General features: G+C 39.6%; 2 protein-coding genes across 5 annotated transcripts in view; one reads left to right on the forward strand and one right to left on the reverse strand.

The window, feature by feature from the left end:
- Positions 1 to 27,950, forward strand: part of LOC128700819 (acyl-CoA:lysophosphatidylglycerol acyltransferase 1) — a 29,552-nt gene extending 1,602 nt beyond the window's left edge. For 2 of the 4 annotated variants that reach the window (XM_070097176.1, XM_070097177.1), the window contains exons 2-8: positions 2,599 to 2,666; positions 5,092 to 5,254; positions 9,331 to 9,556; positions 12,625 to 12,819; positions 13,991 to 14,231; positions 19,659 to 19,801; positions 22,259 to 22,574. In XM_070097176.1, coding sequence (XP_069953277.1) covers positions 5,214 to 5,254; positions 9,331 to 9,556; positions 12,625 to 12,819; positions 13,991 to 14,231; positions 19,659 to 19,801; positions 22,259 to 22,540 — 1,128 coding nt within the window. In that variant the 5' untranslated portion in view covers positions 2,599 to 2,666; positions 5,092 to 5,213 and the 3' untranslated portion in view covers positions 22,541 to 22,574. Of the gene's footprint in view, positions 1 to 2,598; positions 2,667 to 5,091; positions 5,255 to 9,330; positions 9,557 to 12,624; positions 12,820 to 13,990; positions 14,232 to 19,658; positions 19,802 to 22,258; positions 22,575 to 26,595 lie in introns of those variants that run through there. The other 2 variants (XM_070097179.1, XM_070097178.1) reach the window with 2 other exon arrangements.
- Positions 27,951 to 46,370: 18,420 nt separating this feature from the next.
- LOC128700820 (polycystin family receptor for egg jelly-like) lies at positions 46,371 to 121,566 on the reverse strand. Its single transcript, XM_070097181.1, has 31 exons — positions 121,426 to 121,566; positions 117,082 to 117,255; positions 116,622 to 116,779; positions 115,771 to 115,891; positions 111,799 to 112,005; positions 111,277 to 111,443; positions 108,729 to 108,876; positions 108,004 to 108,179; positions 107,431 to 107,528; positions 104,113 to 104,275; positions 103,594 to 103,740; positions 102,445 to 102,505; positions 101,420 to 101,511; positions 100,377 to 100,557; positions 99,204 to 99,355; positions 95,662 to 95,803; positions 94,184 to 94,287; positions 87,891 to 88,038; positions 86,277 to 86,448; positions 84,867 to 85,088; positions 78,684 to 78,903; positions 78,025 to 78,144; positions 73,090 to 73,252; positions 70,113 to 70,278; positions 69,491 to 69,625; positions 63,861 to 63,916; positions 61,109 to 61,229; positions 57,258 to 60,579; positions 51,205 to 51,444; positions 48,846 to 50,309; positions 46,371 to 46,805 (listed from the first exon to the last, which is right to left on the reverse strand). Exons 1-31 carry the CDS (start codon positions 121,505 to 121,507, stop codon positions 46,632 to 46,634), a joined length of 9,096 nt encoding a protein of 3,031 aa, XP_069953282.1. The 5' UTR covers positions 121,508 to 121,566; the 3' UTR covers positions 46,371 to 46,631.
- Between the last annotated feature and the right edge of the window lie 12,864 nt (positions 121,567 to 134,430).

Consider the following 134,430-nt stretch of genomic DNA (forward strand, 5'->3'; position numbering starts at 1 on the left):
GGTGGCTACTAACTGAGCTAGTCAACAAGAGTTAAAAAGTGACATGTTGTAATAGCAAGGTACTGTATGACCTATACAGGATTAGTGCCTCCCCATGAATATATTAAAAACGTTACAGTGATAATAAAGATATATTAACATTACTTGCAATTATGATTTAACATAGGATATCGCCAATAATAAAAAAAAAAACTTATTTTTTATTTTATTAAGTATTTTATTTGGGCCTACTATTTACTAAGGTATTACAACAGTTATGTACTGGTAACCATTACAAGTTCAGCTTACTGCAAATTAAATATATGGTACTGCAGCAAAGAATTCAAGTATGGCTAATTCAGATTTACAAGGCATATTGGAAAGCACCTATCTGTCACTAGAGTTGTAGATACGTGGCACTAACTGGCAAGGACCGTAAAGATTGGTAAATACTTATTTACTTTTAAAAGCAGGTTACAAATGTGTGTAAATGTGAGTGGTATCAGTGTGTGAGTTGGACCTACTGCACATGGTCCACAAGGCCCGGAACAGTGTACCTCTTGTTTTTAGGTTCCTATATTCTAACAGCACTACTTCGTAAGATAGCTAATATCCAGAGCATGTGTTTGGTAATAAAGATTTCATTTTATCTTGCAAGTCACAGGAGTTGCCAATAAAAAAATTAGTTATTAAAGACCAATACAAACTCTAAATATAGATTACATTAGCTCAGCTGCTGCTGCTGCCACTGCTGCTGCTCTTGTAATACAGAGTCCTCTCTTATGGTTCCATCCTTATTGCAGACACTCTGTCTTCAATCTCTTACAGCACTGGTTGCTCTCTCTGCCTCCCTTTTTTTTTTTTTTTTTTTTTTTTTTTTTTTTTTTTTTTTTTTATAGCTATCTCTTTCACCTCTGTCATGTGGCACTGTATGATCCTGACAAATTTTGCATTGATTGTCATTAATACAGTATATAATAAAGCACTTCAGGTATTTAAGTGCAGGGAAAAAGGGGAAAGTTCAGGTTCTTTAATGCTGTTTACTCATGTGTATTAGAAGCAGTTGACTGCTCACCCTGCCATGATGCCTGTAGCTTTGATCTATATAGAATTAATGTAACCTCACTAGTAAAAGATGCATTTATGAAAAAAAACGTACTTTATTGTTGATGGGAATATCAGATATGCCCACCAATGACCTGTAAATGTAGATTGGACATGACTGAGTAGAGTACTCTGCTGATTAAGTAAGAGATTACTTAATCAGGTAGTGGAATACAGCATCAATGAACAGGCTATCAAATTAAAATTACTAAATATTTTAACGGTGTTTTGTTTTTCACACCATTTTATCTATACTAATGATAACAGTTTGTTTAATATTGATAATAAATAAGTCAAGTGCAGTGTAATCCATAGTTCACTAAATAGAGTATAAATGTGTATTCTTAATGAAGGGGAATGGTTATATAATCCATGATGTGTAATGATCCAGGAATGTGCTTATTGTTAGCCAGTGCCATCCACTGACCTATCCATGTCCAGTGCATGTCACTGTTTTAAGAGAGTTCAGGTTAGTCTATTCTCACAGTATTACTTCTTTTGGGTCACTTTGCCTTGGTGGGAAACAGCTGTTGTGTTAATAAAGAAAAGTTTTACTTTCTTTTTACCTGCAAACTTTATTTGGTCAGTGTGTGAAGTGTAATTAGTTTGGGTTTTACAGTGAAATATTCTCAGAGGCTTGACCTAGTGTTAATGATACAGATACAGTATCTGCTCTTTGCTCTCTCTGATATTCATTTGATTAAATAACTGGATGATGAAGATAGTTCTTCATTAATGAAGCAGTGACACACGTTTCATGGCTTGTACTTTACCCTAGTGCTTATCTTCCAGGAGTTAAGGGTGATCTGTTATCTACATTGAGTCAGCTATCATCAGTCTCATGATAAGAGTAAGCAATATATACATATATATACACCATTCCTTTTGACAAGTACATGATGACTAATACCCAGCTTACTCTGTTTGGTCATACATTATATAATAGTGAAGTCTTGTATATAAAAAATTTAACACTGTTGTGTTAAATCCAGTATCTTGAAAAGGAATATTTCTATATTATTGCAATTATATTCTGAGGGTATTAAATTGAACAATAATTTTTGGGGATTGCTAAATAGATAGTCAGATCATTTATTTGGCCCCTTGTGCTTGACTAGTAGTAGTTTGTGTGTGATACTATCTCTTTGATAATTATAATAATACAGTATAAAAATTATGTAATACATGTGTTTTATCATGATAAAAAACTTTATCATCTGTGTACTACAAACACACACACTTTTCTTGGAAAAGTTGTATTTTCAATGAGATCAGATGTGGATTTGGGGTTACGACTTTCCCTTGACACACTTATTGGGACCATGCAAGGTTGGCTTTGTAGTAACATGTACAAATTTGGACCATATATTGTGGGTGCAAATTCCACCATCCCTCCTTTATAACCATCTTGTATATTTTGTGATCTTACCAGTTTCCTGTTGTCCTTTGACGTGCTTTTATCTTTCCGGTACAGCTGTTACGTGTAATAATAATTTTTTTTGTCTCTGTCAACAGTTCCCTTCAGTAACTTGATAATGGTCAAGGATGCATCGAAGAGTCGCCTGAAGTTTCATCTCTAATTTGTGAGTTAGTTTTGAATTGTTCCAGTCATGGAATTGTAACATTTATTCTTCTTAATATCTCATGGAAATAGAATTTGTGGTGCCTTCTGTGATTCTCTTTATTTGTTTGTATCTGTTGTAAATTATTTTACTACTACTTCCTGTGTTTCTATTATGCATTCTGTCTGACAGCCTCTGTACATAGTTTTTATAGTTCAGTATAGTGCTTGGCTTACAAGTGAAAGGATCCAGGTTCAAATCCTGAGTGAGACGAGACCTATGAGCAAGTCGCCTTAAAACCACTCTCCCTGTTCACTTAGCAGGAACAGTAGTTGATCAGGTGCTGTGTGTCACATGCTAGTTCTTTGACAAAAATAAAGCACATTTCTTGGCTTCCTTAGGAGAAAGTTCTTCAAAACTGAGAGAAAACTGAGCACTAGTTTTTCCATCAGGATGACTCAGGAAAAAATATAAGCACATTCAACATTATTCAGTAAATTTCAGCCAGTGAAATAGCAATCAAATGAATGATGGTGAATGTTTCCCTCTTTTTGTTGTTGTTGTCACCCTACCTCTGTGGGTGAGGACCGGTATGTTAAAAAATGGATACATATATCTTGTTTTAACTGTAGAGCAAAAGTTGTCTTGAACTGATTTGCTCAGCTAAGGAAATTTTTGGTGAATAGCAAAAATCGAACTAAAGCTAAAGGAATCTTACAAGAGTCAAGAAATGTGGGAAGAACTAAAAACCATAAATGAAATTGAAAGAAAACTAAAATATTTCTTTTCTTATGCCAAATCAAAGTTGAGAACAACATCCAGGATTAGGCACCTACTTAAATGAGATGGATTCTACACATATGACAGCAAGGAAATGAGTGAACTACTCAAGTTCCAGTATGACTCGATTTTTAGTGAGCCGCTAACCAGACTGAGAGTCAAAGATCTAAATGAATTTTTTATGAGAGAGACGCAGAATTTGGCAGACTCAAATCTATCTGATATTACCATGATGCCATATGACCTCGAAAAGGCGATGAATGACATGTCCATGCTCATTGTACTCATGATATGCCCATGCTCATTGTACTCCCTAGAGTGCTGGCGGGAGAGATACGTGATTATATAAATTTGGAAAATCCTTGAGGGATTAGTACCAAACTTGCACATGAAAATCAATCCCTATGAAAGCAAAAGACTCAGCAGACGATGCAACATCCCCCAGTGAAAATCAGGGGTGCCACAAGCACAATAAGAGACAACATAATAAGTGTCAGGGGTCCAAAACTGTTCAACTTCCTCCCAACATACATAAGGGGGATTACCAATAGACCTCTGGCTGTCTTCAAGAAGGCACTGGACAGGCACCTAAAGATAGTACCTGACCAACCGGGCTGTGGTTCGTACGTCGGGTTGCGTGTGGCCAGCAGTAGCAGCCTGGTTGATCAGGTCCTGATCCACCATGAGGCCTGGTCACAGACTGGGCCACAGGGGCGTTTATCTCCGAAACCCTCTCCAGGTATTTAACAAATCTAAGCTTGATTGGGGAATTAGTTTTTTTTTTCTTTTAAGATTTCTTAAAGCCAGCACTAACCCCAGGTCTCTCTTTATTTGCTTCTGTTAGATGTTTCCTTTTCACATAGTTTTCCTTGGTCTGATACCTATTTTCATTACTTGGCACTTGCCATGGTCAAATTATAGTAACTATAATATGATTGCAAACAAACCACAGTGTGGGTGGGGTTAGAACCTATGGTAAGTGGGTCGTAAAACTCTAGCCCAGTACATAAGCCACTGGGTCAGCTAGCTACAATAAGATTCATCCAACTAGGTATATTTAAGTGTCACAGGGAGGTTAGCATGGGCCACCACTGTGACTACAAAAGCAGTCAAGTGGAGCCCATGCTAACCTCCCTATGGTGCATAAATATACCTAGTTGGATGAATCTTATTGTAGCCAGCTGGCCCAGTGGCCTGGAGTTTTACAAGTCACTATGGGTTCTAATCCCAACTGTACCGTGGTTTATAGTAACTACTTGTTCGAACATTGCTCTAACATGTATGAGCACACACACATACATGTGGGTGTATGACTACACAAGACTGGCAAGAGCGGGGGATAAGGAGACAGTGTAGTGTCATCCTATCCTTTATCTTGTTTTCAAAACTTTGTGAAATTAACTCATTGGTAACTCATTTATGGAATGTTTGTATGGGGATGCTATCAACAAATTATGTGATTATACTGTATACTTGTCAGTATGTGTTGAAATACTGAATGTGCTTTGCTGTTTAGCCACAGGTAGTTGAAATTTGCTTGATTTATACCTTTATATTTAAGCATGTTAAATAGTGAGTATATTAAAGATTTGAGCATCTTTTCTAGATATGGTTCAATCAGTCAGACCCATAATGTTTATCACTGGTATGTATTATCTCTTGTCAGATAATGAGGGTGTTAAAGGAACACTGAGATCACCTGAGACCACTGGCCAGTGAACCTTGACTGTCAAGCTCTGCCGCTGCTGCCTTGTACTGCATGTTTCCCACTGCCCTCTTGACCCCACCATGGAAAACAGTGCAGTTCACCGTGCGCATGATCCTGAGAGGTAAACACTGGTTGCCTGAGACAAATTTGAGAGTACACACACACATATATATACTATATATACGCCTACAATCCGAGTTATGACCGAGTTCGGTTCCGAGAAACCGGTCGTAAGTCGAAATGGTCGTAAGTCGAAATGGTCGTAAGTCGAACTTTACTACTGAATATCAACAAAACATTTTTGTAATGACTTTATTTTATTGTTTTATTTTGGTATTTCATGTTTTACTTTACTTTTTATGTTGTTAGTACAGTGGACCCCCGCTTTATGATCACCTCCCAATGCAACCAATTATGTAAGTGTATTTATGTAAGTGCATTTGTACGTGTATGTTTGGGGGTCTGAAATGGACTAATCTAATTCACAATATTCCATATGGGAACAAATTCGGTCAGTACTGGCACCTGAACATACTTCTGGAATGAAATAATATCGTAAACCGGGGGTCCACTGTACTGTATTTTATACTGTAAGGTTTAGGATAAACACTGTGTACAACACAAATAGTTGCTTATTTTCCAGAAATTTGGCATAAAAAACACGATCGTAAGTCGAGTGGTCGTAAGTCGAGCAGGTCGTAAGTCAGATGGTAGGTGAGAGAGTGCAAAAGGAGAGCAGATGATAGAGTGGGAGAGGCACTGTCAAGAAATTTTAATGAAAATAAGAAAAAATTTTGGAGTTAAACAAGTTAAGAAAGCCTAGGGAAAATATGGATTTGTCAGTTAAAAACAGAGTAGGGGAGTTACTAGATGGGGAGAGGGAGGTATTAGGTAGATGGCGAGAATATTTTGAGGAACTTTTAAATGTTGAGGAAGAAAGGGAGGCAGTAATTTCATGCACTGGCCAGGGAGGTATACCATCTTTTAGGAGTGAAGAAGAGCAGAATGTAAGTGTGGGGGAGGTACATGAGGCACTACGTAGAATGAAAGGGGGTAAAGCAGCTGGAACTGATGTGATCATGACAGAAATGTTAAAAGCAGGGGGGGATATAGTGTTGGAGTGGTTGGTACTTTTGTTTAATAAATGTATGAAAGAGGGGAAGGTACCTAGGGATTGGCGGAGAGCATGTATAGTCCCTTTATATAAAGGGAAAGGGGACAAAAGAGATTGTAAAAATTATAGAGGAATAATTTTACTCAGTATACCAGGAAAAGTGTATGGTAGGGTTATAATTGAAAGAATTAGAGGTAAGACAGAATGTAGGATTGCGGATGAGCAAGGAGGTTTCAGAGTGGGTAGGGGATGTGTAGATCAAGTGTTTACATTGAAGCATATATGTGAACAGTATTTAGATAAAGGTAGGGAAGTTTTTATTGCATTTATGGATCTAGAAAAGGCATATGATAGAGTGGATAGAGGAGCAATGTGGCAGATGTTGCAAGTATATGGAATAGGTGGTAAGTTACTAAATGCTGTAAAGAGTTTTTATGAGGATAGTGAGGCTCAGGTTAGGGTGTGTAGAAGAGAGGGAGACTACTTCCCGGTAAAAGTAGGTCTTAGACAGGGATGTGTAATGTCACCATGGTTGTTTAATATATTTATAGATGGGGTTGTAAAAGAAGTAAATGCTAGGGTGTTCGGGAGAGGGGTGGGATTAAATTATGGGGAATCAAATTCAAAATGGGAATTGACACAGTTACTTTTTGCTGATGATACTGTGCTTATGGGAGATTCTAAAGAAAAATTGCAAAGGTTAGTGGATGAGTTTGGGAATGTGTGTAAAGGTAGAAAGATGAAAGTGAACATAGAAAAGAGTAAGGTGATGAGGGTATCAAATGATTTAGATAAAGAAAACTTGGATATCAAATTGGGGAGGAGGAGTATGGAAGAAGTGAATGTTTTCAGATACTTGGGAGTTGACGTGTCGGCGGATGGATTTATGAGGGATAAGGTTAATCATAGAATTGATGAGGGAAAAAAGGTGAGTGGTGCGTTGAGGTATATGTGGAGTCAAAAAACGTTATCTATGGAGGCAAAGAAGGGAATGTATGAAAGTATAGTAGTACCAACACTCTTATATGGGTGTGAAGCTTGGGTGGTAAATGCAGCAGCGAGGAGACGGTTGGAGGCAGTGGAGATGTCCTGTCTAAGGGCAATGTGTGGTGTAAATATTATGCAGAAAATTCGGAGTGTGGAAATTAGGAAAAGGTGTGGAGTTAATAAAAGTATTAGTCAGAGGGCAGAAGAGGGGTTGTTGAGGTGGTTTGGTCATTTAGAGAGAATGGATCAAAGTAGAATGACATGGAAAGCATATAAATCTATAGGGGAAGGAAGGCGGGGTAGGGGTCATCCTCGAAAGGGTTGGAGAGAGGGGGTAAAGGAGGTTTTGTGGGCAAGGGGTTTGGACTTCCAGCAAGTGTGCGTGAGCGTGTTAGATAGGAGTGAATGGAGACGAATGGTACTTGGGACCTGACGATCTGTTGGAGTGTGAGCAGGGTAATATTTAGTGAAGGGATTCAGGGAAACTGGTTATTTTCATATAGTCGGACTTGAGTCCTGGAAATGGGAAGTACAATGCTTGCACTTTAAAGGAGGGGTTTGGGATATTGGCAGTTTGGAGTTATATGTTGTGTATCTTTATATGTATATGCTTCTAAACCATTGTATTCTGAGCACCTCTGCAAAAACAGTGATAATGTGCGAGTGTGGTGAAAGTGTTGAATGATGATGAAAGTATTTTCTTTTTGGGGATTTTCTTTCTTTTTTGGGTCACCCTGCCTCGGTGGGAGACTGCCAACTTGTTGAAAAAAAAAAAAAATATATATATATATATATATATATGTATATATATACACATACATACATACATACATACATACATACATACATACATACATACATACATACATACATACATACATACATACATACATACATACATACATACACACATGCACACACACACACACACACACACACACACACACACACACACACACACACACACACACACACACACACACACACACACACATACATACACACATACATACACACATACATACACACACATACATACATACATACATAGAGGCTCGAGCATCCAGCAGGCTCATGTGAGTATGTTAGATCGAAGTGAGGAGAGACAAGTGATTGTAAATGCTGGATATATGGTTGGAGTGTGAGTAGGGTAACATTTATGAAGAGATTCAGGAAAACTGGTAAACTTGACTTGAGTTCTGGAGGTGGGACAGACAGGGAAGGCACTTTCAAGAAATCTAGATATGTACAGTAAGTGAAAAACCTAAACTTTTGAATTATACTTAACCAGGAGTAATTCTTGTTATTCTTCCATGACCTAAGTTAGTGGTGAGAGCCAGTCCAGACATGTTAAACCATATAACTGAACATGAGTATGTTGCTTAAACAGGCTTACATGGTGTTTTCCATACCTTATATATTTTTAACACTAGTTGTCTCCCACCGAGGTAGGGTGACCCAAAAAAAGAAACACTTTCACCATCATTCACCCTATCATTGTCTTGCCAGAGGTACATAGGTACTACAGTTCAGATGCCCTTCCAAAACTGCAGATATCTCCACCCCTCCTTCAGAGCTCAGGCACTGTGGTTTTCACCTTCAGGACTCAAGTTGTACTATCTATTTATCTATCTTTTTTTTTTTTTAACAAGTCAGCTGTCACCCACCGAGGCAGGGTGACCCAGAAAAGAAAGAAAATCCCCAAAAAGAAAACACTTTCACCTCACTCTCTCACACGCGCGCACGCGCGCACACACACCGATAAAACAGGCCTAGTGTCTAATCGACATGTGCCTAGGACAAAATGGTAACTAACTGTGGCAAGATGAACTCTTCTCTCACAGCCATGCATGCCCTGGTTATTTATGAGAGACACTTCAGGTTAAATGTTTGATAATTGAATCTTGTGAATTGGGAATGCTCTAAATTAGGAAGCTTCAGTGTTCTGTACTTTGTCTTTAACTTTTAGATTAAGTTACATTCTCAGGCCCATAATTTCCATCAAAAATAAGGGTGTGTTTTAGATACTGATTCAGTTTCACATTGATATAAAATCCAGCATTTTGTCATTCATCAGAAATCTCTCCAATTTGCAGATTATATTTAGGATTGCGGGCAGCAGTTCGGTTCATAATATGGACATTAAACAACTTCTACTGTATCCCGGTCCATTTCTGTTGGCTACTGGTTCTTCAGCCTCTCAAATTGTTTTCTCCCGATACATATTGGCTTATCGAGAGCATTTTGTTTCGATGGCTGCTGTCTATGGTGGCCCTCTGGTCGTATAGTGCTGGATACCACGTTGTGGAGCTTGGTGATGACGTAAGTACCTTACAGATGCATGTTTATTTCACAATGATACATTGTTTATGCAGAAATGTTGACATTTGGGTTCATGTTAAAAGTCTATGATTATACAGAGCATTTTGGGCAAAGTTCAGCCTAGCTCTAGACTACAAGGGCATATCATTGTACATGATTGTAAGAAAAAATTTGTTGGGTGATAGTTTAGTAAGTTTATAGGTACTATTTTGTACTTTAGATGACATTATAGGTACTGTTTTGTACATTAAATGACATAGGTACTATGTTGTACATTAGATGACATTCAGTTCAAGAACTCAGGTTCAGTTCAGTTTAAGAACTCAAAAAATTAATTTGGGTTATAGTCTAGTAAGTTTATTTGTAAAATTTTTTACAATAGATGATATGTATGTTTTCTTTACACAATGTCTTGCAGGTTGTAGCACAACACTTGTACAACTGGGTCTTAGTAACATTCATTCTTACTCGAGAAACTCACAATTTCAGAAATCACTTAGAATTCAACAAAATATTTTTGAAGATTGAGACACTTATGCAGCATATGGGAATCTTTATTCAGGAAACGTTTCGCCACGCAGTGGCTTCATCAGTCCAATACAAAGAGGAAGGCGTAAGGAGAGGAGGAGAATGAGGTAATCAGTCCCTCAACCTGGAGTCGATGTGTTCAGTCCATCAATCTTGTAGAATGTACAGCATAGGGCCGTAGACGTGGCTTATATACTGTAGTGAGGTGACGTGAAGCAGTTGGAGGCGGGGTCATAGTGGTACCATCCACTAGTCGAAGTAGGTCTTCGTCCAAAGGTTGAACAAGTGTTGAAGAATTCTTTGTAACAAGATCCCATGATGCTGCTGTGTCTGACAGTTGTGATGAATGGTTTGAAAAACCGACATGTTGAAGATTGAGACACTTATGCAGCATATGGGAATCTTTATTCAGGAAACGTTTCGCCACGCAGTGGCTTCATCAGTCCAATACAAAGAGGAAGGCGTAAGGAGAGGAGGAGAATGAGGTAATCAGTCCCTCAACCTGGAGTCGATGTGTTCAGTCCATCAATCTTGTAGAATGTACAGCATAGGGCCGTAGACGTGGCTTATATACTGTAGTGAGGTGACGTGAAGCAGTTGGAGGCGGGGTCATAGTGGTACCATCCACTAGTCGAAGTAGGTCTTCGTCCAAAGGTTGAACAAGTGTTGAAGAATTCTTTGTAACAAGATCCCATGATGCTGCTGTGTCTGACAGTTGTGATGAATGGTTTGAAAAACCGACATGTTGAAGATTGAGACACTTATGCAGCATATGGGAATCTTTATTCAGGAAACGTTTCGCCACGCAGTGGCTTCATCAGTCCAATACAAAGAGGAAGGCGTAAGGAGAGGAGGAGAATGAGGTAATCAGTCCCTCAACCTGGAGTCGATGTGTTCAGTCCATCAATCTTGTAGAATGTACAGCATAGGGCCGTAGACGTGGCTTATATACTGTAGTGAGGTGACGTGAAGCAGTTGGAGGCGGGGTCATAGTGGTACCATCCACTAGTCGAAGTAGGTCTTCGTCCAAAGGTTGAACAAGTGTTGAAGAATTCTTTGTAACAAGATCCCATGATGCTGCTGTGTCTGACAGTTGTGATGAATGGTTTGAAAAACCGACATGTTGAAGATTGAGACACTTATGCAGCATATGGGAATCTTTATTCAGGAAACGTTTCGCCACGCAGTGGCTTCATCAGTCCAATACAAAGAGGAAGGCGTAAGGAGAGGAGGAGAATGAGGTAATCAGTCCCTCAACCTGGAGCATCATGGGATCTTGTTACAAAGAATTCTTCAACACTTGTTCAACCTTTGGACGAAGACCTACTTCGACTAGTGGATGGTACCACTATGACCCCGCCTCCAACTGCTTCACGTCACCTCACTACAGTATATAAGCCACGTCTACGGCCCTATGCTGTACATTCTACAAGATTGATGGACTGAACACATCGACTCCAGGTTGAGGGACTGATTACCTCATTCTCCTCCTCTCCTTACGCCTTCCTCTTTGTATTGGACTGATGAAGCCACTGCGTGGCGAAACGTTTCCTGAATAAAGATTCCCATATGCTGCATAAGTGTCTCAATCTTCAACATGTCGGTTTTTCAAACCATTCATCACAACTGTCAGACACAGCAGCATCATGGGATCTTGTTACAAAGAATTCTTCAACACTTGTTCAACCTTTGGACGAAGACCTACTTCGACTAGTGGATGGTACCACTATGACCCCGCCTCCAACTGCTTCACGTCACCTCACTACAGTATATAAGCCACGTCTACGGCCCTATGCTGTACATTCTACAAGATTGATGGACTGAACACATCGACTCCAGGTTGAGGGACTGATTACCTCATTCTCCTCCTCTCCTTACGCCTTCCTCTTTGTATTGGACTGATGAAGCCACTGCGTGGCGAAACGTTTCCTGAATAAAGATTCCCATATGCTGCATAAGTGTCTCAATCTTCAACATGTCGGTTTTTCAAACCATTCATCACAACTGTCAGACACAGCAGCATCATGGGATCTTGTTACAAAGAATTCTTCAACACTTGTTCAACCTTTGGACGAAGACCTACTTCGACTAGTGGATGGTACCACTATGACCCCGCCTCCAACTGCTTCACGTCACCTCACTACAGTATATAAGCCACGTCTACGGCCCTATGCTGTACATTCTACAAGATTGATGGACTGAACACATCGACTCCAGGTTGAGGGACTGATTACCTCATTCTCCTCCTCTCCTTACGCCTTCCTCTTTGTATTGGACTGATGAAGCCACTGCGTGGCGAAACGTTTCCTGAATAAAGATTCCCATATGCTGCATAAGTGTCTCAATCTTCAACATGTCGGTTTTTCAAACCATTCATCACAAAATATTTTTGAAATTTGGTAGGATTCCAAATAAGAGATGCTGTATATTTTATTACTCTAACCACAATGCGGTGATACTGTAGTTAGAATCTAAAATTTATTTAAAAAAATGCTTTACAGTGTGTTTGCAGTAGTAATACATACTGTAACATTTTATAGGTTTGGGATCTGCTCCACGAGCGAACACTGGTGCTATTCAATCATCAGTCGACGTCGGATGTTCCACTAATAATGGCTGCTTTCAATTCTCGCCAAGGGTTGTCCAGCAATATTATGTGGATTATGGATCATGTTTTCAAATTAACTAATTTTGGGGTCGTGTCTTGGACCCATGGTGATTTTTTTATTCATGGTGTAAGTACATGTGCATAGTTATGGGGAGTTATTTAAAGTGGATTATTTTGTTTTTATCCTCAATGACCATCTCCCACCAAGGCAGGGTGATCCAAAGAAGAAAACACATTCACCATCATTTATTCAGTCTCTGTCTTTCAAATTATATGGTGATAATAATGTCAAAGGTATTCTTTAGATCACTTATTTGTCTGATAATGCAATATCTTCCTTTTTTGCTTTAAATTAATGTACTTATTTAATCAGGCACAACTTCTGTCACTCTCCATTTTCATTGTAATTCTTGACTTTTTTGCCACAAACATCTCTTCATGTTGTCTTCCTTATTGAGTCCCTTAACCCTTAAACTGTCCAAACTTGGATCTACATTGACGTGCGTAGCACTCCAAACGTAGATCTATGTTTTTTACATGCTTTCAAATTGAGAAAATAAAGGTCAGAGTGCTACGCACTGAACGTAGATCTACGTTTGGACAGTTTAAGGGTTAAAGGGAGAGCACCTTAATGGTGAAGTGCTCTTTATCTGAGGAATAGGAGCTACCCTCCCTTAGATCGAACCGTTCCTACTTTTGTTTTTTCTTTTTCGGGTCACCCTGCAATGGTAGGAGATGACTGGTGTCTTAAAAATAATAGTTCTATTCCTGTATGGGTTATTCAGCACAAGGACAGCTGAAGGATGAATCCTCTATATGATAAGAGGAAGACATGCTGTCTGTCTTTACCAGGGAAGCAAAAATAATGGGATCAAAGAGATGTGGTGCAGTTTGATGTGTAATAAATAGGCCAAAGAGGTGGGATTTGGATTTAAGAATATAGTATTAGTGTGCAGCAGATTTGTGGCTAAAGGAGGGTAAATGCTATAAGAAAGAGAGTTGATTGATGGATTCTTGATTTGAAAATGGTGGTAAGGGAGAAAAAGTTGACATGCAATAGCTTTTACAGTGATAACAGGAAAACAGAGTACACACAGAAGGAAAAAATGGTTTAAATAATGGTAAGGGAGTGCAGAGAGAAAGCAAATATTGTGATGTTAAAGTCTCAGAGATTCTTAATAATATGGGGGAAAAAAATCAAATTTCTACATTTTGGTGACACCCTGAATATATAGTGCGGAATGACTTATTTAAGCTCTATAAAATATGAGTACTATTCTTAATTATTCTTTTTTTAGGGAAAAGACCACAGAGATGCCTCACTCCTTGAACTTGGCCATCATCTCAATCAATTTTACATCCCACGCAACCGGAAGTGGCTAGTTCTCTTCCCTGAAGGTGGATTCCTTAGAAATCGAAAACCTGGGAGTCAGAGGTATGCTCTGAAGAACAATCTTCCAGTGTTGCACAATGTTGCCCTGCCCAGAGTTGGTGCTCTGAAGGTTATCATGGACAACGCTGCAGCAGATAGTCATGATGGTAAGGCTGCACTTCACATTCTCTTAAGTTTTGGTAATAAAGACAGAGCAACATTTGGTGTGTTGTATAAGTCAGTGTAGCAAATGTTATTTAGAACACACAAATAATTATGATGTTTATACATCTCTAGAGCACATATATGTGAAGAAGGTTTTGTGTGTAAGAGTCTTGGATATTCAGCAGGTATGTGTGAGCTTATTAGATAGGAGTGAAGGGAGACAAATGGCTTTTTGGGACCTGACAAATTGTTGGAGTGTGAGCAGGGTAATATTTTGTGAAGGGATTCAGGGAAACCGGTTAGCCAGACTTAAGTCCTGGAGGTGAGAAGTACAATGCCTGCACTTTAAAGGAGGGGTTTGAGATATTGGCTGTTTGGAGTGACATCTGAACTGTCATGTCTGGGTGCCTCTGCAATAGACAGTGATTATGTGTGAATGATGGTGAAAGTGTTTTTTTTTTTTTTTTGTGGGTCACCCTGCCTCAGTGGGAGACAGCTGATGTGTTGAAGTTTAAGAAAAAAAATCCAGACTATAATATAGATTGTGTGATAAAAAAATTGAAAGCATCTAGCATTGAGAGGAATCTATAGGTAATTATAGGCAAAAATTATCACCAGAGATTCACATCATTGGAATTGTGGCAGTGAGAAACTTGTATGGTATACAGGGAAGGGTCAGTATACAGTAAGCTCTCACTTAAGGTTGTTGATAGGTTCTTGGAAACTGTGATTTTATGTGAAATGATGTATAATGAACCCAGTTTTATCATAGGCTAATTGATATAAACATTGGCTACACAATGCCAGAAAAAAATCCCCCCCCCCCCCAGTACCAACAATACCACCAGTCCGATGACATTCTTCTTTGCAAATATACAGGGTCTAAAGCCAGCAACAAACAACAAAATACCTTTCATCCGTGGACTGCTTGCAGAGGCAAAGGCAATGTTCGCGGCTTTCACTGAGACCCACATAAAGGATCACTTAGACAACGAAATATGGATCCCAGGTTACAACCTATACAGATGTGACAGAGTGAAACAGGCAAAAGGGGGGGGTTGGCCTGTACATTGCAGAGTCACTTGTTTGCACAGAACTGCTTAATGCCTCAAATGATGTAGTGGAAGTTTTAGCAGTAAAGGTCGAGAACCAAAACCTAGTCATTGTGGTAGTCTACAAGCCTCCGGGTGCAACATCCCAGCAATTCCAGGAACAGCTGTTAAGAATTGACCACTGTCTGGAAAATCTTCCAGCTCCTGCACCCAACATCTTGCTCCTGGGGGATTTCAACTTAAGGCACCTAAAATGGAGGAATATAGCAAATAATATTGTTGCAGTAATAACACCAGGAGGCAGCTCTGATGAAAACTCACACTCACACGAGCTTTTAAATCTCTGCACAAAATTCAATTTAAACCAGCAAATAATAGAGCCTACTAGAATGGAGAATACACTAGATCTCATCTTCACTAACAATGATGATCTGATAAGAAATGTCACCATATCAAAAACAATATACTCAGATCACAACATAATTGAGGTTCAGACATGTATGCGCAGAGCCCCAGACCGACAAAGAGATTAGTCACGAGGGAGCATTCACCAAATTCAACTTCAATAACAAAAACATAAAGTGGGACCAAGTAAACCAAGTCCTAACCGATATAAGCTGGGAAGATATACTAAGCAACACAGACCCCAACTTATGCCTAGAACAGATTAACTTGGTGGCACTCGATGTATGCACAAGACTTATTCCTCTAAGAAAAAGGAGGAGTAGATGTAAAATAGAAAGAGGCGCTCTCTTTACAGGCGACGGAAAAGAATAACAGAGCGGCTAAAAGAGGTCAATCTATCTGAAATGCGTAGGGAGACACTGGTCAGAGAAATAGCAAACATTGAACTTAAGCTAAAGGAATCTTATAGGAGTCAGGAATCGCGGGAAGAACTAAAAGCCATAAATGAAATCGAAAGAAACCCAAAGTATTTCTTCTCCTATGCCAAATCAAAGTCGAGAACAACGTCCAGTATTGGGCCCTTACTTAAACAAGATGGGTCCTACACAGATGACAGCAAGGAAATGAGTGAGCTACTCAAGTCCCAATATGACTCAGTTTTTAGCAAACCACTAACCAGACTGAGAGTCGAAGATCAAAATGAATTTTTTATGAGAGAGCCACAGAATTTGGTTAACACAAGCCTATCTGATGTTATCCTGACGCCAAATGACTTCGAACAGGCGATAAATGACATGCCCATGCACTCTGCCCCAGGGCCAGACTCATGGAACTCCGTGTTCATCAAGAACTGCAAGAAGCCCCTATCACGAGCCTTTACCATCCTATGGAGAGGGAGCATGGACACGGGGGTCGTCCCACAGTTACTAAAAACAACAGACATAGCCCCACTCCACAAAGGGGGCAGTAAAGCAACAGCAAAGAACTACAGACCGATAGCACTAACATCCCATATCATAAAAATCTTTGAAAGAGTCCTAAGAAGCAAGATCACCACCCATCTAGAAACCCATCAGTTACACAACCCAGGGCAACATGGGTTTAGAACAGGTCGCTCCTGTCTGTCTCAACTATTGGATCACTACGACAAGGTCCTAGATGCACTAGAAGACAAAAAGAATGCAGATGTAATATATACAGACTTTGCAAAAGCCTTCAACAAGTGTGACCATGGCATAATAGCGCACAAAATGCGTGCTAAAGGAATAACAGGAAAAGTCGGTCGATGGATCTATAATTTCCTCACTAACAGAACACAGAGAGTAGTAGTCAACAGAGTAAAGTCCGAGGCAGGCACGGTGAAAAGCTCTGTTCCACAAGGCACAGTACTCGCTCCCATCTTGTTCCTCATCCTCATATCTGACATAGAAAAGGATGTCAGCCACAGCACCGTGTCTTCCTTTGCAGATGACACCCGAATCTGCATGACAGTGTCTTCCATTGCAGACACTGCAAGGCTCCAGGCGGACATCAACCAAATCTTTCAGTGGGCTGCAGAAAACAATATGAAGTTCAACGATGAGAAATTTCAATTACTCAGATATGGTAAACACGAGGAAATTAAATCTTCATCAGAGTACAAAACAAATTCTGGCCACAAAATAGAGCGAAACACCAACGTCAAAGACCTGGGAGTGATCATGTCGGAGGATCTCACCTTCAAGGACCATAACATTGTATCGATCGCATCTGCTAGAAAAATGACAGGATGGATAATGAGAACCTTCAAAACGAGGGATGCCAAGCCCATGATGACACTCTTCAGGTCACTTGTTCTATCTAGGCTGGAATATTGCTGCACACTAGCAGCACCTTTCAAGGCAGGTGAAATTGCTGACCTAGAAAATGTACAGAGAACCTTCACGGCGCGCATAACGGAGATAAAACACCTCAATTACTGGGAGCGCTTGAGGTTCCTGAACCTGTATTCCCTGGAACACAGGCGGGAGAGATACATGATTATATACACCTGGAAAATCCTAGAGGGACTAGTACCGAACTTGCACACGAAAATCACTCACTACGAAAGCAAAAGACTTGGCAGACGATGCAACATCCCCCCAATGAAAAGCAGGGGTGTCACTAGCATGTTAAGAGACCATACAATAAGTGTCAGGGGCCTGAGACTGTTCAACTGCCTCCCAGCACACATAAGGGGGATTACCAACAGACCCCTGGCAGTCTTCAAGCTGGCACTGGACAAGCACCTAAAGTCGGTTCCTGATCAGCCGGGCTGTGGCTCGTACGTTGGTTTGCGTGCAGCCAGCAGTAACAGCCTGGTTGATCAGGCTCTGATCCACCAGGAGGCCTGGTCACAGACCGGGCCGCGGGGGCGTTGACCCCCGGAACTCTCTCCAGGTAAACTCCAGGTTAGCACTCATTCCAACAGGGTTAAACCAAGGAATACTACATGTTTGCAGAATGAAAATTGTAAGGAGCACTTTCCACCACCACACAGTTCAAAAACAAACATCTAAGCTCTACACAGACAGCGGCCCCTGCTGGGAATAGATTTGTTTTCCCTCATCAACGTTATAATGAAATAATGTTGAATAAAATGACATTAAGTGAGGACTTACTGTAGTTTTCACATAGATAACAAACTGCAAAAATTGCTGTTATGTGTAGGACAGTTGTCAAAATTATTTGTGATTAATTGTTAATTTTGTTATTTTATTTTCCCAAATGCTTCATATGCATGTACACAGTACAGTGGACCCCCGGTTAACGATTTTAATCCGTGCAAGAGGGCTCATCGTTATGCGAAATAATCGTTATGCGAATGAATTTTCCCCATAAGAAATAATGGAAATCAAATTAATCCGTGCAAGACGCCCAAAAGTATGAAAAAAATTTTTTTTTACCACATGAAATGTTAATTTTAATACACACAAACTGAAAAAGGCATGCACAATTAAATGACACTTACTTTTATTGAAGATCTGGTGATGATTGATGGGATGGGAGGAGGGGAGAGCATTATCTTCTTACTGTTTAGAAGGGGAATCCCCTTCCATTACGACTTGAGGTAGCAAGTCCTTTTCCGGGGTTACTTCCCTTCTTCTTTTAATGCCACTAGGACCAGCTTGAGAGTCACTGGACCTCTGTCGCACAACAAATCTGTCCATAGAGCTCTGTACCTCCCGTTCCTTTACGATTTGTCTAAAATGGGCCACAACATTGTCATTGAAATAGTCACCAGCACGGCTTGCAACAGCTGTGTCAGGGTGATTTTCATCTATAAAGGTTTGCAGTTCAACCCACTGTGCACACATTTCCTTAATCTTTGAAGTAGGCACAATGGATTCCACAACTGGCATAGGCTTCTCAGGGTTAGCCCCAAACCCTTCAAAATCTTTCTTAATTTCCATACTAATTCTCACCCTTTTTACCACAGGGTTGGCACTAGAAGCTTTCTTGGGGCCCATGGTCACTTATTTTCCAGAAACAGCACCGAAAACACTGTAATAATACGAAATATTCCGAGTGTATGCTTGGATGTTACCGCGGAGGCTGGCTGGTAAATAATGGGACGGCCGGCACATGTGAGGCTGGCTGAGGGCACATTGGACGCGTCTCGGACGAAAATCGGTAAGCGGGTTTTTAATCGGTATGCGCGGCAAAAATTTTGCGATAAAAGTAATCGGTATGCGGAAAAATCGCTATGTGATGCCATCGTTATGCGGGGGTCCACTGTATTTGTTTTAAAAGCTAATGTATACTGAGTTAATGTTGGTAAAGAAACTCCTGAAACTGTTATAACACTAATATAATCTTATTGTATCTTTGTGCCTCTGGCGAGACAGTGACAGTGTGAATGATGGTAATAGTGTTTCTTTTTCGGGTCTCCCTGTCTAGGTGGGAGACGGCCAGCGTGTTAAAAAAATAATCTTATCCTTGCTGAACTTTCAGATGGTACCGACCGCATCAAATACCTCATTGATGTGACGGTGGCATACCCAGGTGGCCGTCCACTTGACCTGCAGACTGTATTTGGTGGATGGAGGCCCAGCTGTGACACCATATTCCACTATCGCAAGTTTAATATAGAGGAGGTACTAAGACAACTTACTGTATGTAAAAAATCTAGATATACCATTTATGAACTAGCTCCCTCTGTTTAAAATTATGTACCTTATGTTTTCTTATTGAAAACTAGTTTTTTGTCTTATGTCATAAAATCCTTGATTATTTTGTGAATGTGTCGATGAGAAATATTTTTTTTTCTGGAGTTGTAATGATTTTTCAGTTTTGGGGGTTAAGTAAACGAGCATATGAATAAAACTACCTCTCTGTCAGAGACAGCTTTAGTGTAGTCTGTAATATTAATAAAATGAGCATATATTGGAGTGACATCTAAACTGTCGTATCTGAATGCCTCTGCAAAGACAGTGATTATGTGTGAATGATGGTGAAAGTGTATGTTTTCTTTTTTGGGTCACTCTGCCTTGGTGGGAGACGGCTGACGTATTGAAAAACAAAAACATGAACTAAGAATATTCACCAAATAAGTTAAATATATTTCCAGAATTTAAAGACTGAAGTAAGTGAAATTGTAGAAAGGTTAAAAATGATCAGATGGGCTACAAGTATTAATGGTTTTCATTGGTTCACTTGAAGTATTTGTCTTTTACGATACATCTGGGCACTAGAGAGGCACTAGTTGTGATGTCCATCTCACAGAGGCTAAAGGAGTGCACCTCACTGGCATGCTAAATTTATTTTAGTCAAAATTATTGGAAAGTACAACCTTTCTGCACTGATTGACTCTTCATAGGACACAGCACTGCAGTCTCACTTATTGAGCTCCTGCCACATACATGTATTCTAAAATTCTGTGTTGTAGTGAAAGGTTTTTAACATCTGATAATTTTTGCCAAGGAAGGGTAACTACTAAATAAAAAAAATTGCCATCAATTGATTCCTGTCTGCCTTTCTAGAATGAAGACTCGAGTGAAATGTAACATCATTTGCCTTGCAAAATTTGGGCATTATTCAGAAAACTTGTATGATGTAGTAGTTACTACATGCCTCACAACAACTTTGTTCTAATGAATCATAAATGTGTAACAAACTAATAGGAAAAATAAGGTAAGATTCTAAGACTGACAATTTTTATTTTATTTCTAGAAGTTGATATGCATGTGATGGAGTGAGTGACGGTGAAAGTGTTTCTTCTTTTTTGGGTCACTTTGCCGAGGTGAGAAACAGCCGATGTGTTGAAAAATAATATTTTATATACGTACAGGGAAGTACAGTGCTTGCGCTCCAAAGGAAGGATTTTGGGATACATGTATTTGCTTTGTAGAGGGACATCTCAACTGTCGTATCTGTTTGCCTCTGGCAAGACAGTGATAGTGTGAATGGTGGTGAAAGTGTTTCTTTTTAGGGTCACCTTGCCTTGATGGGAGATGGCCAGTGTGTTAAAAAAAAAATGCAAAGCTATTAATCATCTTGGTTGAATCATTGACACTAGGCTTGAATATACAGTCAGTAAAAAGCTTTTAAGATTGGGAGAAGGCAGCTAGGACTGATGGCAGAATGACTAGACTCTTATTTATACTCTGTATTCATGGGGACTTCTAGGAACATATCCCATGCAGATTTTCTGATTTCTGCATCATAATTGTTTTTCAGTAATGGTTTCCTTACTCTACTCTTTAGTCATTCGTTTATTTTGTGTTCAGTTGTAATTTTTCTTGCAATCGCAAGGTGATGAATCCCTCACTCATTTGTATTCTGAGTGTGTGTGTGTGTTGTGCCTCACCTGTCCTCTTTTCCTCTCTTTAAATTCTTTGTGGTGAAGAAGAAAGCCAAGCACATTCAGATCTCAAAACTTTTTAAACTGAAGCCTACTACTCCCATCACTAGGCTTGACACTTTCTCCTGAGACATTATGCTTTCCTAGCCTCAATCTTTGAATTTGAAGCAAAAGAATCATACAGCTAAATACCCAGAATACAGTGCTTTCCTAGGATTCTGTCCTTTGGCATTCAAAGCATAAGAGTGCAGTCCTCCAATTAAATATTGTCAATGTCTTAAATTAATTCCCAAATGTATTGAGTATTTTGTGATCCCTAGTCAGTAACCTCCCATTTCCCTTTGGATTTATTATCTTGAGAGTTTTACTATTTATTGGGAGGTTTGTTAAACATAATCTTTGTGAATAGCAAATGTTTACTCGACCCACATATTAAATCAAGTGGTTGGTAAACTAGCATTCAGAAATCTATGGCATATTTTTTTTTTAAACCTGCTGGTAGTTATTGATCATTTGAAACTGTGGAGATGGTAAGTATGAAATATTTTTTGGAAGATTGTTGCTTGCTGAAGCAATCAAGAGCTCTTGACCTGAGGAAATAGAACTCTAGTACTCTTCACTGAATTATATGTGATTACCTCTTACTCCCCAGGCACTCTAATCCTTATGGGTTTAGCACTTCCTATTGAATGTGGTAATAATAATAATATTGTATCATTGTGTTTACAAACTGTGTATTTTATACTTGCAGATTCCCCGAGAAGAAGAAACACTAAAAAACTGGCTATATACCAGATACGAGGAGAAGGAAGTAATTCTTCAAGAGTACTATGATACTGGTTCTTTTCCTGATGTTCACACTCCCCACGAGCCTAACTTCCAGCCAGAAAATGTACGTAGACTAACCGGAGCCAGGGTGGTACACGACCCCTTGGAATTCATCCTGCGGCATTGTTTTTTTATTAGTTCAACATATATTTGGCTTTCCATTTTGTACTTGTTGTACAAGACACTATTTCAGCTGTTTTGGTGATCCTTCATTTGTACATAATACACGTTCACCGGGACATTGAGTTTGCATTATTAGCACCAGTTCCAGATCAGTGAGTGATAAACCAGTCAGAAGAGTTCTGCTGAAGCTGAACTCAGACTTAGTGACTGAAACATTAAAGCTTAGTCTGTGGATGGTAACTTATAGGGTAGTTGAAACTAGTGAGGCACTATATGTATTTTTCAGAAGACAAAATGCTAATGTTAGATAACTAGTAATTGAAGTGGTACATCTATGTGGGGAAAGTCATTTTGAAATTAGCTAATTTCAGCTGCTGTGCAAAAGCATTCGTGAAAGATGTGCATAATAGACAGCATAATGAAGACCCGGGAAGTACTACATCAGTCAAGAAATACCAGAAGCATTAAGAGTAGTGTTGCGATGGTGAAGATATCTAAAGCAGGCAAGAAATTATGAGAAATACTGCTTTTGCTCTGTAGTCACTCTCTGAGTAATAGAAAATTACCCCATGCATTTTCAGACTTTAGTGCATTGATTGAATGGACACTAGCTTATCATTTCATTCATATATAAGAAGCACTCTTGTTGATATCATGAAGGAATACATTCTTTATTTCTGTATGTAGACCACTGTAGCTTTAAATATTTTTACACATTCTGGAATCATGTACAATGCTTTCCCACTGCAGGTGTAATCTTATTGTGACAATACAGCTGTGACAGTGATAATGACAGTGAATACAGTCATGGCCTTTTTGTATGTAGATAGTTCTACACCATTGATACGGGCTTATTATTTATCATATCGTAATCAACCAGGCTAATCAAGAGCTTTTCTTGTAGTGACCATTCCTTGCCTCCTATCTTGGAACTTCACCACATGTTTGTAGTATGCCTTAATTCTTGACAAGTGCAGACAGTGATGCTTGAACAGTCTTGGTAAAGGTGAGTTTGGACCCACTATTTCTCAGTGGTAGGTTTGAATGAAGGGAAAAATGATATTTGATTACTATACATTTTAAGATAATGTTAAGAGGATATTTGAATGTATTCCATGGCAGTATTTTTAATATTATATTTTATTGTATGTTATTCATATAATTACATTGGTAATTTTTTGGTGGAACTTGTCAACTTAGTTTATTCTCTTAATGTAAGAAAGGATTTTGTTAAAATCAGTGTTCAGATTTATATTTTAATTTACTTTTTTTTTTCCATTGGAATGTTATTTTTCTGTTTCTGTTATTGGCTAATATCAAAGTCTTCTTTGGTAAATATGAACTAAAACATTCTAACACATGGTTGAAATTTCTTTGTGTATATTATTTATTAAGTGAGCTTCAGTAAGAGCTCACAGATTTTATTTTATTTCTGAACTTGAAACAGCAGTAATATGGTAAAATGTTACCGAAAGACTGGTGCACATAGCCAGTGTTGAAATGCCAAAACAAGGAAAATCATTCCCACATTTGATGCCAGTATGGATACTGTGTTAAGAAAGCATATCTGAGATGAATTATGTCAATATTATTGTATTATTTTGTTGTATGTAGAAGTCATTAGTATGAGTTTTGTCAGTGAATGAGTGACTCCCTACCTGTGGGAGATCAAATTGTTGTGTGACATGTATGCCATTTTTATACCTCTTCATTTTGAAACTGCTTCTGCTGTTGCGAATTACTTAATTTGGTCAGCTGCCACAGCATTTACCCCTAGTTGTCATCCTTACAAATGCAATTGTGATCAAATACAAAGTCAGTTCTACATCAGAGCTTTGATTTGATATTTTTTTGAAAGCACCTCACTTGTCACTAAGACTTCTTTAGTGTCCTGACATGCTTGCTTTGTCTGCCTTTCTTTCTTGATGGTTCTACCTTTCTTGATGGTTCCATCTTTCTCTCGATGGTTCCACCTTTCTCTCATGACAGTTCCACCTTTCTCTCGATGGTTCCACCTTTCTCTCATGACAGTTCCACCTTTCTCTCATGACAGTTTCCCCTTTCTCTTGACGGTTCCACCTTTTTCTTGACGGTTCCACCTTTCTCTTGACGGTTTCACCTTTCTCTTGATGGTTCCAGTTTTCTCTTGACGGCCCCACCTTTCTCTTGATGGTTCCAGTTTTCTCTTGACGGCCCCACCTTTCTCTTGACGGTCCCACCTTTCTCTTGATGGTTCCACCTTTCTTGGTTCCACCTTTCTTGATGGTTCCACCTTTCTTAATGGCTCCATCTTTCTCTCTTGATGGTTCCACCTTTAATGCAGATTTTTTTAATTAATGCAGATTTTTTCCTTTTTTCTTCTTCCCTCTACACCTCCCATTCTATCATTGCTTACACCTCTGCTGTTTACCACTGAATGGGTTTAGCTCTTTCCATTAATGTATTAGTAATATTTCCCTGCAGGTTAATAGCCACTGTATCATATAGATTGTCCTCAGTTGCATCCAGCATAAGCATATCCACTCAGCCACGTCAGTTAACTGGTTTGCATGGTTGTGTGTACAGTGCAGAGTATGTAGTCGGGGTGAGGCTGGGACGAGATGAGAGATGATCCAAGGGTGGCGAGTGAGGTGTTTTCATTTGCATCAGTCAGAAAAAATAGTCTAAAATTACAGTATTTATGACCGCATTCAAGGCATGAATTTTATCCCTATTATTCGGAATTCTTTTAAAATTTGTAAGAAATGTATTTAGAATCATCATTAAATGATTAAGAAGGCAACTTCCAAATTTCGGTTCAAATTTTGGAAATTCTCAGTGTTTTTTTATAATTAATAAGATACTTTCTGAGGTGTAAATTTATATATATGTAAAATATAATATCTCAGTTTCCAACTGAGCAAAGATTCTGAATTTTATTTTGTAAAAGCTCTCATTTTGAATTACTGTATTTCATCTGAATAAGAGAAGCATTCTGTATCTGAACTTTGTACCCTTTTGGCACACCCATTATCCGGAATAAGAGAGATATAGCATTGCTGTATCACCTATTGCATCATCTCAGATAACTAATGTTTTTATAAAAAGAAATGTGTTGCCAAACAGAACTAGTCGATAGGATTATTACAAGACCAGTCCTGAAACTGCGCTCTCCATGATCTCAACTCCTTCAGTGTCTTACTTTAGTGAAGAGAGAATAAAAAAAAAAAAAGAATTTCACTGGTCATCTAACTACCAGTGAATGGGGCATTTTTTTTTTTTTTTTTTTAAGAGTTGAAGGTCATGATTCTTGATAATGAACTTGAAACAGAACTTGGTGTTTTTAATACAGTAGACTGTTATATTACACCTGTTTATTTATCATGTTTTGGTTATTGCACTATTGAAAAAATGCAATACAATTTTATTCAACTCTTCGTAAAATTAATTTAACACTGTTCCGTTTGTGGGTGTGGAAAAATTTCCCCAGCTCAATCTGTCGTCTTGTGGGTCAGCAGGGGAAACCTAGCACCATCCCCTGCCACCCCCAACACTCCTGCCATCACCATCTCAGCATTCATGAATATGTGCTCAGTTTCATTGTCTTAGGATCTAGGTGTATTTGTGAATTGTGTTTTGATCTTTTAATTGCAATATCTTGTATCTGCAAAGCACTCATGGTACCCAGTAGGCATACGAGTATTGATGAAAGTGGCAAGAAAAGGTATAAGCGTTTAAGTCTTACAATTATGAAGAAATAGAGATGTTAAACAAGAGATAGCGTATGGCCTTAATGAAGCGTCACTTTGTACAATTAAATAGAATGTGGTAAATATATGAGTTTGTGTGATGAATAACTGACTAACTTATTTGACTGACTGACTTGATTGACTTACTTGACTGACTTTACTGTCTTGACCGACTGACTTTACTGATTTACTGACTTGACTGACTGACTGACTTTACTGATTTAACGACTTGTCTGATTTACTGACTGACTTAAAGTTAGACTTTTTCACTGAAGAAGACCCTGACAAATCTAGAAGCAGTGCTCTGAAAAGAACACTGCTTCTAGATTTGCTCTGAAAAGAGCACTGTTTCCTTACCACCAGCTGTATAATGTACTGCAGGGTAAAACAGAACAGAAATCCATTACAGAATTTATGCACACTCCAGTACAACCATCGACTTCAGTACCAGAACCTCTACCATCCACCTCAGCCCAGTAGAGTCACAGCATAACTCACCACTCTCTTCACAATCATCCAAAAACACCAGCACCCACAATTTAAGGTAAGAAATACTATTATTTCTGTTGCATTTGTAGTCTTTAGCAGTAAAAACAACATGATACATCACGACAATGAAATACAATTACAGTGGGCCCTCAACCAACGGCTTTAATCCGTTCCAGGGAGCTAGCCTTTAGTCGAATTAATTTTCCCCATAAGAAATAATGGAAATTCAATTAATCTGTTCCAGACAGCCAAAAGTATTAAAAAAAATAATTTTTTTCTACATGAAATATACATTTCCCTACACAGAAAACAATGAGACATGCCCAATACATGCATAAATAAATACTAAAATGACACTTACCTTTATTGAAGAGTATTGTTGACTGATGAGACACTGTTTTTCTTGAACACACTGGGATTTTCACAGTGATACATGAGTAAAGGCTTCACTTTGCAATCCCCACTAGCATTACAACAAAACATGAGAGTTAGCCTGTCTTTCATAGGCTTGTGTCTTGGGAGTGCCTTTTCTTCCTGAGTGATGTAGGTCCTGTTTGGCATTTTTTTCCAGAGCAGGCCTGTTTTGTCACAATTAAACACCTGTTGGGGTTGGAATTTTTCAGCTTCGCCATGCCTTATCACACTGTGTATGCCACTACGATTCTTAAATCTCTCAAACCAATCTTTGCTGGCCTTAAATTCACCAATATGAGCACTAGTTCCAGGCATTTTTTCCTGTTCACCTGGGTATTAGTTGAGTAGTGTGGGTCGCATCCTGGGGGACATGATTAAGGACCCCAGTGGAAATAAGTTAGACAGTCCTCGATGACGCACTGACTTTCTTGGGTTATCCTGGGCGGATAACCCTCTGGGGTTAATTGTTTCTCGGTATTCTCGATAAGCCACACCAACATCAGTCTCTCCACATCTTTGAGTAGTACAGCTGACCGTGGTGCAGCAGCAGCTGACGGTGGTACAGTAGCAGCTGACAGTGTTGCAGCAGCAGTTGACCGTGGTACGATAGTATTTCTCACCCTTTTTACCACAGGGTTGGCACTAGAAGCTTTCTTGGGGCCCATTGCGGCTTATTTAGTGGTTACAAGCACTAAAAACAATGGAATAAGGCAAGGGGCTTGGACTTCCAGCAAGCGTGCGTGAGCGTGTTAGATAGGAGTGAATGGAGACGAATGGTACTTGGGACCTGACGATCTGTTGGAGTGTGAGCAGGGTAATATTTAGTGAAGGGATTCAGGGAAACCGGTTATTTTCATATAGTCGGACTTGAGTCCTGGAAATGGGAAGTACAATGCCTGCACTTTAAAGGAGGGGTTTGGGATATTGGCAGTTTGGAGGGATATGTTGTGTATCTTTATATGTTTATGCTTCTAGACTGTTGTATTCTGAGCACCTCTGCAAAAACAGTGATAATGTGCGAGTGTGGTGAAAGTGTTGAATGATGATGAAAGTATTTTCTTTTTGGGGATTTTCTTTCTTTTTTGGGTCACCCTGCCTCGGTGGGAGACGGCCGACTTGTTGAAAAAAAAAAAAAAAAAAAAAAAAAAAAAAAAAAAAAATATTGTACGTGGGATCGTGCGATCCCACGTATATCACACGTGGGATTGACCACAACAGCTTGTAAACAGTACCACACTGGCTGTACACAGAGTCTTGGAGCGGCTGGGTCTGCTCAGGCCGCATGGACACGCTCGGGGCGAAAGCCTTTAGATAAGTTTTTTGCCGTTGGTAGAGCCAATATTTTGACGCCAAAGAGCGCTGTTAGTCGATTTTGGCGTTAGTTGATGCTGTGTTGGTTGAGGGTCCACTGTACATATTAACTTTTATTTTTGTAAGATCTGAAGGTCTAAGAAAAAGTTGTTTGAACTTTGTGAGGCTCCCAGGAACATAATCCTATTTTTCCATAAGTTCTTCAGTTTATCTAACACAGATTTACCTAACACAGCATTTTCAGGAATGTAACTACCTTGTAATATAATGGTCTACTGTATTTTGTTGTAGATGTAAGTATTGTATTTAATTTATTTAACCCTGTGGAGGGTAATGCCCTGGCCAATCATCATTTTTTTTTTTTTTTTTTTTTTTTTTTGGTGGATGCTATTTTAATAGATAACATTAAATAAGAATTTTAATGGAAAATCAGTACAGTCATACCCCACTTTACGTCATTTCGGCCTACATAAAATTCACCTTTATGCCACTTTTCTAGAGTAAATTTCAGTTCAGGGAACGTCATTACGTCCGACTTTACGTCACTCAGCAATGTCACCTATGTCATATTTTTTTTAATTGTGCAAGTTATTTACACTAGTTTTACAGTTACAGTGTTTGTCGTCATTTTAAGGCATTTTTAAGGCGTTGTGTATGGTTTACCTCAAAAACCAGACATAATGCACTGGTTGAAGGCTTTTGCAAAGTCTGTGTATACTACATCTGCATTTTGTTTGTCCTCTAGAGCAGGCAGGAGTGGCCTACTTTAAACCCATGTTACCCTGGGTTGTGTAACTAATGGGTATCTATATGTGTGGTGATTTTGCTTCTTAGAACTCTTTCAAAGATTTTTATGATTATGTCAGGGCTCTTGAAACCAATTAATGACATATTGCAGGGTATGGCTGTGTACTAGTGAAATATTTGTCCTGGAATACAGTGTTAATAATTAATCAGTGGAAGAAATGGGTTAATTATAACATGTCTGGTGTAGTAATTTTCTCTAAAAAGAACCTTTGGTGTGACAAAATGTTGCTCAGAGTTGTATTGAACGTGAGAAAGTACAGTGCGTTAATACACTTTTGCACCGCTACATTCACTTAGTACAAAAAATACAGTTTGCAGAATTTTTGTGTGCTCTTAAATTATGCAAAATACATTGAACTTGTGTATGGAAAGGCTGAACTAAAAACCACCAAATTAAAGCAGAATAAAAGCATGAACTTCAAGAATAATATATCCAAGCCTAGCCCTCTAATGCACTAGAAGTATATAATTGTCATTTTTGCAGGAATCAAGAGTGCATACTCCATTTTTGGGGATGTTAGGAGAGAGACTATCTTTGAAGATATTAGCATTGTAGACATATACCATCTTTGGGGATGAGCTAATATTTGATCAAAAGTGGTTATCAAAAAATATATTACTTTTCCCAGGGCAGCTTGTAGTCATGCATATGTGGTATTCTAGGATATCTTGCTTAAGGTTGTAATACTATTTAAGTCATTAAAGACAAGTATTTTTTTGTAGAATTTTCATACATAGTAGTTTTTTACATTTTTGCTCTGGCAAGTATATTGTTGATAATGATTTAAAGCACTTTGAAACTGTATTGTGTGGGGTTCCAGTGGCATAAGCAAACATTCTCATTAATTGTATACCGTACAGGGATGACCAACATTCGGTAGTAGGAAAACAGTACCATTATTTTCAGTCTGGCCAGACACTTAAGGTAATGAAGAGGGTCTTGTGCTTCACCAGAAATATTTGTGTTATTTACCTTCTGGTGAAGGTGGGTCATTCTACAGGTTACCCACACGATCAGTGTAGGGCTCACTCAATTAATTATATGATACGTAATGGTTAAGCCCTTTAATATTTATCTCAAAATATGTATTGTAGTGGCTTCTGAATAGACTATAACTTAGCAGCTTTCAAGGCAACCATTGATAGGGCTGTGTAAGGAAGCCAGAGTTAGCTCAATACTCACCAGTGCTCCTAGAAAAGCAAAAAGCAATCATTCATCAATAGATCACTTATAGAATATAATTATTGCATAAGTGAGTGAACAGGTATGAAATTACCCCAAATTTGAGAAAATTAAGCAATTCATTCAGCTTGAGATATTTTAGATAGATTTTCACAAAGATGTGTTTTCTCATTAAGAAACACAGTTATTTTAGCTTAATGATTGTCACATGATTTATTTGGATAAGATAATGAAGTTTGTATTCTTCAGTGGCTGGTATATAACCTCCAGATAAACTTTTAAAAGTACAATAGGCTGCATCTTACAAATTTTGGCATGGTGTGAAGGTTAACAGCACTTGTAATTGGGGACTTAGCAAGTAACAATTTTCCAAGTTTTTGAGTGTGTCTGCCAGATAGTACTCTAGCATCCAAAATTGTGCTCCAGTTTCCATTGAATTTGAACAATATAACAGACTTATCCAAAAGAAGAAACTGACAATCCTTTCAAAACTAGTCATGGTTTAAGATCATAGAATAATGTCAAAGCAATATTTCACCACGTGTAAAACTATGATATTTTTTTGTAGGTTCTAGAATTATCCCATTCCTTTAGCTGGGAAAAAAAAAAATGTGCATTCTGAGTAAAGATAAGAAAGTTGGAAACTGGAAAAGATTACAGATGAATATAAACACAATATGGTATATGGAATTGCCACTTGCCTTTTATGTTTCATCATGACATTGCTCCCCAGATATGCAGATTCATACCTATTTGTAAAAACAAAAAAAAAAAAAAAAAAAAGTTTTATTGGGCACCTGTCACCCTTGCCTAGGAGCATCACCTTGCAAAAAGCTTGAGGACGATTTTAAATTATTAGTTTCATTTTACGAGATTTTTGGTACATCTTCAAAACATGTGGGTGTTAACCTTCATTCACAATATTGTGCATACTTGAGTTTGCATATTGGTTCTGAATTTCACATTGCTGAGTACGGGAGTTTGTAATTTTGTATCATCATCAGAAGTGCAGGTCAGCATTGACATTTTTCAATATGGATGCTTTGTCAGATTTCGTAAGAGCATTTAAAACAAAAATGCACTAAACATTACATCATCATTCCTTGAAATTAAACATATGTTAACAACAAGCAAAAGTTAATACATGTATTTGCAAAATGAATCAACTTTTTGTTTAGTTGCTTGTTCCTTTTATAGCATTTGTTCATTGATGTGTTGTTATTGGAAATTTCAATACTTAATTGAGTACATTTGTCTTGGATATATCTGTTGTCTCTTTAGTATGTAATTGCAAAAGGTTAGGGAACTTAATAGTGTTCATGAATTATTCTTTATGACTCCCAGTGGACCAACTTTGTTAATTTATTTGTATACTTAGCATTAATCATTGCATTTTCAACATACCTTCTGATGTGTAAGTTTTCATTTGAATCTCGCAGAGAAAACTGTTTACAGTTTTCCCATGTATTATGTATATACAGGACTGTCAAGCATTGGCCTGGTCAGTACTGTAGGTTGATTTAATACTTAATTTCTTTCATAGTGTTATTCAGGTTGATGTATATGAAATTCTGAAGACTAAGAATATGTAGCTTTTATTTTTGAGTTGCACCAATTTGATTACTTTTTTAACATAGTTAATACAATATTATTTTTAGTGTAAAGACAAAGCTGCAAGTGGCAGAATAAGCATTTATTGGGACAGTGTATCACTGTGTGTGTGGAGCTTTTATGATGTCAGAGTGAAATACACCAATGGTAGCCTGCTCTGCAACATGTGTCCTTGTCAGCAATGTGTTATTTCATCGATTACTTTTGGTGCTTCATTTTTCAACATATTATAGAGCATAAAATATAAGGTTTTTGACGATATTTTCCTTGCTTCAGCACATGAAAGGTGCAGTGTACAGAAGTGTGTCATTCTAGTCTTTTTGAAGAACAAACTTTAGTTACCTGACATAGTTTTTTGTGTATAGAATACTGATTGCTTATATACATGTGGTGGTGGATTTATTTCCCTTTGAAGCTGAGTTAAAAGTATTAGATAATATTTGTCACAGCTTTTTAATTTAAAAAAAAGAAATCAGTCACTTCCCTATTAACCTATCTCCAATCAGTCCAGGTAACCAACCAAACAGAAGACTTCATGATCGGATATAATAGTAATTTATCAGGCTGCTCGTAAGTCTGAAGGTTTAATTAAGGTCTTGTTGGGGATAGATAATAGGTGACTGAACATATATTGAAATTAAATACAGTCATTTAGGTGTATCACATAACTAAACAGGTGCTTAAAGAAAAGGGAGTCATACTTTTGGCATTGAGTGAGAGAAATAGAGGAAAATTAATGTAAAGTACAGAAGAAACAGTGAGATTGGTTGTAAGTTTGTCGAGCAATTTATTCAAAGCAATTTACCCTTTTCTCTCAATTTATTTACTTCTTACAGTACAATATATAAAACATTTTACAGGTTAAGGCTTAGGTGGTGTGCCATAATGAAACATTCTTTGACTTAATTATCAGAGACTTACTTTTACTGGTTTCAGTCTTACTAGTTCTTGTTATTATACCATTATATTTAATGTGTCTTATCCAACATTGTTATATATTACATAATTTATCAAAGGTATCTTTGTATGTATCATATATTCAGTGTTTGTATTACAAGTTTCCTGTGGGAAGTGGGTTACAGTCTTCTCTCATAAAATATGCGTGTTGCAGGTGACTAAAATGCCAGGGGCAAGGGGGCTGATAACCCCTTTCCCTTGTAATTTATTAACCAAAAAGGCAAAGCAGGAAATGAGTGTGTTTTCTTCATCGAGTCACTCTGCCTTGGTGGAATACTGCCAGTATATGAAAAAAAAATTATTCATCTGTCATGCATTTGACCCCTGAATCAACATTCTTGTTGATTGACACCTTTGCAATACTTGAACATCTTTATTGCCGAAATGTTTTGCATTTATAACAGTCTTCTTAAGTTGAATACTGGAGACAGCGATAGAAATTTTGATGTGATCAGTCAAACACCCTTGGTAGGAGATGGTCGTCACTCTTCAGTGGCTTGAGGGACTGACCACCTTAAACTAAGGTTGACTACCTGATCACATCAAAACTACTACTACTACTGTCTCCAGTATTTGCCTATACTCAACTGAAGAAGCCTGTTGTGTGGGCAAAATGTTTCAGCAAGTGTTGTACACGTGTCATATTCATCAACACGTCAGTATTGTATACCATCAAAAATATGATCAACATTGTTTTCAGTACAATTTCATTTTAGTAGTTGCATGATTATTGCAAGTGCAATGTTTGTGAATGATTGCCACATCATGTATATTCTTTTGATAAACTGTAAATCATTGTTCTTCCACGCAATATGTATTGCTTTATAGGCAACTTCACAACTGTGTTGATTAAGTGTGAAATTTGCACTTATAACTACGTAAATATATCTCATATTTTGATTGCAAAAACAACAGTAATAATAATAATAATAACAACAACAACAATAATAACTTCCTACCTGGGAAAGAACTGGTAAAATAATTTACAAAGAAGATATGCTAGTGTGACTATAGTGTCAAAGATTGATTTATACTGTACTGTATGGTATTGTACTGTAATGTACTGTACTGTACTCCTTCACTTTGAACAATTTAAAAGTTAAAACAAAATGCTATATATTTTAAAAACAAAAATCTCTTTATGACCTGTAATGTTTGAAAAGTAAATGAAGGAGCAAAAGAATGAAGCTCAAAATTTTTTGTTGCATCACATCCTCATGTGTCACCCTGTCCACACCCCTCATGTGTCACCCTGTCCACACCCCTCATGTGTCACCCTGTCCACACCCCTCATGTGTCACCCTGTCCACACCCCTCATGTGTCACCCTGTCCACACCCCTCATGTGTCACCCTGTCCACACCCCTCATGTGTCACCCTGTCCACACCCCTCATGTGTCACCCTGTCCACACCCCTCATGTGTCACCCTGTCCACACCCCTCATGTGTCACCCTGTCCACACCCCTCATGTGTCACAATGTCCACACCCCTCATGTGTCACAATGTCCACACCCCTCATGTGTCACCCTGTCCACACCCCTCATGTGTCACCCTGTCCACACCCCTCGTGTCACCCTGTCCACAATCTCGTGTGTCACACCCTGCCTGCACCCTCATGTTCTGTCACACCCTCATATTGTGTCACACCCTGCCCATGCCCTCATGTTGTCTCACACCCTGCCCATGCCCTCATGTTGTGTCCCCCTTCCCACACCCTCATGTTGTGTCACCCTGCCCACACCCCTCATGTGTCACCCTGCCCATGCCCTCATATTGTGTCACCCTGTCCACACCCTCATGTTGTGTCACCCTGTCCATGCCCTCATGTTGTGTCACCCTGTCCATGCCCTCACATTGTGTCACCCTGCCCATGCCCTCATGTTGTCACCCTGCCCATGCCCTCATGTTGTGTCACCCTGCCCATGCCCTCATGTTGTGTCACCCTGCCCATGCCCTCATGTTGTGTCACCCTGCCCATGCCCTCATGTTGTGTCACCCTGCCCATGCCCTCATGTTGTGTCACCCTGCCCATGCCCTCATGTTGTGTCACCCTGCCCATGCCCTCATGTTGTGTCACCCTGCCCATGCCCTCATGTTGTGTCACCCTGCCCACACCCTCATGTTGTGTCACCCTGCCTATGCCCTCATGTTGTGTCACCCTGCCCATGCCCTCATGTTGTGTCACCCTGCCCATGCCCTCATGTTGTGTCACACCCTGCCCACACCCTCAGGTGTCACCCTGCCTATGCCCTCATGTTGTGTCACCCTGCCCACACCCTCATGTTGTGTCACCCTGCCCATGCCCTCATGTTGTGTCACCCTGCCCACACCCTCATGTTGTGTCACCCTGCCCACACCCTCATGTTGTGTCACCCTGCCCACACCCTCATGTTGCTTCACACCCTGCCCACACCCTCATGTTGCTTCACACCCTGCCCACACCCTCATGTTGCAGTGTGCAATAGCTATCAGCCTATATTAGTGAGCACTTCCATACAGTGGACCCTCGACTAACGCTATTAATCCGTTCCTGAGAGCTCATCGTTAGTCAAGTTAATTTTCCCCATAAGAAATAATGGAAATCAAATTAATCCGTGCAAAACACCCAAAAGTATTGAATTTTTTTTTTTTTTAACATGAAATATTAATTTTAATACACACAAACTGAAGAAGACATGCACAGTTACATGACACTTACCTTTATTGAAGATCTGGTGATGATTGATGGGATGGGAAGAGGGGAGTGTGTTGATGGTCTTAGTGTTTAGAAGGGGAATCCCCTTCCATTAGGACTTGAGGTGGCAAGTCCTTTTTCGGGGTTACTTCCCTTCTTCTTTTAATGCCGCTAGGACCAGCTTGAGAGTCACTGGACCTCTGTCGCACAACATATCTGCCCATAGAGGCCTGTACCTCCCGTTCCTTTATGACATTCCTAAAGTGTTTCACAACATTGTCAGTGTCACCATTAAACACTTGTTCAGGTTTCAGTCCTTCACTGTCTATGTACTCCTTGAATTCCTGCACATATTTTTCAGCTGCTTTTTGGTCCAAACTGGCAGCCTCACCATGCCTTATCACACTATGTATGCCACTACGATTCTTAAATCTCTCAAACCAACCTTTGCTGGCCTTAAATTCACTCACATCACCACTAGTTGCTGGCATTTTTCTAATTAAATCGTCATGCAACTTCCTAGCCTTTTCACATATGATCGCTTGAGAGATGCTATCTCCTGTTATGTTTTTCGTTTATCCATACCAATAACAGTCTCTCAACATCTTCTATCACTTGCGATCTCAGTTTCGAAAAGATAGTTGCACCTTTGGCAAGAACAGCTTCCTTGATTACCGTTTTCTTGGCCACAATAGTAGCGATGGTTGATTGGGGTTTTGTGTACAGCCTGGCCAGCTCGGAGACATGCACTCCACTTTCATACTTAGCAATGATCTCTTTCTTCATATCCATAGTAATTCTCACCCTTTTTGCTGTAGGGTTGGCACTAGAAGCTTTCTTGGGGCCCATGGTGACTTATTTTACAGGTGCAATCACTAAAAAGGCTGTGATAATATGAAATGTTCCGATTGTATGCTTGGAAGCGACCACGGTGGCTGGCTGGCTTGTAAACACTGGCCAGAAGTGGACGCGTCTCAGACGGAACGAATAGTGTTGGTCGAGTTTTTTAGCGCTAATCGAGGCAAAATTTTTGCGATAAAATGTATCGCTAGTCAGATTTATCGTTAATCGATGCCATCGCTGGTCGAGGGTCCACTGTACTTCTGTTGTATAATTATAATATGATAAATTAGTTACTTTCGGGCTGAAATTAGTATGCAATGTCAGTGAGAATTGTCTTGTATTGGATTAAAAAAAAAAAAAAAGATCATATTGATCAGTACCAGAGTCCAAACCCAGAATGTTCTAAGCTGTGTTGCATCAAATTAATAGCATTTTGCTTTTCAACTTGCTGTCTGTTTTAGTTTTCAAAATGCAGTACTGTACTACTAAATATAATAGCACAAGTTAATATGTAATTAAATAATTTTATAGTTTAAAATTATACCAGTGTTACTACTGGATGGTGTTCATGAAGGGTTTAAAGCAAGTCAGTTTTGACTCAGAACAACTCATTAAAATGACATTTATATGTGGATTTATACGTGGATTCTGGATTTATACGTGGATTCTGAAACCTAACTCTTTACTATATTATGGAAAACTTGGTTCACTCTTAATGAATTCCACTCAAAATGAGCTTCTCTGGGATATGCTATCCCTTGTCCAGAGCCAAGGAGTACTGTACCTGTGCTTCAGTTACGATAAGTAAAGTGGGGGATTTCAATGTAATGTACAGTATTTTGAGAGAAACAGATATTCAGGGTATACACTATATAACTTCTACCAGGTTGAAATTATAATGATAGATATATTGAATGGGACATTAATATTTTGTGATATAGAAAAGAAATAATGCTGTGTAATCAAAATCCTGGCATTCTCTTTGCTGTTGTAAATACAAAAATATCAGATTTTTTGTTGCTGTGTCTTAGAGTTGCCAGGTTGTTTCACTGTAACCAGTACGATTATTGAAGAGGACGTTTTGTAAATTAAGATGAAATTGCATACTGCTGTATGATTTTAATTTGACTTTTGAGGTAGCTTGTATATTGATGTGTTGGAGTTTTTTCTTTACATGAATGTGTTGCTGAAGGGAGCAATGTATGCATTTCTACATTACTGAAGAAACAAAACTTATTTTCTTATGATAGAAGGTAATATTAGTGGGTCATAGTATAACATACTATGATAATGCAACTTTTATGCTTGTACATAAGTATAAATGTACTGTATTTATCAAAGTAAAAAATATGCAACCTAACAACTTGGTTGTAGCTGACTTGGAAATACCTCATTTATGTCTATAATTTTCTGCTGAGAGTCACTAAGCTTGCATTTTCTTTGCTAATTAAATGAAAGTTAAATAACATTTTTTTTTTATTTTCAACAAGACAAACTAACTGTGATTAAAAAAATACACGATATCCTGGTTTGGATTTTGTGGTACAGAAATAATCTGTTTTTGAATATACAGCATAGTCATGCTTAGTTATTAGTGATAAACTCAGCCTCTCCACAGCATACAACACTCCCAACTGAGGCTTTCTTAATAAAATGCTAATTCCTGTTAAGGGCAGAAAAACATTTAAGGTATTAGTAAGATCAAGGTTTAATACAGTAAACTATAGAGTTAACAGACTAATAGGGGAGAACATGTGGCTGACAGTGGTGATTGACTGTGGTGAAGAGATGCAGTTGTTATGCTATCATATCAATAACTGATAATTCTGTAAACAACTCACTTTGTTTCCAAATCAACCCAGAGGATTTTGTTTTGCATTTCCAAAGTTTATTAAATCAGTGCTTTACTTAAAGTATATCTGAAAGACATTATTGTAATTAACTCTTAAGCTAATGGCAGTAGGGTGATCTGACAAAGAAGAAAGCACTTTCAATTGATAGTCAATCACTTTCTTGCCAGAAGGGAGTCAACATCAGTTCAGATGGCCCTCCAAACCTCAAAATCCTCACCCCTTCTTCAGAGTGCAGGCACTGTACTTCTCACTTCCAGGACTCAAGTCTGGCTGACTGGTTTCTCTGAATCCCTTCATTAATGTTGCTTTGCTCACACTTCAACAGCATGTTAAATTATAAGAAAAGCCTCTTGCCTACACTCCTGTCTAATATGCTCATACAAGCTTGTTGCATGTCCAGGCCCCTAGCACTGAAAACCTTTACCCCCACCTTTCAACCTTTCCTAAGATGACCCCTACCCCTCCTTCCCTCTACTACAGATTTATATGCCCTCCTATTTATCCTGTTTTTCTCCATCCTCTGAATGTCCAAACCACCTCAACAACCCCTCCTCAGCCCTCCGATTAATTCTCTTGGTGACTCTACACCTAATCTTGAATTCTCTATACTATTGTATAATCACACCACACAGTCCCCGAACATATCTCCACTGCCTTGAGCCTTTTCCTCCAGTCTCCTCCTTGCTGGAGGAGGCTGGAGACTTCACACCCATGCAACATTATTTGTACTACTACTATTTGGTACATTTCCTATTTTGCCTAAATGGATAAAGTCTCTACAGAGGCCTCAGTGCACCACTCAGCTTCTTACCTTCTTCAATTCTATGGTTCACCTCATCTTTCATAGAACCATCCACTGACTGACAAATCAACTCTCAGATGACTCAGAGATAAAAACTTATTGCTATATTATCTTTCCAGGAGTTTTTTCCTCTTATTTATAATGCAGCCAAACTAACTTTAATTGCTGGGACCTCCCATGCTCAGTCTACCTTGCACAACAGTGCTTCAAAGGGAATTCCATCAGCACCATAGTATTGATGATGATGCTGGATTTTTGGCCACCTGGCATGATATTGTAGATCATGGACAATGTCCAGTCTGTGGAGAAGTATACGATGACAATTCATCCTGCGACAAAACCACCTACTTGCCTTAACAGTGGCAAAGAACCCCGTGTGTTCCTGTCATTGGCCTGTTTTCCTTAAAGAAAGTAAAATACAAGAGAAAAAGTGGGTGTATCATATATTATGGCAGTAATCTAGTTCCATCTCCAAGGTTATATACCATGGATATCCTGCACTTCTAACAGTCAGCCCAGTGTTCTGCTCTAAGCCCCTATCTCTAATGTTCCTACCTCTTCACCCTCTACTACTCATACTACCTCTCCACCTACACTTCCACCACCTCAAAAAAATCTATCAATCTTTTACTGTATAATGTGTTTCTTTTTCTACCAGTCTACCTCAACTATTGACTCCTACATTTTGTGACAGTTACAGAAATACTTCCACTACTACATTGTACCTACACTAACCTCTCCATCTCAGGAGACAACTAATCTTCAACCTCTTCTTAAATTGGCAGCTGCCACTCTCCTCCTCTGCTCCAGTTTTCCTCTGGCACCTTTTGCATCACACTACCTGCCACTACCCTTAATGCAGAAACGAAACTGTATTGGCATTTGTTAGAGAGACGGTTCCAAATGTACACTGACATATTCCACATAATCAAGGAATATCAACAGAATTATGTATTTCCAAAATCTAAATGTATAAATATACATACCACAAGATGCTACCTCTTGACTATACTGCCTTCAGATGCTCCACAACTCCCTACAAATATACATCCTGTCTTTTACTTCTACTGTTACACACAAATCTCGCATTAATTTACTGCTGCCACCACACAGACTTGACCATCTGCCCTAACATTTAACCACCACCTGTTCTCTAATACCACCATATTGCTGGTAACTAATACTGTCAATGTTATAATGGTGTGGCCCTTAGTCCAAGGAACTGATCCTAACCTTCATTTCCTTAGATGGGCCCTTAATCCAAAAAATTAAACTTAACCTTCCTTTTGCTGGGTCACATCTAGTTGCCTATTTTGCCCTGAATGCTGACTCCTTGGCACTCCCCACTTTGAATATGTTACTACTACTCTTGTATACATCAATAACTCCTCTAATGGGATGGGATGGGATATTTGGCTGCTTTTCCCAAGTAATCCTAGAATGCCTCCTATAGGCCACTAGTACATTCACAGAAATTATTCACTTCTCACTATCATCATGACTAATATGTCTGCCTCTGGTGTAGCCTCTGATTCCCAAAGTGAGTTAACAGTGATACACACCTTTGATTCTGTATATCCATTTTGCTTTTGAATTCAGTGCTGGCTGTGCTGTATCTTCAGATAAAATGATCTTGTGCTGGTTTCAGGGCCCCTTGCGAGAGGTTTCTTGAGCTAGTGAGGGGCTCTTGATCCAGGGATTTAGACTTTGCCTCTTTCATCAATTGAACCTGACTGGCTCCCATTCCCCCAAATTCTGTGATGACAGGCTTATCTTTCCTCTTCCCAATGTGAATACATAGATACCCACTTCTCTGAAAACTTTATATAACCCATATGGGTTTAGAGATTGATTTTTAATACACATAATCCTCATCTCAAAATTTCACTTTTAATACACGTTCACCAACTTCTTAACAGGAATGGACTGACTGTATCAGGTATGACTTCCTCTACTCTTTGACCCATATGGATTTAGCACTTTCTATGAATATAACAACAGAATTTGGAGCTACAATTTGGCATGTCTGATCCAGAAAAAAAAATTATGCAGAGGCATTTTTTTTATTTAGTGTACATGATTTTTACCAGTGTTACAATTTATTGGATTTCCTGCATTCTGCACAGATTTTCTGAGCTATCAGTTAGTTATTTATGCTTAAGATATTTATAAAAAAATTAACTGAAAACTTCTACTTAATAAAATATAGAGGGTCATTTAATTCATTCTGCAAACACCACACATCAATGTGAATAATGAAAAATACTCCATGGGAGGTGCCTTTATCTAAAGAACTGGAGATACTCTCTTTCCTTGGATTCAACCTGATTACCCTGCCATATAACACCCATGGGTTTAGTGCATTCCTAAAATATAATACTAATAATGTACGATTCCAAATATGACAATTATCATCAAAATCATAATATTTTGACAGAACTATAAACAAGGAACAGAATAAAAACCATACTTCTATTCAGCACTGTATGACCCTGGTTGGTTTAGTGCTTAGTCTTGATTATAATGTACTTCTGTTACAATAACAATGTTGCACATATGTAATAAGGCACAATATGTGAGGGTTTCTAATGACTAAAATTGTTGGTACTTAACAACCTGGTTATAATAATGATATTGGTCCTTCACTCTTAAGCCCATCCTCTAAATAACAATCAATGGCACTGCTGCTAGCTAAGAAATTTAAATGTGTGTGTGCATATGTGCATTTATGTATGAATGTTTGCATATATGTATGCAAGACATAAGTAGGGTTTTCCAGTGGGCAGTGGAGAACAACATGACATTCAATAAGCTTCAGCTGCTTAGGTATGGAAAGAATGAAGAAACTCAAAAGGGACACTATATACAGAACAAGAAGGTCACCAAATAGAATGTAAGGAACACATAAAAGACCTAGGAATAATTATGTCAGTTGACCTTTCTTTTAAAGACCATAACAAGACAAAGATCATGACAGTCAGGAAGATGACAGGGTGGGTATTGAGAACTTTCAAAACAAGGGAAATAATGCCAATGGTGACACTTCAAATTGCTAGTGCTGCCTCATTTAGAATATTGCTCAGTGCTGATAGCCCAGTTCAAAACAGGAGAAATATCAGAGCTGGTATGCCTACATGCGAGAGAATGGGTCTGCATGGTCAGTGTGTGCAGTATAAAAAAAAAAAAAATGCAGCCTGCAGTGCATGAGAAAAAACTGGTTTAAAATGGGAACTTTGCAGTGTATTTTTGTATGGTATTTATGGTTGTACGTATTCTCGATTTCTTGGTCTCATTTGACAGAATGGAAGATGTATTACAGAAATAGGGATGATTTTCAATGGTTTAAAGACCAAAAATAGCTTGAAATTGAGCTCAAATTAGTGGAAATGTTTGATTTTTGCCAATGTTCAAGAGTAAACAAATCACGTCACGTGTTCAATATACGTCAACTGGTGGGTCTATTATGCATTCGCAAGTGCACTGATTGTTTATATGATTATTACGGTTATGCAATAGTCTGAATAACAGTAAATCTTCTTTTTTTGTGAATAAAAATTTAAAATGAAAAGCAAGCAGAATACAAGAGGGGCCTGAAGACGTGATTAATAAACAGATAATACGTTATTTTAGTGCCAGGAATGTCTGCACTATTTATGCTGGACCCTATTCTGAAATTAAGCCTTTCTTGAATTGTATGTGAAATTGGCCAAATTAGTAATTTCATATCACTTTATTGGGTAGTTGAAATAGGTAAATGGGCAGTTTCTTGTACTCAGTCGATAGAATAAATAAGAGTTCTAGCAAAATAGCTATGAGTTTGATTGACTGGAACAATGAAACTGGCCCAAAATAATACTCAAAGTGGGGTGAAAGTGCCAATGTGTAAATATTGCCGATACCGCTAATCTCGTGATAGCGTAATCCTGTAAGTTATCCCTCAAATTTAGTACTTTTGGTTTCATTACCTTCACAAGATGAACACCAAGAGCTCAAGAGATGTTTACAGCAAGCGCATTAGTCGCTATACTGGCTGAGACCCCATACTGTGGACTCCTATTATGTGATCCAAGCATTGTTGGTCGACATCCAAGACCATGTACGAAAACCAAATCGAACTGCTTTGCTTGACAACTATTCTGTCTGACAACCAAGGGTCCACTGTATGTACGCATGCATACTTGTGTGTCGTGAGTTTGAATGTGTACAAGTAAATACATGTACATACAGTGGAACCCTGGTTTTCGTCCTTAAGCCTTTGACTGTCGGTGTTGTATACATACATATACGTCTTACGGGCCAGTGTTTTTGATGTATTAACACGCCAAAATTCTAGTGGTTTCAAATCAAGCGGGAGAAAGCCGGTAGGCCCACATGTGAGAGAATAGGTCTTTGTGGTCAGTGTGTGCAGTATAAAAAAAAATCCTCCCCCCCTGCAGTGCACAATGAGGAAAAAAACTCCGACTGTGTTTTTGGATTAAAACGCTGACTTTGAGGTGTATTTTCGGATAGTATTTATGGTTGTATTTTTGTTTTCTTAAGATAGACAAGATTTTCTTCGGATTTTTAACCCAGGAGGGTTAGCCACCCAGGATAACCCAAGTCAGTCAGTGCATCATCGAGGACTAACTTATTTCCATTGGGGTCCTCAATCTTGTCCCCCAGGATGCGACCCACACCAGTTGCCTAACACCCAGGTACCTATTTGCTGCTAGGTGAACATAACAACAGGTGTAAGGAAACATGTTGAAATGTTTCCACCCTGCTGGGTGGTCTCATTTGAAAGAATTGAAGATATATTACAGAAACAGAGATGATTTTGATTGGTTTCAAGATGAAAAGGGCCGTGAAATTGAGCTCAAAGCAGCGGAAATGTTCGATCTTTGCTGATGTTCAAGAGTAAACAAATGATGTCACTGTCCAATACGTGTCCAACTGGCTGGTCTAATATGCAGTCACGAATGGGTTGACATTATTTATACAATTATTACAATAATGCAGTGGTCTGCATAACAGTAAAGCTTCTATTTTTGTGTGACTAAAAATTCAAAATAGAAAGCAAGAGTAATATAAGAGGGGCCTGGAGATGTGACTAATGAACAGAGAAAATGTTATTTTAGTGCCAGAAATGTCTGCATTGTTTATTCTGGACCCTATTTTGAAATTGGCTTTTTTTTTAATTTGTGTGAAATTGGCCGAATTGCCAAATTCTGACTACTTTATTGGGTAGTTGAAATCAGTAAATGGGCAGTTTCTTGTACTAAATTGATAGAACAACTGGAGTTCTAAAGAAATAGCTATGAGTTTGGTCAACTGGAACAATGGAACTGGCCAAAAATGGGGCACAAAGTTGGCAAAATTGCTGATGCAAACATATCCCTGAGATTGCTAACTTCGTGAGAGTGTAATTCCATAAGTTTTCCGTCAAATTTTGTACTTTTGGTGTCATTACCACCGGGAAAAGATTCTGTATCATTTCATAAGAATTTTTTTTTTTAATATTTTGTGACACAGACACATTTCAGGATTTGGGGTCTCAACAGTCAAAGGGTTAATCCGTTCCAGAAGGTTGGTCGAAATCCAAAATGGACGAAAACCGAAGGCATATTTCCCATGAGAAATAATGTAAATCCAATTAATCCATTCCAGACACCCAAAAATATTAACAAAAAGTACATTTTATAGACAATAACTATAGTTTTACATACAGAAAATAATGAGAAATAAATATAAAGCACTAATTTTAATGGATAAATAAACATTTAAATCACTTTTACCTTTATTGAAGACTCTTGTTGGCATATTCTTTAAGAGATGTACATGCAACTGCCATAACTTTTCGCAAATTATTGCCTCCACAACACTATCTCCCGCTAACTGTTTTTCGTTGATCCACACCAACAACAACTTCTCAACATCTTCGATTGTTTGCCTTCAATACCACCATCACAACCACACTCTACCACCATCACAACCACTACCACCCTCTACCACCATCACAACCACTACCACCCTCTACCACCAATGTTTCCAATGAATGCACAGAGTATTGCTCACTGAACAAGTGACAGAGGTAGACTGAGTCACATACGTGTGAGCGGCTGTGTCCCAGGCAGGCAGACGCGTCTGATACAGACAATTTCTGACCAGAGGTATGAAACCAAGGGTAAAATTTCACCCCAAAAATTGGTCGAAATCCGAATTGTACAATATCCACACCGGACGAAATCCGGGGTTCCACAGTATCTTAAGAATTACTATTAATTCATGAGGAAGCAATAAAACTGTATGGGTCAGAGCACCTAAGGGTCAATTCAGGGATGAAGATAATTGATATCCCTTGGTTCAAGAACCTTCTGCTTGTATCAAGGTACTGTACCTCCAATGAAGGGATGATAATTAGAAGCCACACCAATGAGGTACATTAGAAATACATACTTTAATGGTGACAGAGATAACCTTGAAGATAAATCCTGATTACCTCTTGTTCCCTAGTCACTACATGACCCTTATGGGTTTAGTGCTTCCCCATAATTAAAACGCTATATTCTGATACTCTTCAAACATGTTAAGCAAAAACAAGAACTTAAATTTAAAGTGAAACTGAACTAGTTTTGTATCAATATGGACTTATCAAGCCACAATTGAGCAGCTGTAGCAAAGCTGTATGACCCTTAAGGGTTTAGCACTTTGTCATGATTATAATAATTGCGAGGATTTGTATGATCCTTGTCAGTTCACAGCTTAGTTTTCATAGTAATAATATTAAATAACTGAGAAGGAACTTAAAAGAAAGGTCAGGGGACCTTGACATTAAGACTGTAAAGGTCATGGTCAAGTTAAGTTAGGTTGGTTAATGGGGGTTTAAAGACTATCAGCTACTGCACACACAACTGTTTCACTACTAGGCAAGAATATTTTAATCCCTAAAATAAGAATCAAGTAATCTCTGCATATATAGGCTAAGAGAAATACATTTCTTGATGTATATATTCTTGTCAAGTTTTGTATTCTGAAGATTAAGGCATTTTGCCGATGTATTATGATACACACACAAACAAGCATCGTTAAAGGCTCTAACCTTCAGTACACAAGAATTTAGTGTTTTTTTGTGAAGTTAGTTCAATAATAATAATAATAATAATAATAACAACAATGAGGAGAGTGCTTTGAAATGTATGAAAGGCTCTTGATCCAAAGCTGTATAGCCCTTGTGGCTTAGCGCTTCTTTTTTATTATAATAATAATAATAATAATAATCTTGATCCAAAGAATTAGAGCTACCGTCCCCTTCAGATCAAAGCTATTCATTCCCTTAGCATTATATGACTCATGAACATATGTATACTAATTATTCATATCTCTAAGTAATTTCATTATGGTTCAGATATACCAAAATGTCCAATTTTAATTTCTAATTGGGTCCAGCTGCAGTATTGTGATATATTAATGTCAGTCAATTGAAAATGTAGTTCATATCACAACCTTTTGTAAAATATAACCATTAGTCACTAGAGGGAACAGATTTTTGTCCTGCATTTTGGAACTTCCTTGTGTATGACTGCAAGGAGTCTGAAGGTAATCTGCCTTGAACAATCTGCTTCACAGCTTCTGGGTCATTGAGGTTAAGTTGACCATCAAAATATACATCACTAATGTAGTTCATCAACTGACTCACCTGAAAAAAATCAATAGATCTATCAAATATAATAGTTTATCAAGAATATGTTCATACTTTTATTTCAATGAAAATACTGAATCTTTGATGCATAATAACATTTACGAAGGAGCACTCAAAAAATTGCAAGAGAACTCTTACATAGGGGTTAGGCTGCCATGAGAGGTGTACATTCATGATGCTGACAGGAAAAGCTTTGATAGGACAACATTTCACTCAGGAAGACAAGCTTCATGTCATACAGAGTATACCTTTTCATACATATATGGGCCCTGGTGGTTTAGCACTTAGTTTTGATTATAATAATAATAATTCATACACATAGGTAGGTTATTGAAGGCTGTGAAAAGCTTTGGTGAGGATAGTGAGGCTCAGATTAGAGTATGTAGGCAAGGGGGGGATTATTTCCCAGTAAAAGTAGGCCTTATACAGGGATGTGTGATACCACTATGGTTGTTCAATATATTTATAGATGGAGTTGTAAGAGAAGTGAATGCTCAGGTGTTGGCAAGAGGTGTGGGGGTTGAAAGATAAAGAATCTAACACAAAGTGGGAGTTGTCACAGTTGCTCTTTGCTGATGACACTGTGCTTTTGGCAGATTCTGAAGAGAAGTTGCAGAGGTTGGTGGATGAGTTTGATAGGCTATGTAAAAGAAGGAAGTTAAAAGTGAATATAGGAAAGAGTAAGGTGATGAGGATAATGAAAAAAATAGGTAACGGAAGACTGGATATCAGACTAGAAGGAGAGAGTATGGAGGAGGTGAATGTGTTCAGATATTTGGAAGTGGATGTGTCAGCAGATGGGTCTATGAAGGATGAGGTGAATTATAGAATTGACAAGGGGAAAAAGGTGAGTGGTGCACTGAGGAGTCTGTGAAGACAAAGAATTTTATTCATAAAAGCAAAGAGGGGAATGTATGAGAGTATAGGTATACCAATGTTCTTGTATGGGTGTGAGGCATGGGCTGTGAATGCTGCAACAAGGAGAAGGCTGGAGGCAGTGGAGATGTCATGTCTGAGGGCAATGTGTGGTGTGAATATAATGCAGAGAATCTGTAGTTTGGAGATTAGGAAGAGGTGTGAGATTACCAAAACTATTATCCAGAGGGCTGAGGAGGGGTTATTGAGATGGTTTGGACATGTAGAGAGGATGGAACGAAATAGAAGGATTTCGAGTGTGAGCGAGGTAACATTTATGAAGGGATTCAGGGAAACCAGCAGGCTGGATACGAGTCCTGGAGAAGGGAAGTACATTGTCTGCACTATGAAGGAGGGGTGTTAATGTTGCAGTTTTATAACTATAGTGTAGGCATGCCTCTGGCAAGACAGTGATGGAGTGAATGATGAAAGTTTTTCTTTTTCAGGCCACCCTGCCTTGGTGGGAAATGGCTGATATGTTATAATTAAAAAAAAATTATACACATATCTATACTCGATGTAGGTAGTAGGTTGGCAGACAGCAACCGCCCAGGGAGGTACTACCGTCCTACCAAGCGAGTGTAAAACGGAATCCTGTAATTATTTTACACGATGGTAGGATTGCTGGTGTCTTTTTTCTGTCTCTTAAACATGCAAGATTTCAGGTACGTCTTGCTACTTCTACTTACACTTAGGTCACACTACACATACATGTACAAGCATATATATACACACCCCTCTGGGTTTTCTTCTATTTTCTTTCTAGTTCTTGTTCTTGTTTATTTCCTCTTATCTCCATGGGGAAGTGGAACAGAATTCTTCCTCCGTAAGCCATGTGTGTTGTAAGAGGCAACTAAAATGCCAGGAGCAAGGGGCTAGTAACCCCTTCTCCTGTATATATTACTAAATTTGAAAGGAGAAACTTTTGTTTTTCCTTTTGGGCCGCCCCACCTCAGTAGGATACGGCCGGTACGTTGAAAGAAAGAAAGAAATATATATTACCCCTCCCCACTCTCCAGGCACCCCCTACTTTTTTAATGACTTTGAATAATAATAACAATAATAAAAACAATACAATAATAATAATTATAACAAAAATGTAACTGAGATAACAATACATACCTTATCTGGAAGTTCTTCTGTACTAGAATCATCTGAGGTGGCACTGTTCTGCAACTCATCTTGTACATCAGGGACTACACTGGCATCTGGTTCTCTTTCTAGCCTCAGATTCTGACGTACTCTTGACCATACAAAGTTAATAATGTCGTACTTATTTTCTTGTGATTCCAAATCCCATTTAGTTAGAGTGAAAGTCACCAAAATGATGGTAAGCATTATGTTAATCATCACTATAGTGTTTACAACAGCAAAAACAAAGTATAATACAGGGGCAATGGGACTGACTTGAACCATCGCTGAAAGATCTAACTTGCCTAACAGCATTCCGAAAGTGGATTGAACCGCAACAATGAACCTGGAGTAATCTTCTAGACCTCTCGTGAATATGAGGAAGAACAAGCAGCAGAAAGCAAAGAAAACAATACCAAATGCTACAAAGAAAGTGGCAAGCTCACTCCAACAACTCTCAAGGGTGAGGGCCAGTATGTTTATCCTCTTGTTGAACTGCAGCAATTTGATGAGTTTCAGAGTAGAGAAAAATACTATGATAGCCAGTGAGTAGAGATATACTTGACTGTAGAGTGCTGCTGCATCCATCCTGACATAGCCATTGCCAAATGTGCTATTAAATATTGCCAATGCATCTCTGATCAAAAAATATTGGTAAATATAAATAGCAATTGTAGCGTAGGATGTTAAAATAATGCAAATCTCAGCAATATGCCAATATGATGCAAAATATTCACATTTCATTTTTTTTATCTTCCAGAGTTCCCATAAAGTAGACATGACTGTAGTAACAACAAAAATTATTTGACAGACGGACAAGATAAATTCAAAACTTCCCCCAGTTGACAGGAGCTGAATAGGGTCAAATCTCCATGAAGTGTATACACCTCCACCTTCATTAAACTCTGCAACAATTCTGCATATAGTAAAGAGGTTTACATTTACATTATAGGTTGAAAATTCCAGCATCACTGCACGAGTGTACTTATCAATCCACCCCAAACCTTGCATAGTCTGCAGTTGTACTACGTCTTCTGTTTCAAGATTGTCCAACTGTATTACATAGCCACCACCACCATAGGTACCCAGCAAGCCCCTTGTGGAATACGTCTGCAGCTCTGTTTCTGTCTTATAACGGAACTGATCATATTTGCATTTACCTGGAACCTTTTCCTCTACTGACCACCCATTACAGAAATTTCTAGTGTCCTCAGTGCCATATGCTCGACTTCCTGAGCAATTTCTCACAACGTTTCTCATGCTATAGGCAACTCGACATGTTCGTGGGTCACTTCTTATTTGGCGAATTATTGCATAACCAATAATCCTATTAACTCGGTCATCTAGAAATCCTCTGAGACCATATGGAGGATCATCATTATACCATCGCTGGGCACGAAGATTCTGTAATAACACACTTTGTACCCAGTGCCAATATTTGTCAGTTGTTGTAATCTAAAAAGAAAAAAAAAAGAGAAAAATGCTACATGAATAAAGATTGCATGAATGTATAATTCATAATAATAGTCGCCTCTTTGAACCCTAGTAAGCTCCATCACATACTTTATGCTCAGTAGAGCTCCTTCACTAGTTGTGCCCCAAGTTAGCTGGGATTCCATTAAAACTTCAAAACTGAGTTGGTTTCAAGAGCTGGGAAAGGTTGCAGAGCCATAGGTCTTATCTTGAGTATGAAGTGTGCAATGGATCTTACTGGTCTTTAGAGAGATGATTAATGATAAGAATGAGACATGACAAGTTCCAGGTAGGCCTACAAGAAGTCCTATGCAGAAAAAATAGTGAGCAGTTGTTAACCAATCACTGAGGCTCAGAGAGGCTTACATCAGTACAAAAAAAGTTATCACATATTTTAGGTGAGCCTCCTTTGAGTTCTCATTGAAAACAAAAAGTAGAGCTCTGCATATAGAGCACCTCTTTTTTGGTGTTCCACATTTTTATTGGCTTCAAATTGAGCCATTGTTCATTATGTTCCATGTGCTGGTGAAAATCGCTAGCAGGTGGAAAAATGGCTCGATTGAGATTCAACGAAAACATGGAACAAAGAGAAATGATGTATGTGCGGGGCCATCCTGTATGTTTCATCCACCATTCAACTACTTGATGAGTATCAGTTTCATAATTTGTTACAGAGTGTTATTAAAAATCAAACTGAAATTTCACGGTATTGCAAATGCAATACGACCCATGAGTATGAGATACCAACATGAAATTCATATCACTTGATCTACTGTTTTTCTTTAATTGATCAATGATGTCCCATTAACAAAAATAATAATTTTACAATTAAAAGTTTTCAAAGTGCCCCAATGATTATTACAAACTGATACTGTACCTTTTTACTGAAATCAAACGTTTTATTCAGAGTTCTGATGAAGGACTTCACCAATGAATTTTGCTGGAGGAAAGCATAACGGTCAGTAGGTCCATTGACAAGAACATAGAGCACCACTAAGAACAAACAATATATGCCAATGTCTCGAACCACCTCGTTCATCTCTCTCTTCTTGGTGAGACGAGTGGTTAGGGAAACAACTTCCGGTTCACTGGAGTTCACTCCTCCGATGTTAAGTGCCTAAAAGATACAGACAGTTAATAACAATTTATAATCCAAGGCCCCAAAATACGTATATATAAAAATATGCATATTTATACATCTGAATGCATGTGCTACCTCAGTCCATGCAAAAGAGCCCCTGCTAAATTTACATAGAAAATCTTTATCTATGTAAATTTAATATACCATCAACTTAATCTTTAAATTGTTGCCTGTGGGTATTTTGCCACCTCATCAATGGTAAAAAAAATAATTTTAGATGTATCTTTGCATCATTTTGTGGCAGGTAGTCAAAAGACATGAAGGGATATACTGAATCCAGGGACTGACTCATGTTGTTAGCTAAACAAGTTCAACAGTTCCCATCAATACTACAGATCGACACTATATAGTTTAAGGATTAGGTATTCAAGTGCATATATTGCAATGATAATGATCAATTTCCAAAACATGAGAAGAACATATCATTTCAATTTTCAAAAACACCGTTCTTATACAGCATATCCTTTTATATGCTGTAATTTGCAAGAGTTTGGTCCTTAACCCTTTCAGGATCGAGAGGCCCTCTGCTAAACTTGTTCTCAGGGTCAAAAAAAAAAAAATCTTTTGAAATGATAGAGAATCTTTTCCCAATCATAATAACACCAAAATTATGAAATTTGATGGAAAACTTATGGAATTATCTCTCACGAAGTTAGTGGTCTTGACGATGTTTGCACATCGGCGATTTTGCCAACTTTGAGCCCTATTTTCGGCCAATTCCAGTGTATGAGTTGAGAAAAATCATAACTATTTAGCTAGAACTCCATTTTTTCTATCGAATGAGTACATGAAACTACCCATTTATCGATTTCAACTATCCAATAAAGTGGTCAGAAATTAGCAATTTTGCCAATTTCACACAAATTTCAAAAGATGCCAATTTCCAAATAGGGTCCAGAATAAACAAGACAGACATTCCTGGCACTAAAATAACATTCCCTCTGTTCATTAGTCACATCCCCAGGCCCCTCTTACATTTCTTTTGCTTTCCACTTAGAATTTTTATTCTCACAAAAAATAGATTTACTGTTATACAGACTACTGCATTAATGTAGAAATGGTATAAATAATATCTGCGCACTTGTGAAAGAATATTAGACTCACCAGTTGATATGTATTGGAAGAGTGGCATGATTTGTTTACTTTTGAACTTTGGCAAAAATCGAACATTTCTACTACTTTGAGCTCAATTTCAAGGTACTTTTCATTGTGAAACCAATCAAAATCATGTCAATTTCTGTAATATGCCTTCCATTCTATAAATTAAGACCATGAAAACTAGAATACAATCATAAATACCATACAAAAATACAGTGCAAAGTTGCTGTTTTAAACCAAAAACACTGTCAGTTTTTTTTTCTCATTATGCACTGCGTGCTGCAGGATTTTTTTTTATACTGTGCACACGGACCACACAGACCCATTCTTTCATATGTAGGCCTACCAGCTTTCTCTCGCTAGATTTGAAGGCTCTAGAATTTAGGCGTACTAGTACGTCAATAACCCTGTGCGTAAGCCATGCTAGTACGTTGGAAACCCTGAAAGGGTTAACAAGTGCCATGAGCAGACTAGCCCCGCTTTACAGTGCTTCACTTTATGCCATTTTTCTAATGCAGCAGTTTTCAATTATACTAATTGTATCCAGACTTCCTACAATAAATATATTCACCACTCATTATAAGCTAAGGATGAAAATATTTTAAAGTAAGTAATGTATGTACTGTACATCATCTCTCTTTCAACAAACTGGTCTTACCCCACCGAGGACGAAAGGAAAAATGAAAGTTTCTTCTTTTAAATTTATTAATATATATTTGTAGATGAATGGTTCAGAGAACTGACATGTTGATAAATTAGACACATATACAACTCTTGGGAATCTTCATTGAGGAAACGTTTCGCCACACAGTGGCTTCATCAGTCCATATGAAGGAGAAACTTGAAGAACAGGAGGAGAATGAGGTAATCAGTCCCTCAACCTTGAGTCGATGTGTTCAGTCCATCAATCTTGAATAGAATAGTTTCTCCTTCATATGGACTGATGAAGCCACTGTGTGGCGAAACGTTTCCTCAATGAAGATTCCCAAGAGTTGTATATGTGTCTAATTTATTAATATATACAGGAGAAGGGGTTACAAGCCCCTTGCTCCCAGCATTTTAGTCGCCTCTTATAACACGCATGGCTTACGAAGGAAGAATTCTGTTCCAATTTCCCATGGAGAATGTACATTTTAAGCTTAGCTCTATTGCTCACTTAATAGTATATGATAGTGTAAACACGTTATCAGACTTTTATATGCATTTGAAAGTAAAAAAAAAAAATGCAATTTCACTTTACAGTGATTTTCGCTTTACAGCAGTATCCCGGAATCTAACCTGCTGTATAAGCAGGGTCTGCCTGTATCCTCAAGTCGCAGATAATAGAAAATTTTGCATGTCTGAGTTATAAGATTTTTAGCTCTTTCTCTTTAAATGTTGCTTTAATCTGACTGACAAGAAACAAGCATATTCTGAATGAAATCCCCTGGTTATTTTTCAATTCATGCTTGGTCATATGCCTAGCAGGGACAATGGAGACAAAGAATGTCCCATAGCTCACTTGGTAGAGCATCACGCTCACACAATATGTGTCCGTGGTTCATCACAGGTACAGGTGGAAACACAGGGCATATTTCCTTAAGACACCTGTTGTGCCTGTTCACCTAACAGTAAGTAGGTACCTGGGTGTTAGCTGGCTAGGTGTGGGTAGCATCTTCAGGACAAAATTAACCTAAGTTGCCCAAAATATTCTGCATAACTAGGGGCTTTTTATACAGTATGACACTGATGTCAGATATGGTCTGTATAAATTGTATCATATACTTACAGAAATTTTATTCTTTTTAGTAATCTTTACAGGAAAAGGGGTTACTAGCCCCTTGTTCCCGGCATTTTAGTTGACTTTTACAACACGCATGGTTTACGGAGGAAAGATTCTTATTCCACTTCCCCATGGATATAAAAAGAAAAGTAATAAGACCAAGAACTATTAAGATAAAATCAAAGAAAACTCAGATGAGTGTGTATAAATAAACATGTACATGTATGTGTAGTGTGGCCAAAGTGTAAGTAGAAGTAGCAAGACATACCTGTTATCTTGCATATTTCTTCTTCTTTCAACAAACCGGCCGTATCCCACCAAGGTGGGGTGGCCCAAAAGGAAAAATGAAAGTTTCTCCTTTTACATTTAGTAATATATACAGGAGAAGGGGTTACTAGCCCCTTGCTCCCGGCATTTTAGTTGCCTCTTACAACACGCATAGCTTACGGAGGAAGAATTCTGTTCCACTTCCCCATGGAGATAAGAGGAAATAAACAAGAACTAGAAAGAAAATTGAAGAAAACCCAGATGGGTGTGTACATATATGTTTGTACATGTATGTGTAGTGTGACCTAAGTGTCAGTAGAAGTATCAAGACGTACCTGAAATCTTGCATATTTATGAGACAGAAAAAAGACACCAGCAATCCTACCATCATGTAAAACAATTACAGGCTTTCGTTTTACACTCACTTGGCAGGACGGTAGTACCTCCCTGGGTGGTTGCTGTCTACCAAACTACTACTCTGAGCACCTCTGCAAAAACAGTGATAATGTGTGAGTGTGGTGAAAGTGTTGAATGATGATGAAAGAATTTTCTTTTTGGGGATTTTCTTTCTTTTTTGGGTCACCCTGCCTCGGTGGGAGACGGCCTGGAGTTTACCTGGAGAGAGTTCGGGGAGTCAACGCCCCCGCGGCCCGGTCTCTGACCAGGCCTCCTGGTGGATCAGAGCCTGATCAACCAGGCTGTTACTGCTGGCTGCACACAAACCAACGTACGAGCCACAGCCCGTCTGGTAAGGAACCGACTTTAGGTGCTTGTCCAGTGCCAGCTTGAAGACTGCCAGGGGTCTGTTGGTAATCCCCCTTATGTATGCTGGGAGGCAGCTGAACAGTCTCGGGCCCCTGACACTTATTGTATGGTCTCCTAACGTGCTAGTGACACCCCTGCTTTTCATTGGGGGAATGTTGCATCGTCTGCCAAGTCTTTTGCTTTCGTAGTGAGTGATTTTTGTGTGCAAGTTCGGTACTAGTCCCTCTAGGATTTTCCAGGTGTATATAATCATGTATCTCTCCCGCCTGCGTTCCAGGGAATACAGGTTCAGGAACCTCAAGCGCTCCCAGTAATTTAGGTGTTTTATCTCCGTTATGTGCGCCGTGAAGGTTCTCTGTACATTTTCTAGGTCAGCAATTTCACCTGCCTTGAAAGGAGCTGTTAGTGTGCAGCAATATTCCAGCCTAGATAGAACAAGTGACCTGAAGAGTGTCATTATGGGCTTGGCATCCCTAGTTTTGAAGGTTCTCATTATCCATCCTGTCATTTTTCTAGCAGATGCGATTGATACAATGTTATGATCCTTGAAGGTGAGATCCTCCGACATGATCACTCCCAGGTCTTTGACGTTGGTGTTTCGCTCTATTTTGTGGCCAGAATTTGTTTTGTACTCTGATGAAGATTTAATTTCCTCGTGTTTACCATATCTGAGTAATTGAAATTTCTCATCGTTGAACTTCATATTGTTTTCTGCAGCCCACTGAAAGATTTGGTTGATGTCCACCTGGAGCCTTGCAGTGTCTGCAATGGAAGACACTGTCATGCAGATTCGGGTGTCATCTGCAAAGGAAGACACGGTGCTGTGGCTGACATCCTTGTCTATGTCAGATATGAGGATGAGGAACAAGATGGGAGCGAGTACTGTGCCTTGTGGAACAGCTTTTTACCGTAGCTGCCTCGGACTTTACTCTGTAGACTACTACTCTCTGTGTTCTGTTAGTGAGGAAATTATAGATCCAATGACTGACTTTTCCTGTTATTCCTTTAGCACGCATTTTGTGCGCTATTACACCATGGTCACACTTGTCGAAGGGTTTTGCAAAGTCTGTATATATTACATCTGCATTCTTTTTGTCTTCTAGTGCATCTAGGACCTTGTCGTAGTGATCCAATAGTTGAGACAGACAGGAGCGACCTGTTCTAAACCCATGTTGCCCTGGGTTGTGTAATTGATGGGTTTTTAGATGGGTGGTAATGTTGCTTCTTAGGACCCTTTAAATATTTTTATGATATGGGATGTTAGGGCTATCGGTCTGTAGTTCTTTGCTATTGCTTTACTGCCCCCTTTGTGGAGTGGGGCCAACGTTGAAAAAAAAAAAAAACTTATAGAAATAAAGATGATTATTATTATTAAAAGAAAAATCAAGAATAACTGAAGCTATTCCCTGAACAATCTTCAGTAAAAATGTTAATATTTAAATCACAAGGATTAAAAAGTACCTGAATTCTGGGGAAAGATGGAATTTTTTTTTACACAAATCAGCTTTACAGGCTAAGAACTGTAATTCTACCTTAGTTCATTTCAAAACCCAACACTGTCTGAGGTACGTATACTACCACTTTCCCCAGGATGCCACCCATACCAGTTGGCTAACACCCAGATACCTACTGCTGTTAGGTGAACAGGGACAGCAGGTGTAAGGAAACTTGCCCATCATTTCCACCTGTACCAGGAACTGAACCACAAACAGTCAGTATGTGAGCTGCGTGTGATGTTGAGACTGATTTTCATGGTATTACTGTATGTGCAACAATGAGTTTACACTGCCTTTCTTGCAAAATGATCACTGCTTTAAAAACAAAGATTGCAAGATCTGCCTAAAAAGCATGACAAATACAGTTTTGTGTTTTAATTGACACAACATAAATTACTTGCCTTGCGTTTGATGGAGGGATCCATGGGACTAACATTTTTCCACTCTTCATCGTAGTTAAGCTCCGGCAGTTCCTCATCACAGTCAATATCCTCGGTTAAGGTGTTTGCACTCTTGCAGCAAAGTGCTCCAAGTGTTGACACAAAAGCTACTTTTAACCACTGAGTGACAAGAAGGGATATGAAGAAAGAGGTGATAAATGAGGAGAACCATTTGACTGTCTTGATTTCTCCCCACATGATTGCATATGACCACACGAAAAATACAGAGATGCCTAAGCCACCTAATATGAGAAGCCAAGCTAACCACCGCAGCCAACAAGGAATGCATGTCACGGGACTCGCATCTTTGCTGCGGTTATTTGATGACTGCAAGGACATTACGTCGTATTTGTTCAGAATCTCACCTGTGTCAATTTGTGTCTCAGTGGCATTCTGCTGGTCTCTCCGTTGCTTGGCTAAAGCTTCTAGAGCCCGGCACTTCTTTAGCCTTAGAGGTCTTGCTCTCTTGAAAATAAATCCTAAGAGAAGAGTTACAGGATAAACTAGAATACCAGCGACAATACCAATAACAGTCTGTTGTAAAGATATTGTCACGGCACTAAATTCAAACACGCCTGAGCGAGGTGAATCAGGAAGTCTCTGGTAACAAAAAGCATTGAGCAACATTGATAGGTAGAGATACAACATAACAACAGAAACACGCTCTTTCCTGCTGAACCGAGAGCCTGTTGGTCGCAAGAATATTGACAGCCACATGTGATCTTCATTTGCAGTTCTGTGTCCTCGGTTGTAAAACTCTGTGGAAAATTCTTCGTTAGTGTCAATGTCAGATGGCTTCAGTAATATGTCAAGCTTGTTTTCACCTCTATCAAGACTGAGCCAGGAGTTCACTTTAAATACAAACTTATCTCGAGTCTGAAGATCACGAATCACTACTGTTTGTAGCTGCCAGCTGTCATGTGGTGATTTGCCACTGTTGTCATGCCAAATACGCAGGTAACAAATATCTCCAAGGGGACCATGTGTACTCATCACAAAAGCATCGACGCTGTAACGACGATAACGTCTGTTGTCTGATGGTGGTAGATGTCTTACATCTGTTTCACTGTATTCTCCTGAGAGAATAAACTGGATATTTGAATCTGTTCCTGCTTCTTTGTCAGCACCAGTGGTGAAAGTTATTTCATATAAATATTTATCTTCAACACTATTATCACCCAGGGCAGTAACACCTCGATATTGTACATCTTTTTTGTCCATAAAACGAGCCCATATCATCATTATTATATAAGAAACAACAGTAATTATGATTACTACATAGATGATTAGATTGTTAATAAAGCCTGCTTGTGCAAAGATGTACTCAAAGTTGATTGTGTTTGGAGTAGGTAAGTATCCTGACCCAAACGGGGTAAGATGGTATGCTTCACAAACTACATGTGTAGTATTAGCCGACAAACATTTCAAACCAGAGGCTGACCACATATCACTTGTTTCATTATAGAAGTAACAGCCTGATGTTGTCACACGTAGATCATAATTAATATCAAAGTTTTCAAAATCCTCCTTTTGCAAGGTATCATTAGTTTCAGGTTCAGGAATAACAGAGTCCTCCTTCAGCATAGCAACTGCAAGAAACAGTCTCCCAGTTCTGTTGTTGTTTTGTATGTTATCTACAAACCATGTATACGTTCCATTTTCGTTAACAGTGAGATTTTTGACAGAGATAATCATGTCATACCTGGCAGGGGTTGGCAGTCGTCCATAGTCTAATAGTATAACTAAGTCTGGCGTCGTGTCTCCGCTTGGACTAATCTCCACTGTGAAAGCAGAATCAGCATTGGATACATTGAAAGTGTGATACACAAAGGGTACATGGGAATTAACAGCAACGTTCCCCTCCACAAAAATTGGCATAGGTATAGTTTGAGATTTTCGAGGAATTGTCAGAATTACTGGCCGTGTTAGATTTGCAACAGTGACATTCTCCCTCTCAGCAAATACACTAAGAGAAATGACTGAAGTCAGATTTGATAAATAAACATTACTTGGTGGATAAACATGAGTTACAACAGGCCAGACCACAGCTGTAAAACCTGCAGTGTTTGTGCAAGTTGTCAGTATATCACTGTAGTGTGAGGCACAGAAGTTAGAAGGGAAATTCACCGAAATATTCAAAGTACTTGAAGGCCGTATTTCCATTCCAGCAGCCAATAAATTTTGTTCTTGGATCTTAGTAACATACATTCCTGCTCCACTATCCGACTCATCATCAACAGTTTCCCCAGCAACGGTGAGATTTAAGATAAATGTGCTGAGAGAGTCAACTAAGGTAAACAAATCCTTAACCACAGACTTTGCTTGTTGTTTTGTTATTTCTAATATATTCTGTCTCATTTGGTCTGTTGGATTTAATGGAACCTCAAAGCTTGTATCTTTTTTATTTATGCCAGTATCATAATCCAGAGATGGAGCCTTGGCCCAGTCTCCAGGTGGGCTCAGCGAAGGGTTTACAATAACTTCATTCATACTTATAAGAAGACATACAGCAGAGTCCATGAAGCTGGACACAAATGGTTGTAAGTCGTATGGAGAATAAATAGTAGTGTTGAACAATGCTAATTCCATTTTCTTCATAAACTGTAGACTTTTATTCCTAAAACTCATATCAATTGTGTAAGCTGCTCTTGTTTGAGTCAAGACACCACAAGAGGCAGACTTCAAGACACTGACACCGACATTAAGTTGAGATAATGAAGAAAAAGTCATGGTATCAGCAGCAAAATCAAGTGCTTGTGTATTCATGTTACTTATTTCATTAAGTCTATTACTGGCTTGAGCACTTGTTAAGTTACCAAAGGAATTGTCATTTAGTGAAAGCCAATCAGCATTCAATTTAATGGATGCTAGTGAATTTAAAACCATCGCTAACGTTGTCTGATCACCAATTGATGCCAAGTTTTGAAGTACAGCTGAAGGATTATAAGCATCGTACTGAGCCTTTGTAATCATTGAGGCATTCACAGTCCCAAGAAACACATTTGTAAAACTTCCAAAATTGTCAGTAATAGTGCACGAGACATTGAAAATACCCACGGGGAAGATCAAATTCAAAGAACTAAAACCTGATGATCCCATAGTTGTTTGGGTATTACCAGAAGGGTAATAAAAGGTGTATGACTGGATACCAAGGTTTTCTGGGTCTTTCCAGTTGTTACAAGATGCCATTGTAGAATCAATGAGTGCTCGCAGACTAAGGGTATTCAGTGTACATGTCCCACTTGCTGGAGGAGCGTTCAAAACCACCACCATCTCTGCAAACCTGCAAATAATGTATGCATCATTAACTGGACTTGAGTCCTGGATGTGGGAAGTACATTGCCTGCATTTTAAAGGAAGGGTTTGGGATATTTGCTCTTTACAGGGACATCTGAACTGTCATATCTGTGCACCTCTGGCAAGACAGTGATAGTGTGAATTATGGTGAAAATGTTTTTTTTTTTTTTTTTTTTTTTTTGGGGGGGGGGGGGGGGAGGGGTCACCCTGCCTTGGTAGGAGACGGCCAGCATGTTAAAAAAATATATGCATTATTAAAACTGTAATATACTGTATATAAAAATTTCCTAAAATTTTAGCTGAATCAGATACTATTCAGACACTTTAGACACAAAGATTAAATAAACTAGCAGCCACAAGGTATGTACATTGAGAGGTGTATATCTCTTGGTTTATGTCTACCAGGTGGTGCAACTCCCTCAATGTATTTACAATGAGTTCAGTTTAATTATATTTTATGATTTAAAGTAATGATTTAACTGAGGTCTTAATTAACACAGTTCATTATTACTTACCCACTTGACTGAGTTTCTGTTGTTCCCGTAAGTCGGAATCGGAACTTATTTATGCTCGGATTGATTTGAAAGAATAGTGGAGTAGCAGCAATGGTGAATGTGGTTGTCGGTGTCAGGAATACTGGGGGAGGGAAGCAATGAAATATTTATATACATAATGTGGAGTGAGTGATTAAGATGTTTCTTCTTTTTAGGGTCACCCTGCTAGAGTGAGAAACAGACGATGTGTTAAAAAAATGATAAAACAGTAATGTAATTTTTTAACAAGAATAATTCACAGGTTAAGAGCTGTTATCCTACTTCAGCTCATCTCCGAGTCCAGAAATACCAACCCTGAAGCCATCCTACATACGTGTTAACTGTGAGATGGACAGGTATAACAGGCATGAAGAGACTAACACTGTCCATGGTACATGGCAGGTGAAGGGGGTGAGGAGGAAGGAAGTTTAGGGAGTACCTACTCAACAATGTTAACAAGAAAAAATCAATACAACACACACAACGAATATAAAATCGACAAGCAATAAAGATTACAAATATCAATAAAATTCTCATCACAAACATATAATACAAAGGCTGTGTAAAGGTAGAAAATTGAAAGTGAACATAGATAACAGCAAGGTGATGAGGGTATCACACAATTCAGACACAGAAAAATTGGATATCACATTGGAGGGAGGGAGTATGGAAGAAGTGAATGTGTTCAGATATTTGGGAATTGACTTGTCAGCTGATGGGTTTATGAAGGATGAAGTTAACCATAAAACTGATGAAGGAAAAAAGGTAAATGGAGAATTGAGGTATCTGTGGAGGCAAAGAACATTATCCATGGAGGCAAAGAAGGGAATGTACAAGAGTACAGTGGTACCAACACTCTTATATGGGTGTGAAGCATGGATTGTAAACTCTACAGCAGAAAGGAGGCTGGAGGAAGTGGAGATGTCATATCTAAAGGCAATGTGTGGTGTAAATATTATGCAGAGAATTTGTAGTGTAAAAATTAGGAGGAGGTGTGGAGTTAGTAAAGTATTAGTAAGAGGGCTGAAGAGGGGCTGCTGAGGCAGTTTGGTCATTTAGAGAGAATGGAACAAAGTAGAATGACTTGGAGAGCGTATAAATCTGTTGGGGAAGGAAGGCAGGGTAGGGGTCGTCCCCGAAAAGGTTGGAGGGAGGGGGTAGAGGAGGTTTTGTGGGTTAGGGGCTTGGACTTCCAGCAAGCATGTGTGAGCATATTAGATAGAAGTGAATGGAGATGAATGGTTTTTGGGACCTGATGAGCTGTTGGAGTGTGAGCAGGGTAATATTTTGTGAAGGGATTCAGGGAAACCTGTCAGCCGGACTTGAGTCCTGGAAATGGGAAGTACAATGCCTGCACTTCAACCCTTTGACTGTTTTGGTCGTATATATACGTCTTGCGCGCCACTGTTTTGGACATATTAATACGTACGTGTAAATTCTAGTGGCTTCAAATCAAGCGGGAGAAAGCTGGTAGGCTCACATGTGAGAGAATGGGTCTGTGTGGTCAGTGTGCACCACATAAAAAACATCCTGCAGCACACAGTGCATAATGAGAAAAAAAAACTGACCGTTTTTTGGATTAAAACACCGACTTTGAGTTGTATTTTCGTATAGTATTTATCGTTGTATTCTCGTTTTCACGATAAAATGGAAAACACATTACAGAAATAAAGATGATTTGATTAGTTTCATGATGAAAATGACCTTGAAATTCAGCTCAAAATAGCAGAAATATTCAATTTTTACCAATGTTCAGGAGTAAGCAAATCACACCACACATCCAATACACATCAACTGGGGAGTCTAATATTCTTTCACTAGTGCACTGATATTATTTATACCATTTTTACAATAATGCAGTAGTCCGCATAACAGTAAATTTTGTATTTTTTGTATGAATAAAAAATCAAAATAGAAAGCAATAGTAATATAAGAGGGGCCAAGAGACATGACTAATAAACAGAGAATATGTTATTTTAGTGCCAGAATGTCTACATTGTTTATTCTGGACCTTATTTTGAAATTGGCATCTTTTTTAATTAGCGTGAAATTGGCCAAATTGCCAATTTCTGACCACTTTATTGGGTAGTTCAAATTGGTAAATGGGTGGTTTCTTGTACTCAACTGATAGAAAAAATGGAGTTCTAAAGAAATAGCTACAAGTTTGGTCAACTGGAACAAAAGAACTGGCCAAAATCAGGGCTCAAAGTCGGCAAAATTGCCGAGACTGGTAACTTCGTGGTAGCATAATTCCGTGAGTTTTCAACCAAATTTCGTACTTTTCGTGTCATTACCACTGGGAAAAGATTCTCTATCATTTCACAAGAAAAAATTATTTTTTTTTTTTTTCCAAAAATTTTGCGACATAGAATGACAGTTTCAGAAAGGGGCTTGTGACAGTCAAAGGGTTAAAGGAAGGGTTTGGGATATTGGCTGCTTTGAGGGATGTCTAAGCGGTTATATCTGAGCGACTCTGCAAAGACAGTGATTATGTATGAATGATGGTGAAAGTGTTGAATGATGATGAAAGTTTTTTCTTTCTTTTGGGTTTTTTCTGAGGTTTTTGTTTCTTTCGGGGTCACCCTGCCTTTTTGGTGGGAAGTGGCTGACGTTTTAAAAAAAAAAAAAAAAAAAAAAAAAAAAAAAGAAGAAGAAGAAGAAGAAGTTGAAATAAAGCAACATGGCAGTATGTTCGTGAATACCAAGGCTCAACAGACTTAATACGAAAACTTACCTGGATTGTTAACTGGGTCACAGGCATTACAGGTATCATTTGCAGGGTTCCCAGACCTACAACATACAAGTATTACTACAAATACTGTATAATTAATTTTAATAGATGAACATTCTCTTGAATTAATAATAAAAATTTTAATAAAAACCGTAACTGTCTTAAACATCTTTCAATTATTTTTATGTCTGAGAACTCATTTTCTTTGGCAAGACATGCTCATGAAAAATATATTCTAAATATATCTCAGAATTCCAGTCCTAAAGAGATTTCCAATATATAAAATGTTTGAGGATAATTTCTCTTCCTGGTTTAGCCTTCATTTAACCCTTTGAGGGTTTTCGTCGTACTAGTACGTCTTACGCGTAGGGGTTTTTGACGTACTAGTACTCATAAATTCTAGCGACCTCAAATCTAGTGGGAGAAAGCTGGTAGGCCTTCATATGAAAGAATGGGTCTATGTGGTCAGTGTGCACAGTCTAAAAAAAATCCTGCAGCACACGGTGCATAATGAGAAAAAAAAAACTTTTTCCATTTTTTTTTAATAAATCAGCGACTTTGCAGTGTATTTTCGTATAGTATTTATTGTTGTATTCTAGTTTTCTTGGTCTCATTTTATAGAATGGAAGACATATTACTGAAATTGAGATGATTTTGACTGGTTTTACAATGAAAGGTGCCTTGAAATTGAGCTCAAAGTAGCAGAAATGTTCGATTTTTACCAAACTTCAAAAGTAAGCAAATTTAAAGGATTCATAAACCCAGAACTATAGGTACTCCTTACTTAATGACAGAGTTCCACTCCTAAGAGTAGGTTGGTAAGCGAATTAGTCATTAAGCAAGGAGCTGCCCCTTACCAATGTTTCAAGCATACTGCACTAGCAATGGGTTTGTAACAACCATGTTTAGATATTGTTTTCATGTCACCTTTGCACCATATATAACATTTTTAGTATATTAAAAATAGAACTAGGTTTTTATTTTTTTATTATTATTATTATTATCACACTGGCTGATTCCCACCAAGGCAGGGTGGCCCGAAAAAGAAAAACTTTCACCATCATTCACTCCATCACTGTCTTGCCAGAAGGGTGCTTTACACTACAGTTTTTAAACTGCAACATTAACACCCCTCCTTCAGAGTGCAGGCACTGTACTTCCCATCTCCAGGACTCAAGTCCGGCCTGCCGGTTTCCCTGAACCCCTTCATAAATGTTACTTTGCTCACACTCCAACAGCACGTCAAGTATTAAAAACCATTTGTCTCCATTCACTCCTATCAAACATGCTCACGCATGCCTGCTGGAAGTCCAAGCCCCTCGCACACAAAACCTCCTTTACCCCCTCCCTCCAACCTTTCCTAGGCCGACCCCTACCCCGCCTTCCTTCCACTACAGACTGATACACTCTTGAAGTTATTCTGTTTCGCTCCATTCTCTCCACATGTCCGAACCACCTCAACAACCCTTCCTCAGCCCTCTGGACAACAGTTTTGGTAATCCCGCACCTCCTCCTAACTTCCAAACTACGAATTCTCTGCATTATATTCACACCACACATTGCTCTCAAACATGACATCTTCACTGCCTCCAGCCTTCTCCTCGCTGCAACATTCATCACCCATGCTTCACACCCATATAAGAGCGTTGGTAAAACTATACTCTCATACATTCCCCTCTTTGCCTCCAAGGACAAAGTTCTTTGTCTCCACAGACTCCTAAGTGCACCACTCACCCTTTTCCCCTCATCAATTCTATGATTCACCTCATCTTTCATAGACCCATCCGCTGACACGTCCACTCCCAAATATCTGAATACATTCACCTCCTCCATACTCTCTCCCTCCAATCTGATATCCAATCTTTCATCACCTAATCTTTTTGTTATCCTCATAACCTTACTCTTTCCTGTATTCACTTTCAATTTTCTTCTTTTGCACACCCTACCAAATTCATCCACCAATCTCTGCAACTTCTCTTCAGAATCTCCCAAGAGCACAGTGTCATCAGCAAAGAGCAACTGTGACAACTCCCACTTTATGTGTGATTCTTTATCTTTTAACTCCACGCCTCTTGCCAAGACCCTCGCATTTACTTCTCTTACAACCCCATCTATAAATATATTAAACAACCACGGTGACATCACACATCCTTGTCTAAGGCCTACTTTTACTGGGAAATAATTTCCCTCTTTCCTACATACTCTAACTTGAGCCTCACTATCCTCATAAAAACTCTTCACTGCTTTCAGTAACCTACCTCCTACACCATACACTTGCAACATCTGCCACATTGCCCCCCTATCCACCCTGTCATACGCCTTTTCCAAATCCATAAATGCCACAAAGACCTCTTTAGCCTTATCTAAATACTGTTCACTTATATGTTTCATTGTAAACACCTGGTCCACACACCCCCTACCTTTCCTAAAGCCTCCTTGTTCATCTATCCTATTATCCGTCTTACTCTTAATTCTTTCAATAATAACTCTACCATACACTTTGCCAGGTATACTCAACAGACTTATCCCCCTATAATTTTTGCACTCTCTTTTATCCTCTTTGCCTTTATACAAAGGAACTATGCATGCTCTCTGCCAATCCCTAGGTACCTTACCCTCTTCCATACATTTATTAAATAATTGCACCAACCACTCCAAAACTATATCCCCACCTGCTTTTAACATTTCTATCTTTATCCCATCAATCCCAGCTGCCTTACCCCCTTTCATTTTACCTACTGCCTCACGAACTTCCCCCACACTCACAACTGGCTCTTCCTCACTCCTACAAGATGTTGTTCCTCCTTGCCCTATACATGAAATCACAGCTTCCCTATCTTCATCAACATTTAACAATTCCTCAAAATATTCCCTCCATCTTCCCAATACCTCTAACTCTCCATTTAATAACTCTCCTCTCCTATTTTTAACTGACAAATCCATTTGTTCTCTAGGCTTTCTTAACTTGTTAATCTCACTCCAAAACTTTTTCTTATTTTCAACAAAATTTGTTAATAACATCTCACCCACTCTCTCATTTGCTCTCTTTTTACATTGCTTCACCACTCTCTTAACCTCTCTCTTTTTCTCCATATACTCTTCCCTCCTTGCATCACTTCTACTTTGTAAAAACTTCTCATATGCTAACTTTTTCTCCCTTACTACTCTCTTCACATCATCATTCCACCAGTCGCTCCTCTTCCCTCCCGCACCCACTTTCCTGTAACCACAAACTTCTGCTGAACACTCTAACACTACATTTTCAAACCTACCCCATACCTCTTCGACCCCATTGCCTATGCTCTCATTAGCCCATCTATCCTCCAATAGCTGTTTATATCTTACCCTAACTGCCTCCTCTTTTAGTTTATAAACCTTCACCTCTCTCTTCCCTGATGCTTCTATTCTCCTTGTATCCCATCTACCTTTCACTCTCAGTGTAGCTACAACTAGAAAGTGATCTGATATATCTGTGGCCCCTCTATAAACATGTACATCCTGAAGTCTACTCAACAGTCTTTTATCTACCAATACATAATCCAACAAACTACTGTCATTTCGCCCTACATCATATCTTGTATACTTATTTATCCTCTTTTTCTTAAAATATGTATTACCTATAACTAAACCCCTTTCTATACAAAGTTCAATCAAAGGGTTCCCATTATCATTTACACCTGGCACCCCAAACTTACCTACCACACCCTCTCTAAAAGTTTCTCCTACTTTAGCATTCAGGTCCCCTACCACAATTACTCTCTCACTTGGTTCAAAGGCTCCTATACATTCACTTAAAATCTCCCAAAATCTCTCTCTCTCCTCTGCATTCCTCTCTTCTCCAGGTGCATTCACGCTTATTATGACCCACTTCTCGCATCCAACCTTTACTTTAATCCACATAATTCTTGAATTTTCACATTCATATTCTCTTTTCTCCTTCCATAACTGATCATTCAACATTACTGCTACCCCTTCCTTTGCTCTAACTCTCAGATACTCCAGATTTAATCCCATTTATTTCCCCCCACCGAAACTCCCCTACCCCCTTCAGCTTTGTTTCGCTTAGGGCCAGGACATCCAACTGCTTTTCATTCATAACATCAGCAATCATCTGTTTCTTGTCATCCGCACTACATCCACGCACATTTAAGCATCCCAGTTTTATAAAGTTTTTCTTCTTCTCTTTTTTAGTAAATGTCTACAGGAGAAGGGGTTACTAGCCCATTGCTCCCGGCATTTTAGTCGCCTCATACGACACGCATGTCTTACGGAGGAAAGATTCTTTTCCACTTCCCCATGGACAATAGAAGAAATAAAGAGGAACAAGAGCTATTTAGAAAAAGGAGAAAACCTAGATGTATGTATATATATATGCATGTGCGTGTCTGTGAAGTGTGACCAAAGTGTAAGTAGGAGTAGCAAGATATCCCTGTTATCTAGCGTGTTTATGAGACAGAAAAAGAAACCAGCAATCCTACCATCAACTAGGTATTAAAAACAATAAAAAAGTAAAATACACATACAGTACACTCATTACTTACCTACCTGATGCAACTATTCAGATGCTCGAACTACTATATATAGCACTTGAAATAAATGAGTACTCTCTGGGGGTTTTCATGGACCTATGGAAAGCATTTGATACAGTAGACCACAATCTCTTGCACCTAAAACTAGAACATTACGAGGTCAGAGGGCACTCCCTCAACTACCTAAAGTCTTATCTTAGTGATAGATACCAAATGAGCTGATGTAGGTAACAGCTCTTAACTTGCCAATAAAGTTAGGAATCCTTAACCTGTAAATAACTTGTCAATAAAGCTAGGGATCCTTAACCTTGTCAAACCCTGAAAAAAAAAATGGTGTGATCTCTACTACTCAGCCTGTAGTTGTTGGAGTGCCACAAGGTACTGTCCTAGTCCTCTGCTCTTTCTTATTTATATCTATATTTTTTAAATAGGCAGTGGCTTATGCCATTGTCTACCTAAAAAAACAGTATATTTGAAAACTTTCTCCATGGGTTTGGCCTTGCTATATACACTGCTTGGGGATCTATTTTCACAGTCAAAAATACTTACTTTAGCCACCCCTCTTAGCCTCATATGAGATAATATGTTTACCAATCAATTTTACCAATAATCACCTTTCAATGTATACAATACAAAGAAAAATGCACATCTCACAGTACATATACTGAAATATATGCCTCTTGGTATATATATACACTCAGAAATGAAATATACATCACTTAACGGAAAAACAGCAAGATGTGCATCTCTGTATATATACAGTGATACACACTTCTTGTTATATACCTCTCAGTGAATATTACATGCAGATTAACGTCACTGCATGGACTCAGATATATTGTTCATGCTTCAGTGTATACATGTACATATATACTGAGTGTCTTCTTTAGCTGAAAAGTTTTTGTTCTAATACTGATATTTAGAAAAAATGATTATAAATGTACAAGCACGAGGCTCAAGATGGACATGCAATATTACTGTCACAATACGTATATGGTTATATGTAGAGGGGTGGGACACGTTACAGTTTTTGAACTGTAGTATTGGTGCCCCTCTGGCAAGACAGTGATGGAGCAAGTGATGATGAAGTAAGAGGAGACTTACATATCCATGTACGTCCACTGAAGAGCCAGTGTTTTGCCGCACTGAGACACACAGGTGCCGACGAGTGCCATTCGGGAAGATGGATTTACAAGGATGCCGCCGTTGTACGGGTAGCAAATTGATACATCCACACACCTTCAGAAGAGATAAAAAAAAAATGGTTGATCAGGCCCTGATCCACTGCGAGGCCTGGTTGTAGACCGGGTCATTGGGGTGCTGATCCCCAAAACCCCCTCCAGGTATACTCCAGGTATAGGTTTAAAGGATATGAGCCATTAAGGCTGCAATTCACCTGTGCACCAACATTAATGAGTGCTAATTTCTAAAATAGGAGTCAGCCTGAGCTCTCAGTGTATGTACAGGTATGGTGTGATGCACACCTCTCTGTATTTGCACAGATACACATCTCTGTATATACACAGTAAGATACACAGCTCTCGGTGTACAATTTACATCTGTGCATATACATTTGTGCATATACATGTGCATATACATCTGTGCATAAACATCTCTGTATATACATCTGTGTATATACACAGTACACACAACTCAGTGTATACACACAAATACATACCTCTGTAAATACACTTCAAATAAGTACCAAGAAAGCAACACAACTCACTGTATAACGATGCTGGGGGGGATTTGAAGAGTGACACCCACTTGCACAGAAGCGTTCGCCGCTCTCGTATCCTTCACAACCCACACCATAATTTCATAAGTTGCGTCATGCAGGTAAAAACTTGAAGTATTTAAGTTCATGTCCCCGTAGCTGTACTTCAGAGTGCCTGTTGGTTATTATTTATTTTTTTTATTAACACATCGGCCGTCTCCCACCAAGGCAGGGTGGCCCGAAAAAGAAAAACTTTCAGTTATTAATTATTATTAATATACTAACTTTTGTTTTTCCTTTTGGGCCACCCTGCCTCAGTGGGATACAGCCAGAGTGTTGAAAGAAAGATACTAACAGGATGAACTAAACCTATGATGGTTAGTTGATTAATTGGACTTAAATTCCTATCAACACACAAGGGTGATTAAGGATGTATGTCACATGTTCACCACCAGTCGAAAGTACTTTAATTCCAAATACTGGTGTACTGGGACTTAATAGGCCATGCGTGTCATAAGGTGACTAAAATGCCAGGAGCAAGGGGCTAGCAACCCCTTCTGTATAAATTACTAATTTAAAAAAGAAAAACTTTTTCTACTTTTTCGGGTCACCCTACATTGATGGGAGATGGCTGGTGTGATAAACAAATAATAATATTAATAATAATAATTGCATAAATAGTTAAACATAGAATTGCTGATATTGAAATAAAGGCAAGAGGATACCTGATGCCATGCCACTGCATACAGCAGATCAATGATTATCCAGGAATCAGTTATATTTGACCTCCAACATTATCCACCAGTCTTACTCAGTTTGGTGCCTCAACAGATAATAATAATAAAGATATTTTCAAAATAAAGAGGCCATAACAAGCGAAGTACTTATTGTTACGAAAATCCTGATAATGACCAACAATATATTATATAACTGAGAAAGTTAAAAGACAAAATTCTGACTGGTGTTAGCTACAGTAAATGAATCTACCACAGGGTATATGGTTAGTTTAGTTAAATAACTTTATTATGCACTCTATACCCATCCTGTGGGCAGAGTATATGGTTAGCTCACTTTAATATAAAAACAACACAAAGTTTATTTTAGCATGATGCATGTTTGTACAGAGGAGTGTAACAATTTGGTGAACATGCTAAAAGCCCTTGTATGTGCAGAGCATTTCGAGGAGGCTTAAGACCAACTTAAGATACCCATCCTGTGGGCAGAGTATATGGTTAGTTCACTTTAATATCTTTATTATGCACCCCATACTAATTATAAAATTTTTGGCTACCTTTGTTTTGTAATACTGTAAAATAATGAATAACTGAAATTGACCAGTCCATAAGCTATGTCTAGTTTTAAGCAGTGTTCAAGATTATTCTTACAAGCCTCCGCCTTGACTACCTCGCATTAGTATTAAGATTAAATAAAAGACTTTAATAAAAGTTAACCACTCTTATCTTGTTTAGATTTAAGTTGTTATTATGTACTAGGATTAGTCTGCCCGAAATGCCCTGGCATGATAGTGGTTTTCTTTGTAATTAGAAAACCAAAACTGTAATTACACATTGTAGCCTTTATTCTTATTCTTTTATTAGTCTGCCTGAAATGTTCAGGCATGTTAGTGGCTTTTTTTTTTTTTTGCTTAACAACAATTTATAACATGTAAATCACACATTGTATACAATGCAAAGAAATAAAAATTTGAATTTCAATACCCATCCTGTGGGCAGGGTGTATGGCAATAAAGAAAATACATGAATTTGGTAGGGTATGTAAAAGAAGAAAATTAAAAGTGAATATAGGAAAGAGTAAAGTGATGAGGATAACAAAAAGATTAGGTGACAAAAGATTGGATATCAGATTGGAGAGAGAGAGTATGGAGGAGGTGAATGTATTCAGATATTTAGGAGTGGACTTGTCAGCGGATGGGTCTATGAAGGATGATGTGAATCATAGAATTGATGAGAGGAAAAGGGTGAGTGGTGCACTTAGGAGTCTGTGGAGACAAAGAACTTTGTCCATGGAAGCAAAGAAGGGAATGTATGTGAGTATAGTTATACCAACACTACTATATGGGTGTGAAGCATGGGTGATGAATGTTGCAATGAGAAGAAGGTTGGAGGCAGTGGAGATGTCATGTCTGAGGGCAATGTGTGGTGTGAATATAATGCAGAGAATTTGTAGTTTGGAAATTAAGAGAAGGTGCGGTATTACCAAAACTATTATCCAGGGGGCTGAGGAAGGGTTGTTGAGGTGGTTCAGACATGTAGAGAGAATGGAACAAAACAGAATGACCTCAAGAGTGCATAAATCTGTAGTGGAGGGAAGGCAGGGTTGGGCTCTGCCTATTAAAGGTTGGAGGGAGGGGGGTAAAGGAGGTTTTGTGTGAGAGGGGCTTGGACTTCCAGCAAGTATGCATGAGCTTATTTGATAAGAGTGAATGGAGGCAAATGGGTTTTAATACTCAACGTGCTGTTGGAGTGTGAACAAAGTAACATTTATGAAGGGGTTCAGGGAAACCGGCAGGCCGGACTTGAGTCCTGGAGATGGGAAGTACAGTGCCTGCACTTTGAAGGAGGGGTGTTAATGTTGCAGTTTCATAACTGTAGTGTAAAGCACCCCTCTGGCAAGACAGTGATGGAGTGAATGATGATGAAAGTTTTTCTTTTTCAGGCCACCCTGCCTTGGTGGGAATCAGCCGATGTGTACAAAAAAAAAAAAAAAAAAAAAAAAAAAAAAAAAAAAAAAAAAAAAAAAAAAAAAAAAACTTTAATCAGTGATAAATTAAGAATGCTTTAAATAAAAATGGACTTTTCTTAGAATATGCAGTATAATGTATTCTTGAACCTGTAACCATTCAACCTGTAATCAGACAACCTGTAACAAACCAACCTGTAACTATGCAAATTGTAAACCCATTCACAGGAAGCTCTATGCATTCTAATGAACACAAATATCTTTATTTTTAATCATTTGCCATTACCTGCACCCATGCCAAAGCATCCTCTTTTAGTTAGATTTTGTGCAGCTCTTGGAGCGGGCACTGTTTGTAAGTTGTAAACCAATGTCATGCCGGTAGTACTGTTCACTTGGTATGATTCCATTATCGGGGATATTTGCCGACACCACCATGTAACGGTAAAGTTCTGAGGCAAAAAATAAAAAAAAAATCAGTGTTACACACAGTCACATGTAAAATATAAAATGCGAGGGGCTTGGAGATCCAATAGATGTATGCGAGTGTGTTACATACAAGTGAGTGGAGGCGAGTAGTTCTTATGATTTGATGTACTGTTGGGGTGTAAGCAGTGTAATATTTATGAAAGGATTCACAGAAACTGGTTAGCAAGACTTGAGTTCTGGAAGAACAGTGCCTGCACTCTGAAGTATGGGGGGAGGAATATTTGTACTCTGGAGGGGCATCTGAACTGTAGTATTGGTGCAGCTTTGTCAAGACAGCAGTAGAGTGAGTGATGGTAAATATGTTTCTTCTTTTATGTGTTTCTCCTTTTTTTGGGTTGTCCTGTCTCAGTGGAAGACAGCTGGTGTGTTAAAAAAATGATATTTAGAAAAATTTGAAGTCTCTAAATTTTACTGTCATATTTTTAATTCCTAAATACAATTACAAAAAAAAAAAATGCATGCAGTCAAGAACTTTGTTATTAACCCTTAAATGGTCCAAACGTATATACATGTATACGTTTTTTCAACATTTAAAAGTATGTAAAAAAATGTAGATCTTCTTTCTTGTTTTACATTTAAAAATGTGTAAAAAAAACTTTTATCTACATTTTTTTTTTTGTTATTTTTGAAAATACGTAAAAAAACGTAATCTACTTTTGGAACACTACGGATTTGAACGTCGATCTGTTTGGACAGTTTAAGGGTTAAGAAGAGTGACGATAACGAAGAGTTAAGTTGTATACAATAAGATGTTTACCTCTCAATGTATATAGACTTAGAGTTTGTTTTAATTCCTCTTTCAGGGATTAAAATACAGCATTCCTAAATGATGACGAACAGGTTACATGCAGACTTAATGACCCTCATGAGACTGACAGCCTTTAATCCTAATTACTCAACCAAGAGGACTCAAGAGTATACATCTCAGTGTAAATATACAGTAGACCCCTGGTTAACGATATTTTTTCATTCCAGAAGTATGTTCAGGTGCCAGTACTGACTGAATTTGTTCCCATAAGGAATATTGTGAAGTAGATTAGTCCATTTCAGACCCCCAAACATACACGTACAAACGCACTTACATAAATACACTTACATAATTGGTCGCATTGGGAGGTGATCATTATGCGGGGGTCCACTGTACTGAGAAGTGTGTATCTCTGTATAAATCTTTTCTTTCAACAAACCGGCCATATCCCACTGAGGCAGGGTGGCCCAAAAAAGAAAGAAAATCCCCAAAAAGAAAATACTTTCATCATCATTCAACACTTTCACCACACTCACACATTATCACTGTTTTTGCAGAGATGCTCAGAATACAACAATTTAGAAGCATATATGTATAAAGATACACAACATATCCCTCCAAACTGCCAATATCCCAAACCCCTCCTTTAAAGTGCAGGCATTGTACTTCCCATTTCCAGGACTCAAGTCCGACTATATGAAAATAACCATTTTCCCTGAATCCCTTCACTAAATATTACCCTGCTCACACTCCAACAGATCATCAGGTCCCAAGTACCATTCGTCTCCATTCACTCCTATCTAACACGCTCACGCACGCTTGCTGGAAGTCCAAGCCCCTCGCCCACAAAACCTCCTTTACCCCCTCTCTCCAACCCTTTCGAGGATGACCCCTACCTCGACTTCCTTCCCCTATAGATTTATATGCTTTCCATGTCATTCTACTTTGATCCATTCTCTCTAAATGACCAAACCACCTCAACATCCCCTCTTCTGCCCACTGACTAATGCTTTTAACTCCACACCTTTTCCTAATTTCCACACTCCGAATTTTCTGCATAATATTTACACCACACATTGCCCTTAGACAGGACATCTCCACTGCCTCCAACCGTCTCCTCGCTGCTGCATTTACCACCCAAGCTTCACATCCACATAAGAGTGTTGGTACTACTATACTTTCATACATTCCCTTCTTTGCCTCCATAGATAACGTTTTTTTGACTCCACATATACCTCAACGCACCACTCACCTTTTTTCCCTCATCAATTCTATGATTAACCTCATCCTTCATAAATCCATCCGCCGACACGTCAACTCCCAAGTATCTGAAAACATTCACTTCTTCCATACTCCTCCTCCACAATTTGATATCCAATTTTTCTTTATCTAAATCATTTGATACCCTCATCACCTTACTCTTTTCTATGTTCACTTTCAACTTTCTACCTTTACACACATTCCCAAACTCATCCACTAACCTTTGCAATTTTTCTTTAGAATCTCCCATAAGCACAGTATCATCAGCAAAAAGTAACTGTGTCAATTCCCATTTTGAATTTGATTCCCCATAATTTAATCCCACCCCTCTCCCGAACACCCTAGCATTTACTTCTTTTACAACCCCATCTATAAATATATTAAACAACCATGGTGACATTACACATCCCTGTCTAAGACCTACTTTTACCGGGAAGTATTCTCCCTCTCTTCTACACACCCTAACCTGAGCCTCACTATCCTCATAAAAACTCTTAACAGCATTTAGTAACTTACCACCTATTCCATATACTTGCAACATCTGCCACATTGCTCCTCTATCCACTCTATCATATGCCTTTTCTAAATCCATAAATGCAATAAAAACTTCCCTACCTTTATCTAAATACTGTTCATATATATGCTTTAATGTAAACACTTGATCTACACATCCCCTACCCACTCTGAACCCTCCTTGCTCATCTGCAATCCTACATTCTGTCTTACCTCTAATTCTTTCAATTATAACCCTACCATACACTTTTCCTGGTATACTCAGTAAACTTATTCCTCTATAATTTTTACAATCTCTTTTGTCCCCTTTCCCTTTACATAAAGGGACTATACATGCTCTCCGCCAATCCCTAGGTACCTTCCCCTCTTTCATACATTTATTAAACAAAAGTACCAACCACTCCAACACTTTATCCCCCCCCTGCTTTTAACATTTCTGTCACGATCCCATCAGTTCCAGCTGCTTTACCCCCTTTCATTCTACGTAATGCCTCACGTACCTCCCCCACACTTACATTCTGCTCTTCTTCACTCCTAAAAGATGGTATGCCTCCCTGGCCAGTGCATGAAATTACTGCCTCCCTTTCTTCCTCAACATTTAAAAGTTCCTTAAAATATTCTCGCCATCTACCTAATACCTCCCTCCCCCCATCTACTAATTCCCCTATTCTGTTTTTAACTGACAAATCCATACTTTTCCTAGGCTTTCTTAACTTGTTTAACTCACTCCAAATTTTTTTCTTATTTTCATTAAAATTTCTTGACAGTGCCTCTCCCACTCTATCATCTGCTCTCCTTTTGCACTCTCTCTCTCACCACTCTCTTCACCTTTCTTTTACTCTCCATATACTCCGCTCTTCTTATAACACTTCTACTTTGTAAAAACCTCTCATAAGCTACCTTTTTCTCTTTTATCACACCCTTTACTTCATCATTCCACCAATCACTCCTCTTTCCTCCTGCCCCCACCCTCTTATAACCACAAACTTCTGCCTCACATTCTAATACTGTATTTTTAAAACTATTCCAACCCTCTTCAACCCCCCCCCCCCACTACTCATCTTTGCACTAGCCCACCTTTCTGCCAATAGTCGCTTATATCTCACCCGAACTTCCTCCTCCCTTAGTTTATACACTTTCACCTCCCTCTTACTTGTTGTTGCCACCTTCCTCTTTTCCCATCTACCTCTTACTCTAACTGTAGCTACAACTAAATAATGATCCGATATATCAGTTGCCCCTCTATAAACATGTACATCCTGGAGCCTACCCATCAACCTTTTATCCACCAATACATAATCTAACAAACTACTTTCATTACATGCTACATCATACCTTGTATATTTATTTATCCTCTTTTTCATAAAATATGTATTACTTATTACCAAATCTCTTTCTACACATAGCTCAATTAAAGGCTCCCCATTTACATTTACCCCTGGCACCCCAAATTTACCTACTACTCCCTCCGTAACATTTTTACCCACTTTAGCATTGAAATCCCCAACCACCATTACTCTCACACTTGATTCAAAACTCCCCACGCATTCACTCAACATTTCCCAAAATCTCTCTCTCTCCTCTACACTTCTCTCTTCTCCAGGTGCATACATATATACGTACTATAAAAATTCACCTTTAATTCCTCTTTTAGGCAAAATAAACCCTAACTTCTGTAGAAACAATACGCAGAAACAATATGTAGAAACTACAACTAAAGAGGTATCAGAGGTATTGATTTCAGACTGCTGTCAATGTGGGATGATAAACTCTAAGGGGACTAACAAGAAGTATAAGCAAGACTGATCAGTATTGAACAAGAGAGAGAGAGAGTGAGAGAGAGAGAGAGAGATAAGATGCCAGTACTACAATAGGAACTGCATCTTGGGAAGTTGGTGATCTTCAGTGCTGAAGAGTTCAAGATCTGAGGAATTGGAGCACTCCTCCCCTTCTTTGTATTCAAACCTGATTACCTCCCATTTCCAAGAAGCTGTATGATTTATACACATTTAAACACTTCCCTCGTAAGCCATGCGTGTCGTAAGAGGCAACTGAAATGCAGGGAGCCAAGGGCTAGTAACTCCTGTATAAATTACAAAATTTAAAAGGAAAAACTTTTATTTTTCTTCTAAGGTCACCCTGCCTCAGTGGGATATGGCCAGTGCATTGAAAAAAATTATTGTTAAGAAAAAACAAATCAACATTTTAACAAACCTGATCAGATGGGTTATCAGGGTCAACAGAGAGTTCTTGAGGACTGAGAACCAGGGACTGACCATAGCCACGGCTCACACTGAACACTGACCCATCCATAATCACTGCTCTCAGGGGTGACTATGAAAAAAAATGCAAACCTCAGAATAGAATATGTAAGTAATTTAACCATAATGGAATACAGAATAATTAGATTCCAGACACTTCTGTGACCTCTCCATTACATTCTTGGAACAGCTAGAATGTGACAGAGTTTGTGAAAGCACTATAAATTTAATTTCCTTTAACTGTGGTTAAATTGCATATTAAGATATCACATATTTCTTGTCATCTTTTTGTCTCTATATATGATCTACTGGTGTATCATACATTGTAGTGCTTTGATATATTTATGCAAGTATTCTAAAAAAAACTTCTAGCAAATGAAATACAGTGGACCCCCGGTTAACGAACTTTTTTCATTCCAGTAGTATGTTCAGGTGCCAGTACTGACCGAATTTTTTCCCATAAGGAATATTGTGAAGTAGATTAGTCCATTTCAGACCCCCAAACATACACATACAAACGCACTTACATAAATACACTTACATAATTGGTCGCATTTGGTGGTGATCGTTAAGCGGGGGTCCACTGTATACTGAAAACATATTCAGACTAACTGGGGTAATTTTAAGATATGTATAATCTGCCCTCTGGAGTGGAAAGACTTTTGAAGCATTCAGTCGAATCCAGTATGAGAGCTGGTACACTCCCAGGTCCAGGAACAATGGTGGGATCTGCAGCTGTGAGTAGTTCCATGATGACAGAATATTCTCCACAACAACATCCATTTGTGGCTCTCCAGTAGTACTGTTAACTTGAAGAATACTCCACCAGCGGCTAAAACACATACAGATAATATGTTAAGAGGGAGAAAATATCTGAAGAGATACATACATTTTTTAATTCTTCCTCCATAAGTAAGTAAGTAAGTAAGTTTATTCAGGTATACACAAATACAGTTACATAGAATTATCATACATAGCAGCATATGTGTAGAGAACCTAGGATAACCCAAAAAAGTCAGACAGAGTGACTTATTTCCATTGGGGTCCTTTTACCTATTATAGTATAAAGGTTATAATATTTTCTTATTATTCTACAATGAAGATAACATCTTATTATCATACTAAAAAGACTATCTGCTACACCAAGGTCATTAAGACTATCTACAATACGAGGGTCATTACAAGGAATAAGGTAAAATTTACACGTATGTTAGCTAAAAAATAGAAAATCATTCCCCTCCCTTTCTGTAGCTACATTCATCAGACACCTTTTGGCACTCTTCTTGAACTGGTTCACGCTATGACTGGCTTTGACATGTGCGGGTAGTCTGTTCCATTCCTTTATTGCTGTACAATAAAAGGTGTTTGAAGCCTGGCCACTGACTGTGGGTACTACAAAGTTGTGCTCTCTCCCCCTAGTACTATGATTGCTTTGGTTCCCAACCTTGACAAAATTGACAGCAAGATATTCTGGACATTGTTTGTGAGCAATTTTATAAACATGATTTAGCTTCAGTTGTTTTACTCTGTCTTCAACATTCAGCATATCCAACTGCTGTAATTCATCCTGGCCTACATGTTCTCTTGGTCCCAGCCCCAGGATGAATCTTACGATTTTGTTCTGGGTGATTTGCAGTCTATCTTTCAGTTTTTTTGTCAAGGCAGAGTACCAAGAGGAGCAAGCCATAAGCCATGCATGTCGTAAGAGTTCGTTTAATATCTTTATTATGCACTCCATCCTGTGGGGGGTAGTCAAAAAGATTACAGAGGTACTTAATGGGTCCAGGGACTGGGCCCCAAAGTTTTGATAGCTGAACAAGTTACAAAGGTAATGAACTCTTTACATGTCTACACCTGATCACAATTGCAATGAGTTATTAAATGCGAAGATTAGCTTTATTTACAGTGAGCAAAGTGAGAGTATTTTTCCAGAATGGTTTGTAATATACCACTGTGGATAAAATACTTTGACTTATCTTGAACATTTCTGAGCGAGTTGTCTTTGAATTCATTAAATTTTATTGTAATCCAATACATAATGACACAGATTTGACAATAGTCCATCTGGCAAAGTTAACATGCCGTAGGAGGCCTGGAGTTTACCTGGAGAGAGTTCCGGGGGTCAACGCCCCCGCGGCCCGGTCTGTGACCAGGCCTCCTGGTGGATCAGAGCCTGATCAACCAGGCTGTTACTGCTGGCTGCACGCAAACCAACGTACGAGCCACAGCCCGGCTGGTCAGGAACCGACTTTAGGTGCTTGTCCAGTGCCAGCTTGAAGACTGCCGGGGGTCTGTTGGTAATCCCCCTTATGTATGCTGGGAGGCAGTTGAACAGTCTCGGGCCCCTGACACTTATTGTATGGTCTCTTAACGTGCTAGTGACACCCCTGCTTTTCATTGGGGGGATGTTGCATCGTCTGCCAAGTCTCTTGCTTTCGTAGTGAGTGATTTTCGTGTGCAAGTTCAGTACTAGTCCCTCTAGGATTTTCCAGGTGTATATAATCATGTATCTCTCCCGCCTGCGTTCCAGGGAATACAGGTTTAGGAACCTCAAGCGCTCCCAGTAATTGAGGCATTTTATCTCCGTTATGCGCGCCGTGAAGGTTCTCTGTACATTTTCTAGGTCAGCAATTTCACCTGCCTTGAAAGGTGCTGTTAGTGTGCAGCAATATTCCAGCCTAGATAGAACAAGTGACCTGAAGAGTGTCATCATGGGCTTGGCCTTCCTAGTTTTGAAGACGATGCAACATCCCCCCAATGAAAAGCATGGGTGTCACTAGGACGTTAAGAGACCATACAATAAGTGTCAGGGGCCCGAGACTGTTCAACTGCCTCCCAGCATACATAAGGGGGATTACCAACAGACCCCTGGCAGTCTTCAAGCTGGCACTGGACAAGCACCTAAAGTTGGTTCCTGACCAGCCGGGCTGTGGCTCGTACGTTGGTTTGCGTGCAGCCAGCAGCAACAGCCTGGTTGATCAGGCTCTGATCCACCAGGAGGCCTGGTCACAGACCGGGCCGTGGGGGTGTTGACCCCCGGAACTCTCTCCAGGTAAACTCCAGGTAATCCATCCTGTCATTTTTCTAGCAGATGCGATTGATACAATGTTATGTTCCTTGAAGGTGAGATCCTCCGACATAATCACTCCCAGGTCTTTGACATTGGTGTTTCGCTCTATTTTGTGGCCAGAATTTGTTTTGTACTCTGATGAAGATTTAATTTCCTCATGTTTACCATATCTGAGTAATTGAAATTTCTCATCGTTGAACTTCATATTGTTTTCTGCAGCCCACTGAAAGATTTGGTTGATGTCCGCCTGGAGCCTTGCAGTGTCTGCAATGGAAGACACTGTCATGCAGATTCGGGTGTCATCTGCAGAGGAAGACACGGTGCTGTGGCTGACATCCTTGTCTATGTCGGATATGAGGATGAGGAACAAGATGGGAGCTAGTACTGTGCCTTGTGGAACAGAGCTTTTCACAGTAGCTGCCTCGGACTTTACTCTGTTGATTACTACTCTCTGTGTTCTGTTAGTGAGGAAATTATAGATCCATCTAAAATACTGGGAGCAAGGGGTTAGTTACCCGTTCTCCTGTATAAATTATTAAAATTAAAAAGAAACACTTTTGTTTTTCTTTTTAGGTCACCCTGCCTTGATGAGATATGACTGGTTCACTGAAGAAGGGAAAAAACATACGTTTGGTAAAGCTTTGAATTACAGTAAACCATTGCTACAGTTGTTTATGAAAACATTGTTTGAACCATTGTTGGACAAATTTAAATGCCCACTTGAAAAACAGCTAGTTCGTCCTATAGGTTAACCCTTAAACTGTCCAAGCAGATCTACGTTCACATGCGTAGTGCTCCAAAAGTAGATCTACGTTTTTTACATATTTTCAATAAAAAAAAAAAAAAAAAAAAAAAAAAAGCAGATCAAAGTTTTTTTACACATTTTCAAATGTAAAAAAAAAAAAGAAGATCTACTTTTTTTACATACTTTCAAATGTTGAAAAAACATACATATGTATATCCGTTTGGACCGTTTACGGGTTAAAGAAGTAAAACAAGAAAATTACTCATTTTTTTTTTACCATATTAGCAACTTTCCACCAAGGTAAGATGACCCAAAGAAGAAAATTCATTTATTGACACTTATTTAATACAGGTCGGCCATCACTAATCCGGCATCACTGGGACCTGAAGTGTGCAAGATTAGTGAGTTTGCCAGATTACAGAGTGGTTAGGTTAGAATACACATAATTAACCTATCAATAGAGACTCTTTCTACTACATCGTCCTCATTTTCATCACTGCTTTCTCCTCCACTGGCTTGCTGCTGTGGATTTACAACCATCTGCACAATTTCTGAGTCAGTATAATGATAAAATTTGAATTGGTATAATGATTTAAGTCAATATAATGGTGAAATTTGAAATTATGCTAGCCAAAATTAGTGCCAGATTACTGATGGAACCAGATAACTGATTGCTGGATTAGTGATGGCCGACCTGTATTCATCTTGCCAAAATGAACTTTTGAGCTGCAACATACACCCATCCTTCAGAGTGCAAGCACTGTACTTCCCACCTCAATTAACCAGGCTTCCTGAATCCCTTCATTAATGTTAATTTGCTCACACTCCAACAGCAAGTTACCAGAAAAACCACAAATCTGTAGTCACAGTGGTGGAGTTATGTAGTGTCCCATCTTCAGGGTTTACCTTGTAATACATTCATTATTTTATAAAAGTACTTTGTACACATGTGAGTAACACTTACTGTACTTCAAAAATTGCTAAATAAATTTACAGTGAGCACTATTATAATTTATCTTAAGAATACCTATAGTGGTAGCTTGACACCTCAGTTACTGGGAGCGCTTGAGGTTCCTAAAACTGTATTCCCTGGAATGCAGGCGGGAGAGATACATGATTATATACACCTGGAAAATCCTAGAGGAACTAGTACCGAACTTGCACACGAAAATCACTCACTACGAAAGCAAAAGACTTGGCAGACGATGCACCATCCCCCCAATGAAAAGCAGGGGTGTCACTAGCACGTTAAGAGACCATACAATAAGTGTCAGGGGCCCGAGACTGTTCAACTGCCTTCCAGCATACATAAGGGGGGGTTACCAATAGACCCCTGGCAGTCTTCAAGCTGGCACTGGACAAGCACCTAAAGTCGGTACCTGACCAGCCAGGCTGTGGTTCGTACGTTGGATTGCATGCAGCCAGCAGTAACAGCCTGGTTGATCAGGCTCTGATCCACCAGGAGGCCTGGTCACAGACCGGGCCGCGGGGACGTTAACCCCCGGAACTCTCTCCAGGTAAACTTCAGGTAAACAAAGATCAATAACCAAAAGACATGGAAAGGAGGGGAAAAAAAGATTAGGGAAGGACAGAATAGATAACAGGAGGAAAAAAGACTAGTGGCCCTTCTGCTATGATGTGTAAAGTGAAATTATATATAAGCCATATGAGTGGCAAAAGAGACATGTATACATATAACAGGATCCAAGCTGACATATGTATAACAACATATACATACACACTTGTGTAGATGAACTCATATATGTTAACGACTGAAACACAGACAGATGTGTACATATGACTGGTTCCAAAGTTCCTACATACCATATTTTCCAGCATATAAGGTGGACGAGTATACAAGACTATATTTCCAAGCAGTTGTAATGTAACATTAGTAAACAACTATTAAAGCATAACCCAAAGCCTACCCTTAACCCTAACCTTGAGCATATAAGACACATGCTGGTTTTTCCAAGGCAGTGTGAAAAAAAAGCACTCCTTATATGCTGGAAAATATGGTACGTGTATTTTGAGAAATTATCAAGTTACATTTGTGTGTATTCCAAATTGGGAAGCCTCAGTATAAAATAAACTGAGTAAATTTATTTGGCAGATATTGTATAACACTAATAAAACTACTAGAAAAATTCAACATATCAAAAATAACCCTCATATGTGAAAATTAAACTTGTGACGACACTTCGGTCCGACCTGAACCACTTACTAGTGACTAGTTAATGGTCCCAGTCGGACCAAAACATCCTCATAAGTTTCATTCTCCTATACTGTGGACCCCCGGTTAACGATATTTTTTCATTCCAGAAGTATGTTCAGGTGCCAGTACTGACCGAATTTGTTCCCATAAGGAATATTAGTAAGTAAGTAAGTAAGTAAGTTTATTCAGGTATACACAAATACAGTTACATAGAATTATCATACATAGCAGCATGTGTGTAGAGAACCTAGGATAACCCAAAAAAGTCAGACAGAGTGACTTATTTCCATTGTAGATTAGTCCATTTCAGACCCCCAAACATACACGTACAAACGCACTTACATAATTGGTCGCATTGGGAGGTGATCGTTAAGCGGGGGTCCACTGTATATGGGTTATTTGTGTGTTACTCCAGTAATAGTATTGTGCTTTTTTATTTTTTCTCAATATATCCTTAAGAAAACCCAGTTAACTTAAGATCACTGAATCAGTTTAAAGTATTAATGCATACTTAAAACTATACTATTGTTCACTTAGCTACCTCATTCTTTTATGCATTAAAAAACTACTACTCAATAACCTATGTCTAGTTTTAGGTAGTCTGTAAACATTAGTATTAGTCTGACCAAAATGCACTGCATGCTATTGGTTTTCTTTTGTGCTTAACAATATTTTAATACATGTAAACTACATTCTGAATACCATAGAAATAAATAAGGTTGCATGATTGCATGGTACAGTGTGACTGGAACAATTCAATCTTACCTTACTGGTACAGTTTTATTACACTCAATTTTTGCTTTAGTAGACTTTACAAATGGCATGGATTTCCAGTTTGTCTCTGGCTGGGTGAACAATGGAGCTTTATTGACTATCTGAACATCTGGCATATTGCAAGGCAAGTTTGCAATCACGACCTGCAGCTCAGCATTGAAGGAATATCTCAGATCCACAGCAAGCCCCCTTACTTGGTATATTCCCTCTGCACTGGAGTATAAGAGAAAAAACATAAATTTCCAACCCCAAAAAAAATCACCAATGCATATATAATCATTTTACTAAGACCCACAATCAGAAGAATTTCTCCCATTGCTTCTGATAAAAAAAAATTTATTGTAATACAAATGGATCCCGCTTTACAGTGTTTCACTAACCCAGCAGTTTTCAATTATACCCATTCTCCATTTATGCAGACTTCCTACATTAAATATATTCACCACTCACTATAAGCTAGGATGAAAATATTTTAAGGCAATTAATGAAAAAAAATGCCATTTTACTTTACAGCAGGAACCTAACCTGCTGTATAAGTGAGGTCTGCCTGTATATATGTGTCCGATTCAAGTATGATTATATTTGTAAATATTTGTGAACATGTGAATACATTGACAGCTGCAACAGAACACACAGACATAACATAAGACACAAAACCCTCTTTGACATCCCCAGTGTCCGACTCAACCTATGCAAAAATTCAATCCACATTAAAGCCCTTAAGATCTGGAATTCAATGCCTGGAGCACTGAGGTGTCTCCTATCTGCCAATCAATTCAGAGATATTATTAAAAAGTATCTCATATCTCTAATATAATTAAAATAAGCTATGTCAAACAAAACCAGCTCATCTAACTCTGTCCCTGCTTTTTTTCCCAGTCTTCCTTCAACTCCCATAGAAAATTGTTACACATCTTGTCCCATTATAGTTCTACTGTAACTAAATAACTTCCCATATCTTCACTATCTATTCAATCACTCCACAAAACTGAAGATCACTGAATCAGTTCTAAATAATAAGTGATACTTGCAATATTGTACTAATTGTTCATTAGCTACCTTTCTTACTGTTCATATGATTGTATTTAACTGTATACAAAACCATACTTAATAGTCTATGTCTAATTCTTAAGTCTTCAAGCATTAGAATTAGTCCATCAGCAATGCACTACATATTAGTGGCTTTCTTCTATGTCTAACAATGTTTCATAACATGTAAGCTACAGAATCTGTACTTCATAAAAAGAAATAAAAATCTGAATTTGAATAATCAAACAGAAAACTAAACAAATGTTCCAATCTAATGTCAGTCTCACTTTTCCATGGGTTTAAATAGTCACAAAGACCCAACGTTCTTCTAGGAGATGGGTTGGTCTATACAAACGTGACGGGAATACTTACGTATAAGTATGATTCACCAACAAGGGATTCGAACTCGGGCCAATGTAGATAGTGTTGTTGAACTTGTTGACACACATATCCTTATAACCAAATGACTCTTCAGTGCTATTATCACCGTAGTCTATCACTATGCATGACATTGGTGGCAGCACTGTGAAACTGGCATTCACTACTTTCACAACATTTTGTGAGGAAAAAATAAATACAAATACGATTTGTTTTTACATTAGAAGGAACTCTCTATGGGGAAGTGGAACAGAATTCTTGTTCCGTAAGCCATGCGTGTCGTAAGAGGGAACTAAAATGCCAGGAGCAATGGGCTAGTAACCCCTTCTCCTGTATACATTACTAAATTTAAAAAGAGAAACTTTTGTTTTTCTTTTTAGGTCACCATGCCTCAGTGGGATATAGCCAGTTTGTTAAAAAAAAAAATTTGAGTGAACTATTTTATGATATCTAAACTGTCATATCTGCATGCCTTTGCAAAAACAGTGATTATGTGTGAATGATGGTGAAAGTTTTTCTCTTTTTTTGGGTCACCCTGCCTCGGTGGGAGACAGCCGAAGTGTTGAAAAAGAATTTTTTTTAACACGCTGGCTGTCTCCCACCAAGGAAGGGTGATGCGAAAAAGAAACACTATCACCATCATTCACACTATCACCATCATTCACACTATCACTGTCTTGTCAGAGGCATGCAGATATGAGAGTTTAGATGTCCCTCTAAACAGCAAATATCCCAAAAACCTCTTTCAGAGTGCAGGCAATGTACTTTCCACCTCCAGTATTAAATTAATAAAATTCTCAGACCTTTCCTGTTTTTCCCATAAACTAACACTTAATTTTTCATCTCCATATCACCTTCATCATTATTTGTGAATTCAGAGTTTATTTCTCAAGCACAGTTTCTCTTTATGCAATTTTAATGAGATTCTCTGCGTGAGCCATGAAACTCTGAAGCTGTACTACAGATGGTACCTAATTAGTAGAAGGTACACTAGAGTACCCACTAGTGATTATACCTAATTACAAGAAGGTACCCCAAAGGAGGAGTACCTTCTATGAGTGTGGTGTGTTGAGGCATCTGTGGAGAGTTTTTACCTAAAACCTACAAGAAATATTAAGCTATATGTAATGACCTCACTCATATTCTCAAAGAATAATAAAAGCAATGAAGCAAATGATGTTTATGCAGCATGTGTATATAGACAAATATACATATGTACATGCAATTACAAATATACACACAAGCATACATATATCCATACCCAAAGTGTGTGGGGTCAGGAGTTGTGACTTGACCCCTGCAACCGCAACTAGGTGAGTACACAGTCATATATATGCCTACACATGCATACATATTTCTATATCTTCTTGCATTAGAATTTAAAGGCTGCCCTCCATATCCCTGCTGTATGAACTATAAAAGAAGGTAGGGTTAAGGTATACAGGGATACCTTTCTCAGTTTAAAACATACAAAATTTAAATTTTGTCCATCTGTGGTACAGTTCCTAATAGTCTTTTTACAGCATGTCTAAATTTACAACGATGTAAAATCTTTCTTCATTAATTTCCCTAGTATGTACTATCAACACAAGAATATCAGAAAAAAACAGCTATCACTTACCGGACCAATGATACGCCCATCGTCGGACAGTTCGAAACCTGAGAGGTCCATTACGACTGTTATCGTCACGTTGTTTGAACTAACCCACCCCTGGACAGTGTTGTAACCTTCAACCACCAGGTCATAGTCTCCTCCCTGAAGGCAATCATAGGACAGGAGCTATAGTTACTGACAGTTTGTATGTTAGGTAAACGGACACATGTACAACTAATGCGACATTTAGTTGTGGAAACGTTTCTCTCTCCAGGAGCTTTGTCAAGTCATTACATAATGGCTTGACAAAGCTCCTGAAGAGTGAAACGGTGCCACAATAAAATGTCACATTAGTTGCACGTGAATCCTTATACCTAACATATTGTCGGTAATCCTACCAATATTATTACCATAGTTTGTACATTCTGGGGAGGGAAAGGGTTGTAGCTGGAACTAGCCGGCAGCTTTACCAATAAGGCCATGGACCAGTGTACCTGGTCTGAGACTGAACTGCAAGATCAATACCCCTCCCCCACCCCTTGAGTCAGCTACAGGTTAGGTAAGATTGGTCAGGAAACAGGAGAGGTGTTTCCTGCCGTGGGTCTTAGTCATGTGATGACCCACCACTGGAGCTTTTGGTCATCTGACCATCTGGCTTATCTCTCCACCACTTTAAAAACTTAGGTTATACTAATATAATGAGACAGCAACATGTGTACAAGTTGAGGAAAATATGTATATTAGAGCTTGAACTTAAGATATAATTAGACACAGTTTTTAACTGAAAATTATTAAGGAATTTTATGTAGCTTTCTCACAGCATAAAAGCTGTTTTCAAAATTAAGGCTAAACAAAATTGAAATAAAAGTGCTATTAGTCGCAGTATGAGCAAAGATGTCCTTCATGAGAAGTGTCTTGGTGTTGACTGATGAAAGGCTCTTGTTCCAAGGAATTTATAATCTAGTGTGCCCCAAGAACTGTATGACCTTTATGAGTTCAGTTTTCTCCAGTGAATTAAAAAAATGAGCAGAGTTGATGGCTATACTGAAAAAGTTATCACTAACTTCTTGGCTACAGTAATTCAAGTGAGAAGCGCAGTACTGAAAGTTATTTACTTTAATTCATCGTGGAGGAAGCACACAGCACGATATTTTTTACCGTGTCCCGTACCTTGATTACTAATGCACACAGCTCATACACTGAGGTCCAGGGGTCAATCCCCAGTATGGGTGAAACACTAGGATACGTTTCCTTAAGGCACCTGCTGTCCCTGTTCATCTATCAGTAAAATAAGTACCTGGGTGCTAGTCGACTGGTGTGGGTCGCATCCTGGGGGACAAGATTAAGGACCCCAATGGAAATAAGTTAGACAGTCCTCGATGACGCACTGACTTTCTTGGGTTATCCTGGGTGGCTAACCCTCCGGGGTTAAAAATCCGAACGAAATCTTATCTTATCTTATCTTAAAAACTGACCTAATAAAGTGCTCTGAAATGTTCTGCATAACAAGGGACTTTCTATACAGTAGTATGGCACTAATGTCAGCTATGGTCTGTATACCTTGTACATGTATTTGTAGAAATTATTATTATGTATACTGTTTACCTTCTACACTGTCATGATGATCAGTCATTAGCTAGTTTACTTAAGTACAAGTACACATAAATACAGTTAACACAAATTATCATACATGGTAACATATGTGTATATTACATAGGATAACTCCAAAAGAAAAATGTCAGACACAGTGACTTATTTCCACTGGGGTCCTTGACAAACTGATGGAAATGACAAGATGATACAGCAGTGGACATAAGGATCAGTAGGCCTCCTGCACCCACAAGAATCAGTAGGCCTCCTGCACCCACAAGAATCAGTAGGCCTTCTGCACATACATGGATTAGTAGGCCTCCTGCATCCACAAGAATCAGTAGGCCTCCTGCACTGCACAAGAATCAGTAGGCCTCCTACAGTGCCTCCACATTGCACTGCAAGCATGCCTGAACGTCAATGACCCAGTCACTCACCACACTATGCAAGTGGAAATATGCTTGCTGTCCATCCTTAGGTAATGAATAAAGAAACCTGTGTCTATCTTTTCCACTATTACAAATGCAAGGGACTGCCTTATTTTATTGGTAACAGGAAAGTTTTGAAACTCCAACTGAATAATCACCCAAGAAATGATGACTGTCCCACAACTCAAACTGAGTTGGGCATTTTGGCAAACTGTGTTACAGTTAGTTTGCATGTCACTTTTGATAGGCTGCAAGTTTGGGAAGAAACATTCAAGGAGACAGTGTATGCCCCAGGATTTTGGGATGACTGAGGTAAGGAGGGCTTGGCCAATTTTATGAGTCACAATATACATGTACTAGGGTGCAAAGAACCTGTCCATGTTTGAGATTGCAAGGAGATTAGCAACAGAAGTCAGAGTTGTTTTTCGAAGTTTGTTTGAAATCAGCAACAGAGAACAAGAAGCAACAATTTGAAATTAAAATACAAAGAAAAAAGGAATAATTAAAAAATATTAGATGTATGGAATGCAGCAAGAGAAACGAGAGAAACAATCAGAAAAAACATTAAAAATTATATACAATAATGATAATTATTGTACTAATTATAGGTAGTAGGTTGGTAGACAGCAACCACCCAGGGAAGTACTACCATCCTGCCAGATGACTGTGAAACAAAAACCTGTAACTGTTTTGCATGATGGTAGGATTGCTGGTTTCTTTTTCTGTCTCATAAACACGCTAAGATAACAGGGATATCTTGCTACTCCTACTTACACTTTGGTCACACTTCACAGACACACACATGCATATATATATATACATACATCTAGGTTTTTCTCCTTTTTCTAAATAGCTCTTGTTCTTTTTTATTTCTTCTATTGTCCATGGGGAAGTGGAAAAGAATCTTTCCTCCGTAAGCCATGCGTGTCGTATGAGGCGACTAAAATGCCGGGAGCAATGGGCTAGTAACCCCTTCTCCTGTATACAATTACTAAAAAAGAGAAGAAGAAAAACTTTATAAAACTGGGTTGCTTAAATGTGCGTGGATGTAGTGCGGATGACAAGAAACAGATGATTGCTGATGTTATGAATGAAAAGAAGTTGGATGTCCTGGCCCTAAGCGAAACAAAGCTGAAGGGGGTAGGAGAGTTTCAGTGGGGGGAAATAAATGGGATTAAATCTGGAGTATCTGAGAGAGTTAGAGCAAAGGAAGGGGTAGCAGTAATGTTAAATGATCAGTTATGGAAGGAGAAAAGAGAATATGAATGTGTAAATTCAAGAATTATGTGGATTAAAGTAAAGGTTGGATGCGAGAAGTGGGTCATAATAAGCGTGTATGCACCTGGAGAAGAGAGGAATGCAGAGGAGAGAGAGAGATTTTGGGAGATGTTAAGTGAATGTATAGGAGCCTTTGAACCAAGTGAGAGAGTAATTGTGGTAGGGGACTTGAATGCTAAAGTAGGAGAAACTTTTAGAGAGGGTGTGGTAGGTAAGTTTGGGGTGCCAGGTGTAAATGATAATGGGAGCCCTTTGATTGAACTTTGTATAGAAAGGGGTTTAGTTATAGGTAATACATATTTTAAGAAAAAGAGGATAAATAAGTATACACGATATGATGTAGGGCGAAATGACAGTAGTTTGTTGGATTATGTATTGGTAGATAAAAGACTGTTGAGTAGACTTCAGGATGTACATGTTTATAGAGGGGCCACAGATATATCAGATCACTTTCTAGTTGTAGCTACACTGAGAGTAAAAGGTAGATGGGATACAAGGAGAATAGAAGCATCAGGGAAGAGAGAGGTGAAGGTTTATAAACTAAAAGAGGAGGCAGTTAGGGTAAGATATAAACAGCTATTGGAGGATAGATGGGCTAATGAGAGCATAGGCAATGGGGTCGAAGAGGTATGGGGTAGGTTTAAAAATGTAGTGTTAGAGTGTTCAGCAGAAGTTTGTGGTTACAGGAAAGTGGGTGCAGGAGGGAAGAGGAGCGATTGGTGGAATGATGATGTAAAGAGAGTAGTAAGGGAGAAAAAGTTAGCATATGAGAAGTTTTTACAAAGTAGAAGTGATGCAAGGAGGGAAGAGTATATGGAGAAAAAGAGAGAAGTTAAGAGAGTGGTGAAGCAATGTAAAAAGAGAGCAAATGAGAGAGTGGGTGAGATGTTATCAACAAATTTTGTTGAAAATAAGAAAAAGTTTTGGAGTGAGATTAACAAGTTAAGAAAGCCTAGAGAACAAATGGATTTGTCAGTTAAAAATAGGAGAGGAGAGTTATTAAATGGAGAGTTAGAGGTATTGGGAAGATGGAAGGAATATTTTGAGGAATTGTTAAATGTTGATGAAGATAGGGAAGCTGTGATTTCGTGTATAGGGCAAGGAGGAATAACATCTTGTAGGAGTGAGGAAGAGCCAGTTGTGAGTGTGGGGGAAGTTCGTGAGGCAGTAGGTAAAATGAAAGGGGGTAAGGCAGCCGGGATTGATGGGATAAAGATAGAAATGTTAAAAGCAGGTGGGGATATAGTTTTGGAGTGGTTGGTGCAATTATTTAATAAATGTATGGAAGAGGGTAAGGTACCTAGGGATTGGCAGAGAGCATGCATAGTTCCTTTGTATAAAGGCAAAGGGGATAAAAGAGAGTGCAAAAATTATAGGGGGATAAGTCTGTTGAGTGTACCTGGTAAAGTGTATGGTAGAGTTATAATTGAAAGAATTAAGAGTAAGACGGAGAATAGGATAGCAGATGAACAAGGAGGCTTTAGGAAAGGTAGGGGGTGTGTGGACCAGGTGTTTACAGTGAAACATATAAGTGAACAGTATTTAGATAAGGCTAAAGAGGTCTTTGTGGCATTTATGGATTTGGAAAAGGCGTATGACAGGGTGGATAGGGGGGCAATGTGGCAGATGTTGCAAGTGTATGGTGTAGGAGGTAGGTTACTGAAAGCAGTGAAGAGTTTTTACGAGGATAGTGAGGCTCAAGTTAGAGTATGTAGGAAAGAGGGAAATTTTTTCCCAGTAAAAGTAGGCCTTAGACAAGGATGTGTGATGTCACCGTGGTTGTTTAATATATTTATAGATGGGGTTGTAAGAGAAGTAAATGCGAGGGTCTTGGCAAGAGGCGTGGAGTTAAAAGATAAAGAATCACACACAAAGTGGGAGTTGTCACAGCTGCTCTTTGCTGATGACACTGTGCTCTTGGGAGATTCTGAAGAGAAGTTGCAGAGATTGGTGGATGAATTTGGTAGGGTGTGCAAAAGAAGAAAATTAAAGGTGAATACAGGAAAGAGTAAGGTTATGAGGATAACAAAAAGATTAGGTGATGAAAGATTGAATATCAGATTGGAGGGAGAGAGTATGGAGGAGGTGAACGTATTCAGATATTTGGGAGTGGACGTGTCAGCGGATGGGTCTATGAAAGATGAGGTGAATCATAGAATTGATGAGGGAAAAAGAGTGAGTGGTGCACTTAGGAGTCTGTGGAGACAAAGAACTTTGTCCTTGGAGGCAAAGAGGGGAATGTATGAGAGTATAGTTTTACCAACGCTCTTATATGGGTGTGAAGCGTGGGTGATGAATGTTGCAGCGAGGAGAAGGCTGGAGGCAGTGGAGATGTCATGTCTGAGGGCAATGTGTGGTGTGAATATAATGCAGAGAATTCGTAGTTTGGAAGTTAGGAGGAGGTGCGGGATTACCAAAACTGTTGTCCAGAGGGCTGAGGAAGGGTTGTTGAGGTGGTTCGGACATGTAGAGAGAATGGAGCGAAACAGAATGACTTCAAGAGTGTATCAGTCTGTAGTGGAAGGAAGGCGGGGTAGGGGTCGGCCTAGGAAGGGTTGGAGGGAGGGGGTAAAGGAGGTTTTGTGTGCGAGGGGCTTGGACTTCCAGCAGGCATGCGTGAGCGTGTTTGATAGGAGTGAATGGAGACAAATGGTTTTTAATACTTGACGTGCTGTTGGAGTGTGAGCAAAGTAACATTTATGAAGGGATTCAGGGAAACCGGCAGGCCGGACTTGAGTCCTGGAGATGGGAAGTACAGTGCCTGCACTCTGAAGGAGGGGTGTTAATGTTGCAGTTTAAAAACTGTAGTGTAAAGCACCCTTCTGGCAAGACAGTGATGGAGTGAATGATGGTGAAAGTTTTTCTTTTTCGGGCCACCCTGCCTTGGTGGGAATCGGCCGGTGTGATAATAAAATAAAATAATGATAATTAAAGCATAGACGACATAAACATAGCTCATCTTCTGTGTCTACAAAAAAGATGAGTACAAAGAATATTTAAGAGGCACCCACCTGTGAAAACATACAAGAAAGTGAATCATTTGCAGTTGCAGTCGTGTTGAGCACCTTGTTTGAGGAATATAACAACACCCGCCACTTTAAAACAGAAGGCAAACCTGTTGAAAAAAAAAAATTATTATTCAACTACTATTTTATTCATCTCTCTTCTTATTACTTGTAATTAACATCTCTGCTCCCTAATATAATTTTAAGTGTAGAATTTTTAAAACTCTCTGAATTTAGGATGGCACCCCCCCCCAAAAAAAAGGGAAAACATTCACCGGCATTCACTTGATTGCTGTCTTGCCGGAAGTGTGTTGAGATCACAGTTCAGATGACAATCCCAACTGTTGCATCCCCATCCCTCCTTCAGAGTGCAGGCTCTGTTTCCCACCTCCAGGACTCAAGTCTAGCTAACCAGTTTCCCTGAATTCCTTTTTAAATGTAACCCTGTAAAAACTATTATATTTATGTATTTTTTTTTAACATGTTGGCCATCTCCCGCTAAGGCAGGGTGACCCAAAAAAGAAACACTTTCACCATTATTCAACACTTTCACTATCATTCACACATAATCACTATCTTTGCAGAGGCACACAGATACAACAGTTCAGATGTCACTCCAAACAGGAAATAAGTATCCCTAACCCCTCCTTTAAAGTGCAGGCATTGTACTTCCCACCTTCCGTACTCTAAGTCCAGCTAACTGGATTCCCTGAATCCCTACACAAAATATTACCCTGCTCACACTCCAACAACTCAACAAGTCCCAAAAACCATTCATCTCCATTCACTCCAATCTAACATGCTCACACATGCCTACCATATGTCCATGTATATCTATGTACACTCATTCTTAACATGAATTGTAGGCATTTTTTTTTTTAACACAAGAAAAAGTAGCACTGCAATAGGTTTACTGACCCATGCTAGGCTCAAATCTTCAGAGCCTCAAACCAATCAAAATTTATTTACAGTCATCAGTACTGTTTTTATCTAGGTAGCAGGTTGGTAGATAGCAACCACCCAGGGAGGTACTACCGTCCTACCAGTGAGTGTAAAACGAAAGCTTGTAATTGTTTTACATGATGGTAGGATTGCTGGTGTCCTTTTTTCTGTCTCATAAACATGCAAGATTTCAGGTACGTCTTGCTACTTCTACTTACACTTGGTCACACAACACATACATGTACAAGCACATATATACACACACCCCTCTGGGTTTTCTGCTATTTTCTTTCTAGTTCTTGTTCTTGTTTATTTCCTCTTATCTCCATGGGGAAGTGGAACAGAATTCTTCCTCCGTAAGCCATGCGTGTTGTAGGAGGCAACTAAAATGCTGGGAGCAAGGGGCTAGTAACCCCTTCTCCCATATAAATTACTAAATTTAAAAAGAGAAACTTTTGTTTTTCTTTTTGGACCACCCTGCCTCGGTCGGATATGGCCAGTTTGTTGAAAGAAGAAGTACTGCTTTTAAAAAAAATACATGCCCTTCAGTGCAGATGGTAGCAAATAAATGGAGGTATTGTACATGAAGACGTTTTGATCATCACCAAAGCCTGGAGACACGACACCATTCAGCAGGATTCTTGTGGCGAAGGTAACATTTGCTAGGCCATCCTCCACTAACACCTGGTGGAGAAATTGCCACTAGATAAAGGTCACTTCTCTGAAAAGAACTTTTAAAGTCATTTGCAACAGCTGAGAGTATATGTACTGTAGCAATAAGGTTAATTATAAATTAGTAATTTCCAAACCCAACATTGTTACATCTCGATACATGAACAGGAATTCAAATTGGTCATGGTACTGTCAGTAACACCATTATGAGGCTGGATTTCTGAGAACTTGAGAACATAAAAATGGAGGAACACTACCTGGAGTATACCTGGAGGGTGTTCCGAGGGTCAATGCCCCTGCAGCGTGGTCCATGACCAGGCCTTGTGATGGATCAGGGCTTGATCAACAAGGCCATTACTGCTGGCCGCATGCAAACCAACATACGAGCCACAATCCGGCTGGTCAGGTAGTGACTTTAGGTGTCTGTCCAGCTCCTCCTTAAAGATAGCTGGGGGTCTATTGGTAATCCTTCTTATGTATGCTGGGAGATAGTACAATCACTGGCCCATACTTGAATTTTCACACACATTTGTCCAACTTATTCAAGCAACTCTAGAAATTAGCTTTAATAACCCTAATAACCAGTGCTAGGCAGGTTCTACTCAAATCAAACTTTTCTCACTCATAATATTTATCAAGCCTATTTTTTAAAGCTACCCAAAGGTTTTGCTCAACAGCCCTACTTGGCAGTGTGTTCCACTCATCAACAACCCCATTTCCAAACTAATTTTTTTTTTTTTTAACAAGTCGGCCGTCTCTCACCGAGGCAGGGTGACCCAAAAAGAAAGAAAATCCCCAAAAAGAAAATACTTTCATCATCATTCAACTCTTTCACCTCACTCACACATAATCACTGTTTTTGCAGAGGTGTTCAGAACACAACAGCTTAGAAGCATATACGTATAAAGATACACAACATATCCCTCCAAACCATCAATATCCCGAACCCCTCCTTTAGAGTGCAGGCATTGTACTTCCCATTTTCAGGACTCAAGTCCGGCTATATAAAAATAACCAGTTTCCCTGAATCCCTTCACTAAATATTACCCTGCTCACACTCCAACAGATTGTCAGGTCCCAAATACCATTCGTCTCCATTCACTCCTATTGAACACGCGCTCACGCACGCAAACTAATATTCTTCCTAAATCATTTGTAAATTTATATTTGTTCAATTTAAATCCAGTTTTTTAGTTCTCTCTTGACTGAATATCATTAATACTCTCTTTATATTGGCATTATTTATGTCTGTCTTCCACTTATACACTTTCAAGTACATCTCCCTCTTGTTATATGTCTCTCAAGAAAGTGGAGGTTCAGCATTCTCAATCTATGGTCATATGAAAGATTCCTTATAAGGTGGATTAATGTTGCCATTCTTCTCTGTATATTCTCCAATGAATTTATATCCAGTCAGTAGTAATGGGACCAGAACTGAGCTGCACAATCTGGGTGAGGCTTTATTAATGATATGTTGAGCTGCAACATAGCCTGTGGACTCCTTGATACAACTCCAAGTAATCAGTTAGGTTTAATGTGCTCACTTAGGTACTGTTGCGTTGGTTTCAGCTTCCTGCTTACCATTATCAGCCTGTGTAGTCAATCTCTACATCACCTGGTTTATTGAGGTTATCTTCATTCCCAAGGATTAGGACCTTGCACTTATTCACAGTGAACTGTATCTGCTACTTTTCGGACCACAACATTAATATATCGAAATCTTCCTGAACCTCAATGGTATCCTCCTCAGAAGTGCACAGACATCACTATTCAAATGATCTTCCGAATACACAAGATCTTCCGAACTTCAACATCCCCACCACTATTCAGGGTGCCTGGAGTTTACCTGGAGAGAGTTCCGGGGGTCAACGCCCCCGCGGCCCGGTCTGTGACCAGGCCTCCTGGTGGATCAGAGCCTGATCAACCAGGCTGTTGCTGCTGGCTGCACGCAAACCAACGTACGAGCCACAGCCCGGCTGGTCAGGAACCGACTTTAGGTGCTTGTCCAGTGCCAGCTTGAAGACTGCCAGGGGTCTGTTGGTAATCCCCCTTATGAATGCTGGGAGGCAGATGAACAGTCTTGGGCCCCTGACACTTATTGTATGGTCTCTTAACGTGCTAGTGACACCCCTGCTTTTCATTGGGGGGATGTTGCATCGTCTGCCAGGCACTGCAGGCACTGTATTCCCACACTCAAGTCCAGCTAAGCAGTTTCCCTGAATCCCTTCATAAATGTTACCCTGTTCACACTCCAACAGCATGTCAAGCCACAAAAACCCCTCATTTCAACTCGCTTCAATCTGACACTCACACAGGCTTACTTGATACTGAAGCTCCCAGTACTCATTACTTCCCTTACCCCCTCCATCCAACCCTTCCTGAGATAACCCCTGCTCCTTTTTCCTCCCACCCCAGATTTATGCTCCCCTCTTGGTCATCCTGTGTTGCACCATGCAAACCACTTTGACAACTCTTCCTCAGCCCTCTAGCTTATACATTTGGTAATCCCCACACCATCTAATAGCCACGCTCCAAATTCTCTGCATAATATTCACACTCACACTGTTTTGAAGCATGACACCTGAACTGCCTAAAGCCACCTTCTCAATGCATTGTTGAAAAACTCATGTTTTACACCCATATCCAGATATTCATATGGGTGGTTATTTTATTTCCAAACATGTAGCAAACATTTTCTATGCTGTGTTATTCTGTTGTCATTCAAACAAAAATTTTCTTAAGGATATTATTTACTGTGATACTCGATATTAATTTTCCGAGTTTCTGTCTCCATGAGGGTTATTATTAACACTGACAGGTGTTCATTACACTTTCTTTAGTTATTTACTGATATTTAGGACCACTGGGTATGAGTCTGAGGTGACAAGTGTGGTGTCATCTGCAAACAGCACTGGTTCAATTGCTCGTTGGCTCCTGGTAGATGAGTGATGTAGTGGAGGAATAACAGAGCCAGAACACTGCCTAGCATTACAGAATTATTTATATGCAGTTACGATAAGACGTCACTCAGAAGCCTGGTAGTGCACCAGGCCACAGGGGCATTGACCCCGGAACACCTTCCAGGTATACTCTCCAGGTATACTCTTCTTGTATATAGGTATTAGGAACAGACTTGCATGATATGCTGTTCACAAATGTGGGCTATGGAGAATTATTTACTGCGATTCTCTCTGTTTAAACTCTAAATTTTACATTTTTTAAATAATCATAGTAAATTTATCTAAATCTTTAATTATCAAGTTAAGAATCATACTACTCAAAATAAATACCTTAAAATACAATGCAATACGATATACGTATTAACTTGAAGCTCATGAATATAATAACAGTTGCATGAAATGTAAATAATTAAAGTGTTATCATTTACATAAACAGAACTGATGCTACTGACCGTAGTATTAAATGTGGTGTTTGAGACTTCATTCATGAGGAAGAAAGTGAGTGTATAGTTGCCTGGTTGAAGGATGATCGTGTGAAAGATTTCATTCAGAGCACGAGCAACACCACCACCGCTAGATGTGCCAAAGTCCATCGTCTCGTTAGCTGGGAAGAAGTCGAGGAATATACAGTTCTGGGAATCATCGTCACCATGACCTGGGCTCAGACCAGGCCTCATATTTTGAAAAAGAAGCATTATATGAAAGGATATGGAAAATAACCACAGGAGAGGAATTGAATGGTAGCTCTAGGTCTTTCATGTTGCAATCAACACACCATCAGAAGCTTGCAATGTTGCAGAAATGAGTAGGAAGAGTTATCATTCAACTCCCCCTGTGGCTATTTTGCATCTTTTATTGCTTGTCAATATGGTTCAACATACGGTTCGTCCGCAATTACTGCATATTGAAAGGATATATGACACGGAAAAGAACTACAGCATTAAGACTCACTTGGAAAAGTAAAGTTTACTGAATGTAAGTAGAAAATTATAAGATTTACCTGTCATCTTATGTGTTCTTGAGAGAGAGAAAAGACAGAAAACCCTGCCAGTGTAAAACATTGAGCAGACCCACTCTTATGACAGGATAGTAGGTAGCACCTTCTAATACATTTAGAAAACATTTAGAAATATGAAACTCGCAGCCTTTCAATAATAATAAATTGAATAACACAAGGGCAGTGAGAAACCTCTGTCATTTTTTGTGTGAATAATAAGAAACAATTTTACATCAGCTATATCCCATCAAGGTAGGGTTCAGGATATTTATTAGATGACATGTTTGGCACATGTTTCTTCTTGTCTAACACAGGTCATTTAAGATTTTATTTGTTACATCCCTTTTTTCTGGGTATTATTTTTTCTTTCATTACATTCCACAGAAAAAGCATATTATCTCCTTTTTTCCTGACAGGAGCTTAATCTTAGGAAGCCCAGACCAACATAAGACCACAGTAGCTTCAATCTCAAGAAGCCCTTACCAACATAGCACCATAGTGACTAACATTAGTAAGCTGTAATCAACATAGCTCGGGCAGCATAACCATTTACAGTTCTGATCAACACAAATTAATGTTAACATAACCTCAAGAAATTCCAATCAACATAAATCCAGAGGAAACTTACGGAATAGTGACCCATTCATGTATGTGGCATAAATGTTCGCTGAAAAAGGTGGGTTGGGTGCAGCTGTAAGATTGATGGAAATATTGAATCCTTCTTTGACACCCAGGCAAGGGCACAGAGGCGTTGCTGTCCAATTGCTACCTACTACCGGGACGATATGAATCAAGCTGGTGTAATTTACCTGTAAATCAGAATATTGCAAAATTTAACATTGATTTACCTTACACTCTTACAAACATTAATATTTTTTTTAATATTTGCTGTAATGTTGTGGTGTCATATGGATCAGGGGAGCCACACAATGTTGTGTATCAAACTATGATAATAGTGAAAGAAAAATATTAAAACTTCTCTATTACAAAAGGCATTTCTAAAAACTGTATTGCTAGGTGTCAGAAAATAATGTGCATGTGAACATTATATACACAAACACTATTTGGTTATTACAGATTAATCCTGTAGTACTAAAACACTTTTTTTTTTTTACTATCCATGGGTATGGGTATTACTGCATTGTTTTTCTAAATGGGGTCAGATACCTACCTCAAGCATACCAGAGTAAGAGATCATCACTATGAACTAAGAAAGAAGAGCTGCCACGTGTATGCTAAAAAGTTCTTCACAGAACAACAGAACAGCTTACATGAGGAGGTAGTGATGGCTGTAATAGTTGGTCTTTCCTAGACTAATTATTTTGTGTGTGATTGTACCCTGAGGGTTTCCACATAATAATAAAATACGGGAGTAAATATTACAACCAGGACAGAATAAATGTTGAAGACAGGTCACCATGAGCTTTGTTCTGCTCCTGTAACTAGTGGCAATCACAGGTATTTACAAATAGATGATAAGATGACATGTTTGTGATTAAGTTTTAATTAGTTACTATGTATTAGGATTAGTCTGCCCAAAATTCCTTGGCATGATAGTAGCTATCTTCGTACTTAGCAAATCAAAATTGTAATTACACATTGTAACCTTTACAAAGAAATACACTTTACTTCCTTAAGAATAATAAATGCACAATAATGTACAATACTCACCCAGTTCAGAGCATTGGAAGCATTTCCAAGAAGAGTATAATTTCCAGTCTTATTATAAGTCAGTTGCACTACCCAATCCATGCTTGTTGAATCTGACAAAGACAATAAAAAAAATTGGTATATGTAATCAATGATATGTTAAAACTTCCAAACTCCATCACCATAGGCCTACTCTGCCTCTAAAATCTTATCAAATTCAGTGATTGAATAACATTTCTTAACAATTATTTCACATTACTATGAAGTATATGATCACACAATGCTTAAATATATCAAATTAATCTTAAGTGACAATACACTACTTTAAAACAACACAGAAATTTCCATAACTCAAAGATTTCTATAAAAAAATTAATATAAAAAATAAAATCACACGTATGTTAGTAATGACACACTGCAATAGTTTAAAAAACATCAAAATTTCAATTCATCAAGTTGGGGGGCATTAAAATACCAGTAAAGGCCACTTAATCCAAGAATTAGAGCTAACTTTCCCTTCCTTGGATCAAATCTGATTACTGTATTTTCTGGAATATAAGGCATGCTTTTCTGCCCCCACAAAAAGTCTTGGAAAATCAGCCTGTATCTTACATGCTGAAGGTCGGGGTCAAGGGTAGGCTTTATGTTACGCTTTAGCAGTTGTTCGTTACATTACAACTGCTTGGCAACACCGTTTTATACAGACCGGGTCGTGGGGGCGCTGACCCCTGAAACCTTCTCCAGGTATACCCCAGGAATGATTGTGCACCTTATATGCTGGAAAATATGGCATACCCCTATTTCCCAGGTAGTTTAACTCTTCTCCATGACTATAATAATAATAATAATAATAATAATAATAATAGAAGGAGGGGTGTTAATGTTACAGTTTAAAAACTGTAGTGTAAAGCACCCTTCTGGCAAGACAGTGATGGAGTGAATGATGGTGAAAGTTTTTCTTTTTCGGGCCACCCTGCCTTGGTGGGAATCGGCCAGTGTGATAATAAAAAAAAAAAAAAAATAATAATAATAATAATAATACAAACTAGCAAAGTAGGTATATGCAACTTGAGGGCCCCAGTTAAGACTAGAGAAGAGTGGAGCACCCTGAAAATAGAATCACTATTAATACTAAGCCATGAAAAAAAAATAAAAATAAGTATATAATATTCATGCATTTGCAGTTGTACATGGTGTGAATATTATGCAAAGAATTCAAATAGAAATTAAAAGACATTAGGTTATGAAAGGTCGAAGCCAGAGAGTGGAGGTGTTGAAATGGTTAATTAGGAAGAGATGGAGCAGAATAGGATGACCAAGAGTGTATAAATCTGGGGCAGTAGTAGTAGCAGTAGTACTGTACTGTGGTAGTAGTACAGTAGTAGTAGTAGTAGTATCATGGGGAAGCGCTAAACCCGTAGGATTATACAACACCTGTGGGGGGATGGAAGGTATTCAGGCTTAATTCAGGGAACTGGAGCACAGATCCACTTCCCTAGATCAAGAGCCCCTCACCAGCATCAAGGAACCTTCCTTGAGGGGTGTAGTAGTAGTAGAGTAGAGAGTGTGCAACAGCACTAGCAGATAGCAGCAGCATACAGCACATAGCAGCAGCAGTAGTACAGCAACAGCAGGTAGCAGTAGCATCAGCACTGCAGCAGTGCAGCAGCAGCAACAGCAGCAGTAGCAGCAGCAGCACAGTAGCAGCAGCAGCAGAACAGCACGCAGCAGTAGCAGCAGCAACAGCACTGCAGTAGCAGTAGCAGCAACAGCACTGCAGCAGCAGCAGCAAGCAATAGCACTGCAGCAGTAGCAGCAACGCAGTAGCAGCAGCACAGCACTGCAGTAGCAGCAGCAGCAACAGCACAGTAGCAGGCAGATAGCAGCAACAGCACCTGCAGCAGTACTGCACTGCAGCAGTGCCAGCAGTACAGCGCAGCAGCAAGTAGTAGCACTGCAGTATCAGTAGTAGTACTGCAGTAGTAGTGCTGCAGTATCAGTAGTAGTACTGCAGTATCAGTAGTAGTGCTGCAGTATCAGTAGTAGTGCTGCAGTAGTATCAGTAGTAGTACTGTAGTAGTATAATACTGTAGATGTTGTAATATCAGTAGTAGTACTATAGTAGTATCAGAAGCAGTACTTTAGTAGTAGTGTGAGAAGCAGTATTGTAGTAGTAGCACTGTAGTAAGACAGACCTTAGTAAAGGTGATGTGGAAGGGAGTTGTGTAGAAGAGTGGAACCCAAAATTCATCAACTAAGTCTGGTTCACTGACAAGTTCCTGACATACTGTTGAAGCTTGGCCGGTCCAGTTACTTGCTGCCCCCAGTAACTTACTCGTAATCTGAAAACAAACTACATAATTAGCCTTCAACTATTAAGGAGACAATTAAAATGGAGCACCAATATTCCATATTTACCAGTGTATATACATAAAGTAATTTATTTCAAATGCAAAATGATATCTTACATAAATAATGCAAAGCCTCGGTGAAGGAAATATTTTGGGAGAGGCACAGACTACTGAAATTTGTTTAGAAGAAGAAATATTTAGACAAAGATTGATTTCCACATGATAACAATGTTTGTGCTTTGTTATTGTATTAAAGTTCCCCTGACTGATGATGTACAGGTATAACACAGCCTTAATTAATGACCCTGGTTCAGTAAACAGGCTTTAAACCTAACCAAAAGAGACATACAGGAATCTACGTACCACATAGGTGAGATTGTGGGTTCCTTTCAGGGAGTACATAGAAGTATTTTGTGTATAAGGTGTAGGAACAAGGGCAGTAGGAATAGATGAAGCTGTGGCACAGTCCACCTTGTAGCTCATGTTAACTAGCTGATGTTCCCTCACAGTTGCACTTATGACCAATCTAAAATGAAAACGTTACTAAATATACATATTTGAGGGTCCAAAACTCAAAATATTTAGTAAAATCACACAAAGAGCCACACATACTGTACACAAATATAAAAACGTTAAGAGAATGCAAAGAAAAGCATCAAGGTAGTAATTGAGCTGAGGGGGGATGAGCTAAGAAAGACTGCGAGGACTAGGCTTTATTTTACTGATGGGGTAGAACAAGAGGGGGATATAATCACAACATAAAAAGTATTGAGGGGGAGAGACAGAAGGTTGTATTAGACAGGGACCTACAGGTCCAGAGAGGGACCTACAGGTCCAGAGAGGGACCTACAGGTCCAGAGAGGGACCTACAGGTCCAGAGAGGGACCTACAGGTCCAGAGAGGGACCTACAGGTCCAGAGAGGGACCTACAGGTCCAGAGAGGGACCTACAGGTCCAGAGAGGGACCTACAGGTCCAGAGAGGGACCTACAGGTCCAGAGAGGGACCTACAGGTCCAGAGAGGGACCTACAGGTCCAGAGAGGGACCTACAGGTCCAGAGAGGGACCTACAGGTCCAGAGAGGGACCTACAGGTCCAGAGAGGGACCTACAGGTCCAGAGGGACCTACAGGTCCAGAGAGGGACCTACAGGTCCAGAGAGGGACCTACAGGTTGTATTAGAGGAGGTCCATAGAGGGACCTACAGGTTGTACTAGAGAGGGACCTACAGGTTGTACTAGAGGGACCTACAGGTCCCTCTCTAATACAACCTTCCCAACATTCTTCACCTGACTCTTCACACTGTATAAATTCATGTACTCTTTACCCAGGTAGATCTGTTAGTGACTTGATAAAGATCACATAAATGATCACATTATATTGTATTTGTGTTTATTTTTCCATCGTGTTGGTATTTTATACCTTTTATCTCTACAGAGACATCAGCACTGGTGGAAGACAAAGTTGAGAGGTAGTTGTTGTAATCAAGCACCCTCTCAACTTTGTCTTCCACCAGTGCTGATGTCTCTGTAATTGACTGATAAAGCCTGCAGCGCAGGCAAAACGTTTCCCCAATAAAGATTTTTAGTGTTTCCCTGTGTCATACTCCTCAGGTTTGTCGGTCAAAAATCAAGAAGCGGAACCTAGACATCAAACTTTCTTTCCGACAAACTCATATATATACCCAAATAACCCGCACATAAAAGAGAGAAGCTTACGACGACGTTTCGGTCCGACTTGGACCATTGACAAAGTCAATTACCGTAATTACAAATAAATAATCACAATAACACAGCAGATCAAATGCTGAGTGTCAGTGGTTCGATCCCCAGCATGGGTGGAAACACTAAGCATGTTTCCTTACACCGAAATACAGATTCACAGATTCAGGACTTGCTCTGATACCTACTCTTCCTAGTCTCCCTGTGATCCCCGTTGGGGAGGGGAACCTCTACCTTTCATCTTCATCCTTGGATCAAGATGAATTCTCCAGTCAAGATAAAACCCTCCAGTGGGACGGTGATTGACTCTATGGAGCTTGCCATTGTTACTACCTTGCGGACTGAACTTAGTTAAATCCTCTGCTAAGACTAGTCTCGCTGACAATGGGTTTCAAGTTATTTAATATCCAGCGAATCGAGCCAAACGTTCTATCTTCCTCAAGAAGCTTGATAAATTGATCACATCTTAACCTCTCGAAGTCCGGAAGGCTTCAATTGAAGATCAAAATCCTTGGGCAAAGGTTGACAGCATCTCTAAAATACCTACAGCATTACATTCACCTATGTGACTATGGCTGCCCAAGCTATGGCTGACAGTCTGGCCATACACTATTATTTCATCAACTCTCAACACACTGAAGCTGAATGTTACCATCATGTTGCTCAATGCTGAAGTTGCTTCTCCTATTAACATACCACACAGGACTGCCCCATTAAGGATACCAAGTTCTGCTCTACCTGTGGGTCTGAGGACCATGACTTTAAGTCCTGCACTGCTACTACTCCACCTAAATGTCTTCACTGCAAAACGGACCATCATACTCTTGCTTCAAGATGCCCCATCCACCGTGAACCTCTGAAGACCCAAGAAGCAGAACAGAAAAAGATACCATTCAAGTCTCCTACTTATGCAGTCAGACACTTCAAAACTTCTCAAGGTCACTCTACCCTCCATCACTCCTCCAGCCTGTGACCCAACCAAGATACATTACTGTCTGCTCACATACATATGGCACAGACTGGCTCCTTTAACGACGTTATCAACGAGTTCTTTGAACTAACCAACATGCCCAAATTCGTCTTCCCAGCCTCTCCACCGTCTGCAGACATTTCTAAGTTCACAAAAGATTTAGTTAATGTGTCTGCACACCAGCAACAGCAGGTTCACCACCATCACTAACTGTACGTGACGTCACTCCACCTCCAACCACCAGACTTTGTACACCACTTGACATTTTCCTAACGAAATGACTGGCCAGGAACTTGTCACCTCTCTGGAGGCCGGGACTACTAAGTTCACCTAATGAACTATTCGATATCCTTTTCCAGTAGTATTTCCATCCTTCTTATCTTAGGACAGCTCTTGTCGTCTTCGTTAGTTCCCTACACCTACTGTCCCTGTTCATCCAGAAGTAGGCGCCTGGGTGTTAGGTGACCGGTGTGGGTTGCACCCTGGGGGACAAGACCAAAGGATCGTAATGGAAATAAAGACAGACGGCCACTGATGACACACTGATTTTATTGGGTCATCCTGGGTGACTAACTCTCCTCTGGGTGTAAAATACCAATCAAATCTCCACTTAATTGGTGTTGAAGGGCTCTTGATCCAAGTAATTGTAGCTATTCTTTCCTACTGTTTGTTGTTGTTATAATATTAGTCAGGAGACAGGACAAGTGTCTCCTCAAACGGGTCTTAAACACGTACATGACACGTTTTATACTTGATGTGTAATACGATTTTCCTACTTTTTGACCAAACCTGACTACTTCTTCACGACTCCTGTGGGTTTGGTGCTTCCCCATAAGTAAATTTATTCAGGTATACACAAATACAGTTACATAGATTATCATACATAGCACATATATGTAGAGACCCTGGGATACACATGACTAATTAAATTAATTTTGTCTTATACCTACTAAAACTACATAATGTGCTGATGTTTGTTATATTCAACTTACTTGTCGGTAATATTTGCTGTTTCCTGGGCAGTTGTAGCGTCCACGTATGACACAATTATGTCCAGAGGCTCATCCACTTGTCTTGATCTTGTACTTATCTGAAACAATTTTACGAGATGTTTAAAAATTGTTTAATTTGACGAAGTGTCTCATACAATGCGCTATTATATATATTTTATCTGCATACTTGGAGAGAGTTCCGGGGGTCAACACCCCCGCTGCCCGGTCTGTGACCAGGCCTCGTGGTGGACCAGGGTCTGTAGTTGGTATTTCCTGCGTATTTTGTTTCACAATGCAAAGATACAAAAATGTTTTGATTTACCTGCTAGTGAATTAACTTCCTATTAAAAAATGTAACTTTGACCATAAATTTAAAAGGTATGGACTGGTAAGCCAGCAGAAGGCTTCAGTCAGATGACCAAAAGCTCCAGCTTTTACAAATCAAATCTCTAAGAAAATTTAACGATTTTGGAGTAATGCCAACGTGTTTAGTAGTAGTAGTAGTAATAATAATAATAATAATAATAATAATAATAATAATAATAATAATAATAATAATAATAATATACTAACATTAAGGGGAGCAGAGTAGCAGTCAGCAGTGTTGAGGCAGCCAACAGCAAGTCTCTCACCTTTATGAACCTCAACATCATCCACATCAAACACATGGGTATAATTTACATTCACAGTATTCACATAGAATGAATACAAGAGTCTGTACTGAAAGTTGGAGTTTAGTGCTGTTGTACCTGCAACAAATAACATTAACTAAAAGTATTTTAAAGTCTTGATATTATTGGTTTTTGGCTATATTATTTAATATTAAATATTTACATGGATAACCCACACTAGTTACTGCTTTATGTACAGATATTATTTCAAGGACCACAATGTCAGTAAGTTTATTTAGACACAGGTATACATAAGTAGCTGGTTTGGCAGCTCACACAGTGAGGTCTGGGGTTTGATCCCCGGTACGGATAAAAACACCGGCTGTCAGTGTTCACCCATCAGTAAAATAGGTACCTGGGTGTTAGTAGACTGGAGTAGGTCGCATCCTGGGACAAAATGACCTAATTTACAAAAAATGTTCTGCATAACAAGGGGCTTTCTGTATAGTAATAAGTCATTGATGTCACTAGGACTGTACACTTTGTACATGTACTTTTAGAAATAAACATATTATTATTAAAATAGTTGGGAAATACAGTAATGACACTGATAATTGTACCTATGTCTAAATAACCTTATTTATAATTTGTAAGGGTAATATTTCAGTCAGATCAGAAGCAGCTTACCAGCAGTGCAAGTAGGTCCATTACACTTGGTGGTTATAGCACAGAAGTAGTTAGCACAGGTCTGAGAGAAGTAGTCAGGTACACAACCTATGTCACATTGGCTTGTCTCCGAGCAGTAGGTACCAGAGGAACACCCAGGGAACAGTGCCTGTAGTAACATTCAGATACAAGATATGTTATTGAACTGTATATTATCAACACTGTAGTGTTGCTTCTGCCAAGGAAAACAATTAAAATTATGCATTTTTTATATTTTTATGGGACAGTAGGCCTACTACAGTGTCCCTCCTTTCTTATGTTCTTAAACAATCTTAGCAGCCTCATCTAACTTTGCTAATAACTATACGGTGTACAACAGCCTAATTCGCCTAATCTTCCTAAGAATTTGCATTACTTTCAACTGCTTGACTTGTAAGGGAAGGCACCAACCTTGACCTGATTCGTCGAGATTAAATTTTTAGATTTTGCCACCAAAGTGGCTAGTTTATTGTACACCCCATATCCATCCTGTGGACAGTAGTGCAAGAACATATGGATACACAAAAGGCCCAGGAACTAGGCCCCAAAAGAGTTAACAGGTGTACATTTGGATTTATATCTACAGTTCACTTATCTGTTACAAGCAAATTTAGGAAATTTGCTTAGTATACCTGGTATCTTATTTTCATTAATAAGATAACTTGACATGTCACATAGGTTATTATACTGTCTATAGATTCGTCGAGAGAAATTACCAAATGCTATATTATTTACGTTCTTTTCAAATTACAGAATAATAGGGAAGTACTGCATATGTCTGCTAATCAATCTAAAAGCAAATTTAGCATAATACACCTGTCGTTTTGAGCTATACAATGTATAACTATTGCATAAGCTATTATTTTGTCTTAAAATAGTATATAAACATATATTTTATAGTAAATTTTCACGTCTTTCTAATTATAAATTCAAGGTAACATTTTCACTCGTCTAGTTCCTCACATTATATTTAAAATATTTTACCGATTTTGCAAAAAAAAAAAAATACAAAAAGGAATGATACATTAACACATTGACATTGTTTGGCAAATCAATTTTGTGAGCTAAACTGATAACAGTACGAAGTAATGCCATGACTGGAACATGTCATCTATTCAATTCACAGAGAAATAGTGTTACACAATAACAATGAAAAAGTGTGTTATATCAACCATATTTTTTTAGGGCCATGTATTTAAAATAGACACACAGGACCTCTAATCCAAAATCATGGTGGGCAAAAACACCCAAGATAAAGAAAATTGCTGGTTGCTGCTATTCCCTTGATCAGTTAACTAAGACGGGGCCAGGAACTATGAATCGACCCCTGCAACCAAAAAAAAGTGAGTACATCATGTGAAATTTCCATTAAATACCTTGAATACTTCAAATAGCCTACACTGGCACCATCTTGATCAGACTAGTACACTGGCACCATCTTGATCAGACTAGTACACTGGCACCATCTTGATCAGACTAGTACACTGGCACCATCTTGATCAGACTAGTACACTGGCACCATCTTGATCAGACTAGTACACTGGCACCATCTTGATCAGACTAGTACACTGGCACCATCTTGATCAGACTAGTACACTGGCACCATCTTGATCAGACTAGTACACTGGCACCATCTTGATCAGACTAGTACACTGGCACCATCTTGATCAGACTAGTACACTGGCGCCATCTTGATCAGACTAGTACACTGGCACCATCTTGATCAGACTAGTACACTGGCACCATCTTGATCAGACTAGTACACTGGCACCATCTTGATCAGACTAGTACACTGGCACCATCTTGATCAGACTAGTACACTGGCGCCATCTTGATCAGACTAGTACACTGGCACCATCTTGATCAGACTAGTACACTGGCACCATCTTGATCAGACTAGTACACTGGCACCATTTTGATCAGACTAGTACACTGGCACCATCTTGATCAGACTAGTACACTGGCACCATCTTGATCAGACTAGTACACTGGCACCATCTTGATCAGACTAGTACACTGGCACCATCTTGATCAGACTAGTACACTGGCACCATCTTGATCAGACTAGTACACTGGCACCATCTTGATCAGACTAGTACACTGGTCACTAGTCAGCCAGACATTGTATGTTATTTTTACATAGATTATGTTATTACAACAATGACTGAACAGAAGCTTCATGTTACTTATGAACATCACGTATTATCCAGTAAAATTATTTATCCAAAACTTTTGTTCCTGACCTTTTCGAATAAAAAAAAGTCGTGTTTAAAGAAAGAATAAACTAACTCACTATACACACTAAGAGATTCATTTCTCTCAGTGTACATATATATTTCTAAGAGTTGACTTTAATCTCTACTTAGAAATTAAAGTATTTTTGACTTTGTGATGGACAGGTGAGAGTCTAAATGACCCTCGTGTAACTGATAGGTCTTAAACCCCATTAACCAACCAACTATTATATTACCATTAATGTCAATGCTAGAATTGTAGTTCAGAAAACAATGAAGATACATTGATGACTTACGTAGAGAGCGACCCATCCTACTTTAGTAGCAATAAGTGTGACCTGGGATAGATAACCAGCTTTGACACCATCAACATGGAACATAACAGCGGTGGTTGTGGCCACAAAGTGAGAAGTTACTGGAGTTATGGAACCCATTATTGATCCATATACTTTGATCTTTTTACCTGTAACCAATATACCACATCTTTATGAACATTGAAATGTATTTAGACATTTTTATTATTATAACATATAGGGTATTACACACACAGTAGCGGCCAGTGCAGAGGCTGGGCCAGGAGCTATGACTCGACCCCTGCAACCACACACACATGTGTGTATGTGCTTTAAAAACATTCACTTTACAAGAATTTACTGTATGGCAAGTAATTCTTATAATCTTCAAATGTGAATCATATAAACTGGAACATTAATATTGTAATTCAAGATTATTATAAAGTCATTCAATTTTGTCATTTCATCTCGGTGTAATTTATTACATTATTCTTGTTACGTCTTCTGATATAAATCAATATTTACCTGGGACAGGATACGAAGTGTTAGGTACTCCTGGTTCAGTAAATGAAGCATTTATCACGTTATCATAACCTTGATCCGAGGAGATGAGTTGGCACACAGTTGGCACTCCAACAGTAACATAACTAGGACACGTCAGTGTGGCATTGGGCTTTCCAATCACAGTTATTATAATACCATCCTTCACGTCTGGCAGCAATTCCAGGTAAGCTGTTAATAATAATTTTCTTGTTAACATCAATATATCACTTGAAGTTAGTTAAATATGTTTATTATGCACTTCATATCCATAAACAAAAGCATTCACATTGCTAAACTCACAAACTAGTAGTTAGTCACTTAGCCATAATACCAACTTACCTCATAATTTGTAATATTTTACAATTAAGAATTAAACTAAGTCTGCCCGAATTGCCTAGCCATGCTAGGTGTTCTAGTGGTACACTCTGTAATCATTATTTTACTACATGTAAACCACACAATAACCAAATTCTGTAAACTCAGCATTATAATCCTTATAGAGAATAAACTTTGAATTGAATTTGAATTGAAGAGTGTGGGCGGTAGTCCAAAGATTGCACAGGTATTATCTGGAGTTTACCTGGAGAGAGTTCCGGGGGTCAACGCCCCCGCGGCCCGGTCTGTGACCAGGCCTCCTGGTGGATCAGAGCCTGATCAACCAGGCTGTTACTGCTGGCTGCACGCAAACCAACGTACGAGCCACAGCCCGGCTGGTCCAGGGACTGGGCAGCAAAATTTTGATAGCTGAATAAGTTACAGTTTATATCTGGTCACAATCGTAACGAGTTATTTATTTATTTATTTATTTATTATCACACCGGCCGATTCCCACCAAGGCAGGGTGGCCCGAAAAAGAAAAACTTTCACCATCATTCACTCCATCACTGTCTTGCCAGAAGGGTGCTTTACACTACAGTTTTTAAACTGCAACATTAACACCCCTCCTTCAGAGTGCAGGCACTGTACTTCCCATCTCCAGGACTCAAGTCCGGCCTGCCGGTTTCCCTGAATCCCTTCATAAATGTTACTTTGCTCACACTCCAACAGCACGTCAAGTATTAAAAACCATTTGTCTCCATTCACTCCTATCAAACACGCTCACGCATGCCTGCTGGAAGTCCAAGCCCCTCGCACACAAAACCTCCTTTACCCCCTCCCTCCAACCCTTCCTAGGCCGACCCCTACCCCGCCTTCCTTCCACTACAGACTGATACACTCTTGAAGTCATTCTGTTTCGCTCCATTCTCTCTACATGTCCGAACCACCTCAACAACCCTTCCTCAGCCCTCTGGACAACAGTTTTGGTAATCCCGCACCTCCTCCTAACTTCCAAACTACGAATTCTCTGCATTATATTCACACCACACATTGCCCTCAGACATGACATCTCCACTGCCTCCAGCCTTCTCCTCGCTGCAACATTCATCACCCACGCTTCACACCCATATAAGAGCGTTGGTAAAACTATACTCTCATACATTCCCCTCTTTGCCTCCAAGGACAAAGTTCTTTGTTTCCACAGACTCCTAAGTGCACCACTCACTCTTTTTCCCTCATCAATTCTATGATTCACCTCATCTTTCATAGACCCATCCGCTGACACGTCCACTCCCAAATATCTGAATACGTTCACCTCCTCCATACTCTCTCCCTCCAATCTGATATTCAATCTTTCATCACCTAATCTTTTTGTTATCCTCATAACCTTACTCTTTCCTGTATTCACCTTTAATTTTCTTCTTTTGCACACCCTACCAAATTCATCCACCAATCTCTGCAACTTCTCTTCAGAATCTCCCAAGAGCACAGTGTCATCAGCAAAGAGCAGCTGTGACAACTCCCACTTTGTGTGTGATTCTTTATCTTTTAACTCCACGCCTCTTGCCAAAACCCTCGCATTTACTTCTCTTACAACCCCATCTATAAATATATTAAACAACCACGGTGACATCACACATCCTTGTCTAAGGCCTACTTTTACTGGGAAAAAATTTCCCTCTTTCCTACATACTCTAACTTGAGCCTCACTATCCTCGTAAAAACTCTTCACTGCTTTCAGTAACCTACCTCCTACACCATACACTTGCAACATCTGCCACATTGCCCCCCTATCCACCCTGTCATACGCCTTTTCCAAATCCATAAATGCCACAAAGACCTCTTTAGCCTTATCTAAATACTGTTCACTTATATGTTTCACTGTAAACACCTGGTCCACACACCCCCTACCTTTCCTAAAGCCTCCTTGTTCATCTGCTATCCTATTCTCCGTCTTACTCTTAATTCTTTCAATTATAACTCTACCATACACTTTACCAGGTACACTCAACAGACTTATCCCCCTATAATTTTTGCACTCTCTTTTATCCCCTTTGCCTTTATACAAAGGAACTATGCATGCTCTCTGCCAATCCCTAGGTACCTTACCCTCTTCCATACATTTATTAAATAATTGCACCAACCACTCCAAAACTATATCCCCACCTGCTTTTAACATTTCTATCTTATTTATGCAGACATGAATTAGCTCAGACACCTGAAGAGACACTAAATTAAGAGAAAAATATAAAAAAATCAAGCAATTTTTGTTAACTTTTTCAATAAACAGCAAAAATGTAAGACTAAATAAAGTATTTTGATAACAGAGGCATGAGAAGGACTCCACTATTAGCACATTTACATTATGCTTTTGCGAAGATACAATAAAAATGTATGGGGGGAAACTAAATCCTTGGAAATTAGTCTGTGAATACAAATATATTTAGTTAGGATGACCGTAACAACGCTCGTGTACAACACAGGAACAATTGTGATCATCTGATGAAATGGAACGACTTCCAAGTAATAATTTGTGACAGTGACTAACGTAGGCGAAAGTGCATGGAAGCTGCCTTTTATTGTTATGACCTACACAAACCCATAAACAATTATTTTAAAAAATTTTTTTTTAAATATGAACAAGAACTGCTAGAAAATGTACAGAGAACCTTCACGGCGCACATAATGGAGATAAAACACCTCAATTACTGGGAGCGCTTGAGGTTCCTAAACCTGTATTCCCTGGAACGCAGGTGGGAGAGATAAGATAAGATAAGATTTCGTTCGGATTTTTAACCCCGGAGGGTTAGCCACCCAGGATAACCCAAGAAAGTCAGTGCGTCATCGAGGACTGTCTAACTTATTTCCATTGGGGTCCTTAATCTTGTCCCCCAGGATGCGACCCACACCAGTCGACTAACACCCAGGTACCTATTTGCTGCTAGGTGAACAGGACAACAGGTGTAAGGAAACGTGTCGAAATGTTTCCACCCGCCGGGAATCGAACCCGGGCCCTCCGTGTGTGAAGCGGGAGCTTTAGCCACCAGGCCACCTGGAAAATCCTAGAGGGACTAGTACCGAACTTGCACACGAAAATCACTCACTACGAAAGCAAAAGACTTGGTAGACGATGCAACATCCCCCCAATGAAAAGCAGGGGTGTCACTAGCACGTTAAGAGACCATACAATAAGTGTCAGGGGCCCGAGACTGTTCAACTGCCTCCCAGCACACATAAGGGGGATTACCAACAGACCCCTGACAGTCTTCAAGCTGGCACTGGACAAGCACCTAAAGTCGGTTCCTGACCAGCCGGGCTGTGGCTCGTACGTTGGTTTGCGTGCAGCCAGCAGTAACAGCCTGGTTGATCAGGTTTTGATCCACCAGGAGGCCTGGTCACAGACCGGGCCGCGGGGGCGGAACTCTCTTCAGGTATACTCCAGGTAGGTGTTCCCAACTAGGGATCATTCAGAAGTTTAGTTTAATATGTTTATTATGCAGCCCATACCCATCCTGTGGGCGGTAGTCAAAAGATTACAGAGGTACATAATTGGTCCAGGGACTGGACTCCAAAGTTTTGATAGCTGAGCAAGTTACAGATCATTTCATTCAGAAGCAGGAAAAAAAACTTACTCACCAATAATTTTAAAGTGGCCAGCCATAGTGTAGGTGTGATTGGTGCCGTTTATAATGTAAGGTGACCCATCACCCCAGTTTGTGACCCATGTGCTAGTAGCATTGACAGTCAGGTTCACGGTCTGTGGGGAGAAGCAATTTATAAATAGTGATATAAAAGATATACCTAGAGATATATAGTTTAAATGAGGAGCAGATATGGATAAAACAAATCTAACTTCCTTCCTGTGCTGAGCTTAATGACCAGTGAGTGACCTATACAGAGGTCATGAGGCCAGGGGCGCCAGTTTTAGTCTTGACACATGGTCACCTGACAACTAGGAAGAAATAAACTGTCTCAATGTAGTTGGGAAGTGTGGATCGTAAGTTTGGTCACATAGGAATTATCAGAATATGAAGTATAGTGTCAGCTTATGTTAGTCTTTCCTTCTCAGACAAAGTAAATAAATAATAACAGCTGAAGTACGTTATAAATGACAGCTTAGAGAGTTGTATCAAGAGAAAATGGGAAGAGGGAGGAGGGAGAGCAGAAAAACAAATTTACTACAATTAAATAAACTACATCACCTCAGTCAGGTTAAATTCACATAAATACAATTAAATTTACATTTTTATTTTACTAATATCTTCACTTACTATAAGTTATTATTATTATTAGAAGCACCAAACCCGAAACGATGACATAGCACCTTGGGAATTGTAGAGTCAGGTAATCAGGTTTGATCCGAGGAAAGAGAGGATCATACAATTCTCTGGATCAAAATCCCTTCACCAGCAAAGAAAGAATAATAATAATAATAATAATAATAATAATAACAATATACACACAAGAAAGCACTGTTATGTACTAACAGTATTTGCAGGGAAGACTGTAGTATTTCCAGTGAGTGTAAAGTTAAGGTGGCCATCTAGAACACCTGCCGTCCACACTGTAAGGTTACCAGCTGTCCCTCCACACACTGAACCATCACTACAGGTAGCTAAACACTGTCCCGTGGCATTTACCAACGCTGTAGACAAGTTGTAATTAATGTATTAGTGAGATTAAATTTCTTCACAGAAGGCTTCATTAAATGCTCATCAGGATGACCAACTTCATTACTCTTTGTTTGAAAACCTATCTTGATGGAGTATCATCTTTAAACCATCCTGTGTGATGGAGTTTCACTTGAAAACCATCCAGTTTCGAGTATATGAAAATAATCTTGTGTGTTAGAGCATTACCTGAAAACCATATTCCAGTATATTTAATGATCTACGTACAGTCTATGGGCTTGAAACCAAGCAATTTTAAATTTATAAATGGACTTACTTCCCAAATTCTGAAAGCAGTAACAATATTTGCCCTCATCAGCGGCAGCAAGAGTGTAGTGAAGTCGACCACAAAAGTCTTGGCAAACTTCAGGAGTGAGACTACCAGGGTCATAGTTGCCTGCAGACACAGTCGCCAGGGGCGCCACTACACTATCACCGTAGCATCCTCCTTCTGTAACAACAATTCAATGTATTCATATACAAATTCAATAATTTCCGAATATTGCATATTTTCAAACTACATATATCATGGTGTCCAGCAATTTAGCATTCAGAATCAGGACAGATTCTGCCTGGTCTTCTTAGGACATGAAGAGATCTCTGAATATTGGACCTTTCATCCATTCATGCCATGATACCCTAGTGCATTTTTAATAACTAACTAAATTATGCATGTTGTGTACCATATTACTATGCACAAATATTCCACCTGGCTATCAGTCATCCCAGAGTACTTATATACATCATCCAAGATAAATTCTCTGCGCAGCTTAACAAGAGAAATTCCTTTGACAGAATTACAATTTACCAGGCAATATAAGAATCCATCTAAAATGACACTTAAACTCATAGTACAACCAATATGGTCAGCCTAAAGGCAGGAGCTGTACAGGAATGTAAATCATACCTCAGGCAGCTAAGGTAAATGATTGGCGAAGACGAAGAACAGGTAGATAGTTCCACTGAGTCAAGGTCAAAGTTGGTCAACTCCACTGCGATCTCGGTCTTACCATACAATAAGTGTCAGGGGCCCGAGACTGTTCAACTGCCTCCCAGCACACATAAGGGGGTTTACCAACAGACCCCTGGCAGTCTTCAAGCTGGCACTGGACAAGCACCTAAAGTCAGTTCCTGATCAGCCGGGCTGTGGCTCGTACGTTGGTTTGCGTGCAGCCAGCAGCAACAGCCTGGTTGATCAGGCGCTGATCCACCAGGAGGCCTGGTCACAGACCGGGCCGCGGGGGCGTTGACCCCCGAAACTCTCTCCAGGTAAACTCCAGGTACCAGACATAACAAGTGACAGCCTCAAGGTTTATGACTAAGCAATTGAAATACCAGAACTTCAATTAAAGAACGTCTACAGAAAGAGTTACCTACAACCATACCACCAGTCCGATGACATTCTTCTTTGCAAATATACAGGGTCTAAAGCCAGCAACAAACAACAAAATACCTTTCATCCGTGGACTGCTTGCAGAGGCAAAGACCATTAATGTTCGCGGCTTTCACTGAGACCCACATAAAGGATCACTTGGACAACGAAATATGGATCCCAGGTTACAACCTATACAGATGTGACAGAGTGAACAGGCAAAAGGGGGGGGGGTGGCCTGTACATTGCAGAGTCACTTGTTTGCACAGAACTGCTAAATGCCTCAAATGATGTAGTGGAAGTTTTAGCAGTAAAGGTCGAGAACCAAAACCTAGTCATTGTGGTAGTCTACAAGCCTCCGGATGCAACATCCCAGCAATTCCAGGAACAGCTGTTAAAAATTGACCACTGTCTGGAAAATCTTCCAGCTCCTGCACCCAACATCTTGCTCCTGGGGGATTTCAACTTAAGGCACCTAAAATGGAGGAATATAGCAAATAATATTGTTGTAGTAATAACACCAGGAGGCAGCTCTGATGAAAACTCACACTCACACGAGCTTTTAAATCTCTGCACAAAATTCAATTGAAACCAGCAAATAATAGAGCAAGGCTCCAGGCGGACATCAACCGAATCTTTCAGTGGGCTGCAGAAAACAATATGAAGTTCAACGATGAGAAATTTCAATTACTCAGATATGGTAAACACGAGGAAATTAAATCTTCATCAGAGTACAAAACAAATTCTGGCCACAAAATAGAGCGAAACACCAACGTCAAAGACCTGGGAGTGATCACGTCGGAGGATCTCACCTTCAAGGACCATAACATTGTATCAATCGCATCTGCTAGAAAAATGACAGGATGGATAATGAGAACCTTCAAAACTAGGGAGGCCAAGCCCATGATGACACTCTTCAGGTCACTTGTTTTATCTAGGCTGGAATATTGCTGCACACTAACAGCACCTTTCAAGGCAGGTGAAATTGCTGACCTAGAAAATGTACAGAGAACCTTCACAGCGCGCATAACGGAGATAAAACACCTCAATTACTGGGAGCGCTTGAGGTTCCTAAAACTGTATTCCCTGGAACGCAGGCGGGAGAGATACATGATTATATACACCTGGAAAATCCTAGAGGGACTAGTACCGAACTTGCACACGAAAATCACTCACTACGAAAGCAAAATACTTGGCAGACGATGCAACATCCCCCCAATGAAAAGCAGGGGTGTCACTAGCACGTTAAGAGACCATACAATAAGTGTCAGGGGCCCGAGACTGTTCAACTGCCTCCCAGCATACATAAGGGGGATTACCAACAGACCCCTGGCAGTCTTCAAGCTGGCACTGGACAAACACCTAAAGTCGGTTCCTGACCAGCCGGGCTGTGGCTCGTACGTTGGTTTGCGTGCAGCCAGCAGCAACAGCCTGGTTGATCAGGCTCTGATCCACCAGGAGGCCTGGTCACAGACCGGGCCGCGGGGGCGTTGACCCCCGGAACTCTCTCCAGGTAAACTCCAGGTACAACAAAAATTCCATGACTTAAAATGAAGAGTCATAACTTGACAACATTCTCCAACATTAAGAGAAAGTCTGCTGGAAATAAACAAAAAAATGAAACTTAAGTGATCCTGAATGGAAGCAAAATATATTTGGGCACATGACCCTTGTTACCTCTTAGTTTAATATGTTTATTATGCACCCCATACCCATCCTGTGGGCGGTAGTCAAAGGATTACAGAGGTACATAATTGGTCCAGGTCCTTGTTGCCCAGAGCAGATACCTACACCTCAGGACAGTCTGACACATCCACTGGGAACACTACCTAGATGAAGAAAAATGTATAACTAGGATAAACTATTCCAGAACCATCAGCACATACAATCGATGGAACGAGCCTAATCTAGACACTGACAAACGATGGCAAGACATTTGTACAACTCAAGATCTTGCTCCAAGCTGTACACGAGGGTGCTCACTGTCTCGTGTCTGATGTTTTGTGATGGAATATGACAAGAAAAACCCTCCTGGGTGATGGAGTATGATATGAACCCTCTTGTGTGGTGTAATATGTCAGCAAAACATTATTTTTTTTCATTCAGTGTGACAGGAAAACCATCCTGCTTGAGAGAATGTCAGAAAAAACTCCTGTGAGATGGAGTATGACAAGAAAATATTCCTGTGAGATGGAGTATGACAGGAAAATATTCCTGTGAGATGGAGTATGACAAGAAAATATTCCTGTAAGATGGAGTATGACAGGAAAATATTCCTGTGAGATGGAGTATGACAGGAAAATATTCCTGAGATGGAGTATGACAGGAAAATATTCCTGTGAGATGGAGTATGACAGGAAAACTATCCTGTTTGAGAGTGGTAGAAAAAGCAGGAAAGCCATCCTTCATGATAGGTTAAGTAAGAGAGATAAAAGATAAGAGATAAGAGTAACTTACTTAGGTGTTAGGTTAACGAAGCTCTTTATCTAACTTTGTAAAATGCCATCAAAATCAGGATATCATCTGAATGTGGTGTATCAAATTTTGTAAATTAAAAGTTGTATTATCCTCATTAGTTGGACTACACGTACTTAAATTGGACTGTACTTAAAACGGTATATACAACTAGTGTATATACATTGTTTATTTTTATTTACTCAATTTCTGGTTTATAGAATTTTAAGGTGAATGTCAGTCTTAATGATTAATGAATTAAGTGAAATTAATTGGCTTTTAGCTTAGTTTAATATGTTTATTATGCACCCCATACCCATCCTGTGGGCGGTAGTCAAAAGATTAGAGGTACATAATTGGTCCAGGGACTGGACTCCAAAGTTTTGATAGCTGAGCAAGTTACAGAGGTAATGAACTCACAATTTACAAAGGTAATGAACTCAGGTAGGTCTGGTCACAATCATGACAAGTTACAAAGGTATTTACAGATTACAGAGGTACGTAATGGGTCCAGAGACTGGGCCCCCAAAGTTTTGATAACTGAACTAGGTACAAAGGTAATGAACTCACAAGTTACAAAAGTAATCCACAGAACAAACAGGACTGGAAGCCATGACAGGCCAGTAATAAATTAAGCATTAAGTTCGCGAGTCATGGAAACCAATAAACATTTCACACTCCTTGAAATACATATCTAAAATTAAAAAAAAAAATCCTTGAATTCCTCAGGTTACGTACATTAAATATTTCGTTATGTAAGATAACACTATATAAAATAGTTCCACTTAAGTTTACCTACGAACGTTGTTGTGGCAGAAGCAGCCTGAGTCGGAGACAATAATGGCAGCAACAGTAGTGGTAGTTTGTGTATCCACATTATGCTGCCTCATCCAACATTTACAACCATTCAAATAAATCTGTAATGAAAATACATTTAATGTTGTACAATGTGTTAGTGTTGAAAGATAATGATTTTTTTAATTTCAAGATTTAATTATATCAGAGGGGGGGGGACATGACTTTTATATTGTTTTGGTTAATATTGAGTTTAGGGGCTAAATACGTAAGTTTATTGGGGTATACATAAAAACAGTTACAAAGATTATCATACATAGTGGGGCCAGGAGCTGTGTCTCGATCCCTGCAACCACAATTAGGTGAGTATAGCAACATATGTGTAGACAACCTGGGATAACCAAAAAAAATCAAAGGTTTGAACTTTCAAATAACCCATCTTGTATATTTCAAAATATCAAGTTACTTGTACATTTTCCTGCCTAAATTTTGCCTCTGGATTCAGAGGTAAAATTTAGGTTAAGTTCCGTTTATTTATTTATTTTTGGTACCAAAAACAGAAGTTTCTTCCCACGAGCCCAAAGCAAAACTGTCTTTAATGCATAACTCGCTTCATAATGAAGAATTTGCATAATGGAAAATTCTATGGCGTCTTTTAACATGGTTTTATTTATATTAAAATATTCATCAGGTCAGTCCTAATACAGATCTTCATAAATAACAAAAAGGCACAATACCGTGACTGGAACGATACACAAATAACCCGCACATAAAAGAGAAAAGCTTACGACGACGTTTCGGTCCGACTTTGTCAATGGTCCAAGTCGGACCGAAACGTCGTCGTAAGCTTCTCTCTTTTATGTGCGGGTTATTTGTGTATTGTGTACAGATCTTCATCTTTCCACGACTCGTGTTGTTTTTTTCAGTCAGCTAATCCACAGGGACCTATTTACTATTAGGTGAGTGGAAACACATTCCACGTCTCCACCCGTCCCAGGATCGAACTCGGGTACTTTGGTTGTAAGCCGTAAGCTATACTGAGGAATCACAGGCCTTCTAAAATACACTAAATTTATCAAGTGTCTGAAGACATGTTACATTAAATAATTAATTTGATATTACCAAAATATTTACAAAATAAAAGTAAATTGTTTATTTAGTATTAACTAAATATTCATATTGATTATAGCTTGAATTTGCATACACTTATTTAATAAATCAACTACGACGAAAAACAAATTTCAGGGGAAACTTTGCTATTTTCACAATGTCTTCAGAATCTGTTGTCATGATCACCAACAAACACTCAGTAATTACCGTGATTTTTTTTGTACCTCAAATATCGCATTTTTTCAGAGACATGCGAGTCATATTTTACTATGATCTATAGTACGCTGAGACTAAAGTAATAATTATGAATGTCGCAAGAACATCAGACCAGGAGGAATCATATTCACTTTTTTTTTTGTTTTTGTGTTGATGGTTGTGGTTCACACTTTGGAATGCTGATGATGGGCAGCAACAGCTTGATCAGTCAGGCCAACAACCAGGAGGTGAGGTCATGTACTGGGCCGCGGGGACGCTGACCTCCGGAAGAGACTAGGGGTAACTCCAGAAAATGTAAAATAAATACATAAACACAATATTTATGACATTTATTAACAGGTGTTTCGCCCAGTCCAGTCAGCGAAACGTTCAAATAAAGTGTTGTACAGGAAGTCTTATTTTATAGTTTATTTTATACTGATAATATCAGTATTTGCTTCACAAGATGACACACAGCTCCTGGCACTTGAGGGCCTGATTACTTACAAAGCTGAGGGACTGATTACTTCCAAGGCTGTGGGACTGATTACTTCCAAGGCTGAGGGACTGAGTACTTCCAAGGCTGTGGAACTGATTACTACCAAGGCTGTGGGACTGATTACTTCCAAGGCTGAGGGACTGATTACTTACAAGGCTGAGGGACTGATTACTTCCAAGGCTGAGGGACTGATTACTTCCAAGGCTGTGGAACTGATTACTTCCAAGGCTGTGGGACTGATTACTTCCAAGGCTGAGGGACTGATTACTTCCAAGGCTGTGGGACTGATTACTTCCAAGGCTGAGGGACTGATTACTTACAAGGCTGAGGGACTGATTACTTACAAGGCTGAGGGACTGATTACTTCCGAGGCTGAGGGACTGATTACTTCCAAGGCTGAGGGACTGATTACTTCCAAGGCTGAGGGACTGATTACTTACAAGGCTGAGGGACTGAGTACTTACAAGGCTGAGGGACTGATTACTTACACGGCTGAGGGACTGATTACTTCCAAGGCTGAGGGACTGATTACTTCCAAGGCTGAGGGACTGATTACTTCCAAGGCTGAGGGACTGATTACTTCCAAGGCTGAGGGACTGATTACTTCCAAGGCTGAGGGACTGATTACTTCCAAGGCTGTGGGACTGATTACTTCCAAGGCTGAGGGACTGCTTACCTCCAATGCTGAGGCACAGATTACCTCCAATGCTGAGGGACTGATTACCTCCAATGCTGAGGGACAGATTACCTCCAATGCTGAGGGACTGATTACCTCGAATGCTGAGGGACTGATTACCTCCAAGGCTGAGGGACTGATTGCCTCCAATGCTGAGGGACAGATTACCTCCAATGCTGAGGGACTGATTACCTCCAATGCTGAGGGAATGATTACCTCCAAGGCTGTGGGACAAATTACCTCCAATGCTGAGGGACTGATTACCTCCAAGGCTGAGGGAATGATTACCTCCAAGGCTGAGGGACAGATTACCTCCAATGCTGAGGGACTGATTACCTCAAAGGCTGAGGGACTGATTACCTCCAAGGCTGAGGGACTGATTACTTCCAAGGCTGAGGGACTGATTACTTCCAAGGCTGAGGGACAGATTACCTCCAAGGCTGAGGGACTGATTACCTCCAAGGCTGAGGGAATGATTACCTCCAAGGCTGAGGGAATGATTGCCTCCAAGGCTGAGGGACTGATTACTTCCAAGGCTGAGGGACTGATTACCTCCAAGGCTGAGGGGCTGATTACTTCCAAGGCTGAGGGACTGATTACTTACAAGGCTGAGGGACTGATTACTTGCAAGGCTGAGGGGCTGATTACTTACAAGGCTGAGGGACTGAGTACTTACAATGCTGAGGGACTGATTACTTCCAAGGCTGAGGGACTGATTACTTACAAGGCTGAGGGACTGATTACTTACAAGGCTGAGGGACTGATTACTTACAAGGCTGAGTGACTGAGTACTTACAAGGCCGAGGGACTGATTGCATACAAGGCTGAGGGACTGATTACTTCTAAGGCTGAGGGACTGATTACTTCCAAGGCTGATGGACTGATTACTTACAAGGCTGAGGGACTGATTACTTCCAGGGCTGAGGGACTGATTACTTCCAAGGCTGAGGGACTGATTACTTCCAAGGCTGAGGGACTGCTTACCTCCAATGCTGAGGGACTGATTACTTCCAAGGCTGAGGGACTGATTACCTCCAAGGCTGAGGGACTGATTACCTCCAATGCTGAGGGACTGATTACTTCCAAGGCTGAGGGACTGATTACCTCCAATGCTGAGGGACAGATTACCTCCAATGCTGAGGGACTGATTACCTCCAAGGCTGAGGGACTGATTACCTCCAAGGCTGAGGGACTGATTACTTCCAAGGCTGAGGGACAGATTACCTCCAAGGCTGAGGGAATGATTACCTCCAAGGCTGTGGGACAAATTACCTCCAATGCTGAGGGACTGATTACCTCCAAGGCTGAGGGATTGATTACCTCAAAGGCTGAGGGAACGATTACCTCCAAGGCTGAGGGACTGATTACTTCCAAGGCTGAGGGACTGATTACTTCCAAGGCTGAGGGACAGATTAACTCCAAGGCTGAGGGACTGATTACCTCCAAGGCTGACGATTACCTCCAAGGCTGAGGGACTGATTACTTCCAAGGCTGAGGGACTGATTACTTCCAAGGCTGAGGGACAGATTAACTCCAAGGCTGAGGGACTGATTACCTCCAAGGCTGAGGGAATGATTACCTCCAAGGCTGAGGGAATGATTGCCTCCAAGGCTGAGGGACTGATTAGTTCCAAGGCTGAGTGACTGATTACTTCCAAGGCTGAGGGACTGATTACCTCCAAGGCTGAGGGGCTGATTACTTCCAAGGCTGAGGGACTGATTACTTCCAAGGCTGAGGGACTGATTACTTCCAAGGCTGAGGGACTGATTACTTCCAAGGCTGAGGGACTGATTACTTACAAGGCTGAGGGACTGATTACTTACAAGGCTGAGGGACTGAGTACTTACAAGGCTGAGGGACTGAGTACTTACAAGGCTGAGGGACCGATTTCTTACAAGGCTGAGGGACTGATTACTTCTAAGGCTGAGGGACTGATTACTTCCAAGGCTGATGGACTGATTACTTACAAGGCTGAGGGACTGATTACTTCCAGGGCTGAGGGACTGATTACTTCCAATGCTGAGGGACTGATTACTTCCAAGGCTGAGGGACTGATTACTTACAAGGCTGAAGGACTGATTACTTTCAAGGCTGAGGGACTGATTACCTCCAAGGCTGAGGGAACGATTACCTCCAAGGCTGAGGGAATGATTACCTCCAAGGCTGAGGGACTGATTACCTTCAAGGCTGAGGGACTGATTACCTCCAAGGCTGAGGGACTGATTACCTCCAAGGCTGAGGCACAGATTACCTCCAAGGCTGAGGGAATGATTACCTCCATGGCTGAGGGACAGATTACTTCCAAGGCTGAGGGACAGATTACCTCCAAGGCTGAGGGAATGATTACCTCCAAGGCTGAGGGACAGATTACTTCCAAGGCTGAGGGACAGATTACCTCCAAGGCTGAGGGACAGATTACCTCCAAGGCTGAGGGACTGATTACTTCCAAGGCTGAGGGACAGATTACCTCCAAGGCTGAGGGACAGATTACCTCCAAGGCTGAGGGACTGATTACCTCCAAGGCTGAAGAAATGATTACCTCCATGGCTGAGGGAATGATTACCTCCAAGGCTGAGGGACAGATTACTTCCAAGGCTGAGGGACAGATTACCTCCAAGGCTGAGGGAATGATTACCTCCAAGGCTGAGGGACAGATTACTTCCAAGGCTGAGGGACAGATTACCTCCAAGGCTGAGGGACAGATTACCTCCAAGGCTGAGGGACTGATTACTTCCAAGGCTGAGGGACAGATTACCTCCAAGGCTGAGGGACTGATTACCTCCAAGGCTGAGGGACTGATTACCTCCAAGGCTGAGGGACAGATTACCTCCAAGGCTGAGGAACAGATTACCTCCAAGGCTGAGGGACAGATTAACTCCAAGGCTGAGGGACAGATTACCTCCAAGGCTGAGGGACAGATTACCTCCAAGGCTGAGAGACTGATTACCTCCAAGGCTGAGGGACAGATTACCTCCAAGGCTGAGGGACAGATTACCTCCAAGGCTGAGGGACAGATTACCTCCAAGGCTGAGGGACAGATTACCTCCAAGGCTGAGGGACTGATTACCTCCAAGGCTGAGGGACAGATTACCTCCAAGGCTGAGGGACAGATTACCTCCAAGGCTGAGGGACAGATTACCTCCAAGGCTGAGGGACAGATTACCTCCAAGGCTGAGGGACAGATTACCTCCAAGGCTGAGGGACAGATTACCTCCAAGGCTGAGGGACAGATTACCTCCAAGGCTGAGGGACAGATTACCTCCAAGGCTGAGGGACAGATTACCTCCAAGGCTGAGGGACTGATTACCTCCAAGGCTGAGGGACAGATTACCTCCAAGGCTGAGGGACAGATTACCTCCAAGGCTGAGGGACTGATTACCTCCAAGGCTGAGGGACTGATTACCTCCAAGGCTGAGGGACTGATTACCTCCAAGGCTGAGGGACAGATTACCTCCAAGGCTGAGGGACTGATTACCTCCAAGGCTGAGGGAATGATTACCTCCAAGGCTGAGGGACAGATTACCTCCAAGGCTGAGGGACAGATTACCTCCAAGGCTGAGGGACAGATTACCTCCAAGGCTGAGGGACTGATTACTTCCAAGGCTGAGGGACAGATTACCTCCAAGGCTGAGGGACTGATTACCTCCAAGGCTGAGGGACTGATTACCTCCAAGCTGAGGGACAGATTACCTCCAAGGCTGAGGAACAGATTACCTCCAAGGCTGAGGGACAGATTAACTCCAAGGCTGAGGGACAGATTACCTCCAAGGCTGAGGGACTGATTAACTCCAAGGCTGAGGGACAGATTACCTCCAAGGCTGAGGGACTGATTACCTCCAAGGCTGAGGGACAGATTAACTCCAAGGCTGAGGGACAGATTACCTCCAAGGTTGAGGGACAGATTACCTCCAAGGCTGAGGGACTGATTACCTCCAAGGCTGAGGGACTGATTACCTCCAAGGCTGAGGGACAGATTACCTCCAAGGCTGAGGGACTGATTAACTCCAAGGCTGAGGGACAGATTACCTCCAAGGCTGAGGGACTGATTACCTCCAAGGCTGAGGGACATTATCTCATGTTTTGTATACAGTTCTCCTGTCTTCCATTCTTGCCCTAGAATTTTTATTGATAAAGCCACTGGATGGCGGAACGTCTACAATAAAGATACCCAGATGTTACACTTGTGTTTAATTTTCAACGAGTAACCTTCCTAGGAACATTATTATTATTATTATTATTAAATATTCGCCGGATACCTCTTTAGGGATGTCTGAGACACTCCCATGGGAGGAGGCACAAGTTCCTCATTTTGGGACCAACTGAGCCTAGCCACAAGCTACCTGGTCTGTCATAGAATGACAGTCTTGTGAGCTGTAAGCTTCAATATTTAGGCATGGTGTCGATTCCTAGGAACATCCATCAAAGGAAGACAAATGATCATAACTTTTGAATTTTGGCTTTGTTGGTGTAAATTTGTTAATTTATTAACATTTTATAATAATTTGGTGACCCACCTCGGCATGATAGTGGTTTTCTTTGTACCAATTATATTATGAGATGTTAATTTTTTATTTTGAGTTTGATTAGAATTTTCGGATTCTGTGCGAAAACTGGAGAATGTATTTTCTGATCGGTTTCCAACTTTTAGCTTCACACTGATTTTCGTATATCTAATTTCCTGTTTTGATAAAAACTTTTTTGTTTATTAAGTAAGTAAGTATTCAGGTATACATAAATATAGTTACATAGAATTATGGTACATAGCAGCATATGTGTAGACAACCTGGGATAACCCAAAATAGTCAGACTGACTTATTTCCATTGGGATCCTTTTATTATTATACTATGAAGGAGATAATATCTTATTATTCTATAAAGGATATATACTAGGAATAAGGTAAACTGAGTTATTTATATTTACATGTGTGTTAGCTAAAAAAATAAAAATTAATTCTCTTCCCTTTCTGTCGGTACATTCATTAGGTAGCTTTTGGCAGTCTTCTTAAACTGGTTCATGCTATGACTGGCTTTGACATGTGCAGGTAGTCTATTCCATTCCTTTATTACTGTACAATAAAAGGTGTTTGAAGCCTGGCCACTGACTGTGGGTACTACAAAGTTGTGTTCTCTCCCCCTGGTACTATGATTGCTTTGGTTCCCGACCTTGACAAAATTAGCAGCAAGACATTCTGGACACTTTGTGAGTAATTATATAAAGTTGATTAAACTTCATTTGTAATTCATCCTGGCCTACATGTTCTCTTGTACCCAGGTCCAGGATGAATCTTTCCAAACCATACCACAGAGGGGGGAGGGTGTTTATAACTCTGATCGTGGGTTCTAACCCCGCCCGTGGTATGGTTTGTTTGCAATCGTGTCATTACGATTTCGTGAGTCATGAATCTTACCATTTTGTTCTGGGTGATTTGCAGTCTATCTTTCAGTTTTTTTTTGTTTAGGCAGAGTACCATGAAGAGCAAACGTAGTCCATATGACATTGTATATAGGCTAGACATAGGGTCCTGCGAGCCTCGGTAGACACTGTGCTGGTCTATAGAGGAACTTCAGTCTGACAATAGCTGTCCTTACCACACTGTTCCCTCTCAATATCAATTCAGCATATCCAATTGTTGTAATTCATCATGTAATTCATCATGATGTAATTCATCCAGGATGAATCTTACCATTTTATTTTGGGTGATTTGTAGTCTATATTTCATTTGTGTGTGTGTGTGTCACGGCAGAGTACCATGTATTGTGTTTAGAGACAGGTCTGGGTTTATTTTGATGTGTAGGCGCCATATACCAATTTTTTGAAAGAAATTGGAAAAATTTAAATGGTGGTTTTCAAATATGTGATGATCTTTTGTGCTAATGCTCCAGTCTTATTAGATTCACGCTATAACTTCTGAGTAGTTTTAGGTTTAAAATATTGGCATACTAAGGGACACGGGTCTCTGTGTGATAACTAAAGAATGCCTCTTCAGAGTGGCTTTAAACTTTCAAAGGTGGTATAGTGAGTTTCCTTGATGCTGTTGAAGGGTTCTTCATCCAAGAAATTGAACCTGATTTCTCCATCTTAGAATGGAACCTCATTGCTCTCCATCCCCTCAGGCGCTATATAGTGGAAGGTTCAAATTGGTTTTGGGTTGTGTAGGTACCAACTTGCTATTTATACTGGAGTTTACCTGGAGAGAGTTCCGGGGGTCAACGCCCCCGCGGCCCGGTCTGTGACCAGGCCTCCTGGTGGACCAGAGCCTGATCAACCAAGCTGTTACTGCTGGCTGCACGCAATCCAACGTACGAGCCACTGCCCGGCTGGTCAGGAACCGACTTTAGGTGCTTGTCCACTGCCAGCTTGAAGACTGCCAGGGGTCTATTGGTAATCCCCCTTATGTATGCTGGGAGGTAGTTGAACAGTCTCGGGCCCCTGACACTTATTGTATTGTCTCTTAACGTGCTAGTGACACCCATACTTTTCATTGGGGAGATGTTGCATACTGACCAAACTATGATACCAATTTCCATGTGATAATTAGTAAACGTCTCTTGTGCTTTGTTTCATACCTTTAACACTGATACCTGACACCCAGAGATGCGTATCTCATTATATAAGCACCGAAAAGTGTGAATATCAGAGTTAAAGGATCCCAGTGGAAATAAGTCACTTTGATCTTTTTGGGTTATCTTAGGTTCTCTACACATATGCTGCTATGTATGATAACCTAATGTAACTGTATTTGTGTATACCTGAATAAACTTACTTATAATCCCTCTACGAGGTATAAAGGTGTCCTTGACTGGTGGTGAACAGATGACATGCAGCCTTAATGACTCTCGTATAGTCAATAAGATTTAAATTTTATAAAGCAACTAACATACTGGTAATATGGTTTGGGTACAGTGTTTCTGAGGAACGTATGAAGGAGGGGCGGTGACAGTCCCACCATAGGATAATATACAGGCTGTCTGCGCTGATGGTTTCCTTAACACTGACAGTGGGACAACAGGAAGTAATGTTACGTACTATAATTTAAAGGTGCATTAGAATTAATAATTGAGCTTCCACCTGAGTTGTTTGCCATACTTGTTTTTAAGCTTGTGTAAACTGTGACTGCACGCAGTTTAATTGTTACGACTCTCATTATTTACTCTAAATATTCTGATCAAGCATTAAATGAAAAGAATATTGAGAATTTTTGAGGTTGCATTCCACACTGTATAGTACTATATTCTTTAAATATATAGTGTGATTTTTTAAAATATATGACTAGTATCTCTTTCTGTTATGACCTCTTGTAATCCTGTTTTATGCTTTATCGCTCAAAGGATGAAGTAGATGGCTAAATAAGGTTCGTCAGGAAACAGGACAAGTGTTTCCTGATGCGGGTCTTAGATGATGACCCACAACTGGAGCTGCCAGTACACAATAAAATAACCACTCAGGTGACACAATTAAACTGACAGCTTCATTTTTGTGATATTGCAAGAACAGTCTTTCATACCTAAAGCTGAAGAACCTCTTTGGCTAGCCAGGTGACCACAAAAAGCTAGACGACCACGACACAAGGAGCAGGGAAGTTACTCGCTCAGGAGCTTGTGAGAGTGATCAGTGAGATCCCCTACTGAAGTGGTGCTACTTTCCAATACACCCTGCTCATCCCCACACCGCCCTCCGCCACACAAAACCAGTATTAGTAAGGTGCTGGACAGCTTACCCTTCGTGTAATTTTACCGCATCCTACCAGTATTCTAAGTTTGCACGACCCCCTATCAACAATCTACAACGTTTCTAGCACACCCTACCAACATTCTACGACGGTTTCGCCACACCCAACCAACACAACACTACGACGTTTTTACCACCCCTACCAACAATCTACGACGTTTTTACCACACCCAATCAACTCTACTACGTTTCTATCACACCTTGGCAACGTTCCCTTCACCCCATACCATCAGGCATCAACACAAACACACACTTGTCCAGTTTCTAATGATAATTTCTCTATTTCTACAAGTATATGTATAACGTATACAGGACTAGCTGACATCAGCGACATACTACTACATAGAAAGTCACCTGTGAATACATGGAGAGGATTTCGGGGGTCAACGCCCCCGCGGCTCATTTCACAGAGTATTTCTGGCAAATTAGGTCAGTATTGTCCCAGGATACGACCCACACCAGTCGACTAACACCCAGGTACCTATTACTACTGATGGGTGAACATAGACAACCGGTGTAAGGAAACACGTCCTATGTTTCCACCCCTTCAACAGGAATCGAACCCGGACCCTCATAGTGTGAAGAGTAATTGAGGTGTTTTATCTCCGTTATGCGCTCCGTGAAGGTTCTCTGTACATTTTCTAGGTCAGCAATTTCACCTGCCTTGAAAGGTGCTGTTAGTGTGCAGCAATATTCCAGCCTAGATAGAACAAGTGACCTGAAGAGTGTCATCATGGGCTTGGCCTCCCTAGTTTTGAAGGTTCTCATTATCCATCCTGTCATTTTTCTAGCAGATGCGATTGATACAATGTTATGGTCCTTGAAGGTGAGATCCTCCGACATGATCACTCCCAGGTCTTTGACGTTGGTGTTTCGCTCTATTTTGTGGCCAGAATTTGTTTTGTACTCTGATGAAGATTTAATTTCCTCGTGTTTACCATATCTGAGTAATTGAAATTTCTCATCGTTGAACTTCATATTGTTTTCTGCAGCCCACTGAAAGATTTGGTTGATGTCCGCCTGGAGCCTTGCAGTGTCTGCAATGGAAGACACTGTCATGCAGATTCGGGTGTCGTCTGCAAAGACACGGTGCTGTGGCTGACATCCTTGTCTATGTCGGATATGAGGATGAGGAACAAGATGGGAGCAAGTACTGTGCCTTGTGGAACAGAGCTTTTCACCGTAGCTGCCTCGGACTTTACTCTGTTCACTACTACTCTCTGTGTTCTGTTAGTGAGGAAATTATAGATCCATCGACCGACTTTTCCTGTTATTCCTTTAGCACGCATTTTGTGCGCTATTACGCCATGGTCACACTTGTCGAAGGCTTTTGCAAAGTCTGTATATATTACATCTGCATTCTTTTTGTCTTCTAGTGCATCTAGGACCTTGTCGTAGTGATCCAATAGTTGAGACAGACAGGAGCGACCTGTTCTAAACCCATGTTGCCCTGGGTTGTGTAACTGATGGGTTTCTAGATGGGTGGTGATCTTGCTTCTTAGGACCCTTTCAAAGATTTTTATGATATGGGATGTTAGTGCTATCGGTCTGTAGTTCTTTGCTGTTGCTTTACTGTCCCCTTTGTGGAGTGGGGCTATGTCTGTTGTTTTTAGTAACTGTGGGACGACCCCCGTGTCCATGCTCCCTCTCCATAGGATGGTAAAAGCTCGTGATAGGGGCTTCTTGCAGTTCTTGATGAACACGGAGTTCCATGAGTCTGGCCCTGGGGCAGAGTGCATGGGCATGTCATTTATCGCCTGTTCGAAGTCATTTGGCGGCAGGATAACATCAGATAGGCTTGTGTTAACCAAATTCTATGGCTCTCTCATAAAAAATTCATTTTGATCTTCGACTCAGTCTGGTTAGCGGCTTGCTAAAAACTGAGTCATATTGGGACTTGAGTAGCTCACTCATTTTCTTGCTGTCATCTGTGTAGGACCCATCTTGTTTAAGTAGGGGCCCAATACTGGACGTTGTTCTCGACTTTGATTTGTCATAGGAGAAGAAATACTTTGGGTTTCTTTCGATTTCATTTATGGCTTTTAGTTCTTCCCGCGATTCCTGACTCCTATAAGTTTCCTTTAGCTTAAGTTCGATGCTTGCTATTTCTCTGACCAGTGTCTCCCTACGCATTTCAGATATATTGACCTCTTTTAGCCTCTCTGTTATTCTTTTCCGTCGCCTGTAAAGGGAGCGCCTGTCTCTTTCTATTTTACATCTACTCCTCCTTTTTCTTAGAGGAATAAGCCTTGTGCATACATCGAGTGCCACCGAGTTAATCTGTTCTAGGCATAAGTTGGGGTCTGTGTTTGTATACACTTATGATGCAATTTTATCTAGTAATAAATATATACCAACATGTTAATCTTCATAAGAGTTTACATATGTCGGAACTTTACGTGCTGGGTTAACATGGGTCCTGAGTATACATGTGAGTCAAGACACATACCATGGTCTATCTTCCACGTGATATTGTACTTATTTACGTTTCTATTTATGATTCATTACCTTTGTAAGTTGCTCAGCCATCATAACTTTGGGGTCCAGTTCCTGGACCCATTATGCACCTCTGTAATCTTTTGACTACCACCCGCACCATGGTTATGGGCTGCATAATAAACATATTAAACTATTAATGACCAGTTTCATGCCATGTTTCTCACAGACCTCAGTGTGTAGACTTAAATATTACAGACCTAAAAATACCACAGACCACACAACACAACAAAGGTATTTGCTCTAAAAAGCCTCAGACCACACAACACTAGATATTAAACACTGAGATTACAAATAACA

Source organism: Cherax quadricarinatus, chromosome 56, assembly GCF_038502225.1.
Source record: "Cherax quadricarinatus isolate ZL_2023a chromosome 56, ASM3850222v1, whole genome shotgun sequence".
NCBI classification, from domain to species: Eukaryota; Metazoa; Arthropoda; class Malacostraca; order Decapoda; family Parastacidae; genus Cherax; species Cherax quadricarinatus.

What these genes read in the sequence shown, in the direction of transcription:
- LOC128700820 (XM_070097181.1), bottom strand. Translation starts at nt 121,507, where the DNA reads ATGTGGATACACAAACTACCACTACTGTTGCTGCCATTATTGTCTCCG. An exon ending in TTTCTTGTATGTTTTCACAG is followed by an intron (nt 88,039 to 94,183) that starts GTGGGTGCCTCT and finishes GATTGCCTTCAG; the next exon opens with GGAGGAGACTATGACCTGGT. An exon ending in ATGCTTTGGCATGGGTGCAG is followed by an intron (nt 70,279 to 73,089) that starts GTAATGGCAAAT and finishes AATAACCAACAG; the next exon opens with GCACTCTGAAGTACAGCTAC.